The 135,761-nt window shown below is 44.9% G+C and overlaps 2 protein-coding genes across 4 annotated transcripts; one reads left to right on the top strand and one right to left on the bottom strand.

Annotated features, from left to right (window-relative positions):
- The first annotated feature begins 14,748 nt into the window (after positions 1 to 14,748).
- PDLIM1 (PDZ and LIM domain 1) lies at positions 14,749 to 52,595 on the top strand. 3 transcript variants are annotated; one of them, XM_053387815.1, is made up of 8 exons: positions 14,749 to 14,971; positions 26,448 to 26,599; positions 35,269 to 35,353; positions 41,990 to 42,060; positions 44,331 to 44,636; positions 48,444 to 48,598; positions 49,573 to 49,687; positions 52,147 to 52,595. In XM_053387815.1, exons 1-8 carry the CDS (start codon positions 14,873 to 14,875, stop codon positions 52,331 to 52,333), a joined length of 1,170 nt encoding a protein of 389 aa, XP_053243790.1. In that variant the 5' UTR covers positions 14,749 to 14,872; the 3' UTR covers positions 52,334 to 52,595. The 3 variants fall into 3 exon arrangements, with proteins under 3 accessions (XP_053243790.1, XP_053243788.1, XP_053243789.1); XM_053387813.1 differs by lacking the exons at positions 41,990 to 42,060; positions 44,331 to 44,636 and adding an exon at positions 41,570 to 41,769 and having other exon boundaries at positions 14,764 to 14,971; XM_053387814.1 differs by lacking the exons at positions 14,749 to 14,971; positions 26,448 to 26,599; positions 35,269 to 35,353 and adding an exon at positions 41,676 to 41,769.
- Positions 52,596 to 53,440: 845 nt separating this feature from the next.
- On the bottom strand, positions 53,441 to 88,246 carry HELLS (helicase, lymphoid specific). The gene is made up of 22 exons (XM_053387812.1): positions 88,135 to 88,246; positions 86,358 to 86,479; positions 82,992 to 83,114; positions 81,504 to 81,560; positions 80,467 to 80,497; positions 80,312 to 80,376; positions 77,482 to 77,523; positions 76,737 to 76,961; positions 74,401 to 74,583; positions 73,026 to 73,169; positions 71,299 to 71,495; positions 69,667 to 69,763; positions 67,821 to 67,982; positions 67,258 to 67,403; positions 64,301 to 64,439; positions 62,328 to 62,411; positions 62,125 to 62,244; positions 60,073 to 60,189; positions 58,441 to 58,600; positions 55,856 to 55,952; positions 55,585 to 55,661; positions 53,441 to 53,931 (listed from the first exon to the last, which is right to left on the bottom strand). Exons 1-22 carry the CDS (start codon positions 88,178 to 88,180, stop codon positions 53,837 to 53,839), a joined length of 2,529 nt encoding a protein of 842 aa, XP_053243787.1. The 5' UTR covers positions 88,181 to 88,246; the 3' UTR covers positions 53,441 to 53,836.
- Between the last annotated feature and the right edge of the window lie 47,515 nt (positions 88,247 to 135,761).

Genomic DNA, 135,761 nt, shown 5'->3' with positions numbered 1-135,761 from the left:
CCCTTTACCTTTTATCTTTCCCTGCTCCCCCTCTTTAGCATGGAAGGCTGATAGACATTTAGAGACTTATGCAATGCCACATCACATCAAACACTAAATTCTGGCAAAAATAATAAATGCATCTCGAGAAGGCAGTTGAAAACAAGGGTGGGGCATAGAATATAGGATGAATAGGCCAAGAAATTTCGCAACCCTGCTTTTATTCCAATTCCATTCCAACGTCAAACCTTTGCACCCAGCAGAAGACATTCCAAGTGGATAGGATGCTAAAACCATTTGTTTGAATGTTGTCCTGAGTGAAGGTTGGGGAGATTGTGAGAAATGGGCTGGCCAAGAGCAACAATGGTTAAAAGCAAAAATCCTTGGAGGCCAGTCTATTGTTCGTGCACAATAAGGAAGAAGGAAAATACCTCCCACTTTGAAAATGCACCCACCCCAAACAACAACAAACATCTGTGATCTTATGAGGGGAAAAACACAATGTACTTTTCACCTCTACAATGTACTTTTCACCTGTTCTTCAAGACTTATTCTCCTCTCCTGCCCGCAAGCCTGGGCCAACAATAAAATCTGTGATTCACCTTCCTGGGCAAATTTAATGGGGATTATTTTGCTACCCCAAGGCAAATTCCAAGTTATGTTGGGGTAGAATTTCCCCAAACAAAACCATGCATGTCTCAGAAGATGGACACTTATCCAGGAGTCAGCAAACTTTTTTAGCAGGGGCCCGGTGCACTGTCCCTCAGACCTTGTTGGGGGCCGGACTACATTTTGGGGAAAAAAATAATGAACAAATTCCTATGCGCCACAAATAACCCAGAGATGCATTTTAAATAAAAGGACACATTCTACTCATGTAAAAACACGCTGATTCCTGGACTGTCCGCGGGCAGGATTGAGAAGGCAATTGGGCCGGATCCAGCCCGCAGGCCTTAGTTTACCTACCCATGCACTTATCCAATCCCCTGGACTGGTTTTTGAACTCTTTTTTATCCTGCTATGGAGACTCAATGGATGCTCTTTTTACTGAAATGTGCACATGGTGCTATTGTTGTTTAGTTGTTTAGTCGTGTCCGACTCTTCATGACCCCATGGACCAGAGCACGCCAGGCACTCCTGTCTTCCACTGCCTCCCGCAGTTTGGTCAAACTCATGCTAGTAGCTTCAAGAACACTATCTAACCATCTCATCCTCTGTCGTCCCCTTCTCCTTGTGCCCTCCATCCTTCCCAACATCAGGGTCTTTTCCAGGGAGTCTTCTCTTCTCATGAGGTGGCCAAAGTATTGGAGCCTCAGCTTCAGGACCTGTCCTTCCAGTGAGCACTCAGGGCTGATTTCCTTCAGAATGGAGAGGTTTGATCTTCTTGCAGTCCATGGGACTCTCAAGAGTCTCCTCCAGCACCATAATTCAAAAGCATCCATTCTTCGGCGATCAGCCTTCTTTATGGTCCAGCTCTCACTTCCATACATCACTACTGGGAAAACCATAGCTTTAACTAGATGGACCTTTGTTGGCAAGGTGATGTCTCTGCTTTTTAAGATGCTACTCCTTCATGGATCACTGCCTTGCTGTGGCGAAGGGGCTTGAATAACTCAGAGAAGCTATGAACTATGCTGAGCAGGGCACCCAAGATGGACAGGTCATAGTGGAGAGTTTTGACCAAACGTGATCCACCTGGAGCAGGAACCGGCAAGCCACTCCAGTATCCCTGCCAAGAAAACTCCATGGACAAAGACATGGTGCTATAATAATCCCATTTCAATAAGGTTTGCAGCTGTAAACATTTTGGGGCAGTCACCTTGCTTCACTTCCAATCAGTGTCTATCTCATAACTTCCTGCTGAAATCCTGTAACTTCTTGTCACACAAATGTTTAAAAATCTTTTTCTGCTGCTTTTTGTTCTGCTACAGACCCTCGAGAAAGCAATAATGTGGTAGCTTTGGGGAAGCATTGCAGAACAGAGTAAATCTGAATAAACCCAATACGTTAATGCGTTAATAACATGTTGCCAAAGACTCCCACACTAAAACACCAGTCTGGAGGGGACATTTGTTAACAGTGGCTGAGACAAAACATGCAACAGCAAAAACAAACAAATTGATCAATAGATTTTACAGGATATTGTTTACCCAGGTACTGTTTGTTTGCCGAAAGGAAACTGCAAATGTGAAGCAGCTAATATTTGGGGACATTGTTACACTAACCTAGAAAGACTACATTGTAGGTCTACTTCTATATACATTTTGCAATTAAAAATGCACCCAGAGTGGATTTCAGTCCTGTCTGTTAACAGACTTATTGTTATAATTAGCCTTGGACAATTGAAAATAACCACCTCCAACCAGCTCTGGGTCAGTTTTGCCTGCCATCTTGTAGTTTCTGCCCAAGTCTGACCCAGGGTTTCCCAAACTTGGGTCTCCAGCTGTTTTTGGACTACAGTTCCCATCATCCTTGACCACTGGTCCTGCTAGCTAGGGATGATGGGAGTTGTAGTCCAAAAAAACACCTGGTGACCCAAAGTTTGCAAAACACTGGTCTGCCCTATTGCTCCAATGCAACTTACTGTATAGGCATTTGCCTGAACATGCAAACTCAGTGGGTGCAGACAAAGATTTTCCCCTACATTCACATGTGCTTAAAGGTAAAAAGGTAAAGGTAAAGGACCCCTGGACGGTTAAGTCCAGTCAAAGGCAACTATGGTGTTGCGGCGCTCATCTTGCTTTCAGGCCGAAGGAGCCGGTGTTTGTCCACAGACAGCTTTCCGGGTCATGTAAACAACATGACTAAACCACTTCTGGCACAACGGGACACTGTGATGGAAACCAGAGCACACGGAAATGCCGTTTACCTTCCCACTGCAGTGGTACCTATGTATCTACTTGCACTGGTGTGCTTTCAAACTGCTAGGTGGGCAGGAGCTGGGACCGAGCAACAGGAGCTCACCCCGTTGTGCGGATTCGACCCGCCAACCTTCTGATCGGCAAATCCAAGAGGCTCAGTGGTTTAGACCACAGCCCCACCACTTAGTCCCCAGCTGTCACCATGCTGAACAGGGATGATTGGGGACAGCGGAGGGGAGACACAAGATATATGAAGACACTGGGGGGGGGGGCTTGCACCCATGCCCTGCCTCTTACCACATTTGAGTGCCTTATGCATGTTCACCTGGTTTCTTTTAGGCATCCTCCCCTCTTGCCCACTTCCTCAACTTAATCCTAGAATTTCTGGTCATTTTTTTTAAGTATAGTCAATATTTTCCTTTTGCAACCACTGACATATTATTCAATTTTTATTTTGTTCTTTTCTTCTAAGCCTCAGTTTCTTGCCTTCTTGCAAATTCCCCCTGGTATAAATGAAACAACATGTTGCTCTCCATCGCCCTAGGCAACCCTAGGGTGTGTGCTTTGAGTGAGAAATTAAGGCTTTTTTACTCTCGTGGAGAGAGGAAATGAAAGGAGTTTGTGTTTGTTGCACACAACAGAAAAAGAAAACCCTTCGTCATCTGAGCAAGGTGAGGAATCCCTTTTCCCTCCCCGGCAGAAACAACACCAACAAAAGCAAACTTTCTATTTCTTCTCTGTGGAAAAGGATTTTCTGCACGCTAATGGGCTCCAAAACAAATCTTGCCTTAAGACTGAGCCTCTCTGCATGCATGTTGTTGTTTAGTCATTTAGTCGTGTCCGACTCTTCATGACCCCATGGACCAGAGCACGCCAGGCACTCCTGTCTTCCACTGCCTCCCGCAGTTTGGTCAAACTCATGTTCATAGCTTTGAGAACACTGTCCAACCATCTTGTCCTCTGTCGTCCCCTTCTCCTTGTGCCCTCCATCTTTCCCAACATCAGGGTCTTTTCCAGGGAGTCTTCTCTTCTCCTGAGGTGGCCAAAGTATTGGAGCCTCAGCTTCACGATCTGTCCTTCCAGTGAGCACTCAGGGCTGATTTCCTTCAGAATGGATAGGTTTGATCTTCTTGCAGTCCATGGGACTCTCAAGAGTCTCCTCCAGCACCAGAATTCAAAAGCATCAATTCTTCAGCGATCAATCTTCTTCTGCATGTATACAGTGGTTGTTGTTGTTGTTGTTTAGCCATTTAGTCGTGTCCGACTCTTCGTGACCCCATGGACCAGAGCACGCCAGGCACTCCTGTCTTCCACTGCCTCCCGCAGTTTGGTCAAACTCATGCTAGTAGCTTCGAGAGCACTATCCAACCATCTCGTCCTCTGTTGTCCCCTTCTCCTTGTGCCCTCCATCTTTCCCAACATCAGGGTCTTTTCCAGGGAGTCTTCTCTTCTCATGAGGTGGCCATACAGTGGTACCTCGGGTTAAGTACTTAATTCGTTCCGGAGGTCCGTTCTTAACCTGACACTGTTCTTAAACTGAAGCACCACTTTAGCTAATGGGGCCTCCTGTTGCCGGCACACCACTGGAGCATGATTTCTGTTCTCATCCTGAAGCAAAGTTCTTAACCTGAAGCACTATTTCTGGGTTAGCAGAGTCTGTAACCTGAAGCGTATGTAACCTGAAGCGTATGTAACCCGAGGTACCACTGTACTCAAATATAAATTCTACTGTTTTAAATTGTACTTGTGCTCTGGTGAATTTTAACTGGATTGCAACCTCGCTCACCTTTTTGTCAAGCAGAGTCTCTGCTCAGCAAGTAAAAAATGTCTAAAGCAGAGATAGCCCAACGTGCAGCCCTCTAGATATTGCTGGAATACAATTCCTATCATCCATAACTATCAGCGTTGCTGGCTGGAGCTGATGGGAATTGGAGTCCAAAAAACCTCTGGAAGGTATCATATTGGCTACCCCTGTTCTAAAGTGTCTCTTTCTTCTTCAAAGTGCCTGGCAAGTTTCTCTCGAGTCCTCATCCGAACCCAGACTTCTTCATCTCTTCTCCAAATGCCTGGGTGAATGAATATTAGCTTTACAACCTACAGGTTATGTTGCAGTTTTCCTTGAAGCCTTTTTTGGTTGGAATAGTGACTCGCCTGCAAGAGAATGCCCAGAGCTGCAATTCACATTTGATTACATTTTGCAAACTGGAGCCAACATGGCTTCAGTCTGCAGCGGCAGAAGGGGGGGGGGGCAGTGGGCAGCGACATGAAATTTCTGTCAAGTATTTACAATGATCCTGTTTTTAGTTTGCAGGCTTCCAAATTGCCAAACGGAGGCCTTTGGCACCTTATCAGTTATTATGCCAACCTATACATTGTGTAGGGGCTTGCCGATCAGAAGGTCGGCGGTTCGAATCCCCACGACGGGGTGACCTCCTGTTGCTCGGTCCCTGCTCCTGCCAACCTAGCAGTTCGAAAGCACGTCAAAGTGCAAGTAGATAAATAGGTACCGCTTTGGCGGGAAGGTAAACGGTGTTTCTATGTGCTGCTCTGGTTTTGCCAGAAGTGGCTTAGTCACGCTGGCCACATGACCTGGAAGCTGTCTGCGGACAAACGCCGGCTCTGTCGGCCAGTAAAGCGAGATGAGCGCTGTAACCCCAGAGTCGTCCGCGACTGGACCTAATGGTCAGGGGTCCCTTTACCTTTTTACACATTGTGCAAAGCCGAAAACATTCCTGGCAGTTTCTGCCACTGCAGAAACTTGGAAGTGCTGAGAGTACCATGAGGAGAAACATCGCTGCTTTGTACAGACATCCAGAGTACTTGAACATGATGAGGACGGGAGTACCATTAAAGGTCATAGGACTGATACTTTTCCTTTAAAGGCATTGAGAATGGTGAGTCCAGATGCTCCAGTGTTTTTCTTCGCCGGTCGTGTGCCTGCTACTGCTCAACAAGTCGGCGTGTCAATAAGCCAGGGAGAGTTTTGCATCCAAATTTACTAAGCAGGGATGAGTAATTTGCCGAAAGGTTATATTGCCACAAATGTCACATGCAAAATGGCACTTTCCCCTTTGCTAACACCCCAGACAATCCTTTGCCGACTTCTTCTTTTGTAGAATGTTTTCAAAAATTAGACTTCGTCCTTGTTTGGCAGGAGAAAAAGAAGAGAAAACAAACTATCCCAATCTGAAGCCACCAGGATGCAAAACACTAAGTTCTCCCGAAAAGGTCATGTTTGGAGACAGTGAATGAAGTTTATTAGCTGCATTCCTTTATAGACAGTCTCTCATTTACAACATAGTAGAGTAACTGTTTTCTCAGCTTTTAATCTTTTATCTTCATTGTGATCCTCTCAGGGCACCAGGCTCCTAGCTAAAGAATGAAGGGCCCCTGCCTCAATGCTCTTCCTGTCCAAATTGTTTTCTAACAACCCACATTTTCAAATAAGCCTTTTACTTATCAGCCACACTCTGTTTTACCATATATATTTTCTGGAGGGCTGTCTCACTGTTGCTTCAGCAATGCTGGATCTTCACCCTGAATAAATCTAGATTATTAGTTTAAAAAAATGAATAAATTTATTATCAATAAACTTATTATCAAATATCTCCCCTCCAAGAAACTTAAACATTAATCTAAATATCTCATCAAAGGAAAAAGAGAGAAGAAGAGTAATAAAGGAAAAAAGGAAAAGGCTAGAGACAAAAGAAAATAATAGTAAATAGAAAAAGCAAAAGAAGGCAGTGGGGGATATAGCTATCAATGATAAATTAACATGTGCCGTTAAGGTAAGACGGGGAATACGCAAGATAAATGATTTTGAGGAGATATAGAAGGTGTTTGTAGAATTTGTACTGTTAAAACAGAAAGGGGTCAAACCATCGCAAGAGGTGTTGGATAGTTACAATGGAATGGTCTGGGTGGTGGGGTGCACATTTTTATTCTTATTTATTTACGATTATTACTTTGTCAAAATAAAAAAAGAAAAAAGAAAAAAGAAGGCACTTCTACTTCTCTATCTGCCAATTATATATAAAATAATTATGGAGGGAAAAATCAACACCTGCACTCCATTTCTAGCTATAAAAAAACTCTTCTGTAGGATGACATGGTAAATCTAGATTAAAAGGGGGAATGTGGGAATGGCATTTTGGAGGACACCTTAATGTTGATACTGTGAACAACCTCCATGCCTGAGTCGCACCGAGTTCCCTGTGACTTCCATGTGGAAGTGCATAAAGAGGTTAAATGCTATCCCATAGCTTGTTTTATTTTTGTTACTGCAACACAACACGTTCATTAGCTAAGCAATGCCAGCATGCCTGTGTTATATCGCCAGCAGCTGCTTTCATTATCACTCTCTGTACTTTCTGCATTCCATTCCCCTCTGACCTCACTGTACACAACACAAACCCTCCAGCCACACACACACTTTTTTATATTCTTAAAGGTGCCGCAAGACTCTTGGTTGCTTTTCCCTCTGAATATATATGCTGGGGTGTGTGTGTATACACACACACACAAGCACACACACACACACACATGTGGCGCTGTGGATTAAACCACAGAGCCTAGGACTTGCCGATCAGAAGGTCGGCGGTTCGAATCCCCGCGACGGGGTGAGCTCCCATTGCTCGGTCCCTGCTCCTGCCAACCTAGCAGTTTGAAAGCACGTCAAAGTGCAAGTAGATAAATAGGTACCGCTCTGGCGGGAAGGTAAACGGCGTCTCCGCGCACTGCTCTGGTTTTCCAGAAGCAGCTTAGTCATGCTGGCCACATGATCCGGAAGCTGTACCCGGCTCCCTCGGCCAATAAAGCGAGATGAGCGCCGCAACCCCAGAGTCGGCCATGACTGGACCTAATGGTCAGGGGTCCCTTTACCTTTTCACACACACACACAAACACACAATATATACACAGAGTTCTGTTTTTGAGCACCGACCTCGGCAGAGGTGAGGCGAGCCTGGACAGCTCTGCGCTGGATTCGGAAGTTGCCTCTGCTGCAATCATTCCTGGACTGAACCTCAGACGGGTGCTGCAGCTGCCTTGTAGCTAATTCTGTCTTTGACGAGAAGAACCTGTTAATTAAAAGGAGCCCAGCCTACCTGAGCAGGTGTTGAACCTGACACAGCAAGGGATACTGCAGTTGCACCAGGACTTCTGACCCAGGATCCTCTGGAGTAAGGAAGGCAAGTATTGTTGGTTCAATGATAAATGAATGAAAGGAAGGATTCCTGGATGCCAAGGTCCAAGCTTGGGGCAAGTACTCTTTGTATAGAATACTCTTTGTACTCTTTGTAGAGCCAGTGTGGTGTAGTGGTTAAGAGCGGTAGTCTCGTAATCTGGGGAACCGGGTTCGCGTCTCCGCTCCTCCACATGCAGCTGCTGGGTGACCTTGGGCCAGTCACACTTCTTGAAGTCTCTCAGCCCCACTCACCTCACAGAGTGTTTGTTGTGGGGGAGGAAGGGAAAGGAGAATGTTAGCCGCATTGAGACTCCTTAGGGTAGTGATAAAGCGGGATATCAAATCCAAACTATTCTTCTTCTTCTTCTTTGGTGAGAGAATGCCACCAGAGATTTAAAATCACAAGACAGGCAGCAGGGAAAAGATAGGCTGAAGAAGCTTTAAGATATGCCCTTAGTGCCCTTTTTCTCCAGGTTAAGTTTAGTCTCTTTTCCATAACGGGGGAGAAAATTAAATCTTTCCATACAGCAAGAAAGTCCAAGTCTTTTGTCTATCCACTTAATTACTTTCATTTGATGTGTCGGTTTTTCCACCTGATGTAATATTTCCTACCACTTATCTCTCATCAAACCATCCACATATTTTGAGCATGGAGCAACAGATTGTCTCACAGCAGCCTATTGTATAAGGATAATAAGAGTTTTAGACTTTACCTTGTTTTCCCATCAGTTAAGCAAAGCGAAGCCGGGCTGCATCATTACTCCATATTTCAGTCGTGGCATCCATCTCATTAAATACTAATTTTCAGAAATCCATTGTTTCTGTACAATTCTGTCACATTTGCGTAAACATTCTGCATCGCCTGCACTCCCTCAACCATACTGATGAACTTCATATTGCTTTGCGTGCTGAACATGCGTTGGTGAAACACCATTTATGTATCAGTTTTAAGGCCTCATTCCTATACCTCGGGTTAAGAATTTAATTCATTCTGGAGGTCCGTTCTTAACCTGAAACTGTTCTTAACCTGAAGCACCACTTTAGCTAATGGGGCCTCCTGCTGCCACCGCCGCACGATTTCTGTTCTCATCCTGAAGCAAAGTTCTTAACCCGAGGTACTATGTCTGGGTTAGCGGAGTCTGTAACCTGAAGCGTCTGTAACCCGAGGTACCACTGAATGTGCAGAAATAGGTTTTCTCCACTTCCCAAAGACTGCTATTTGTGTGTAGGCTTCTATTCCCCTGTGTGTAACAATGTACAGTGGTACCTCGGGTTAAGTAATTAATTCGTTCCGGAGGTCCGTTCTTAACCTGAAACTGTTCTTAACCTGAAGACCACTTTAGCTAATGGGGCCTCCTGCTGCTGCCGCGCCGCCAGAACCCAATTTCTGTTCTTATCCTGAAGCAAAGTTCTTAACCTGAAGCACTATTTCTGGGTTAGCGGAATGTGTAACCTGAAGCGTATATAACCCGAGGTATCACTGTATAAGGTGCTCCTGGATTATTTGCCCTTCCCTTAAATATGAATGCTGGTGAAGGCTTTCTGACCTGGAATCACAGAACTGTAGAGTTGAAAGGGACCCCAGGGGTCATCTAGCCCAACCCTTGCAATCCTGTTATTTGACATGTATGATTCAGGATGGCACAGCAAGTGCCACCACTTCTGTGGATGGAACCATAGTTCCTTCCCCCTCTCTCCCCATCCCTCAACGACCTTGACAGATTAGAGAACTGGGCCAAAGCAAACAAGATGAATTTTAACAGGGAGAAATGTAAAGTATTGCACTTGGGCAAAAAAATGAGAGGCACAAATACAAGATGGGTGACACCTGGCTTGAGAGCACTACATGTGAAAAGGATCTAGGAGTCTTGGTTGACCACAAACTTGACATGAGCCAACAGTGTGATGCGGCAGCTAAAAAAGCCAATGCAATTCTGGGCTGCATCAATAGGAGTATAGCATCTAGATCAAGGGAAGTAATAGTGCCACTGTGTTCTGCTCTGGTCAGACCTCACCTGGAGTACTGTGTCCAGTTCTGGGCACCACAGTTCAAGAAGGACACTGACAAACTGGAACGTGTCCAGAGGAGGGCAACCAAAATGGTCAAAGGCCTGGAAACGATGCCTTATGAGGAACGGCTAAGGGAGCTGGGCATGTTTAGCCTGGAGAAGAGGAGGTTAAGGGGTGATATGATCGCCATGTTCAAATATATAAAAGGATGTCACACAGAGGAGGGAGAAAGGTTGTTTTCTGCTGCTCCAGAGAAGCGGACACGGAGCAATGGATCCAAACTACAAGAAAGAAGATTCCACCTAAACATTAGGAAGAACTTCCTGACAGTAAGAGCTGTTCGACAGTGGAATTTGCTGCCAAGGAGTGTGGTGGAGTCTCCTTCTTTGGAGGTCTTTAAGCAGAGGCTTGACAACCATATGTCAGGAGTGCTCTGATGGTGTTTCCTGCTTGGCAGGGGGTTGGACTCGATGGCCCTTGTGGTCTCTTCCAACTCTATGATTCTTTGATATTTACAGCCCACCATTTCCCCCTAGGAGTTCATTGTTCCCTTCCTCCTCATTTAATCCCCACAACCCTGTGAGGTAAGTTAGGCCGACAAGGTCACCCAGTGAGCTTCATGGCCACGTGAGGATTTGAACCCTGGTCTCCCAGGTCTTAGTCCAACACCCTAACCACTACACCACCCTGGCTCTTTCTACAAGACTTTGAAATGGATCCCTGTCCAACTTCCCCTCCAGCCATGCCCTGAGATTGCCAGGCCCCACCCCATCCAATTGCCTGTCAAAAGAGCTTTCCCTGCAACCAGTATTAACTTAGAATCCAATGCCTTTTTGATTTCCGGTGACAGCCTGCCACCTACTGGTGATTCCTCTTCTTTGCCCAAGGAAACCGAGGCGCAGACCGCTGTTAGTACACTGGTTTGTTGTTGTTGTTTAGTCGTTTAGTTGTGTCTGACTCTTCGTGACCCCATGGACCAGAGCACGCCAGGCACCTCTGTCCTCCACTACCTCCCGCAGTTTGGTCAAACTCATGCTGGTAACCTCGAAAACACTATCCAACCATCTCGTCCTCTGTCGCCCCCTTCTCCTTGTGCCCTCCATCTTTCCCAGCATCAGTGTCTTCTCCAGGGAGTCTTCTCTTCTCATGAGGTGGCCAAAGTACTGGAGCCTCAGCTTCACGATCTGTCCTTCCAGTGAGCACTCAGGGCTGATTTCATTAAGAATGGATGCGTTTGATCTTCTTGCAGTCCATGGGACTCTCAAGAGTCTTCTCCAGCACCATAATTCAAAAGCATCCTCAAACCAATCCATTCTGAAGGAAATCAGCCCTGAGTGCTCACTGGAAGGACAGATCGTGAAGCTGAGGCTCCAATACTTTGGCCACCTCATGAGAGGAGAAGACGCCCTGGAAAAGACCCTGATGTCAGTAAAGATGGAGGGCACAAGGAGAAGGGGACGACAGAGGACGAGATGGTTGCACAGTGTTCTCGAAGCTACGAACAAATTGCGGGAGGCAGTGGAAGACAGAAGTGCCTGGCGTGCTCTGGTCCATGGGGTCACGAAGAGTCAGACATGACTAAACGACTAAACAACAACAACAACCTCAGGTTAAGAACCTAATTCGTTCTGGAGGTCCGTTCTTAACCTGAAACTGTTCTTAACCTGAGGTACCACTTTAGCTAATGGGGCCTTGCACTGCCGACGCCGCACGATTTCTGTTCTCATCCTGAAGCAAAGTTCTTAACTTGAGGTACTATTTCTGGGTTAGCGAAGTCTGTAACCTGAAGCATCTGTAACCTGAGGTACCACTGTACTGTATTTTGGTCTCAACTGGAGTGAGGCCCTTTGTTCTTACCTCTCCAGCTGGAAGAGTAGTATGATGTTTATGTCTCACTTGTTGAGAGTCCTGAGGAAGTGTGTTTAGGGGAGGAGGTGGCCTGGCCCCACACATTTTTAGGGATTTATAGGTCATAACTAAGGGGCGCAGGTGGCGCTGTGGGTTAAACCACAGAGCCTAGGACTTGCTGATCAGAAGGTCGGCAGTTCAAATCCCCGCGACGGGGTGAGCTCCCGTTGCTCGGTCCCGGCTCCTGCCAACCTAACAGTTCGAAAGCACCTCAAAGTGCAAGTAGATAAATAGGTACCGCTCCGGCGGGAAAGTAAACGGCGTTTCCATGCGCTGCTCTGGTTCGCCAGAATCAGCTTAGTCATGCTGGCCACATGACCCGGAAGCTGTACGCCGGCTCCCTTGGCCAATAAAGCGAGATGAGCACCGCAACCCCAGAGTTTGCCACGACTGGACCTAATGGTCAGGGGTCCCTTTACCTTTACTTAGGTCATAACTAGCACCTTGAATTGTTCCAAATGCTCCCTATAACAACGGAAGTCCCAAATGTCTGAAAGACCGCCTCCTTCCCCACAGACCATTTTGGGTGTTAAGACTGGCAGAGGGAAAACCCTCTTGATAGTTCTGCCTGCACTCAGGAGTTTGGAGAGAGAGAGCGTAGGAGAGGGTGCTCCCTAAATTGTGCACCTCCTTCTACACGCAGTTGCATTTGGTTTTACTTGTGAACGTGTTTTAAATTTAAGCAGGACAGCCTGGAGACTAAGTTGGCAAGATCTGAAAATGAAAGGAGCAGATTTGGATTACAGTGGTACCTTGGTTCTCGAATTTAATCCATTCTGGGAGTCCGCTCAACTACCAAAATGGTTCAAAAACCAAGGCGTGTTTTCTGATTGGCTGCCGGAGCTTCCTGTACTCAATCGGAAGCCATGGAAGCCGAGTTGGACGTTCGGCTTCCTAAAAATGTTCGTAAACCAGAACACTCACTTCTGGGTTTGCAGCGTTTGGGAGCCATTTTGTTCAGGAGCCAAGCTGTTCAACAAGCAGGGTACTGCTTTTTTTGCACTGTTTGGTTTTTACAGTGGGACCTCTATGGAGCAGGGTTGTTTGAATGTCTCGCCGTAACTTGTATTCTGCAATCACCAGAGGAGATAAGCTGCCGAAATACTACTTGCCTACCCTGCCTTGCCTAAAACCTCTGTAGGCCATGGACCTCTCTGTGTGGCAATTGCAAAAGTCAAAATAAGATAATGGCTTGCAGAAATTGAGGTGGGAATCTGTCAGAAATCTGTATCGAGGGTGTGTTCCATTTATGTGCACGCCAAGGAGGCATTTGGTTTGTCTGCAGAACAAATCTCTCACAAATGTTCGGGTAGGTAGCTGTGTTGGTCTGACGCAGTAGAAACATATAAAAATAATAAAAAAATTGTCCAGTAGCACCTTACGAAACCAACTAAGTTTGCTCTTGGTATGAGATTCTGTGTGCATGCACACTTCTTCAGATACACTGAAACAGAAGTCACCAGACCTTTTTGAAAAGGTTTAAACCTAAAGTTCAAAACCTTTTAGATCTAAAAGGTCCAAACCTTTTTGAAACCTTTTAGGTCTGGTTGGTGACTTCTGCTTTTATATATATTTCTCTCATAAATATGTACAATGTAGGTTTACTTCACAGTAAAGGTAAAGGACGCCTGACTATTAGGTCCAGTTGTGGCCGACTCTGGGGTTGCGGCACTCATCTTGCTTTATTGGCCGAGGGAGCCGGTGAACAGCTTCTGGGTCATGTGGCCAGCATGACTAAGCCGCTTCTGGCGAACCAGAGCAGCGCGCAGAAATGCCGTTTTCCCTTCCCGCCGGAGCAGTGCCTATTTATCTACTTGCACTTTGACGTGCTTTTGAACTGCTAGGTTGGCAGGAGCAGGGACCGAGCAACGGGAGCTCACCCCGTTGCGGGGATTCGAACCACCATCCTTCTGGTCGGCAAGTCCTAGGCTCTGTAGTTTAACCCACAGCGCCACCCACGTCCCTTACTTCAGAGTAGTGGGTCCAATTTAATGAGCTCTGGGACAATGGAGTGTGCCTTCTGGGGTGAAGCCAAACCACTGGAGATTCACAGCGCGGACTATGGGTGGTGCAGAGAACTACTGCCTCCTGTGTTGTTTTTGCTTCATTAGCAGCACGGAAGTGACTTCTCCAGGGCAGTGTGTGTGGAGGTCTGGACTGCCCAGACCACAAGACTTCCTTCTTGGCCTGAGGTGGTCCAAAGGAAAGCAGGCATGGGTGTAGCCAGGATTTATTTTAGGAGGGCAGGCCTGGGGGGCGCACAACTGAGTTATCTGTGATGCAATTGGTCAGTTAAGAATTTCTACTTATTTATTTGATTTGGGGTGGGGGGGGGCAGCTGTCCCGCTGGCTGCGCTCATGAAAGCAGAGCAATACCGTTTGGCACCAGCTGGGCTGCAGGCGTTGCAGTCACTTTCCTCTGCTGCACGTGTCCGCCATGAGCTGATGAACATGCTCAGAAGCACCCTTGTGCCGCAATCCCATGATTGCTAGTGCCAAAATTCCCAGTTCAGGGAGCCCCCCTTGGCTGCGTGGCCACAGGTTGTCTCCAATATTGCTTGTGCGTAATTGCGCACAATTGCTTCCACGTGCGTTCCTGGAACCGACCGCGCGCATCCAAACGATCCGGGTGCGGGGGAAAGTTGCTTGCCGGCTGGAAAGGGCGCGGCTTTCGGATCGGACTCCTTTGTTCCTTTGGCGAGGTGGCATCAGGTAAGGTGACGCCGGGCACGCGCAAAAAAGAGCCCTTGGCCGCGCTCCTCCCCGCAGCGCGTCCCGGGGCGGAGTCAGTCAGTCCAGGCCGGGTAGGGAGTAGCTCCTTCCCCACTCGGCGCCTGCTCAGGGCCCGCCCGAGTCCCCGCCCCGGGGTGGGGCGGAGCAGCCTAGCCCCGCCGCGCCGGCTGGATCGCGCAGCCTGCGGCGAAGCACCATGAGCAAGACCCACCGTATCGTCCTCCAGGGGCCGGCGCCCTGGGGTTTCCGCCTGGTGGGGGGCAAAGACTTCGAGCAGCCGCTCACCATCTCCAGGGTAAGCAGGGAGCCCCGAAACTTCCGGGAGAAACCTGGATTGGGATTGGAGCGGGAGGAAGAGAGCGCCTCTGAACATGTGCAGAACGCCCTGCGTCGCCAACTGCAACCCTCGCGCCCCGAGCCGGATCCTTCGGGTCCCCATCCCATCGCTTTTTAGGGAAGGAGGCTCCAATTCTCAGACGGGCTTGAATGTGAGCTCTTCTGAATCTTCAGCAGGGGTCTCTCGGGTTGGAGAGAAATCCGGGATCGGGGCCGGGATCCGCCGGCCAAGGGGCGCTGGGAAGCCGGCCGGCAGCAGCAGCCCTTCCCCGGCCCTTTCTCCTTGGCAGCTGGTGCTCAGAGGCGCGCGGTGGTGCCCGTGAGTCTGGAGGTGTCGATTAGCTATCCGTTGATAAAATCGCGAGGAATGCTCCCAGCTCCTTGGAATTTCCTGGGATTTTGTGTAATCCCCTTTCAAATCCATTGCAGATATTGGGCTGATGATCCGAGGCGTGTTAGCACTTGGAAGGGTGAAAGCAAATGCCAAAAGTAAAAGCTAGGAGGTGATGCGTCCACGTGGGTGGTTAAAAAAACCAACATCCTGTAATTTCTCAAATTTTTGCAGCCTGCATGTTACAGATCACAATGGTATTTGAAATAAACTGACAGCTTTCTGCCCTTAAATAGGGACTGAACTTTTTGTTGTTGCGGTGGCTGCTTCCTTCAGCTTCCCCGGAGTCTGTCTGTACTTGCCTGATAGATTGCCAAAGTTGGAGGAAGGAGGAAAGCTCTGAGAGGTGCCGCACCTACTTGAGAGTTGGGGCGTGGCTGGTGCTGCAGTAACAGCTGCTTGGCTGTGCCCAGGTAGGGGTTAATCTCTGTCCCTAGGGTTGAAAGAAGCCGCCCCCCTCCAGGTATCAGCTAGCACTGTTGACAAAGTATTCGTCAGTGTCTGGATATTCCTGCCTGCACATTTTCGTTACAGGAATCGTACCAAATGCACTCGCTGTAAATACTTCATCCATCCTTCTGGTAGGAAAAATGTATATTTCTGACTGTTCTTAGCACCCTCTCTGCCACCTTTATTGACTGATAATAAAAGCAATTAGCTTTTTCAAAAACTCCAGTCCCTTGGTACTCACAGATTTAGGGTGGCCTAAGCTAATCAATTCTAGCATTTAATTTTTTGCATGACAGTCATACTCCAGGAAGACCCACTGGAATTGGTGGATTTAAGTTAGTTAATTCCACTGATTCCATTATTCTGCTCTGAGTATGATGTAACACTGGATATCACCATCTAAAAATGATTTTTTTTGGAAAAATTACAATTAAATGACACGTCTTGTGGCACCTTAAAGAAACTTACAATGATGTATTGTGCCAGAAGTGTCCATGGAGTGACTTGCAAAAGCTTATGCTGCAGCAAATCTCCTAATTTTCTCTGCTTTCTCCCCAGCCCACATTGAATGTAATTGTCTCATAATGCCTTCAACTGAGCAATGCTTTTGGCGCTGTGGGTTAAACCACAGAGCCTAGGACTTGCTGATCAGAAGGTTGGCGGTTCGAATCCCCGTAACAGGGTGAGCTCCCGTTGCTCGGTCCCAGCTCCTGCCAACCTAACAGTTTGAAAGCACATCAAAGTGCAAGTAGATAAATAGGTACCACTCCGGCGGGAAGGTAAACGGCGTTTCCATGCGCTGCTCTGGTTCGCCAGAAGCGGCTTAGTCATGCTGGCCACATGACCCGGAAGCTGTCTGCGGACAAACACTGGCTCCCTTGGCCTATAGCGCGAGATGAGCGCCGCAACCCCAGAGTCGGTCATGACTGGACCTAATGGTCAGGGGTCCCTTTAACTTTTTAACCCAAGGAGATACATCAGACAGGGGCGTCTTATCCATAGGGGTGCAGGGCGCCAAGGCCAGGAGGGCGCCAGGGAAGAGGCGGAGGCCGGATGCGGCACCTCCTGGCATCAGCTCGCTGCCCTTGCCCGACTCCACCATGCCGTGCCGAAGCAGCGCCGCACTCGGAGCCTCTGCCTGCCGCTGCCCACCTCCTCCAGCCCCACCGGCAGCGCCGTCCTCCATAAAAAACTGGGAAATGGCAGGGGGAGCGCCGGAGGGAGCTTTGCACCACGGCGCCAGATATCCTTAAGACAGCTCTGACACCAGACATCGGGAAACTTATTCTCAGAAAACGATGCCTGCTTTTAGGAATATATCGCCATGATTCCGAGTGAGCGGCAGTGCTGTGAGATCTTCCACCAGTTTAAAAGCAGGGTTATTTAAGACTCAGGAAGGGTGAATAGGAGCTCACCTTTCCCTCCTTTCTCTTTCCCAGCCTCAAATAGCCAGAGGCGAAAAGGTTAGTTTCTGCTGCTGGAATTCCAGGCTGCTGGTAGGTTATGGAGCTCTGGGTATGATGTTCAAATAAGGCTATGGGCTCCTGATTCAGATCTCATTCTCAGGAGCAGCCCAGCTCTCTGTCAAAGTCCTTTCAGCAAAACAGGGATTTTGATTACGGCAAACAAATCCATATTTTTTTCGTTAAGCGCCTAACCACATACTTTCCAAAATGGGATCTGCCGTGGAGTAATTTGCAGGCTCCCTCTAGCAGATTGGTTTCGAAACCATTTTTTCTTAGCAAAGGGAACAATGAAAAAAGGGTGAACATTTGCTTAGGGAGTTGCTTTTTGTGTGTGTGACACAGTCTACCAATTTCTGTCTGCTAAGATAGAACCCTTATGCTGTTTTTGTGTCTGCTCCCCAGAAATCTACAGGGTTTGTTTTTGCTTTTTAATTGAGAACCCGCACAAACAAGGCTTCTTGTGTTCTGCGTATGTTTTCATAAAATAGGTGGACTATTTTGGTGGGTCGCCACACAAAACCTTCCAAATGGGTAGCTGAGTGAGTACACAGTTTTTGCCTGGTAAATCTTGGTGCATAGTCCAATTCAGCTGTACCTTGGACTCGGTTCCTCGTGCGAAGAATGGGAATAGGGAGCTGCTATTCTTCCTAGGTGAAAAAAAATAAAATGACATTGTGGCACAGGAAGGGATGGGGAACCTTTAGCCCATGGACCAAACTTGGCCCGTGAAGCCATTTTTTGGAAGCCACAACCACCCTTATACCTGACATCATACCTGACATCAGGTGTGGGGCAGGTAAGGGCAGGGCTTCAAAGGAGTGATCAGGAGCTTAAAGTAAGCTGACATTTGTTTCTTTGCTGGGCTCAAAATGCACACCTTTCTCCTGCTCATGTAGGGCAGCCCCCTTGCTACATCAATTGAGGCTCTAATAATAATAACAATTTATTATTTATACCCCACCCATCTGGCTGGGTTTCCCCAGCCACTCTGGGCAGCTCCCAACAGAATATTAAAAACACGATAAAGCATCAAACATTAAAAACTTCCCTAAACAGGGCTGCCTTCAGATGTCTTCTCAAAGTCAGATACTGTAGTTATTTCCTTGACATCTGATGGGAGGGCGTTCCACAGGGCGGGTGCTGCCACCGAGAAGGCCCTCTGCCTGGTTCCCTGTAACCTCACTTCTTGCAGAGAGGGAACCGCCAAAAGGCCCTTGGAACTGGACCTCATGGTCCGGGCTGAACGATGGGGGTTGGAGACGCTCCTTCACTGCCTTCCTCCATTGCTTCCTCTTCCCCTTTCCTTTTCCTAAATCAAAAATATAATAAAACCCTTATATGGAAGAAAGGGAAAGGAGTCGCAGGTGTTTCAGAATTCCGCTGGACACAGAAGAGGTTCCGTAGGGCATCTTAGGCTCAAGTGATGCACAACTTCTTGATGGTGATCATAGCTTAAAACCCTGTGAGCCTGGCAGGGAATTATGGGTGAGAGAACCTCCCTCTTCCTCAAACCCATGTCTCTGAATTGGGTTAACAGAATAGCAAGGAATCTTTATTTAAAAGAATATCCATTTTGCCCAAGAATAAATATGAATGCCGTCCGTACAAAAGTAAGAGACGCAAGAGCGACAGAGATGCTGAGCTACTTCCTCTAAAATTAACACTGCCCAATGTTTCTTCAGTCGTCATCTTTGGCGATCACTCGTAGCCGAGTAAGATTGTCTTCCATGAACATGGTCTTAACAGTGAGTCCGTAAGTGATTGTGGAGGCCAATTCTGGATCCACATGTCCTTCCACAGTGGGGACATTTGTTTCCAGGTGGGAGTTGATCATGGTGAGGGTTTGCCAAGCATGCCTTCTTCTTAGCACGTTTCTCCCTTGCGTCCTGAGTTTGAGCATCTTAAAATCCATGACACCTTTGGTAAAGGCTGTTGTCCAACTGGAGGTCTCACAGGCCAGTGTTTCCCAGTTGTCAGTGTTTATACTATATTTTTTTAGACTTGCCTCGAGACAGTCTTTAAACCTCTTTTGTTGATCACCAACATCACATTTTCCATTTTTAAGTTGAAAATAGAGTACAGTGGTACCTCGGGTTAAGAACTTAATTCGTTCCGGAGGTCTGTTCCTAACCTGGAACTGTTCTTAACCTGAAGCACCACTTTAGCTAATGGGGCCTCCTGCTGCTGCCGCGCCGCCGGAGCACAATTTCTGTTCTCATCCTGAAGCAAAGTTCTTAACCCGAGGTAATATTTCTGGGATAGCAGAGTCTGTAACCTGAAGCGTATGTAACCTGAAGCATATGTAACCCGAGGTACCACTGTAGTTGCTTTGGAAGACGATAATCAGGCATCCGAACAAAATGACCAATCCAACGAACTTGGTGTTGAAGAATCGTTGCAAGCAACTGCGTAGGAAGAGGCACGAGTGGTGAAACTCGTGGATTCGTAGAACTGTAGGTTGGGAAGTGACCCCCAAAGCCCATCTGTTTCAACCCCCCTTCCCCTAGTGGCGGAGGAAGGGGGCAGTGAGGGTGGATCTCCCCGGTTTCCCTCACTGAGGGGGTGACATTTGGCTCGACCGGCGACTCCCAAGCCTACCTCAAGCCGTCAGGTTAGGGGGGGGCTGCGCCTCTTTGCCAGCAGCATTCGCCCCTTCCCCCTTCGTTTTGACAGCTGGGGGAGGCTTGGGAATCACAGGTGGCTGGCGCGCCGAATGTCCGCCATGGGCGGCTCGCTCCGCTCCCGTGAGTGGTTCTCTGTCCCAGGCTGCAGGGTGTGTGCGCCACTCCAGGCACCCCAGTGGCTATCCTGCGCTTGGGAGGGCACCCTCTGCACCACACACCCCTCGGGAGCGCGGGGCATATGCTCTGCCGCTGCCTGCCCCACCTTCCTCAGAAGGACTGCCTCACTCATGGATGGTTTTTTGAGCCACCCTGATTTTGTTATCACTTGAATGTGTAATCTTTATTGTTTCCGAGCACAATTCAAAGTGTTGGTGCTGACCTTTAAAGCCCTAAACGGCCTCTGTCCAGTATATCTGAAGGAGCGTCTCCACCCCCATTGTTCTACCTGGGCACTGAGGTCCAGCGCCGAGGGCCGTCTGGCGGTTCCCTCACTGCGAGAAGCCAAGTTACAGGGAACCAGGCAGAGGGCCTTCTCGGTGGTGGCGCTCGCCCTGTGGAACGCCCTCCCACCAGATGTCAAAGAGAACAACAACTACCAGACTTTTGGAAGACATCTGAAGGCAGCCCTGTTTAGGGAAGCTTTTAATGTTTGATGCGTTACTGTATTTTAATTTTTTGTTGGAATCCGCCCAGAGTGGCTGGGGAAGCCCGGCCAGATGGTTTGGGTATAAATAATAAATTATTATTATTTCAGCCCAGCTAATGCCAGATCATAGGGAGTTGTTTCTTTCTAGGCATTTAAATCAGGCATAGGCAAACTCGGCCCTCCAGATGTTTTTTGAGACTACAGTTCCCATCATCCCTGACCACTGGTCCTGTTAGCTAGGGATGATGGGAGTTGTATTCCCAAAACACCTGGAGGCTGAGTCTGGGGGTGCCTGATTAAAATGGATACAGTATGCAAACCGATACAGTGGTACCTTGGGTTAAGTACTTAATTCGTTCCGGAGGTCCGTTCTTAACCTGAAACTGTTCTTAACCTGAAGCACCACTTTAGCTAATGGGGCCTCCTGCTGCTGCCGTGCCGCTGGAGCACGATTTCTGTTCTCATCCTGAAGCAAAGTTCTTAACCTGAAACACTATTTCTGGGTTAGCGGAGTCTGTAACCTGAAGCGTATGTAACCTGAAGCGTATGTAACCCGAGGTACCACTGTAATGGCTATTTTTGTCCTTTGGCAAACCCTGAAGATGGTAACTGCCTCTGTAGAGCAAGTGAGCTGCTTCTATAGCAAATAACCCAAGAGCTCTGTGCCCAGGGTGTTCTCCTGTGTGCTGGGATGGCATGACACTTTTATTTTATTTATTTTATTGCAGACAGCTCTACTACAGCATTTTAAAAGAGCTGGAGGTTAGGAACAGGAAAGCTATTTTCACATGGAGAGTTACTGGAACCGTTTCCAGCCGGCCAAAGGAAACAGTGGGTGCGGCTTGTGAAATAATGGGGAGATGATTTAGTCAAATACTATTCCAGCTTCTGGCACTGACTGCCATTATTGTTTAATTTAGATGTAAAAACAAAATAGTCTTGCCACCTTATCTTGTGCTTATTATAGTCCAGTATACAATACTTGGCGGATAAGACCAGTTTTCACTCTCATTATTCTGTATGCTGGTGGTAACAGTCCTTGTAACGAATGAAAAGAATACTATAAGGGATTTTTGAAGGTATCGTTCATCTGAATTTTAAACAACAGTCGTACCTTGGTTCTCAAACAGAATGTGTTCCGGGAGTCCGTCCAACTCCTGGAACAGTTTGAAAACCAAGGGGTGGCTTCCGATTGGCTGCAGGAGCGTCCTGCAGCCAATCAGAAGCCACGCCGGACATTTGGCTTCTGAAAATCGTTCAAAAACTGGAACAATCACTTCCAGGTTTTGATCGTTTGGGAGCCGATTTGTTCGGGAGCCAAGGCGTTTGAGATCTAAGGCACAACTGTATTTATTATGGTTAAAACACAGATTATGCTTGTTTTGGGGAAATCGGTGACAACGAAACTGAAATAGAAGTATGATTTTAGTCATCCAAGTTAAGCGGTTTACTATTAGCATCTGTTTATCTTGGGAGACAATGGAGACGATTCAACCTTTGGGGTTGAAGGCAAAGCACTGGAGAGTTACAGCGCCTGCTATAGCCATAGAGACCAATGTGGGAGAGACATGTTTTGTTGCAGCCGGGGCAGACGAAGGCGTTTGCTTTTGCCGCTGCAAATGCACCACGGAGTTTCTTCTCTCTGTGCTCCTTCCAGTGGCCATTCCTCCTCTGGTCACTGCTGTAGATGCACAACCTGACTGTCTGTCTGCAGCCACTGCGGTCGTCTGTGAGGGATTCCCACATACAGGGTTAATGTTGCCAGCATCCATGTCATGTTGGCAGACATGTTTGTAACACAGAGTTGGTCTGCCATCGGGCTTGGGGCCTGAAGGCAACTCCCCATCAAGTACATCTCATAATAATAATAATAATAATAATAATAATAATAATAATAATAATTTATTATTTATACCCCGCCCATCTGGCTGGGTTTCCCCAGCCACTCTAGGCGGCTTCCAAAAAAATATTAAAATACTGTAATACATCAAACATTAAAAGCTTCCCTAAACAGGGCTGCCTTCAGATGTCTTCCAAAAGTCTGGTAGTTGTTGTTCTCTTTGACATCTGATGGGAGGGCATTCCACAGAGCGGGTGCCACTACCGAAAAGGCCCTCTGCCTGGTTCCCTGTAACTTGGCTTCTCGCAGCGGGGAACCACCAGAAGGCCCTCGGTGCTGGACCTCAGTGTCCGGGTAGAACGATGGGGGTGGAGACGCTCCTTCAGGTATACTGGGCTGAGGCTGTTTAGGGCTTTAAAGGTCAGCACCAACACTTTGAATTGTGCTCGGAAACGTACTGGAAGCCAATGTAGGTCTTTCAAGACTGGTGTTATATGGTCTCGGCGGCTGCTCCCAGTCACCAGTCTAGCTGCCGCATTCTGGATTAGTTGTAGTTTCCGGGTCACCTTCAAAGGTAGCCCCACGTAGAGCACATTGCAGTAGTCCAAGCCTAAGATAACCAGAGCGTGCACCACTCTGGTGAGACAGTCCGCGGGCAGGTAGGGTCTCAGCCTGCATACCAGGTGGAGTTGGTAGACAGCTGCCCTGGATACAGAATTGACCTGCGCCTCCATGGACAGCTGTGAATCCAAAATGACTCCCAGGCTGCGCACCGGGTCCTTCAGGGGCACAGTTACCCCATTCAGGACCAGGGAGTCCTCCACACCAGCCCGCCCCCTGTCCCCCAAAAACAGTACTTCTGTCCTATCAGGATTCAACCTCAATCTGTTAACCGCCATCCATCCTCCAATCTCATCTCCACCAGTTCAGGAATCTTTCAGTTGCACATGGAGTCAACTAGAGAAAACGATGGTCAGGCAATTAAAGAAGGGATCAGATGTTATTTTGGTAAAAGAAGGAGGTGAATTAATTCCACTTTTGGTGGGTCATCTCTATGGAACACTGCATTGGAGTAATAATGGATCTACAAAGAACCATTCGAAGCCAGCATCTGAGGATAACAGTCTATGCCATCCAATCATGGTGCTTTGCAGGGTGGATAAAAATCAATGGTTTGAAAAAAAAGTTTTTTAAAAAAAAAATAATGATTTTTTTATTATTATTTAAACCAGATTTTTAAAATAAGATGCTTCTGGAGGAAAAATCTTTCTGAAGATAGTTTTCTATTTAAGTTACATTATAGTCCAAATGCTATTCAACAGGAAATAAGGATTTGTTTTAAGTTTTTCATGTGTGCTAAAACTCAGTCTAAGGTTTTCTTTATATATAAAAAAAATGTTTAACGACATCAGTTAACAAACATGGATACATATGCTATAATATTATTGCTTTAGTTAAATAAATTGTTCAAATTGTTATTAAGGAAATGATTATTTTTCTCCTTCCATTAAAGTACAGCAGAAAAGTTATCCAAATATAAACAGTTAACTTATTAAACCTCACAATAATTTCATACTTATCGGTCTGTGTATTTCTAATAGTATAACCAAATCAGTAATTTTTGATAAAACTGTCAAAACTACTCTGAAAATTTATTATTCCAAAAATGAAACCTTTCTCTGGTGGTAAATATTAAGATTATACCAGCAAGAATAAGTCTTTCTGTAAAAAAAGATTTAAATCAAGTCTTACTGACTAGTGATTTAAATCAATATGATTTAAATCAAATCACCCTACTCCCCATAAAGCACATCTCATCTTCACCAGTTCAGGAACCTTTCAAGTGCACATGGAGACAACTAGAGGAAACGTTGGCCAGACAATTAAAGAAGTGATCAGGTGTTATTTCGGTAAAAGAAGAAGGTGAATTAATTCTAGTGGGTCATCTCTATGGAACACTGCTTTGGGGTAATAATGGATCTGCATCTGAGGATGGCAGTTTATGCCACCCAATGACGTTGCTTTGAATGAAATAATGGGCATCTTGTCAGTGATAACAATAAATCTGTATCTCATGTTGGAAACTGGAGTGTGGCAAAGTTTTATGGCTCCTAGAACCCCTCTGGGACGCGGGTGGCACTGTGGGTTAAACCACAGAGCCTAGGACTTGCAGATCAGAAGGTCGGCGGTTCAAATCCCTGCGACGGAGTGAGCTCCCGTTGCTCAGTCCTTGCTCCTGCCAACCTAGCAATTTGAAAGCACCTTAAAGTTCAAGTAGATAAATAGGTACCGCTCCGGCGAGATGGTAAATGGCGTTTCCGTGCACTGCTCTGGTTCGCCAGAAGCAGCTTAGTCATGCTGGCCACATGACCTGGAAGCTGTACGCCGGCTCCCTCGGCCAAAAAAGTGAGATGAGAGCTGCAACCCCAGAGTTGGTCACGACTTTTAGCTTTACCTTTTAGAACCCCTCTGGTTTCAGCAGACACAGCTCAGAAACGTGAACCCCCTTCGTACTACATTTAAACACTACTTTTCTTTTTAAGTTTCTACCCTCGTGAAAAGTACTGAAGGCCAAGATGGCCAGAATTCACAGGAGCCAGAAACTCTCAACATTTCTGTGCCATGTTTTGTGTTCTAAATGTTTGGATCTCTTTTGTTAGGAATGGCAAACTGGTATGCAATAGTTCAGAGATGGCTCATTGCGAATGAATGTGCTTTTCTGAACCGCGGACTCCCACTCATTCTATCATTCCATTGTGAAAGCCAAAGCTAGGGGAAACTAAAAAAATGAGCCGGTTGATTGATGGGTTTTCGTTTTTCCTTTAGTCCAGTTTTATGTTGCTGTTTGTTTTCCCCCACTGGTGAGTAGATGAGGGTTGTGTCTGCGCTGCTAGGTCTTCCTGTTACTGCTTTGTTGTTTGCAAAGAAATTCCTTTAGATAGTGTCCTTGATGGAGGCAGATAGGAGAGAAGGATAGAATTGTAGAGTTGCAAGGGGGCCCCTAAGGGACACAGGTGGCTCTGTGGGTTAAACCACAGAACCTAGGATTTGCCAATCAGAAGGTCGGCGGTTCGAATCCCCACTACGGGGTGAGCTCCCGTTGCTCGGTCCCTGCTCCTGCCACCGATAATAATAATAATAATAATAATAATAATAATAATAATAATAATTTATTATTTATATCCCGCCCATTTGGCTGGGCTTCCCGAGCCACTCTGGGCAGCTTCCAAAAGAATATTAAAATACTGTGATACATCAAACATTAAAAGCTTCCCTAAACAGGGCTGCCTTCAGATGCCTTCTAAAAGTCTGGTAGTTGTTGTTCTCTTTGACTTCTGGTGGGAGGGCGTTCCACAGGGCGGGCGCCAACACCGAGAAGGCCCTCTGCCTGGTTCCCTGTAACTTGGCTTCTCGCAGTGAGGGAACCGCCAGAAGGCCCTCGGTGCTGGACCTAGCAGTTCGAAAGCACGTCAAAATGTAAGCTCACTCTGTTGTGGGGATTCGAACCGCCGACCTTCTGATCAGCAAGCCCAACAAGCGGTCATTAGTACTTGTCGTATGGTTTTTGGACCATGGTTTGCCTGGGAGAGCTCTGGGTTAGGATGACACGCTAAGCCAAGCATTTAAGCCCAAATCTTGGTGCAGTGCAGCAGCAGAATTTGGAGCAAAGCGCCTGTGAACCCAAATGTTCAGTGTTTGTTAATATGCATAAAGTCACCATTTTTGTAGAATGGTGTGTGAAACAAGACAGTATCTCATTGATCCTTTACAATAACCCCATAAGGTAGACCAGTAAAATTAGCACTGTACTACAGAGGCCTAAGAGTGATTCATTTACAGTTTTTATGTTTGTGCCTTTCAATAAAATATTCAAAGGCATTCTGCTAGTTTCTTTGTAGCCAACTCCCGGTTCCTCTTGTGAAACAAGCCCGAACCAGTATACAAAGAACAGCCTGGGGCCTTGAGTTTTGCTTTGGTGACAATTTCTGTTTATCTTTTTTTCTTCTTCTTCTTGCAGGTAACCCCTGGCAGCAAAGCTGCAGCTGCCAATTTATGCATTGGAGATGTTATCATGTCCATTGATGGGGAAGATACAGAAAGCATGACTCACCTGGAAGCACAGAACAAAATCAAGGGCTGCATAGATGAAATAATTCTGACCGTGGGCAGGTAAAGTAGCAGTTGGATTGGAGGAATGAAATCTGCCTGGCTCAAGTATCCAAAGAGCACATATCACAGCGATGGCTGGTTGACTGTAGGAGGAAAAATATGAATCTCTGTGACCCAGGGCTAAACTCACTCTCCATCAAGAAAGAGCACCCAGTAGCAGAGTTTAAACTCACAAAGGTGTTAGGAATGTAAGTTGCTAGACCCTTTTATCCCATCTAGTTTCATACAGCACTCCTCTCTTTCTGCCCCTCTTGATATGAACAAAGCACGCACTGTTAAGTAAGTTTAAAATGCTTTACTTACAAAACATTCCAAAGGTCAGATTCATGCATTTATCCAAGCAGCGGCAAGGAGAGCACAGGTAGAAAATACAGCAAGATAGCTTCAAACACATGCTCTAAGCTTGGAGTTTGCTTAGGCATGTCTTCCTTTGGTCAGTTACATGGCGCGGAGAGAGTGAGAACAGGAAGAGAAGACTTCACTTCATCTCTCATCAGAGAAGGGAGATCATGGCCAAGCTGAGTCTAGGAAACTAGCTCTTTTGTTTTAACCCTTTCATGCACTAACTAGCACTCGCACATAGTTCTGTTTGACTGCAATTTCCCACATTTACGAGCTTCAGCTATTCCCTGACAATGATAGCCTGGACACAGTAATTCATGCTTTGATTATCTCCTGTTGGATTACTGTGATGTGCTCTACGTAGGGCTGCTTTTGAGGATGACGCAACATTGCAGAGTATGTGGAATGAAGCTGTTTGGCTGGACAGCCAGTTGCGGCCACATTTTACTGGTTCTTAAATAATTTTACTGGCTGCCAGTACATTTCTGGTCTGAATGCAAGTGTTCGCTGATGACTTACAAAGCCCTGGAAGACTCAAATACCTAAGTACTTTCCCTGTATAGGCCCCCCAATCTGCTAAGGAAACCCTTTTAAGCATCCCACTACTTGCTACACAATGCTGTGACATGTGAGAGGGCCTTTTCAGTGGTGGCACTCTGGCTATGAAATTTGAAACCCTCTGAAATTTGGCTAATGCCTACTCTGGTCTCTTGTTGGAATGGGATGTTTTATTATGGTTTCAGGATGTGCTGATAAGAGGCGTTCCATCTGCCTGCCTATTTTATTGCCATGCCTCATATTCTAATAGAGGTTTCACTATGCCCTGCCACGGATTCTTTGCACAGGGGGTGAGCTAGAATGCTTTGAACAAATAAAGTACATGGCAAGGTGTACATTTCCCCAACTCTGCTCCTGCTTCCTGCACAACATAGGAAGGTCTGAAAGGGGCCTGTAATCGTGTTTGGCTGAATGTTCTTATACAGTGGTACCTCAGGTTAAGTATTTAATTCATTCCCGAAGTCCATTGTTAACCTGAAACTGTTCTTAACCTGAAGCACCACTTTAGCTAATGGGGCCTCCTGCTGCCGCCGCACCGCCAGAGCACAATTTTTGTTCTCATCCTGAATCAAAGTTCTTAACCTGAGGTACTGTTTCTGGGCTAGCGGAGTCTGTAACCTGAAGCGTACTTAACCCGAGGTACCACTGTAAAACTCTTTTGGAATTTCTGGCTCGATGCAAGAAGGCTGGGGTTGGTGGGGAGAGAGAGAGTTCGTTTCCTCACACGCTTAAAGGTAAAGATAAAGGACCCCTGGATGGTTAAGTCCAGTCAAAGGTGACTATGGGGTTGCGGCGCTCATCTCTCTTTGAGGCCGAGGGAGCCGGCGTTTGTTCACAGACAGCTTTCCACGTCATGTGGCCAGCAGGACTAAACCGCTTCTGGTGCAACAGAACACCGTGACGTAAGCCAGAGCACACGGAAACACTGTTTATCTTCCTGTTGCAGTGGTACCTATTTATCTACTTGCACTTTGACGTGCTTTTGAACTGCTAGGTTGGCGGGAGCTCACCCCGTTGTGGGGATTCGAACCGCCAACCTTCCGATCGGCAAGCCCAAGAGGTTCAGTGGTTTAGACCACAGCGCCACTCATGCCATGCACTGCATGCACTACACACTTAGTGCCTGGCTGGGCACAGAGGGCGAATAAAACCCGCCGGCGGAGAGCCAGCGTGATGTAGTGGTTAAGACTGGTGGACTTGTAATCTGGTGAACCGGGTTTGCTTCCCCACTCCTCCACATGCAGCTGCTGGGTGACCTTGGGCCAGTCACACTTCTCTGAAGTCTCTCAGCCCCACTCACCTCACAGAGTGTTTCTTGTGGGGGAGGAAGGGAAAGGAGAATGTTAGCCGCTTTGAGACTCCTTAAGGGGAGTGAAAGGCGGGATATCAAGTCCAAACTCCTCCTCCTCCTCCTCCTCCTCCGCCGCCATGCCAGCTGAACCCTTGCTGCCGCTGCCACCGGGCAGGTGTGGGGCACAGAGGGTTCACAGGGCCCAGCCAGCCAACGCGAGCCTTGGCGGCCATTCAGCGGCAAGGCCGGGGCCTGGAGGTCCCCAGCGTCAGGGAGGGCAGGGATCCCAAATCATCCGGCCCCGCCCAGCCCTCCCCACCTTACGCCCCTGGTGTGGGCTGAAATTTAACGGTAATGGACTTTTGTGGTTGCAGTAAAAGCAGCAAGTGTCTGCTGTATCTTCTTATGTCAGGGCTAGGAGTTTCTCAGCAGTTCCTTCTCTCCAGGGGGGAGAGCACTTCCGGTTGGTTCATCATGGACTCTCCCCTTCCTTCCTTCTTTCCTTCCTTCCTTCCTTCCTTCAAAAGCCCCTCTCCTCTTCTCCAGCTTCTGTGCCAGCTCCTGCCTGCTTTTTGGCTATCTATTCCTTTCCTGGTAGGAGATTTATGTGAAGGTTTCATATTCTGCCAGATCAGCTCATAAGAGTTGGGTTCATGGTCCAAGAACGTCTTTCTCCCTCCCCTCCTCTCTCTCTCTCTCTCTCTCTCTCTTTTTTTTTTTTGGAATGGAGATGAGCAATTATTGTGCAAGATTATGCAACTCTTGAACTAATATATAACCACGAGTAATCAGAAAAACTATTGTGGGGTGGGAGGAACTGCAGATACGTTTTTTTTGTTGCGCGAACTCTTTTAATGTCATTGTAAATAGTTGCACAACGCTTCTCTTGTTCCTGTCTTCCCTCCCAAAGCTTTGGAACAAACACCACGAATTTCTGTGTCAAAGTTAGTTTTATTGTTACAGAATCACTTCCAAGAAGTGGAGCTGGCAGCGTATCCTCTTCACTCAATCGCCAGCGGCACAGAAAAGCCGAATTTAAGTCACAAAACTTGTCCAAGAAGTGAAGCAACCACCCAGACAGCTCTTGAGAGAGAAGTATTTTAATCAGGGACCAAAATGTGCTACATTAACAAAAGCCTGTGACTAAGGGTCTATTGAATTAGCTCAAAGAGGGAGAGCAAAACAAGGAACTCGACTCAAAAAAATAGAGGGAGGTGGATGTACTCCAGGAATGCCACAAATTCTCTTGACTCACTCCAGCCCTGTCATTTTCCTGAGAATTCCCTCGACCCTGAGAAACGTCTGTGTCGTTCAACCTAGTCTGGCACGCTGCGTATGCATGTCTGTCTATATATGGACATTAAAACGGACGGGCTGCTTCTCGAAGGTTTAATTATTATTGATGGCTATTGGCAAAGTGCGTTTGCACTGGAATGTTGTGTATGGGATATTTCAGAGAGCTGGCTTCTTCAGAAGAACGGATGCTAAACTTTAGAGAGCGCCTTTCCCGCAAAATCCAGCCTTTCTTAACCTGTTGCTAGACTATAACTCCCATTATCCCTGACGGTTAGCCCTTCTGTATGTTTAGTTGAATGTCTCCTTGCTATACACAAGGCCTGCCCTAAAAAAGGCAAAACCTCTCTTGTTTGCTTCTCCTCAAATGATACACCGTATTTCGTTCAATTTCCGCATTGTAGTGTTAACCAGACTTTTCTCTCAGAACTCCATCTGCATACTGTTCCTGGGTGATATATTGATACATCACCCAGACCTGTACATTGGACCTAGGGGGTGATTTATCACCCTACTGCCCATATAGGAATGATATCTCTCCCTGGCAGAGTAGCTCCTATGACTTCTTAGCAATGTAAGCATTCCAGTGACTCGCAGAGTTGCCCTTTTTGCTCTGGCGGCCAAAAAGATGAGAAAGAAGCCCCTGAACAATATAGAATTGAACTGGGAGACACAGAGATCTGGATACTATGATTTGTGGTAGTTTAGTCTCTTTGTTGTTGTTTAGTCGTGTCCGACTCTTCGTGACCCCCTGGACCAGAGCACGCCAGGCACTCCTGTCTTCCACTGCCTCCCGCAGTTTGGTCAAACGCATGCTGGTAGCTTCGAGAACACTGTCCAGCCATCTCGTCCTCTGTCGTCCCCTTCTCCTTGTGCCCTCCATCTTTACCAACATCAGGGACTTTTCCAGGGAGTCTTCTCTTCTCATGAGGTGGCCAAAGTATTGGAGCCTCAGCTTCAGGATCTGTCCTTCCAGTGAGCACTCAGGGCTGATTTCCTTCAGAATGGATAAAATCTCTTTACGTGTATTTATTTTTTATTCACATTTGTCATGGCCAATGGCTAGTACAATAAAGTTATTGGGATTGAGAAAACCTGCCCTAACTTGACAGGAGAGAGCAGGGAGAAATACCTTGAGGCAGTCAAGCAACATTCCCCGTTCTGTTGTGGAGCATGTCCAAAAACCAGTTGAAACTCAGCCCCTACCTTTCCCAAATCAACATTCACAATGTGGACCAAAAGCACCACCCAGCTCACTGACAGGGTGAAACCAGCATGTTACTTTGGAACCTTGTATTGCATCAGTGTTGGTGGGGATAGTTGGTCGCGTGGCCCTGGGCGCAAAATGCTGAGGGGGCGCAACCGTGCAGGTTCCAGCTTCTACAGGGAGCCCTGCCCCACCGAAGGTGGCAGAGCGACCCGTTGGGGGGGGGCTGCCACCCTGGTGGTAAAAAGCTAAAAGACCCCTGGACGGTTAATCCAGTCAAAGGCGGCGATGGGGCTCATCTCGCTTTCAGGCCGAGGGAGCTGGCGTTTGTCCACCGACAGCTTTCCGGGTCATGTGGCCAGCAGGACTAAACCGCTTCTGGCGCAACGGGACACCGTGACGTAAGCCAGAGCGCACGGAAACACTGCTTATCTTCCCACTGCAGTGGTACCTATTTATCTACTTGCACTGGCGTGCTTTCGAACTGCGAGGTTGGCAGGAGCTGGGACAGAGCAATGGGGACTCACCCCGTTGCGGGGATTTGAACCGCCAACCAAGAGGCTCAGTGGTTTAGACCACAGCGCCACCCTGGTGGACCCCCTCTCCAGCTCCCATCCTGCCCTGCCTGCCTGACGTCTTATCTGCACTGCTTTAACTCAGAACCCCCAAATCTTGGGTCCCCTCCTCCCCAAACTCCTTCCATGGTAACTGTATTAAAAGAGGGTAGCCTACTCTCTTGTCATAGAGGACTTTTTGTTTTGAGCAAGCGAAGCATTTTGCCCCAGCTGCTTGCAGGGGACAAAGGGAGCTTATTCTTGCAGCCGTAAGAGGGCAAACATCAGACATTTTGCTTCCTTGTTTGGATAACTTCTAGTACAGATGGAAAGCGGAGCCAAGGGCGACGTTGTCCTTTCCATTTTTATCCCCTGAACAAGTCTGCATGGATGCCAGCCTCTGTAAAAAAAAACCCAACACAACCCATCAACTCTGCATCTGTTATTGTGTTCCTTAAATATAAAGGCTGACTTGATTCGAATGCCACAGGCTTTCTCATTCAGAGAAAAATAGCTTTGTAACCATCAAGGAAGCCGGATGCGTCTCTTTATTAGGTTGACCAAATGCAAAGGATGACGGTGAACTTAAGCAACTGTGTGGAAGAGGGAATTTTGGCTAGTGAGCGCTGCATCAGCTGAAATTCCCTCTTCTCATAGTGAATTAGAAATATGACACACCTGTTGTTCCCTGCTTTATCTGATATTCTAAGTTAGTTGCACCACACCTGGCTCTCAGAGTTGGTCTAGCCTCTTTGTTCTTCAGAAGGCTAGATTAAGAAATTGCTGAGACTCTAAGCCTCCTCATCTAATTTTCAAGAGCCAATTATTTTTTTGGAACCGTCACCAGGAAGAAATAAAGAACAGCAAACCTGATCTTCTCAGGTGGGCAAAAAGGTCACAATAATTTTCTCTCGGCAGGTTTTGATGGCAAACTTGCAGGATTCTTGGCCATGTTCAAATTTATATGGCAATTAGCTGAAGCTGGAATACTTTCCCCTCATCAAACTTTGACTTTCAGTGCCACTGAAAGCATCTCCCAAAACCTTTTCCTTCTATGCAGCCATCATGAGAAGTAGGAAAATTACTTTATGAGATAAAGTAGAGGTTTTCGGGGGATTTATTGTTGTTATTATTTACTCGAAACATGTCTGACACCAGTGACCCTGCCGAGAAAACAGATTTTTAATGTGCGGTGGTTAGAGCTATTGCTCTAGACTGTCTGCTAAGACATTCCTCTGGCATTTAAGTTTGTTTGCATGCCAGCCACCTGACTTTTGCAAGCATTGGGTGCTCACGAATGCCAGCGAAGTAACTGGGAACTGCAGCTGTTTTGTTCTTTTTTTTTTGAAAGGCAGCTGTTTTATATTTTAGGTAGCTAAGTTTAGCCTGCAAATTTGGAATGCTGGTCTTTAAATGGAAGGTGAGAGCTCGCTTCATTCCTCGCTCATTCCATCGCCGTGATCGAGAGCCTGGGAATCTCCCGCTCAGTGGAATGCCCCGCTTTGTAATGTTTGTGCACGCCAAAAATGTTTTCGTTTGCCGTGAGTTGGGGCAAGTGACCCAGCTCCCCGAAAATACATTGGTGGGCCGGCGCTGATGCAACTTCTCAGCCTCTAAATCATCTTGCTCATTTAATAATAATAATAATAATAATTTATTATTTATACCCCGCCCATCTGGCTGAGTTTCCCCAGCCACTCTGGGCGGCTCCCAATCAAATGTTAAAAACAGTACAGCATTAAACATTAAAAACTTCCCTGAACAGGGCTGCCTTCAGATGTCTTTTAAAGATAGGATAGCTGCTTATTTCCTTCACATCTGAAGGGAGGGTGTTCCACAGGGTGGGTGCCACTACCGAGAAGGCCCTCTGCCTGGTTCCCTGTAACCTCACTTCTCGCAATGAGGGAACCGCCAGAAGGCCCTCGGCGCTGGATCTCAGCGTCCGGGCAGAACGATGGGGGTGGAGACGCTCCTTCAGGTATACAGGACCGAGGCCTGTATACCTCTTCTTCCATATTCAGGGTTAACCAGGGCACATCATGGAGAAAGGGGTCGATATCTCTGACTTGCATGAATTTCAGCCTCAAAGGAAGCTCTGCAGTTGAGATTATGCCCCTCAGCGTTTATGTGGCACACGCTCTTATTCCGTAGGAGGTCAAAAGAACATTTCTAATTGCTGATAATAGGGTTGCAAAGTTCATTGTGGTCAGCAGGCTGTTCCCTTTTTAAAAATAAATTTCTGACAAGTCCAGGCGAGGACTATTTATGTTTTCCCGAATAAGGGAATGCGTAGCATGCCACTTTGTGCATTCTTCTTGCCAGAAACTGCTCCAAAGTATCTTAACTGAAGTGGTTCATTCCTGCACTGCAGGGAGTTGGAATAGATGACCCATAGGGTCCCGTCCAACTCCACAATTTTAAGATTCTTTGGTTTCTCCCGCCCTCCTGCCCTCCTCCCGCCGCCAGCCTTCGGAAGGCTGCTCCGAAGGCTGGCGGTGGGGCGGAGAGACCTCCTCCCACCGCCAGCCTTCGAAAGGCTCCTCCGAAGGCTGGCGGTGGGGCGGACAGACCTCCTCCCGCCGCCAGCCTTCGGAAGGCTGCTCCGAAGGCTGGCGGTGGGGCGGAGAGACCTCCTCCCGCCGACAGGCTTCGGAAGGCTCCTCCGAAGGCTGGTGGTGGGGCGGAGAGACCTTCTCCCCATGCCAGCCTTTGGATGGCTGTCCTGAAGACTTGCGGTGGGAGGAGGGTTTTCCTTCCCACCGCCAACATTCAGAATGCTGTTCTGAATGTTGGCTGTGGGGAGGAAAAACCCTCCTCCCACCGCAAGCCCCGGGAACAGAGGAGAAGCACTGCGCGCCTTCCCCTCTGTTCCCGTACCTGTCCTGAAGGCTTGCGGTGGGGAGAAAAGCCCTTCTCCGCACCGCCAGCCTGGCAAGCGGTCTCCATAGGAATGCATTGATTTTCAGTGCATTCCTATGGGAAACCGTGCTTCGCAAGACGAAAAACTCGCAAGAAGAAAAAACTTGCGGAACGAATTAATTTCGTCTTGCGAGGCACCACTGTAATAATAATAATAGTCCTCACAAAACTTCTTGCAACCCTACAAATGTCATCTGTTCTTCACAATTACTTTTCAGATAGTCCGTAAATTTACTCCAGTCTTCCGTGAATTTCTGGTCTCGCTGGTTTCGAATCCTTCCTGTTAGTTTATCTAGTTCTGCATAGTCCATTAACTTCATCCTCCATTCTTCAATCAACAGTAACTCTTCTTGCTTCCATTTTTGGGCCAATAATATTCTTGCTGCTGTGGGGGAATTCCAAATTATGGAATTGTGTGGAGCAAGATAAATGTCTTGAAACTACAAAATACTGTAACAAATGTGGAGAATTCTAGCGTTTAACCACCAGACGCTCTACTTTGCAGAACTGAATCAAAAATATGGTCGCCGCTGGTTACCGAGGAAGGGAAAACCAATCCATACAAGATGAACCTGGCATCCCAGCCACAGGTGAGTAACATGAAGGAGGCTGTTTCTTTTCTGCCAGACTATGCCCGTTGCAGGTATGGATTGAACCGTGTTGACGCAGCATAAATGACACTCTCATAGCTGCTGCTTGTGTTTTATTCTAAAGGCACTGTGTGTCACATGTTTGGCATAACACATGCATGCCCAGTATAGGCTGAGGAGAAAAATCAGTTGTGGAGGGTGGAGGAAAGAGTATCGTGAATCCATATACAGTTGTACATTAAATCTCAAACGCCTTGGCTCCCAAAAAAAATGGCTCCCGAACAATCGAAACCCGGAAGTGAGTGTTCCAGTTTTTGAACAATTTTTGGAAGCCGAATGTCCATCGCGGCTTCCGATTGGCTGCAGGAGCTTCCTGTAGCCAATTAGAAGCCATGCTTTGGTCTCTGAACGTTTTAGAAGTCGAGCGTATTTCTGGAACGGATTCTGTTCGACTTCCAAGGCATGGCTGTAGATTTTTTTTATTCGGCCATCGGGAATTGCGTTTGGGCGGAATGCCTTTAATGTATGGGAAAATCTCATATCAGAAGTGGTGTTTTGGGCAATTTCGGGGGGGGGGAGAAAAAGCTATAAAACCTCATTTTTTTTGCAATTTGCACAACAACATTGCCCCCTTCCCTCCCAAGAAAGCTCAACAACTTTGCCTTAAAAAGCTCAATAACATTTCTCACCAGGTTTTCACTCTATGAAATATGGAAAGCCTAATCAAAACAGTCTTCCAGACAGGGCCACGCTCTGTAATTTAGCCTCTAGAAAAGTGGTTGGCAGGACATGCAGCACTAGGAAGTAATCCATCACACAAGACATAATTAAGTTGAGGTTTCTCTCCACTAGATTTTAGTGATGACCAGTAACATAATATATCGGGCAGCAGGAGATTGTGGGGAGGATGAAGTTCTGCATCTGAGCAGTGCAGAATTGTGGAATTTAGATTCACATGAGAATACGTGATTGCCTGTGAATTTGGGTGTTTGGGTGGCTTCTCTCAATGTCAGCCACAACCACTTCCTTTTGGCCTCATCCGCTACTGGCATGCAGTAATTGGAACAAAGCCCTGGGGTTCAGAAAGGTCCTCTAGCCCAACCCCCTGGGCCGCAATCGGAGAAGGGGGTGTGATACCTGCACCCGGGGCATGTGGCCTTTTTGGGGGGGTTTCCCCACCTCTGCAACACCCTACCAGGAACTCGTAGGCACGAAGCTGTCTTCTGCACACGAGCGCGACACCCGCCTCGAACGGCTGCGCCATTCTTAAGTACCGTATTTTTTGCTCTATAAGACGCACTTTTTCCCCTTCAAAAATTAAGGGGAAATGTGTGTGCGTCTTATGGAGCGAATGCCGGCTCCTTGGCTTCAGCGATAGCAATGCGAAGCCTCCGAAGCGCAGAGGGAGAGCTCCCCCCGTGCTCCGGGGGCTTCGTGTTGCTTTCGCTGAAGCCCCTGGAGCGCAGCAGGAACTCCCACTGTGCACCAGGGGCTTCAGGCAGCTATCCGCAAGCCTTCGGAAATGGAAGGGGCTCCATTTCTCCTGCCGCTTCACTGAAGGGGCGCTGAGCAGAGAGGGGGAGAATTTTTTTTCCTGTTCTCCCCCTCCTATGGTCCGGTGTGTCCTATAGAGCGAAAAATACGGTAATAATAATAATTTATTTATACTCCGCCCATCTGGCTGGGTTTCCCCAGCCACTCTGGGCAGCTTCCAACAGAATATTAAAACACAATAGTGATCGAAAATGGAAGACAATATTTCATTATTCATTTCATAACAATTGCTTACCAAGTTTCATTTACCAATTATGTGAATACATTTTTCGTTAATCTGTGATGATTTGCCTGTACGAAAGGGCTGCGGTGCAAACTCAAACCCATGCGAGAAAGCTAAAAGAATCTAACGTCACTAGATTCTCATTTAGTAATTGCAGTTGTTTCAGCAGCAATATGAAAGGCCAAGTATATTTAGTTAAGAGTCAGACTGAATTTCTAAACACAGCAAAATTTTAAGAAAAGCTGTACAAATAATTCTTTAATGTATTATGCTTGGAACACACTTTGAACTTGAGTACAAAGCTAAGTGCAAAGTTTTCTGGTCGGATTGAAGTGTGGCAGAGAAACACACTGAACTGCAGGATTTGTCAACGAAACTGCGAGATCGCTGTGGGTGGCGGCTAATGCCGTGTGAATGCGCCTTCAATGCGCTGGACGGTAGAGTAAGCGGCTGTGTGAACATACCGTATTTTTCGCTCTATAGGACACACTTTTTCCAAAAATGAAGGGGAAATGTGTGTGTGTCTTATGGAGTGAATGCAGGCTCCTTGGCTTCAGCGATAGCAATGGGAAGCCTCCGAAACGCAGAGGGAGCGCTCCCCCCATGCTCCAGAGGCTTCACATTGCTTTCGCTGACGCCTGGAGAGCGAGAGGGGTCAGTGCGCACTGACCCCTCTCGCTCTCCAGGCTTCAGGCAGCTATCCGCAAGCCTTCAGAGCGCGGTGGGAGTTCCCGACGCACTCCGAAGGCTTGCTGATAGCAGCCTGAAGCCCGGGGAGCGCAGCGCCAACTCCCGCTGCGCTCCCCGGGCTTCAGGCAGCTATCCGCAAGCCTTAGGAGCGCGCCCCGCAAGCCCCGGGAGTGGCGGCATGCCTGCGCGCAACCTTGCTGCCACTCCCGGACCTGTTCTGGGGGCTGGGATCGGGGAAAGCTCAGGCTTCCCCTTCCCCAGCCTCGCGGCTAAAAACGAAGCCAAGACAGCGAGCGGGATCCATCTGGCTGGAGAGGTTGCCCGCGGCTAAAGAATAAGCCAAGACAGCCAGTGGGATGGATCTCGCTCACTGTCTTGGCTTCTTTGCTCTTTGGGGCTGGGGGAAAAATAATAACCCCCCCTTTATTTCCCCCCCTAAAAACTAGGTGCGCCCTATGGTCCGGTGCGCCCTATGGAGCGAAAAATACAGTACCCCTTTTTGTGCGTGTGTGCCCTGCATCTTAATGAAAGGAAATCCAGAAAATAGAATTGAGCTGCTTGCCCCAGGGTAAATCGGCGAGTCCCTTTCCGTACCTCTGCCCTGCCTCAGAGCCATACATTCCTTTGCCAGACTGATGTCATGGCTGCGTTAAAACAGGCCACCGATTGTCCTGAGGCTTTTTCCTTTAAAGCGCTCCCTGTCACATCCTCTGGGGATGAGGTCATTGCGGCTGTTTTGTTTAGCTATTCCCATAGAAACCGGGGAATGGAAGGCTGTAGAAACTGGGCGTGTGCTTTGACATTTGATAAGACCGCAGTAGACCTCTTGCCAAGACCTCTGAGTCAAGAGGTGAACGGCATAGCAGTTTCCTGTCTGCAATGCCTGGTGGCCTCATCTGGCTTCATATTCGTCATTGTTCCTGAATCGTTTTGTCTTTTGCATCGATGTAAACACAGAAAGGGAAGCTGGAAAGCTAATCAGGCAGGTTTTCCCTCCCCACCCAAGAAGAAGTTGGGTTAACCTTTCTCCTTTTCACTCAGATTTCAGAACATTAAAAACTTCCCAACTAAATGCCATTTGGAAGACAAAATTAAGACGCTGCCGTGGCCTCCTTTAATTTTCCTCTTTTTTTTAATTGCTTATCTCTACGTCTCCTTTTTTAAAAAAAAAAAAGAGCTGCAAATATTTGGGACTATGAGGAGGTCGGACCAATTGCTGCAGCTGTTGGGAAAACCAGATTTGCGCTTGGGTACAGCAACAGATAGGGACGTGGGTGGCGCTGTGGGTTAAACCACAGAGCCTAGGACTTGCCAATCAGAAGGTCGGCGGTTCGAATCCCCGCGATGGGGTGAGCTCCTGTTGCTCGGTACCTGCTCCTGCCAACCTAGCAGTTTGAAAGCACGTCAAAGTGCAAGTAGATAAATAGGTACTGCTCCGGTGGGAAGGTAAACGGCGTTTCTGTGCGCTGCTCTGGTTGGCCAGAAGCGGCTTAGTCATGCTGGCCACATGACCCGGAAGCTGTACGCCGGCTCCCTCGGCCAATAAAGCGAGATGAGCGCAGCAACCTCAGAGTCAGTCACAACTGGACCTAATGGTCAGGGGTCCCTTTACCTTTACAGCAACAGATTCATGCAGATCATATTGATTTGCTCATAAATCATTTCAGTGCTCAGCGCAGCTTCTAAATCTTTGAAGTGTTTCATTCCATTTTGTTGAAATTCTCACAACAGCTCTTCAAGGTTGGAGAACGTGGTTGTCCCGTATCGCAGAGGTGGGAGTGGAGGTTTGAGGTTAAGAAAATGCGGCTCGTCTGAGACCTTTTAGTGAGCAGATGCAAGATTTCAAATCGGGGCCTTGCCGATTTCTCGCTCCCTCATTCTGTTGATAACTGTACTATTTAATTTAATTTTCACTTCACTTTTAACTTGTATTCCACCTTTATATACTGCTACGCCCAAGGGGATTTACAGGCAGAAGAAACGGCAAAATAGACCCCAAAGATCACACACATAGTAACAATCTGATCCAATACCAAAAAAAAAGTCACAATAGCTTTAAAATAAGCAACTTGCATCAAATAAAGCAATATTCAGTAGTTCATTAGAATATAATGGTAAACGGTAAAATTTAACATCGGAACATAATAATTAAACAGTTTACACTAAGACATTACAGTAAAGAATTACTGAACTATAATAAATAAAAATAATGGCAAGTCACAATGCATAAAATATTTACAAAACATTCAAAGCCATGTAAAAGGATCAAATCGAGAAACAAGGACACACAGCTTGTAAAAGTTTTTTTTTTTTAAATACCAGATATCACCAAGGTACACACATGAAAACCGTAGTTTATTTCATTGTGGAAACTTTAATAACTCCATTCTTGGAAGTTTGTAAACAGAGGTTCGATAGGTGTTTTGTCATGGATGCTTTAGCTGAGATGGGTTGGATGGATGATCCTTGGGGTCTATTCCAGTTCTACGATTCTATGATTACGAATATTATCCCAGGTAAAATGGCTTGTGGGTTGAGGCCATCTTCTGACGCCCCGCTATAAGTCCCACCATCGGAAGAAGTTGTGGCATAAGTCCCACCACAGTTACAAACTGCCTTCCTGACGGAACTTAGACTTTTCCCCACATGTCTGTCATTCTCCCTCTCTTTAATGGCTTTAAATTTGAAACTAGGTATTTTAAAGCTGCTCGACTTGGCTTTTTATTGTTTATTTTTGGTTTTGGTTTCTCCTCGCGAAGGCCGAAAGGTGTGCTGTAACAAAACGCCTTTTGCCTTTTTAAAAAAAATAAATGAGGCCACAGCTTTGCAATATTGAATGAGACTATAATATGAAATCATTCCGAAAGCAATATTTGCGTTGGGTAGTTTGTTCAGCGGAATTGCGTCGTATCTGGATCCTGACTGAGGCATGTGACTTTTTTTAAATAAAGGGTAGATAATTAGCAAGAGTTTTCAAGCAATGTGAGGGAAATTGCACAATTAGAACTCTTTGCCCCTGCATCCTGTTCTGCTCTGCACGTGAATATAATGGAGGAAAACCTAGCCAAGTGTGAGGCAAGTGTTTTTTGTGGAAGGCCAACAATGATTTGGCGCTGGTGTAGTGATCGGGGCTGAAGATGCCATGGGGCAGCAGTGCGGCTGGCTAGGGATCCGACAGTCCCTGGGCAGACTCAGCCTCTCCCCACCGCCAGAATGACCCACCTCAGAGTTTTTGGCTGGCTGTCAGCTGCACGAAACCCACCGGCAGAGACTGGCAGGGCTGTGGGGGACACGTCTGCCCGATCTAAACCTCCCTCCACTGCCCCTTAGCCCAGGGCAAAGGGGACTTGGACCCCTCTACCATCTTCTAAAGATGATTCATCAACAGGAGTTTCCACACGAGACCTTTGCATTTCTTGCTTGACTACCTAGCCCAGGGTTTCCCAAACTTGGTCTCCTGCTGTTTTGGGGCTAGCAGGACCAGTAGTCAGGGATGATGGGAGTTGTAGCCCAAAAACAGCTGGAGACCCAAGTTTGGGAAACCCAGTCTTTGGCAAGGAAGGAGGTCCTTGAGATGTTTTATCTCTGCAGGTTTAAGGCAGCTAATGTCCATCCCGTCCCCAAATATATTGTCCCCCCTTTGCAGACCGACCTTGTTTTTCGCCGATTCCTTGCACAGCCGAGGGACTGCTGCTTATTACCCGCACGCCCAGCGCATCTGATTGTTCCCTCTGCTCCCTTGCATGCAGGATATAAGGCACATAGGAAGTGCACATAACCGGAGCGCTATGCCCTTCACTGCCGCCACCGCTGCTTCCAGCACTGCACCCAAGGTCATCACTGCCCAGTACAATAGCCCAGCGGGCCTGTACTCCTCAGAAAACATACAGACCTTCAATGACGCGGTGGGGTCCAAGTCTGCTCAGGGCGACCAGGAGCCCATCAAAAAGTAAGTGGCTCCCCAGTTTTGCGCTTGACGGCACCACCACCACACAAGGGGAACCCCGGTCTCGACTGTAGATGCACGGAGTGAGTGTATTTATGCTGTGACGCACCTCAAGACTTCTTTTCTTTCAGGTCGGCCACTCAGCTGGCGTGTGCCTGAGAACACCGGTTCTTCCAACACAACAAAGAAAAACTAATGACCTTTCTGTTCTTTGATTCCCCAGCTGCCTGTGCCGTTTCAGCGCGCTTTCAGTATGACGTACGAGCCTTTAAAATTGCCTCCCCACTCGCTCAGGTGCTCGTCGCTTCTATTACGAGAATAATTGTGGTTTTTTGTGATCTTCCCAGCGAAATGGGACGGTCTGGCAGAGGGAGCACAAGTAAAGACTTCTCTTTTCAATGGAAGGTTTTGTGGTCCTGAAAGTAACATCTTTTTTGGGGGGGGGGTTGAAGGGCTGAGAAACTTTTCTTAGATGTTTAAATCTTCAGGTAAAGGTATCAAACAGATTGCTTCCTTTTCCAACCCCTGAGAGCTTTGCAGCAAACAGAAGTGTACCTTAGTAGGAGAAAACGCAAGTTAGAAGTGACATTTCTGCTGGAGGCATAAATGCTTCTGTGCACCAGTTGTGGTCTATAGGAGGGGAGAGATAGCTTGTGCTCGATCTGGTTGGCCACTGTGTGTCCTGGACTAGAATGAGCCTTTGGTCTGATCCAGCAGGCTCTTCTTATGCTTTGAATTGCTAAAAATCACCCTTCCACAGGAGAGGTTTTACGTCATCGTGGTTCCTGTACACTTCACCATTGCTGGCCCAAGATATTTTGCTTCCTGAAGTCGAACCAAAATGCCCCCTGTCCTGGCTAAGGCTAGGACCTCCCCACCCCCCCAAGTGCAGATATTTGCATTATTCTGGCAGCAATTCCTGCTTTCATCTACCCATCCCTCATGAAGCGGGTCCCTACATTTTAGTTAGTGGTACCTCGGTTTTCGAACATTTCGGAAGTCGAACGTTTTGGTTTTCGAACGCCGAAAACCCGGAAGGAACTGCTTCGGTTTTTCGAATGCTTTTCGGATGTTGGACGTGCCACGCCGCTTCCGTATTTAGCTTTCCGGAAGTAAATGCTTCGGTTTTCGAATGTCTCAGAAGCCGAATGGTCTTCTGGAATGGTGGTCCAGTGCCGAGGGCCTTCAGGCAGTTCCCTTGCTGCGAGGAGCCAAGTTACAGGGAACCCGGCAGAGGGCCTTCTTGATAGTGGCGCCCACCCTGTGGAACGCCCTCCCACCAGATGTCAAAGAGAAAAACAACTACCAGACTTTTAGAAGGCATCTGAAGGCAGCCCTGTTTAGGGAAGCTTTTAATGCTTAATAGGTTATTGTATTTTAATATTCTGTTGGAAGCCGCCCAGAGTGGCTGGGGAAACCCAGCCAGATGGGCGGGGTATAAATAATAAATTATTATTATGTTCGAAAACCGAGGTACTACTGTAATAAGATCCACCAGTAGAATATTGTGTCTGTTCCTGACCATTCCTTAAGGGCCTCACACCCTGACCTGGAAATTATTTTCCCCTAGTGTTTTATGAGATCCAAATAGCCCAAGTCTTATCAGTGTGGTAACTCATCCAGATGCTCTTGGAGAAGGAATCCCTGTGGAGCAAGCTGAAATCAGGTAGATCCCTGGTCCCTTCCCTACAACATGGGTATATTCTGCTTGGCCAGCCATCTTGACTCCTCTTTGCCTCACAAATTCCTAATGGATGAAGTGAGTGCTCCCTCCCTGTCTGTTAGCGCATACATAACTGTGTGTAAGACTTAACATTGGTGCATCAATCCACAGTCCCTTCACAAATGAAGGGTTCATCCTGACTTCCATTTGTGCTGTGATTTCTATGGTAAAGGTTCAGGATTTCCAGAAAGGGACCGAGTAGGGTTTTTGTTTTGTTCCGCCACTTTCCCCGGAATCGGAGCGAATGTCAATCAAGTTTGCTGCAGAATGTTTGTTCCAATTCAGTGCTAAACAGCGAGTTTTCCCGGGGAAAAGCAGCAGGACCAGAAAACACGCTCAGACCTTTGTTTAGAAATTGCGGCACAAACAGAAGTTTCGATGAGCCCCAAGTTGTTCTGTGTTGATATTGTGCTGGCTCCTTGGCTGTGTGGAACTGTCTAAACCAGGCTTCCTTAAACTTGGCCCTCCAGATGTTTTTGGCCTACAACTCCCATGATCCCTAGCTAGCAAGGGATGATGGGAATTGTAGTCTCAAAACATCTGGAGGGCCGAGTTTGAGGAAGCCTGGTCTAAGCCGTCTTTTCCAAACTTGGGTCTCCAGCTGATTTTGGACTACAATTCCCACCATCCCTGACCACTGGTCCTGCTAGCTAGGGATCATGGGAATTGTAGTCCCAAAAGAGCTGGAGACCCTAAGTTTGGGAAACCCTGGTCTAAATGAAGCTGGTTTAGGGTTGCGATTGATGCTGTAATTAATTTATGTCCTTTCTTCCCCACCTCTGTGGCCAATTATCATCCCGAACGTACCCTGTCCTTTTTAACGCCCTCCTTTCGTGACTAGTCCTTTGTTACCTGCTGGAGGGTTCAAGGCTCCTTTTGCATCGGTCTATAACCTGCTCCAGGCCTCTTCCTCCTCTCCTTTGCGAAGGAGGCACAGTACCTCGTCCGTCCCCAGCCAAATCCGAGTGGGGCCCGGACAGCTCAAGGAAGTTGCTCAGATCTGCCCCAGCAGCCCTGTGGAAGTGGACGTGCCGGGACTCAAAGTGCGGCACGTACAGTTTAACTCTCCTTTACAGCTCTATTCGCAGAAAAACATCCTGGATTCTTTGCAGGGGCAGATCTCATACGTTAGCCCCACCTTCCCCAGGTAAATTTGCCTGCCTCACATGCCGTTGAATTATTGTCCCTGCGCACATTCACCTTCCTCATCCTTTTGCATCCATCGCTCACTCAACGCGGTCGATTGTTGCAAAAAAAAATATCTCTACATTCTTGTGATGGATGCATCTCCTCAAGCTAAGATTTGGGGTTGCTTCTGAAGTAACGTTTTGGAGCTTCCAGTCAGTGGAGGGGGCTCACTGGTGTAAATATGCTGGATTTGGGCATGCTTCTCTAATATTCTTTTTTTGGGGGGATGTGTTAATCCTTTACACCCCTGTTCATCGAAGATCACCATATCCCTCTGTTAAATAGTGGGTAGACATAGCAGACGACGCAGCGATTCTTCAAACAGCTCTTGTTTATTCACAGGTCAGAACAGAACTGAACTGAAGGGTTCATCCAGCCTGCTTATATTGAGCTCCACTAGAACGCAACAGTAACCATTTTCTGTAACTATCCAATCACTGAACGTCACTTTCGATCCCTTATTTGCATAACTATCTACAGTATCCCCCTGCTGGCTCAGGGTGAGAACTTCAGTACATAACACCCTCCATCACAAGATAGTGGTATTTATTAAATTCCTATACGGCCCTTCATTCGAGGATCACAGGGTGGTGTACAATAGAAAAACACAAAAATACACAACATGGTAACAAGCAAAAACAAAACCACCCTCAGTATGGGGAGCCTTTCAACATGCAAACGTGGTTTCTTGTGCTTGAACCTAAAGCATAATAGGATAAGAAAAGGAGAGAGCAAGGTCTGGATCAGGGAGAAATTTGAGCTTGCAAATTACCTGTGTATGGGCCCGGGGGAAATAGTTTGATGAGGACGACGACGTTACCTTGGAATTGGCCCTTGTTGCATGAAGCCTGTCTCAGTAGCTTTTCCCAATCACTCGTTTTTCTTCTCCTGTTGTGCATGGTTCAGGTTGGTCAAACAGGCTTTATTCATACAAGCAGGAAGGATCTGTTCCATGGAATGTGTTGGATTTTGAACACCATCGCTGGCATGTTGTGACCACTCTAAATGCTTTTTGCGCATGCCCTGTGGCTGCCCATTAGCTACAAACAGGCCAGTTCCACTTGTTAGAAATAAGGCATTGTAAGAGACAACCGGGACGCGGGTGGCGCTGTGGGTTAAACCACAGAGCCTAGGACTTGCCGATGAGAAGGTCGGCGGTTCGAATCCCCGCAATGGGGTGAGCTCCCGTTGCTCGGTCCCTGCTCCTGCCAACCTAGCAGTTCAAAAGCACACCAAAGTGCAAGTAGATAAATAGGTACCGCTCCGGCGGGAAGGTAAACTGCATTTCTGTGCGCTGCTCTGGTTCGCCAGAAGCGGCTTAGTCATGCTGGCCACATGACCTGGAAGCTGTATGCCGGCTCCCTTGGTCAATAAAGCGAGATGAGCGCCCCAACCCCAGAGTCGTCCGCGACTGGACCTAACGGTCAGGGGTCCCTTTACCTTTACCTTTAAGAGATAACCGGGCCTTTAAAGAAGCAATAATGGAATAGAGAGATGGTTGAAAAGCTTTAGATATTCCAAATGTAGAAACCTCGTTTTCTAACGGACTAAGAAATTTCAGAAAACCTTCCATTTAAATGTGGAGCTCAACCAGCAGGAAACAGAATAGCTTTGATCTACAGTTTGTAGAATCAGGTGCTTTTCTTCAACCCAGTTTGGAAGCAAGATGAGCTGGGAGAGAAATATTCCAACCTGTTGAGCATGAAGGTATTGTGGTGTGGGAGAGAAATAAAGATGCTTTTCTCTGTCATGGATGCTTTAGGTGAGATTCTGCAATGCAGGGAGTCCCATGCAAGCTTGCAAGTCTATAATTCTCACTCATATGCCTTTTGAGGGTAAAAAATTCACTCTATAGCCCAAACATATGTCTAGTTTTGACCCGGAAAATTCTCTGAGGTTTAATTTCCGTGCTTTTGCACATTGTTCATGTTGTTATCTTCAATGACCACAATTAGTTAGGGGTTGCTTTTAGAGACTGCAATTAGTGATTGCTAATGATAGTTCTCGGGATGCGGGTGGCGCTGTGGGTAAAACCTCAGCGCCTAGGACTTGCCGATCGTCAGGTCGGCGGTTCGAATCCCCGCGGCGGGGTGCGCTCCCGTTGCTCGGTCCCAGCGCCTGCCAACCTAGCAGTTCAAAAGCACCCCCGGGTGCAAGTAGATAAATAGGGACCGCTTACTAGCGGGAAGGTAAACGGCGTTTCCGTGTGCTGCGCTGGCTCGCCAGATGCAGCTTGTCACGCTGGCCACGTGACCCGGAAGTGTCTTCGGACAGCGCTGGCCCCCGGCCTCTTAAGTGAGATGGGCGCACAACCCTAGAGTCGGACACGACTGGCCCGTACGGGCAGGGGTACCTTTACCTTTACCTTAATGATAGTTCTGAGGGGAAGGAATTGGTGGTGGGTCATTATTGGAGCACTGGATGAAGTTTTGAAGGTACACCATGCAAGTTAAAACAAAATGTGATTGAACCTCTTCAGATTTAACATACTGGGTTTTGTGTATGTTTTAAAGCAATAGCTTGTCTTTTCCGTGTTTTATCTTGGATGAAATGGTTATATTTTTAACTTAAACAGCACCCCCACCTTAGGCCCGCTTGATATTCGTGTAATGCGCTGGAAATGATGTGCATTATTTCTGGCTCCTATGCCTAATGGTGAAAAGTTATCCGAATAGGAAAATAAGGGATCCTTCTTGGTGCCTTCTGGAAGGAGACAGTCATCTTTGCAAGGCAAAATGGAATGTCTGAATTGCCTCATAGACCTGGTTCAAACGTAGTTCATCACTCAATGAACATGAAGCAAGTCATCGCAGGTCAAACCCTATTGCTCTCGTATTGCCTGAAGCGCAGATGTTTCTACATGAAGCCTGTTACATGTTCAGCCACAGCCCAGTCAAGTGATATGCATGAATCAGCTCTTATTGTTCCTCGTCTGTGTCTCTCACAAACAGCGAGTCTCGTGGATCCAGTGTGTGGGGCAGCCAGTTATGCACACTTATTCATGTTCGTTATGTTGTGCTCGTCTGCAGTTGTGCAGCTTAAGCCAGTCTTTTGTTTTGTAAATTGCCTGCTCGCCTGGGGTGAGTAGTAATGGCTGCCTGGGAAAATCTGATTAGCAAACATCACCTGTCTTACGCAGATTGTGTAGCTTTCTCCCATGCAGCCAAGAGAGGGAATTTAAGCCTATCGATAACCCTCTTGTTAAAAGAAAAGTGCTAAAAATTTCTGGAGATATTCTAATTCAGAGTCCAACCAATGGTTGCCATCTATTTGATTTGAATTAATTTTATAATGAAATGATTTTAGAATGTTGCATTATTTTATTGTTGTTAGCCGCCCTGAGCCCGGCTTCGGCTGGGGAGGGCAGGATATAAATAAAAAATTATGATTATGATTAGTTTGGACCCAGAAAGACCAGTAAACCTGGACCCCGCAGCCCAAGTGGTAGGCATCACACATTATATTCTGGAAGCACCAATGATGGGGGGGAAGTAACATAAGAATGGTGCAAGTATACAGTTAAAAGTAGTTTTAAAGGGGGAAATACCAAGAAACTACTGTTAGGAGGCAATGACTGGCTTTTCCTGCATTCAGTTGTAGATTTAATCTCACTGCCGCTTGTTTGTTCAAAGACACTTTCCGTCTCTAGTTGTTTCGCTCTATGTCTCAAGTTTTCTCTTACCTTAAAACAACAACAGCAAAAATGCTGTTAGCAGACCTCCCAACACTTCATTCACTAAAGGTGTTTGCTTTAATTTTTCCTCAGCTTGGACCAGCTTAACCAGCCTGCCGGTAACTTAGTGATTGACAGAGACTCTGAGGTCTACAAGATGCTGCAGGAGAACCAAGATTCGGCAGAGCCGCCTCGACAATCCACCTCATTCTTGGTGCTCCAAGAAATTTTAGAATCTGAAGAGAAAGGTAAAGGGGTGTGTGCGCGCGTTGGTTTTTAAGAAGCAAGGACTGTTAAGCTCAAAGACTTGGCTGGAAATAATAGAGGGAAAAAGAAGAAGCACTTGATCCTTATGACCCCTGCTCTGAACCAGCTCCCCTGTGGGACACACATGTTGCAAAGTTACATTGGTGTTCTTAAAAATAGCAGCTGCGAGGAGGGAAATCAGGGGCTAGAGGGCAGGGAGAGGGTTTAATCTTTCCACCCGGTAGTCCCGGTGGAAATTGCCTTCCCCTCGACCCCCAAGAAACGACAGTTTGGCTCACGAGGGAAGCTCCTTTTTAATCATGCACATCAAACCACATCCCTTATAGGGATTATAAAGGAGTGCTTTAGACTTCTTATGGGAAACAGTTCTCAGCTAAGTCGTTCTGGGTACTTATTATGGAGGGAAGCTGTTGAATGTGGGATAGATGCAAAATTGTTTGATTTGGTGGGGGAAGCCGAGCTGGGAACGGAGGGTCAAAACTGAGCAGTGAAAATTCACCAAAATCTGCACTTTCGACATGGGCTGCCATACGGCTGGATTTTCCCAGCCATTTCGGCAATTTCCACCCGGACACTGTTTACAAGGGCCAAATACCGGCTACATTGGGAAAATTCCGGTCGTATGACAACCCAACCCAAAACCAAAACACCCTTATCTGCAATAGTATTCCTGTTGTAACCTACGCAACATTTCAGTCCTTCAAAACCACTGCCGAAAGCCACAGGGGTGGACTTCAGGCTTTCAAATTTCAGCAACACCTTGGGTGAGGCCAAAATTTCATTGGACATGCATTTTTATATATATATTTTTTACTTCAACATGGTACTAGGGAAAGATCTCCAATGATACTGTTTTATTTCCTCAGCAGAAACCACGGCCTGTATGGTTGCCTTGATTTTATACTCAAGACAGTTCTCCTAATCCGTAATACTGGTTGTTTAAAAATATTTACAGATCCCAATAAGCCTTCCGGATTCCGAAGTGTGAAAGCACCAACAACCAAAGTCGCGGCATCGATTGGAAATTCTCAGAAGCTTCCTGTCTGTGATAAGTGTGGATCTGGCATTGTGTAAGTAGCAGCACGAGCAGTCATTGGAGACTGCAATTGTGGAGAGGCTGTAGTTCAGGCATAGGCAAACTCGGTCCACCAGACGTTTTGGGACTACAACTCCCATCATCCCTGACCACTGGTCCTGTTAGCTAGGGATGATGGGAGTTGTAGTCCCAAAACATCTGGAGGGCCAAGTTTGGCTATGCCTGCTGTAATTTGAGGAAAGACTTTTCAGCTTTGAGAAAATGGTTAAGGGAGGGTTGTGGTGGAAGTTTTAGTATCGAGTAGCATGTGAATGGGTAATCATGAATTAAACAGCAGCCAAATACCACAGCAACTGGGTCTTAAAGCAACATGAACTGGCCATTATTACTCATGAGTATAGCCTATTCATGTGATCTGTGGAAAGCAGGGTCAATTGGCGATGTGAGCTTTTTTGCATTTTGTATCGTGGTACCTTGGTTTACAAACTTAATCCATTCCAGAAGTCCGTTCTTAAACCAAAGCGTTCTTAAACCAAGGCGTGCTTTCCCATAGCAGCAGGGGACTCAATTTACAAAGGGAACACACTCAACAGGAAGCGAAACATGTTCTGCTTCCAAGGCCAAGTTCACAAACCAAAACACCTACTTCCGGGTTTGCAGCGTTCTTAAACCTCGGTACCACTGTATAAGGTTATAAACTTCATTACCGTATGTCTATTTCATATGGTGTTCTTTCCTGGTCTGCCCAACTTGTATCACATTTACAGCCCTCCATGAGCGCAGAGGTCTGCAGTCGAGAGCTTCCTCTGCTCAAGGAGGCTGCCCTTCCCTCTGGCAGGTCTGTGGCAGAAGATTTTAATATTTTTAAATACACACCCCTATTGCATATTTGCCAGCACCTCTTCCAAAAGATCTGCATGGTAGCAAATGTGCCATGCAGCTGTGGCAGTGGCAGCAAAACATTGGGCAGGCAATTAAATTTCCCCACCCTGTGCTTCAGTGCTGAGCTGATGTAATATTTACTGCATTAATTGTAATATTAATATTAATATTAGTGTTCTGCTTTTCCAACAAATGTTGGCAGAGCCGCATCTGCTAAATGGTTTTAAGCTTTTGCCAGAACAGCACCTCTTCCAGATACGATGAATCACATTACAGTGGTACCTCGGGGTACATACGCTTCAGGTTAAAGACACTTTAGGTTAAAGACTCCGCTAACCCAGAAATAGTACCTTGGGTTAAGAACTTTGCTTCAGGATGAGAACAGAAATCGTGCAGTGGTGGTGCAGCGGCAGCAGGAGGCCCCAATTAGCTAAAGTGGTGCTTCAGGTTAAGAACAGACCTCCAGAACGAATTAAGTTCTTAACCCGAGGTACCACTGTACTTTTCTTTCTTGAGAAGTAGTTGCATGGGTCATGGCAACTGAGAGTAGCCGCCGAGCCCATATAACACTGGTCCTAAAGGATCTACACTGGCTCCCAGTATGTTTCTGAGCACAATTCAAAGTGTTGGTGCTGACCTTTATTAGCCCTAATGGCTTTTGCCCAGTATACCTGAAGGAGCATCTCCACCCTAATCCTCCAGCTCCAGCTCCGAGGGCCTTCTGACGGTTCCCTCACTGCGAGAAGTGAGGCTACAGGGAACCAGGCAGAGGGCCTTCTCGGTGGTGGCATCCTCCCTTCGGAAGTCAAGATGAGTAACTGTATAACTTTTAGAAGACATGTGAAGGCAGCCCTGTATAGGGAAGCATTTTAATGTGTAATGTTTTATTAATAATAATTTATTATTTGTACCCCAGCCATCTGAGTTGCCCCAGCCACTCTGGGCGGCTGCCAACGTTATATATAAAAATGTATGTATGTTTTTTATGTGTTCGAAGCCGCCCAGAGTGGCTGGGGCAACCCAGCCAAATGGGCAGCATATAATAAAATTATTATTATAGGTGCCCCCAAAGAATCCTGGTTATCGTAGTTCAAGAGTGATGAAAGTTATTAGCAGACCCCTTCCCCCCCCACAGGTCCACAATTCCCAGAGCCGTTTAACAATCAACCCCTCTTCCCAGCGAACTTTAATCCAAGTTATATGACCTTCCTAGGGACGCGGGTGGCGCTGTGGGTTAAACCACAGAGACTAGGACTTGCCGATCAGAAGGTCGGCGGTTCAAATCCCTGCGGCGGGGTGAGCTCCCATTGCTCGGTCCCTGCTCCTGCCAACCTAGCAGTTCGAAAGCACGTCAAAGTGCAAGTAGATAAATAGGTACCGCTCTGGCAGGAAAGTAAACGGCGTTTCCGTGCGCTGCTCTGGTTCGCCAGAAGCGGCTTAGTCATGCTGGCCACATGACCCGGAAGCTGTACGCCGGCTCCCTCGGCCTATAGAGCGAGATGAGCGCCGCAACCCCAGAGTCGGTCACGACTGGACCTAATGGTCAGGGGTCCCTTTACCTTTTTATATGACCTTCCTGAATTTTGATCCTGGTACTGTTTTTCTTCCCAGAGGTGTGTTTGTGAAGCTCCGGGAGAAGCACCTCCACCCAGAGTGCTACGTGTGCAGCGATTGCGGAACGAACCTGAAGCAAAAAGGGCACTTCTTTGTGGAGGATTGCATCTACTGTGAGAAGCACGCCCGGGAACGGGTCACCCCGCCTGAAGGATACGATGTGATCACTGTGTTTCCAAAATGAGTGTTTTTCCAGCACTCTACCAGGCACCACTGTCTTCTGCCTCTGAATTCTCCTCGCAGTCGCGGAGGCTCAGCGAGGCTTTTGCCAGTGGACCTTTTTAGTAAGTGAACCACTTCCATTTTTATAAAGAAAATCCGCTCGCTCGGAGGGAATTGCCCCTCTTTTTGATAATGCAACTCTTCTTCCGCAACTAAAAATCGGATGCCAGAGGCCAAGCCACACGATTGTTCTTTTTCTACTTAATAAAAGGAGCTGACTCAAACCGCTGTCTGCATTGTGTTTGCGTTAGCGTTGTGTGGACTAGATGCAGAGTAAACGGGAGTATACACCAAAAGTACTCCTGTCTCAAAATTAGATCTTTTAAGAATCCAGGTCAGCAAAACTATTGCCTCTCCCGCACCAGTGTGCCTTTCTGCTTCTCACTTTGATATCATTTACACAAGTTTCTTGCCAGGGCTGGGGGTGTGTTGCATGATGTCTCATGAGTTCTGCAGTCTGTGGAAAGGGCTTGCTTACTTTAGTTTCCCATGGTGTGGTTTTATAAAAAGAACTGCCTGTTCCCCGTATCCTTCTGCTTGCCTTTGTTTTTTGTTATTGCTGAAACTGAACTGTTTCTGAAGCAGTGCTTTTAAGTACTTACATTCATTCTTTTGGTGTGAAATACTATGATGCAACTCTTTTCTTCAGACTCGTGCCAAGGAAAACACACTTCTCACTGGGCATAGCAACTAATTCCGTCTTTGAGCAGTAACACTAGGTATCTAGATAACAAAACATTCCACCCCCCTTCCCCCAGTGGTTTGATAGCAGATTGTTGTAGAATTGGCTTTTACCTAGAGCAGTAAGGGGAGCAACTTTGCAATTTACTTTCATCCCCGAGTGCCAAACTGGGAGCAGGAGCTGAGTTTCCCATCCTAAGGAGGTAACCCTGAATTGTCTCCCCTGTCTTGATAAATTTCTTTGGCTCTTTACTATCAGTTGGTACTTTTACACCAATCATTACTGACGAGACAGGTGTACAATTTCAAGCTGGGGGTTGTTTTTTGTAGTGCTTCTAGGAGACAACTGAACACGTGGATTTGCAGTAACTCTGCTACCTTGAAAGTGCTGCTTGTTACAAAACAATTTATTTAGCAAAATTATCAAAAACTGAAGTCATACAGGTTTGGACTTTGAAACAAAATACATTGACCAAATAAAACTATAGTTGAGGGCAAGGAGTAAGCATACTGAGAAGTAAAAAAACCAAAAACTCCAAATCCTACCATTTATCAGAACTTCCACAGGAAACTATAGTAGTCTTTAGCTTTCCAGTTTGTACAAAGTCAGAGGATCTAAAATCCAAGGGGAGTCCAAAAGCTCTCTTTTCACATCTACACTTAGTAATGTTTAGCCTTATTTTCTTTCTGGAAAATGATACAACCAAAACAATAGTCTGAAATGCATTTCTGAACTCTTAAGAACAAAGCAACTGTAAGGTTACAGTCACCAACTGCCTGTATCTCAAAACACACTCTCTGTGCTGACATCTTCAGAGTTTTCTAAAACCTTGAACGCTCTCATTTTCTCTTTAAGTTGCTCAGAAGTTTTCATTTGGTCTAGGGAGAAAGAAGCAAGACAAACAGTTTAGAGCACCTTCCTTGAACTGGTGGATCGGGAAACTTGAGTGGTTTGTGGCCTGATCCAAGGTGGATCGCAACAGGAGTGCTATCGTGCAAAATATATGGTGAATGATTAAGGAAAAAGTCCCCAAAATGCATGTTTAGGTTAAAAATGGGCCCTAGGTTTGAAAAGCTTGAAGATACCTGTGTTCAGAAAGACTAGAGTCTCAGTAAACAACCAGGTTGTTCTTTTTAAACCAACCTAGCCCTCCCCCAGTAGTCATGTATGGAAGTGAGAGCTGGACCATCAAGAAGGCTGATTGCCGAAGAATGGATGCTTTTGAATTCTGGTGCTGGAGGAGACTCTTGAGAGTCCCATGGACTGCAAGAAGATCAAACCTATCCATTCTTAAGGAAATCAGCCCTGAGTGCTCACTGGAAGGACAGGTCCTGAAGCTGAGGCTCCAATACTTTGGCCACCTCATGAGAAGAGAAGACTCCCTGGAAAAGACCCTGATGTTGGGAAAGATGGAGGGCACAAGGAGAAGGGGATGACAGAGGACGAGATGGTTGGACAGTGTTCTTGAAGCTACCAGCATGAGTTTGACTAAACTACGGGAGGCAGTGGAAGACAGGAGTGCCTGGCGTGCTCTGGTCCATGGGGTCACGAAGAGTCGGACACAACTAAACAATTAAACAACAAGAAGCCCTCCCGTATAAAAAGACCATGCTCTCTGAAAGAACAGAGCCATTTTTTGTCTTGTGTAGTTTTAAATTCTAGCATTCTTTTTTGATAACACAATCAAACTGACAATTATTCAGTAGTAAGAATCGGACTTAAGTAGCTAGGCCGAAAGTTACCGTATTTTTCGCCCCATAGGACGCACCACCCTATAGGACGCACCTAGGTTTTTTTTTTGGGGGGGGGGGGAAATAAAACAAATTTATTTTCCCCCCAGGCATGGGGCTGGTGCGGGGGAAGCCCGAGCTTCCCCCGACCCCAGAACAGCCTGCTATCTGCAAGCCTAGGGAGCCGCGCTGGTCTCCCCAGGCTTGCGGAGAGCTGCGCGAAGCCCGGGCACGCTCTTCAGCGCGCCCGAGGCTTCGGAATGCAGGCAACTCTGCGCAACCTTTGGGAGCCCGGCGGGTTGCGCAGAGCTTCCTGAAGCCTGGAGAGCGAGAGGGGTCGGCGCGCGCCGACCCCTCTCGCTCTCCAGGCTTCAGCGAAAGCCTGTATTCGCCCCATAGGATGCACACACATTTCCCCTTCATTTTTGGAGGGGAAAAGTGTGTCCTATAGGGCGAAAAATACGGTAAGTCACTACCAATGCAGTTGTTTCTGTCCTAGCACAATTGCTGCAGCAAAAAATGCTCCTTTGTGGCAAAACCGTGCATACGTATCGGAGTTATCAGCTGTACATTTTGTGCTAAGCAACTTGCGCAGTAAAAACAGAGAAACAAAAATATTTTAAAAACAGATAGTTGGTCAGAAGCAGCAACAAACAATTGTAATAGGGGAATCCCACCTTTCCTTTAAGGAATTGTATCTCTCAGCTGGGAGAGTTCACACTACACACAAAGTTCACATTTGAAACTGGTTTCTGGAGAGAGATTCAACTGAATAGAAAAGACACTGATATATGTACTTACCGATAAGGTCACTCCTGTCCAGCAGTAGCTCTAAATCTTTGTCAGTTATTACTTTTTCTCTTGATCCTTTAACCTCTCTACAGATGGAAAGTAAGTGTATATTAATTTCAGATAGCTGAGTTCCAGTGCAACCATATTTATTTACTTGAAACTAAGCCCCGCCATTAGGACTGCAAGTCATTAAAGCACCTCCAACATACAAACCCTTCGTTAATAAGCATAATGCATTTTCGCACATAAACCAAATGGTTTCTTTGTAAGTGAGACATACCTGTCGTAGTCCCTGGACTGTAGCAGCTCCATTAATTCCTTGGGGTCCAAGCAACTCTTCGACTGGTTTATTCCAAATTTCCCACCTTTAAACTGATCTTGAAGTTAGACAAGAAAAAAAAAAGCTTTGAGAGAGAGAGAAAGCACTGCCGCTTGGGCTTTCTGGCAGTATTAAGAAACATCTGGCCACGACACTGGTACAAAAGCTATTAGTTCATAAACGTTCTGTTCTCTGCACATTCCATTTTGTCTCGTTGCACACAATTATGGATCAGAGTTTTCTGAAACATTTCCCAAACAGGTTTGTGACCTTACATTCAGTACAAGAAAACTTACGAGTAAATTGATTTGACAGGCATGTTTACGTGGTGAAAACACCATTAGATCCCAGTCGGGACGTGGGTGGCGCTGTGGTCTAACCCACTGAGTCTCTTGGGCTTGGCGATCAGAAGATTGGCGGTTCGAATCCCTGCGATGGGGTGAGCTCCTGTTGCTCTGTCCCAGGCTCCTGCCAACCTAGCAGTTTGAAAGCACGCCAGTGCAAGTAGATAAATAGGTATTGCTGCAGCAGGAAGGTAAATGGCATTTCCATGTGCTCTGGTTTCCGTCACTGTGTCCTGTTGCGCCAGAAGTAGTTTAGTCATGCTGGCCACAGGACCTGGAAAGCGGTCTGTGAACAAACACCGACTTCCTTGGCCTGAAAGCGAGAGGAGTGCCGCAACCCCATAGTTGCCTTTGACTGGACTTACCGTAACCGTCCAGGGGTTCTTTACCGTTAACCTAGATCCCAGTTGCTTTTCACCAACTTGGGCAACATTCATGATGTTATACAGCAAGACCTGGTCTTGGTAACTCATTCTCCCAGCTAGGTTTGTACAAGTAAGATCCCCTAGGAATGCAAACGTTTGACACATATCTTTGACCTACAAAAGGAGAAGAGCCATCGGTGCAAAACGGGTGCTTTTTATGGAAATATTCCCTCTTGGCTAACCCTCCAGGGGCTGCTGGCTGGTGGCGGCCAAAGATGGACGTGCCAACGCCCAAACATATGAAGGAAAAAGGAAGTATAAACTCAAGCCTGTCACTGTTTCCATCAGGTGATCATTGGTTTAATGTCCTGTTGCTTTTGACACCTGGGCATAACTATTTATAGACCCAGAGTAGTAGGAAAAATGCAGAGGCACCTCCCTGCTTGTTCCTGTCTATCACAACCGACACATATCCATTACGTTCCTGCATATTTTCGAGGTGCTGCCTTACAGTCAAGATTACTGGAAACTGATGCTGCCTGGATACGGCTATTTTTCTCCTTTTTACTTGCAACCTTGACTCGGCTTATCACGGAGGGATCTGAGATTCAGCTCCTTTTAGGAGACTGCCATCGACGAGTCTTCTCTCTGCCCACAGAGCAGCACATCTGAAAGCCCCCGTCCCGTGTAGAATCCGCACACTAGCCCTGCATCTCTCTGGCGACAGCAGGGGAGACAACACACATGGCAAGGAGCTTGCAACAGCCCAAGCTTTGATCTCCATTACAATCGGATGCCACCTGTTTTCTTCTGCCTTTCAACAGCTTGGATGGTGCCTCTCACCCAACACGTTGAGTGCTAGTTAGCACCATCAAGCGGGCTACAATCTTGTGAACACAAGGCAGGTTTACTTCCAAAATCGTTTTTGTCTCGCACGTCTCAGAAGCCAGGAAACACAGCAGCAAAACTCTGCTCAAGGCGGTGCAAATGGCAACAGCCCTTGTGGCAGAGCAGCGGGCAAAAGCTCTCTTAAGTGTGCAGAAAGGATTCATCATTTGTTGCTCTCAATGTAAGCCGATTTAAGCCTGTGCGTTCTACCACAGTACACAATCCAATGCATAGCCAAGCAAAGTTATGTACAAGGCGTGACCAGAAAGTTCGGTGAAAGGTCACAGAAATCGGGCAGTGAGAAATATTTGAATATACAATTGGCATTGGAAACCCATGAAATGCTCACAATTGTGTAGGGAGATGAAGATGTGTGAGTGGTTTAGGCGTTTCCGTGAAGGGCGGCAAGCCATCGAAGATGACCCTCCGTCTGGCAGACTGTCGATGAACAGAATGGTGGCAAATGTCGACAGAGTTCGTGAGTTATTGATGCGGGATCAGCGTTTGTCCATCCAAATGTTGGTGGAAAAATTGCATATTCTGCGTGAAATCGTTACTGAGGTTACTGAGTCATCCCACCCTCCATATTCTCCTGATCTGGCCCCACTGGATTTCTGTCTTTTTCCAAAACTGAAATCTGCACTGAAAGGGCAGTTCCACACATCCAAGCTGCTGTGATGAGGGAACTGAAAGCAGTACAAAAAGAGAACTTCTCCAGAAGTTTCCAGCAGTTCTATGAACGTTTTCAACAGTGCATTGTATTAGAGGAGGCCTACTTTGAAGGCCTGTAAGGTGTGTATGTACGAATATTAATCGCTGTCCGATTTCTGTGACCATTCATCGAACTTTCCGGTCACGCCTTGTACATTTAGAGAAACCACATTCATAGCTATTAGCCCAAGAAGGAAAACCTGTCAATTTTGGTAAGAAAAATGAAGTTGCTACTAACTTTTGTGGATAATCAGCTTCTCTAACTTCCTTTTGGCAGCAGCTCTCTCCACAATCTTCTGATCGATGGTGTTTGCAGTTACAAAGCGATAGACGACCACCGGCTTCGTCTGGCCTATTCGGTGACATCGGTCCTGAGCCTGGAGGTCAGACTGTGGGTTCTAAGAATGGGAAAGAAGGGAAATGAACTCCAGAGATAAAATTACCGTATTTTTTGCACCATAACACTCACTTTTTTCCTCCTAGAAAGTAAGGGGAAATGTCTGTGCGTGTTATGGAGCGAATGCCTGCGGGTGGCGGGGGGATCTGCTGCAGTCGTGAGCAGAGGATCCATGGTTCCCCTTCCTTTCCTCCTCCGTGGTTACAAAGCATGGATCCACATGGATCCTCAGGATTTTTGCATTGGGCTACTCCAAACTCACTGTCAGATCACATGTGGCCACAGCATGAACCACAAAAATCATATATCCACTATTTCATTTCGAATATTTTTTTTCTTGTTTTCCTCCTCTAAAAACTACGTGCGTGTTATGGTCTGGTGCGTGTTATAGAGCGAAAAATACGGTAAGCTCAGGTTAAGGGGTTTGTTTTCCTTTTTCTGCAGGCAGTGCCAGCTTTCCCAGAAAAAAGGTTCTAGCTTTCTGCAAGTTTGGGATTAAGGAAAAATATATGAATATATGGAGCTGCTTTATGCTGGGTTAGACCAGTGGTCCACATAGTCCAGTATTGTCTACTTTGACTAGCAACAGCTAAGGCAGGCTTCTCCCATACAAAAGTATTTCACACACACAAAATTTGACCCCTTCTGACTACCAGGAATGCAGAAACCACTAAACATATGGGGTTGGGGGGAAAAGAGAAATAATAAAAAGTTTACAAAGTGCTGCGTTAGTGATGCCAGATCTGACTTGCTGCATGCAGACCACGTGCTCTGCTGTCTCTGACATAAGGGCAGGTCCATTCTACCTAGCAAAAAAGACTAGCTGGGGTTTTCTTAATTTCACATTTCCTGGTTATTTCAATCTGATGTAAAGTGCTGTACCTCAACCAGAGTTGTTTAGTTCAGATATAGGCAAACTCAACCCTCCAGATGTTTTGGGACTACAACTCCCATCATCCCTAGCTAACAGGGTCAGGGATGATGGGAATTGTATCAAAACATCTGGAGGGATGAGTTTGCCTATGCCTGCTTTAGTTGATACAGAGCTTAAAAATACATAATTGCTTGACTGAACTTTGGAATTTCTGAAACAAAATCTTCTAAGCCTCATGCCATTCCTGTCAGCTGTTTAGAAGTTGGCATGTTTCTGTAGAACCAGAACAGGCTTTTCATAGCAGAACACACGACCTGAATTTAAGAGGGGCAGAAATGTAAATCTTCCCCTCATCGTGCTTTCCTGAAGAACTATTTCTGCATCCGGTTTCAGAGGCAGCTTGCTGGGCAATGATGAGGGCTGCTACCATAAAACACTTAACTGAGATTCCTGCATTGCAGGGGGTTGGACTAGATCACCCTCGGAATCCTTTCCAACTCTGATCCCTGAAGCCCCCATCCCCATGTGTGTCACTCAGCACACAGCCCTTTGAGATCAGGACCCATGACAATTTATACATGCCAGCATGCGAAACATACCCAGTCACTGTCATAAATAATTACTGTGTCCGCTGCCGTCAAATTAATGCCAAGACCTCCAGCCCGTGTGCTCAGCAGAAAGATAAAAACCTCCGGATCTGTGTTGAACTTATTTATCTGCAAATGACAAACGGTAAACACATTAGGTTAATAATGTACCTTTACGGTGCCAACCAAACACAGACTAAACCATGCAGGGAGCCTCCACGAACTGTGGAGATTCTCCAGTTCAGGAACAATCCCCATAAATTGTGAAGGGCTGCAAGGATGGCCAAGGTGCTGAGCCCTGGGGACAAGGGTTGCCAGTGCATCCACAGAATATGTCAAACAATGACTATTGTATAAGTGAAGCACATGTTCAAAGAGGACTACAGATGTTTGGTGTAAGACTTACCGTATTTTTCGCTCTATAGGACACACTTTTTCTCTTCCAAAAATGAAGGGGAAATGTGTGTGCGTCCTATGGAGCGAATGCAGGCTTTCGCTGAAGCCTGGAGAGCGAGAGGGGTCGGTGCGCACCGACCCCTCTCGTTCTCCAGGCTTCAGGCAGCTATCCACAAGCCGCCTGAGCGGGCGGGAGTTCCCGCCGGGCTCCGAAAGTTTGCGGATAGCAGCCTGAAGCCCGGGGAGCTCAGCGGGAGTTGGCACTGCGCTCCCCGGGCTTCAGGCAGCTATCCACAAGCCTGTTCTGGGGGCTGGGGCCGGGGGAAGCTTGCGCTTCCCCCGCCCCAGCCCCGCAGCTAAAAACGAAGCCAAGACAGCGAGCGGGATCCATCCAAAGCCCGGCTGGAGAGGTTGCGCGTGGCTAAAGAGGAAGCCAAGACAGCCAGCGGGATGGATCCCGCTCGCTATCTTGGCTTCTTTGCTCTTTGGGGCTGGGGGGAGGGAATATTTTTTTTTCTTTATTCCCCCCCCAAAAAAAAACTAGGTGCGCCCTATGGAGCGAAAAATACGGTAATTTCAACTGCAATATTCATCACCCCCTCAATCAGAATCATAGAGTTGGAAGAGACCACAAGGGCCATCGAGTCCAACCCCCTGCCAAGCAGGAAACACCATCAGAGCACTCCTGACATATGGTTGTCAAGCCTCTGCTTAAAGACCTCCAAAGAAGGAGACTCCACCACACTCCTTGGCAGCAAATTCCACTGTCGAACAGCTCTTACTGTCAGGAAGTTCTTCCTAATGTTTAGGTGGAATCTTCTTTCCTGCAGTTTGGATCCATTGCTCCGTGTCCGCTTCTCTGGAGCAGCAGAAAACAACCTTTCTCCCTCCTCTATGTGACATCCTTTTATATATTTGAACATGGCTATCATATCACCCCTTAACCTCCTCTTCTCCAGGCTAAACATGCCCAGCTCCCTTAGCCGTTCCTCATAAGGCATCGTTTCCAGACCTTTGACCATTTTGGTTGCCCTCCTCTGGACACGTTCCAGTTTCTCAGTGTCCTTCTTGAACTGTGGTGCCCAGAACTGGACACAGTACTCCAGGTGAGGTCTGACCAGAGCAGAATACAGTGGCACTATTACTTCCCTTGATCTAGATGCTATACTCCTATTGATGCAGCCCAGAATTGTATTGGCTTTCTTAGCTGCCGCGTCACACTGTTGGCTCATGTCAAGTTTGTGGTCAACCAAGACTCCTAGATCCTTTTCACATGTACTGCTCTCAAGCCAGGTGTCACCCATCTTGTATTTGTGCCTCTCATTTTTTTTGCCCAAGTGCAATACTTTACATTTCTCCCTGTTAAAATTCATCTTGTTTGTTTGAAGTCAGGACAGCCTCTACCTAAACATGTCATCAATACATTTTAAGGCGCAAGCTACCTACTGATAATAAGCAGAACACAAATAACACTTTTCAAGCATCATCTTTGAGAAATCCCAGCACTGAAGTGGGTGGTGAGGCTGCCTCGGGCTAGTGAGTTCATAGACTAAGCCAGAACTTGCTGATATTTCTAGCTAAACTCTGTTGGCAAAAGTTCTCTGCTGCGATGCAAAGGGAATCTCAGAAGAGTCAAACAAACCAGGATCCAATAAATTTATCACCTACGTTTTCTTCCCTCTCTGCATACGCCATGGACCCGTCTAGGCGACTGAACTCGTACGACCTCAGATAGCAATAGTCCATCAGAATATCCAACATTTTTGTCATCTGCGAGAACAGCAGCACCTGAACAGAGCAAAGATTCTTCAATAACATGAACTCAGGTGTTCGGGCAAATAACTTCTGGTAACACCACAAACTAACAATACCTTGTGTCCTCGTTTTTTTAGTTCTGGCAGCATGCGATCCAAGAGTAAGAATTTGCCCGAACTCTTCACTAGATCCTCGTCGACCTTGACACAAGAACACACACGTACAATTTAGGACAGTCAAATTAAATCATAGCGGGTGGCGCTGTGGTCTAAACCACAGAGCCTAGGGCTTGCTGATCAGAAGGTTGGTGGTTTGAATCCCCGCGACAGGGTGAGCTCCTGTTGCTCGGTCCCAGCTCCTAGCAGTTCGAAAGCACATCAAGTGCAAGTAGATAAATAGGTACTGCTCTGGTGGGAAGGTAAATGGCATTTCCGTGGGCTGCTCTGGTTCGCCAGAAGCGGCTAAGTCATGCTGGCCACATGACCCGGAAGCTGTCTGTGAACAAACGCTGGCTCCCTCGGCCTATGGAGCGAGATGAGCGTGCAACCCCGGAGTCATCCATGATTGGACCTAACGATCAGGGGCACCTTTACCTTTTAATTAAATCATATTTGCATTAGAAGCAACCAGCTTTCCACGAGGAACCTGTGGCCCTCTAGTCACTTGTTGGACTCCAACCCGCAATGGTCCCTGATCAGCACGGCAGGAGTAATGGGAGATGCAGCCCATTGGAAGAGCCACAGCTTTCCCTGCTCTTCTGGCAATGATGTTTGTAAATATTCTGCCTTCATGTCTTCCAAAACATTTCATCAAGCAACAGTGTCACCAGTAAACGGCTAAAAAGGACAATATGAACTCACTGCCCCTTCCCCTTCCTCTCCCATCCCCTGACCGGTGGTTCTAGGGTTATTTACCCTGGAAGGTTTTATCCCCTTGTTGGCAGGCCTCAAGAATGGCACCAGGAAAAGAGCCTGGAGTTGGAAAGAAAGCCTCTGAAGTCTAAACCACCACCAATAAAAGCTATGTATAAAACACAGTGCACTGTTTGAGTGTTCTTCTTTCTTGTAATGGGCCCAAAATTATAAGAAATGTTGAAGAAAGTATCGAAAGGACAACCGATTGGACTCAAAGTTAAATGCTGAAATGTTTGAACCTTCCAATACAATAAATCAAAGTCAGCGTGTCTTGATTTTCTGGGTTCTGTTCTTTTTAAAGAATGGGTGGGAAGATAACCCAAGTAACGAAATGTATGGTTAAACACACACACACACACACACACACACACACACACACAGAGTTTCTAGGTTAGGGCAAAGTTCTGTATTATAGGAAACTACTCCAGTGAGGTTAGGATCCTATTATCTCCTAGCAAATAACTTTTGCACACAAGCAAAGGCAAATAAGAGGGAGCGATACAATAGTGTACAGTGGTGCCCCGCAAGACGAATGCCTCGCAAGACGGAAAACTCGCTAGCCGAAAGAGTTTACCGTTTTGGAGGTGCTTCGCAAAACGAATCTCCTATGGGCTTGCTTCGCAAGACAAAAATGTCTTGGGAGTTCCTGCAGGGTTTTTTCCCTTCCCCCCCTTTTTCTAAGCCGCTAAGCCGCTTATCCGCTAAAAGCCGCTAATAGCGCTAATCCGTCAATGGGCTTGCTTCGCAAGACGAAAAAACCGCTAGACGAAGAGACTCGCAGAACGGATTCTTTTCGTCTTGCGAGGCATCACTGTAGCTTCCCTCAAACGGTGGCCTTGGGCATTTTCAACTGAGCATCAATGCCACAGCCTCCTCTATAGACTGCCCTACCCGCTGGGCGTGCAATAATCTTGTGGTTGGACTAATGGCGGCGCCAGCAATTCTTTGCATAGTGTGCAAAGGTGGCTGGAAGACGAGAGAAGTTGTGGGATGTAAGGAAGCTCTCGGGTTCCCTTTCAAAGTCCTGACATGAGTCTTTTGACTGCTCTTCACCCACTTCATTCACGAGAGCGAACTGTTCAATGCAAATCAAACTGCGATGCCATCAGGCAAAGCCCTTCAAACAATACTGGAATGAACAAAAGGCCTTCTAAGTAAGCGATGGGAGGAATTACCTTAAACTGCTGGGTGGCAGCGTCCAATGGATATTCAATAAGGTATGGGTGGTTGCAACACTTCCTCAGTAACATCATAATGTTCTGCAACTTCAGGTTGATTTCTGAATCCAACGGCGTGCTCATTTCTATTACTGGCCTTGCAAACGACAAGCGAGTTTATAAGCAAGATGGAATCAAACGACAATGCAAACTACAGCTGTAATCTAGCTAAGCCCACAAAAAGATACTACGTTGCTAGCAGCCTCTGTTTTCACAATGGCTGTAGAGCCACAGCGAAGAGATACCAGCCTCTGAGCAAGATAGCAAAAAATGCATTCCATCAAACAGGCCGAAGACTGGTCTTCCTTCCTCTGCTGGGAGCACAGAAACCAAGTGTGCTAGCAGAAAAGGGATGGAGGGGGCAGCCTGCTGGGATGGATTCTGAGTGTGAAATAAGGGCACTGAGCCTTGGTGGCAATAGCAGGGGAAACTGGTCAATGTTGATTGCAAAGCAATGGACCTTTCAATAAAACACGGGGCTAGAAGGCTGCCTGCTCCAGAAATGTCTCAATTTGGTTTCCAGCCCTGGAGAAAGGTTACAAAAATTAAAAAGGTTGATATTCTTTAAAGTGCAAGAATTCTACTCCGGAGTTCTCATTAGCTTTGGACTTGAGAGAGAAACAAAAGGTGGGGTGTGTGTGTGCATGTGCCCTGCGTTGCATGTGTAAGAACTGGGGAAATGGTAGAAAAGGGCTAGTTCTATACTCTGAAAACTGTTCTCCATTTTCCTTAAAAGTGTTCTTCCCCTGCAAAAGAGCCCTCTGCTTTTCTTTCTATTTCTCCAAAGTTCTGCAGCCTCCCTGGCTGCTCACACTTCCTGATCTGAAAAAACCTCAAGGGAGAATTTACACCTGGGTTTAACTGAAGTCCAGGAATCTGGGGACACTGGCTACTGCATGCATGAGACTGGTGTGCTCAATAATTTAATTTATTCAGTAAGTTCTTCATTTTACCTTCTTAATAGTTCAGTTGGAAGAGCACGAGACTCTTAATTTCAGGGCTGTGGGTTCTAGCCCCACATTGGGCAAAAGATTCCTGCACTGCAGGGGGTTGGACTAGATGACTCTTGTGGTCCCTTCCAACTCTACAGTTCTACGATTCTATGATTTCTGCACTGACTTATTCAAAAATGTCGGCTTGGGGGAAGGGTGGCCTGAAAAGGCTGGATGGCTCATGCAGCGAGTCTGCACGTTGAGCTCAGATGCCCCTGCTTGGGGGGGCCACTAGGTGGCGCATCGGAAGATGGCTGACAATAACATCTCTCCGACCCACACGAGGTAATTTGGAGGCTATGATGGGGGTAATTAGCCTCCGTAACCCCCCCAGGATTGTGGGGGGGACGGCCCTTGCCTGCTGTGCCCTATACCACCCCCGAATTTGTGGGGGTGGGGGCACTAGGCACAAAGCCCTCCTGTGGGATTCCGGCACTCCTGGACGCCGTCCCTGATTTGCGCCGCTAGTTGCAAGGATCTTTAAAAGAAACAATTTGGACGAGATTAATTGCACATGCTTCAAGGAAAAAGGGGAGTAAAGACTGCTGACAGAAGAGATCTCTGATAACAAGACAAGAATAAAATATGAGAAGATACGTCAAAATACGGTACGACAAATGACTGGGGGGGGGGAAACCTGCCTTCCCTTTTTTCTATGTGATTTAACAAGAATCCCCTCCCCTAACGAGTCAGAAATTAAGGACTTAAGCTGTGGATTTAAGGCTGTGTGGAGATAAACTTTCGATCCAAAGCAATGTTTCAAGATGAAGCTGGAAAGCTAAGAGTTTTGGAATGACGCAGTTAAAAATGCCGTCGCCATTTTGGGAGGCATTGTTGGAGCTCTTGGGTCTGGGAGGAGAAAGAGAGAAATAGAGTTGTTTACATATCGCGGATCAACTCCTCGGTGGGACTTAAGAGCGACAAATGCCAAAATTTACGATGGAAAGAGTGATGTTATCTACGAAGGAGATATATGGAAACCATCTGGACTTAGTGGAGGAAAGGGAAATCCACACAGGATTATTATACTTGCTATCGGCTTAAGGAGACTAACAGAAGAGATCGTAAAGGAAAAAGAGAAATTATATGAACAAGATATGATGTGGAAACACCAAGATAAGGCTGGATAGAATTATGAACTTTGTTTGGACTGACTGGGACTGATTTGGACATTAACGCAGTAATAAGATGATCTGAATCCCCCTTTGAATTTTGAAGTATGGGTTCCCCCAACAAAATTTTAAAAATTGGCTTTGTAATTTGGAATTTATGCGATGTGATTTAATTTGATGTGATTGGCCAGTTAATAAAAATTATTTTTTTAAAAAAAACCAGATGCCCCTGCTTGTGGGGGACGAGAGGCTGTCTCCTGGATTCAAGACCGCGATCTCTAGCATGAAATGTGCATGTTATCCCAACTCTCTGCAATGCAGGAATCTCAAATAGATCATCCATGACAGCTGGCCATCCAACCTGTGCTTAAGAATCTCCAAGGAAGGATAGCCAACACCTCCCGGGGGAGCCCGTTCTGCTACCCCAACAGCTCTTAGTGTCAGAAAGTTCTTCCTGATACAGTGGTACCTCAGGTTACAGACGCTTCAGGTTACAGACTCCGCTAACCCAGAAATAGTACCTTGGGTTAAGAACTTTGCTTCAGGATGAGAACAGAAATCGTGCAGCGGTACGCCCCATTAGCTAAAGTGGTGCTTCAGGTTAAGAACGGACCTTAGGAATGAATTAAGTTCTTAACCAGAGATACCACTGTATTGGTGATGCTGTCTCTGGATTCAGAGATAAGGTAAGTAAAGGACTGCTCAATCATCTGTACAAGAGACAGTTTATTCTCCAACTCTCTACTGTGATGGTTCTTTGTATATGCCACCAGTTTAAGTGCAAATACACAAGCCATGGTTAGATAAGTACCTCTCTTTTTCAACTTCCTCTTGCATTTCGGCTATCATCTGCTCCAGTCGATCAGGAAAATCATCTTCATCAAGCTCACGGTAACTAGCCACCTTCCGACTGCGCCGCTTTGGCCGGCCTGTAGAGCTCAGCTCAACAGCTTCTTCCTAAATAGCAGAAAACATTGCTACAGTTCAGTGTGATGCGTTGGGAAAAAACCAAAAAGCAGCTGTGATAATAAAATAGGTTTTATTAACTTGTTTCTGACTCTGTTCAGTGACAAAAAACAAAAACAAAAAACAGAACAAACCTTTTGAACATTCCATATAATAGATGAAAACAAGCACCATTTGAGTTTTTCTTTAGCAGAAATGCACACAATATTCACATTCTCTTATTTTGAGAACCTTTGCTCTAGTGTTTTGCTCAAATTTCACAGTCACATGCAACATGTTTTTTTTAAAATGAATGTCTTCAGAAACAGAAAGGCATCCCATCTGCAGTTGCAGAGGCCAAAATAAACTGATTTGAGGCCAAAATGTAGGTTGATATGATTAGGATAACCTGGGCATCACAGCACGCACCTGACTGTTTCCCAGCAGCTTTCGAATGGTCTTGTTTATAATGGCACTGTAGAAAGTTTCTTGCTTCTTGACCAGGGGCGCGTAGACTACAACTTCACGTTTGGGAGGAACTTCTAGAGCGATATCCAATTTCAGTCGTCTCAGCAAGAAAGGGGTCAAAATCTAGAGTTGAAAAAAGTTTCAAATATGAAAGTTTCCAGCAACTCAAGCTTAAATAATAGAACGCTGCTGGCTCGAAAGGGAAACACAACAATATACAAAGACGGGGTTCCTGCACACTGCCATGTGAAGTGTTATGCTTGTTTGTCCGATAATGGCATTGGGCATATATATATGACGCATAATACTCAAAAAGCTTTTTTAAAAGGCACAGCACTTCTGGTTTTGATAAATATAAAACGCAAGTTTAACCGTATGCTAAATCTCCCTTGGTAAAGTGAAGCACTCCTCTGTATTCACCATTATAATAACAGCCCACACAACGCAACTTACGTAAGTATTTTTTGCCTATGAAGGGAAAGAAAACAGGGGAAAGATGACTATTTTCAAAGGGTATCATGTCCTGCACTGGACTATGAAGTATGTATTATGTGTAGCTGCAGGAAAAGGTTGTACTTGTACCCCGGTACGCTCTTACATCCCATGGAGCCCAGTAGACGTGATCAACACTGAATAAAAGCGAAGACTCACAAGGAACTTTTAACAACAACAACAACAACAACAACAATAATAAAAAATACCCCGCCCATCTGGCTGAGTTTCCCCAGCCACTCTGGGCGGCTTCCAATCAAGTGTTAAAAACAATACAGCATTAAATATTAAAAACTTCCCTAAAGAGGGCTGCCTTCAGATGTCTTTTAAAAAGAAGATAGCTGCTTATTTCCTTCACATCTGAAGGGAGGGCATTCCACAGGGCAGGTGCCACTACCGAGAAGGCCCTCTGTCTGATTCCCTGTAACCTCACTTCTCGCAATGAGGGAACCGCCAGAAGGCCCTCGGCGCTGGATCTCAGTGTCCAGGCAGAACGATGGGGGTGGAAACGCTCCTTCAGGTATACAGGACCGAGGCCGTTTAGGGCTTTAAAGGTCAGCATCAACACTTTGAATTGTGCTCGGAAATGTACTTGGAGCCAATGCAGATCTCTCAGGACCGGTGTTATGTAGTCCCGGCGGCCACTCCCAGTCACCAGTCTAGCTGCCGCATTCTGGATTAATTGCAGTTTCCGGGTCACCTTCAAAGGTAGCCCCACGTAGAGCGCATTGCAGTAGTCCAAGTGGGAGATAACTAGAGCATGCACCACTCTGGCGAGACAGTCCGCAGGCAGGGAGGGTCTCAGCCTGCATACCAGATGGAGCTGGTAGACAGCTGCCCTGGACACAGAATTAACCTGCGCCTCCATGGACAGCTGTGAGTCCAAAATGACTCCCAGGCTGCACACCTGGTTCCCAACCCCCAGTCCATGGGCCGCTTCCATCCCGCCCCCAGGCTCCCAAAATTTGTATACATATTTAGGCACACATAAGGTTAAGGCAAAATAAAGATGCAATACAAGCACACACCAAAAATTAGTACAACTGTAAAAATTTACCATTAAAGCCAAGCATTTTAGAAAATTTAATACTCGTAGTGTCCAAAAGGAATCAAAAGTCAGTACCAGCTGAATCTGTTTAGTGAGGCTAATCCAAAGTTGAGGCCCAACAAAGACTAACAGTTATAGTGGCATTTGCGTTTGAATTTGTGTGCGTCATACGAAGTTTGTCAAAGATGCCACAAGATGTTTTTGCTTCAACAGACCCAACAGGCTACCATTCAGACGATTCGCTCACTTTAAGCAATCGGAACAGACCTGATGCAGCATATGCAAGATGTTCTGTTCTCTTTCCTTAGCAACAATGTCTTCTGCTATTTCCGATATACTAGTGATGTCAAACCAGGACTCAAAGCTGTGGTGAAGAAAACAAAATTGGGAGACAAATTTAAGAACTGGGGAGATGTGCAGGTGGGTTCTGTGCTGAAGAAAGCAAAGGCCTGTATAGATTATCCAAATTTGAACGTATTTGCTGCTGCCTTAATTTACTCGGCTTGTTAAGGGAGGTAAAAAGAGGAATGCGGGGAGCTGAAACTGCTCAATCCTCACCCCTTCCTTGAAATAAAAGCTTCTACACCTCTTAAAATCTAGAAATTTGATAATCAAGGCACTGAATTCAACACCGAAAATTAAACCCCCTGCAAGTGCAATAATATATTCTTCCATAAGAATATCCACTACACACCCAAATCCTTGCATGCAGCATTAACCAGAGTTTCAGGATGGGGAAAGTACATTTCCTGAAAACCTATGTGAAGCAAAACCTACAATTACTGGATAAAATATTAGCTTAACGTTACACAGTTTAAAAAACTAAACATGCATAATAAGGTAATTTCAGGATAAGTTTATACTGTGCTCCCAAATCTCTGAATGCCCGGACCTGCAGAATTTATTTATTTTAGGGAGCTGGACAAATAAAGCACTGAAACAGGGAAGCAGGCTAGTTTTTCCGCAAGGAATTAAAACAGAACTTCACATCTAAAGTCCTATAAATACCAGGAAGTCTGCCTGTCTTTAAATGAAAGCTCGGGATCTGAGAATTATGGTTCGTCAAGGGAATGTCTTTGCAGGAGTGAACTACAGAAAGGGGGCTGTCTCTGCCAATCTCCGCACCCGACAGGGTCTGTAGGGAAGGGGGCAGAATTTCAGGTATTTGGGCTCTTTATGGCTTTGAATGATTAATTGGGCCTGAAAACCAACTGACAACCAGGGCAGCTGTTTTAAGGGGGGGGGCATGAGAATCCCAGCCAGTGATCTGCCAGCTGCATTTTGGACAAAATGAAGTTACTGATTACCGTATTTTTTGCTCTATAAGACTCACTTTTTCCCTCCTAAAAAGTAAGGGGAAACGTGTGTGCATCTTATGGAGTGAATGCAGGCTACGCAGCTATCCCAGAAGTCAGAACAGCAAGAGGGATTGCTGCTTTCACTGCGCAGCGATCTCTCTTGCTGTTCTGGCTTCTGAGATTCAGAATATTTTTTTTCTTGTTTTCCTCCTCCAAAAACTAGGTGCGTCTTGTGGTCTGGTGCGTCTTACAGAGCGAAAAATACGGTAGTCTTCAAGGAAGAGCCCGTCAACTATTCCACAGAAGGGTGGAAAGGGAAAGTCAGGATACTTTGCCATGTGACAAAATGCCATTGTGCTTTGGAGCCAAACAGGGCCAAAAACGGAAGTGGCTTCTTCCTACAGAAAGTGCCTCTTAACATAACCCCGTCTGCTGGAAAGAGCAGTGGGAGCAATCTATGTAAGAATAGCCTGCTTTGCTGAAGATATATATTTATTTTCAGGTATTAGAAGTTTGTCTGGGATTGTCGGCCATTTACCAAACTTCAGAAATTTGCTATATTATATTTTAACATGGGGGGCAGGGAGAGTTCACTGCCTACCTTTTCAAGTCATCAAACACATCAGGAAGCAGAAAATTAAGCAGGGACCAAAGCTCAGATAAGTTGTTTTGCAAGGGAGTTCCAGTTAACAGAAGTTTATTGTCAGTGCGAAACTGTTTTAATTCCCGTATAAGGCGGCAATTCATATTCTTAATCCTGTGTCCTTCATCCACTATCAGGTATTTCCAGTACAAGTTCTGGAGAAGAGAAGTCACTGGTTACGTAAAAAAACAACAACCATCCATCCATATGCCCTTCTTTTCCACCAAAAGCTAATAGATGTCAAACAGGGCTTATAGCTTTTCATCATCATTCTCTCTTACTGTGTGTATTGTGTTAAGAGACGATTCCCCTCCAGTAGAAGTGGAAATTCAAAATTTCCAACAAGCAAAGGGGAAAAAGCATACTTTTTAAAATATACTTTTCATTTGTGTCAATCTGTCCATTGCACACTTTCCCAAAAAAGGATAGTGACTGGATTAGTTAGCTGTGATATATTAGCAATTTGCCATAGCTTTTATATTGCTTTATTCTGTTTTCTAAAAGAGAAAATCATGAGACTCATTACTTAGAGCAATTAAAACATAATTTAGCATGTTATAATACTAATAGAGACAGCCACTATTATTATATATTTATTTATACCCCGCCATTCCCCCTGACAGGGACTCAAGGAGGCTTACAGATAAAAACCAGAACAAATAAAAACATTGTTTCCCCCCTATCATTGACAAACAATTAAGCATTAATAGGATAAAATATATTAAGTTCTATTAAAAGCATACAGATAATTGCAATAAAACCAGCATGGCAACAGCCCTTTCATTAAAAGCAGTCAGTTCCCATAAGCCTATTGGACCAAGGCCTTCACCTGCTGGCAGAAAGACAACAAGGAGGGAGCCAGTCTAGCTTCTCCAGGGAGGGAGTCCAAAGTAATCTAGGAGGGACCACCACCAAGTAGGCCCTCTTCCACATCCCTACCAAGTACACCTGCGAGGGTGGGGCGACCAAGAAAAAGGCTCCCCCAAACAACTCAGAATCTGGGCATGTTCGTATGAGGTGAGGCGGTCTTTCGCTATAAACAGTTGCTGTAAATTTAAACTTTGTCCTCAGTGCGTCTGTAGTTTATATGCAGCACTGCTGCAGTGATTACCACAGGTAGCAACACAACTCATCATTTGCCATACGTGCCGTTTCTTCAGTAGCTTTGGACGCAGGTGGCGCTGTGGTCTAAACCACAGAGCCCAGGGCTTGCTGATCAGAAGGTCGGCGGTTCGAATCCCCGCGACGGGGTGAGCTCCCATTGCTGTCGTAGCTCCTGCCAACCCAGCAGTTCGAAAGCACGTCAAAGTGCAAGTAGATAAATAGGTACCGCTCCGGTGGGAAGGTAAACGGCGTTTCCATGCGCTGCTCTGGTTTGCCAGAAGCGGCTTAGTCATGCTGGCCACATGACCCAGAAGCTGTATGCCGGCTCCCTCGGCCAGTAAAGCGAGATGAGCGCCGCAACCCCAGAGTCATTCGCGACTGGACTTAAAGTCAGGGGTCCTCTACCTTTACTTTTTTTTATTGGTACAATGATGCCATTTTATTCTGTCCACCTTCCACAAGACTGATAACTTTGAGCCTTCAACACTTAATGACCCCTCCTAATTCACACATAGCATCAGCTGCGGTTCTGTCAAGGACCAAGAGTGACCATACTTATGGAATAGCATTTTCTTACGCACCTGAAGGGCATTTCTGTCTCTCATAGCTATTTCAAAAGAAGTAATGACCACAGGATGGACATTCAGAGAGCCATCTCTCTTTCGGATTTTATGAACCAACGAACGCCGTTCTTGCTGGGTCCCGTGATACAGCATTATAGGAACCTAAAATCATTTTTTTAAAAACAAAAGTGTCAACCAAATCCTATGTAAACGCCATGGGTACAGTATTAAAACGCCATTAATTCCCCCAATACTTCCTCCGTATCCAAAGTTCAGGATGTGAATGTAATTTGCTTATGTAGCCAAACCCTCCCCCCCAAAAAAACCCCCCATTCATGCATGAGGGAGGTATCAAGCAAGCTGAGAGGAATCCTAACGTTTGCAGAAACGAACAAGAAAAACCCTTAAGGGGAACTCTCAACACGATTTCCCCAAAACAGCTCAGCAGCACCCGGAAGTAAGATTTATTTAGGCATTCTCTCCATATGTTTGGGAAACAGGGTTAAAGCAACAACCACCAGTACCAATTATTATAAGGTTAACGTCTTCAACAATAGCAAAGAAAAGCAGGTAACACAGACGGCGATGCTTCGGTAAGATGGTACTTATTACCTACAGTTTAAAGTATTTTAAAAAGTCAGTGTTTTCAATGTGCTGTCCAATCAGGGGAATATTTTAGTCAGTCTTTTAGTTTAACTAATTTGACTAAATGTTACGGTCCTCTTCCATGTCTCCAACACCTCCTCTGTCGCCCCTCACATCCTCATTAACAAATAAGACATTTAAAGCCCTAAAGACAGGGGTGCCCAAACATTTTTCAAAGAGGGCCAAATTTGATGGAAGTGAACATGCATGAGGGCCGACCAAAGTTGAGCTTTTTTTAGGATTGAAGAGCTTCTTTTGGGGGATTTCCCCCCAAGGTTTATTGACCTTTTTAAAGGATTGGACAGTAATAAATGAATGAACTGCCACAGGGGCCTGATAAAACCGGCTGGAGGGCCGAATTGGGCCCCAAAGCAGACTTTGGATATGCCTGCCTTAAGAACTAGCACAAAATAATTTATTAAGAGCTTGAAAAAACTGCTGGTCTATGACTGCAATACACTAGTTGGATTGGAAGTTCTTGAAATGAATGGACCTTGTTCCAAGGCTGTCGTTTTAAGCAAACCCAGTTCTTATGCCATCATTGCAACTGCTTGGCAAAGCTCCTTAACACACATACAGACCAATTCCAGAAGCCTCGGAAGTGGCTAAAAGTTCCCCCGGGAAATCACAGAATTGTAGAGTTGGAAAGGGCCTCAAGTGTCATCTGGTCCAACCCCCCCTGCAAGGCAGGATGTGGTCCTCTCATAAAAAAGAGGTTTGTTCCATTACTTTAAAAGTCATTTTTTACCTTAGGAGTAAACCTTCTGAATTCTGCCATCCAGTTAGGAAGCGTGGACAGGGGCCCACATACCAGAAATGGCCCAGTGACCCCTCTCTCTATCATCAATGCTATCGTTGCGATACATTGGATTGTCTTGCCTAAGCCCATTTCATCAGCCAAAATGCCATTGATGCCGTTCTCCCAGAGCATCTGCATACAAGAGAGAGAGAAAAACATTTTCTTTACACCCGATTAATGGATATCATTGAAATTCGACTTGCCCAACATTTACAATCCAGTTACAGATAGGTAGCCGTGTTGGTCTGCCATAGTCAAAACAAAAAAATTTTTTCCTTCCAGTAGCACCTTAAAGACCAACTAAGTTAGTTCTTGGTATGAGCTTTCGTGTGCATGCACACTTCTTCAGATACCTGAAGAATATCTTCAGGTATCTGAATATCTGGTATCTGAAGAATATCTGGTATCTGAAGAAGTGTGCATGCACACGAAAGCTCATACCAAGAACTAACTTAGTTGGTCTTTAAGGTGCTACTGGAAGGAAAAAAATTTTTTGTATTTACAATCCAGTTAATGCTCTTTCACGAGTGTAGCCTATTGTTTTCAAGAATTACTTAATATTGGTAACGGTGATTATTGGACTGAGCTTCCGATGTACAGGCAAACCATGCTTTAGAGCTGCTTAGCTGCTTTCAGTTTCCATTTACTCAATATCCAAGTCTCTAGAAGCAGCATCCGCCGGAAATGGAACAGCCGCCATTACTGTTAAGTCAGGAACTACCATCAAACCTCAGTTAAAAGCTTCTTAGGCATCGTGGGGAATGGTGCATGAATTGTGGTCAAGTTAGGGGCAGATTTAGGGCAGTGTATTGATGCTTTTGAATTATGGTGCTGGAGGAGACTCTTGAGAGTCCCATGGACTGCAAGAAGATCAAACCTATCCATTCTTAAGGAAATCAGCCCTGAGTGCTCACTGGAGGGACAGGTCCTGAAGCTGAGGCTCCAATACTTTGGCCACCTCCTGAGAAGAGAAGATTCCCTGGAAAAGACCCTGATGTTGGGAAAGATGGAGGGCACAAGGAGAAGGGGATGACAGAGGACGAGATGGTTGGACAGTGTTCTCAAAGCTACCAGCATGAATTTGACCAAACTGCGGGAGGCAGTGGAAGATAGGAGTGCCTGGTGTGCTCTGGTCCATGGGGTCACAAAGAGTCGGACACGACTAAACAACCAAGAGCATTGCGCACAATCTGGGAAGGGTCCTAGAGTCCTCTCTCCTCCTCCCCAAAGCCTAGTTAGTGCTTTCGCAGTTTGGGTTCCCCAAGCCCAGCACCTCTTTAACTGCCTTTGGGAAGACAGCTCAAGGGCTGGGGGGGGGGTGCGCCAAATTTTGCCCTTGTATAGAGCCCCACAGTACCCAGGTCCACCACTGTTAAAGTGTTCTGTTCGTCACAGGCAGATTTAAGGAGCTTATGGGACAGAAAAAGTGAAGCCATGAAGGAAATGGGTGATATCCAGCTAAAAAGGGGTGCGGGTGGCGCTGTAGTCTAAACCACTGAGCCTCTTGGGCTTGCTGATCAGAAGGTTGGCAGTTTGAATCCCTGCAAAGGGGTGAGCTCCCGTTGCTCTGCCCCAGCTCCTGCCAACCTAGCAGTTCGAAAGCGCGCCAGTGCAAGTAGATAAACAGGTACCGCTGCATCGGCAAGGTAAACGGCATTTCCATGCGCTCTTGCTTCCGTTGCGCCAGAAGCTGTTTAGTCATGCTGGCCACATGACCTGGAAAGCTGTCTGTGGACAAACACCGGCTCCCTCAGTCTGAAAGCGAGATGAGTGCCACAACCCCAGTCGCATTTGACTGGACTTAACTGTCCAGGGGTCATTTACTTTTTTATCCAGCTAAGTCAAACTCAGAAGTAGATCCACTGAAATTAAGCCCACTGCCTTCCATGGATCTATTCCACGTATGACTGATTTTGGATCAGACTACAGTGGTACCTCTGGTTACGTACTTAATTCGTTCCGGAGGTCCGTTCTTAACCTGAAACTGTTCTTAACCTGAAGCACCACTTTAGCTAATGAGGCCTCCTGCTGCCGCGCCGCCGGAGAACGATTTCTGTTCTCATTCTGAAGCAAAGTTCTTAACCCAAGGTAATATTTCTGGGTTAGCGGAGTCTGTAACCTGAAGCGTATGTAACCCGAGGTACCACTGTAATGTTTGAGATCAGTATCACAAGTACTTGCTAACTGCAAGCGACTGCACCAAAGATCTAGCCAACTGGAAACATGGCTTCCTTTACTCTTCTATAACACAAAGAATAAGTTTTTGAGTCAAGTTAAATCCTTACCCTAAGCCATTCCATGCCTTCAACTTGGTACCACCTCATTATTCCTCCAGTGAAGAGCTTGGGCTGTTGAAAAGGCACGGGCTGCCCGTTAAATTTCCGTACTGGGTCGACAAACTGCTTGGCAGTGTTACGCACCGCCTGTGCTAGTCTGTCCTTGATGATGCTATTTGAGTCCCCGTTATTCTGGAGTTCTTCTGTACATAGTTTTGGAGGAGAGCTTTCATTCTGCAGAAGGACGTTTATAGGCAGATATTTCACAAACTTGCTACGAATTTATAAATGAAGGCAAAATACAAACACCATCAAACATTATGATACAAAATGGGAGGAGGAAAACTAAAACGGATAAAGAAAAGGGAATAGGCATGAATTCATGTGCTGCATCTTTTATCATCACAATCCAAGTCATCAAAATGTCACTTTATCCGAATCTTCTAAAATATATCCTCTCCACAAACTTAATTGAACCATTGGAAGGGTGGAGTTTCTATGTTCCTTTCTCTGTTGTATTGACAGGTCTTTAGACCAAATAGCTTAAAAATAATCCAGTTTAGATTCTCCTCTAGCTACTTTTCTTTGATATGTAATAAATCCATCTTCACAGTTGTTAAAGGAAATTTCAGAAACAAGCAAAAGGCTGCTGCGCCATGCTCATTTATGTACCGAAACATGAGGCTCTGATACGAAACATGTAACTCCAAGGCAATCAGTATTTACAAACAAGATTTAAGCAAAGCTGATATACCTGATTTTCAACTCTGCTTTTCTTTGCTGCCGACAAGATTTCCTGCCAAAAAAAGAGAGCGTACAACAATGAAATCATTTGTTGACAACTTAAAATGAACTTCTCAACATAAAATTCCACAGTGCATTAACAAAAAGGATATTAAAAGGCCAGGTGGGAGGAAATGAAGGGCATACACATCTAACACAACATGAATATAATTCACACACACCATCCATATACAGTATAATATATAGAATCACTGCTGAGCATGCTAATGCACATCTACAATATTTACTCCATGCGAGCACTCACGATTCCAGTTAGCAAAAGAATGTGGGTGTTCATCACTCACCACATCCAGCCAATACTTTTGTCACAGTGTTTGTCTTCCTATGGGACACTGTGCCCCTAACCTAGATCATGGAAGCAAAATTTCATTAAGCCTTAGCTAAAATCTGGGGAGGGGAGGAGTGCATTGCTACTTTTACTAAATTTATATGGTCCTGGGCAGCCTACAAAACAGAGTAAAAATGACTATTAAAATCCAAACGCTTTTTAAAAAACCCACACATGAAAATGCAGCACAAAAGTCTCCTTTCTGGCAGATGAAACAACTAATCAGCAGCTTAGTTTGCAAAACCTGTTTGTTTGGAACACTAAAAAAGACACCGATTAGAAGGACTTCTGCCTCCCTTCATATGGCAGGGGTACACATAGGAAGACCTCTGAAGAGGCTGAGAAATACACCTGTGAAATGACATGAAAGTAGGACTAACTTCATCCCTGTGGAACAGGTAGAAAATGGGTAGGCAAACTAAGGCCCTGGGGCCGGATCCAGCCCAATCGCCTTCTAAATCCAGCCTGCAGACGGTCTGGGAATCAGCGTGTTTTTCCATGAGTAGAATGTGTCCTTTTATTTAAAATGCATCTCTGGGTTATTTATGGGGCATAGGAATTCGTTCATTTCCCCCCCCCCCCTCAAAATATAGTCCGGCCCCCACAAGGTCTGAGGGACAGCCGACTGGCCTCCTGCTGAAAAAGTTTGCTGACCCCTGAGGTAGAAGGACAACAAGACAATAGTACCCCCCCCCAGGAGTCCAGGAATACCAGACAAAGCAGACTGCAAATATGGAACAGATTCTAAACCTCCAATGAGAAGGGCTTGTGCCTGTTTGTAAGAAGGCCTAAAGCAGAGCTCTCCAAACGTGACACACTTTTTAGACACGGTGATTCAGTTTTATTAGCAAACCAGAGGTTAAACTAAACCCTTTCCAGCCCCGGGAGGAGTGTGGGGAACACTCCTATGACATATCCACACGCTGCAGCCGACACACTCGTTTGTCGTGACACACAGATTGGAAAGCTCTGGCCTAAAGCGCTCCGAAAAAGTTCTCTCAGAAATACAAACACTGGAAGAGAACAGCATGCGGAGCTAAGTACCATCAGTTTTCTTGTGCCGTCTGAAGCAGTTATTGCTGCTGCCAGTGCGGTTAGAGCTACTGGAACGACATCTCCTGATAAGCAGAGTGTTTTAAAGGGTTCAGAAAAACCTGTTCTGCAAGTGAAGCCATCTGCCTGTGGCCAGCGAGGGCAGGTGCAAGACGACTAATGAGAATGAAGCACCATCAAGCACTCCTGTACCCCAAACTCCACAGCGATCCTACCGTTTTATATAGGGCAATTTTTTTCTGTTCCATCCTGTCTTCCAAATGCTTCATTGCACTTAGAGGCTAACCTCCCCTCTGTCGAATTACAGATTTGGCGTAGGACATTAAATTTTTGGCTTCGCCTAAATTTAAACCCCACTGATCTACTACCTTTAGTAGTGCCAGGTTGTCATGAGAGCGCTTGGGACTAAAATTGTCAACCAAAAGCTTTACTTTTCTGGTTCATCACCACAACAGTTACTAACCCTGGGCTTCAGTAAAGCAAATAATTTAACTAGACAGTGCCTATATGATATCGAGTGACAGAATTATCTGGCCACAATAAGGAAATTTTGACCATGGTATGATTATTTTCTACCTAGTCATTTTGACACCCTATTTGCGAAATTTAACAATTCCAAAATACAGGTGCGCTTTCATTTTCGCAAGACTGAATATATTGACCTTGGCTGTACTTTGAGGGTCGATTTCAAAAAATTCCACTAGGAAAACGGTTATGTCCCTGTGGAGATGTCAGTATTGAGTCCGTGGCTCATGTGCTTCTGCCTTGCACTCTTCATAAAGATTTGAGGAGTGAGGTTATTACCCCTCTATTATTATCCATGTCAGGTTGCTCTTATCTTCCCTTCTCAGAGATGCCCTGCCCTCCTCCTCCTCCTCCATATCCTCTTTTCTCTCTCTGCTTAGCTAACGTTGCTCCATGACACAGGGAGTAGCAAGGGATGCCTTGACAGGGTTATGGAGGCATGCCGAGGCTGCTCATAGCTTCAACATCCTGTTGCGCTGCCTGGGAACATGCCCGTGCATGCAGGTAGGAGGAAGAAACAAAATGGCATTTTAGGCTCCCTCCAGGTACAGACAGCACCTCCTGAGGCAAGTGGATCAAATCCCAGCTATGCTTGTATTTTAAGAATGCCAGTTCTTCTACCCAAATCAGAATGCATCAGGAGCAGTACCTTGTATTAAAGTAAATGGTGATATCCACTGAAAACCTTTTCTGTTCTCCATGATAACATGGGTTTCCCTTTCAACTCATTGTGCCTTTAAAACAGATATTGTAAAGATTCTACCTAACTGAAAATTCAGAGTTGTTTACCGGACAGGCTTGCATCACGAAAAATCTCCACATAGCCATGAAAATCACTCAATAACCTTGGTGGATTTTCACCCTAGCTATTTACCTCTTTCGATATGACTTCCGAAATACTGTAGGTTTCGTCTTCTCTGGCTCTCTTCTTTTTTGTAGCTGCAACAAAATATTGGACAGGAATCAGCAGCTGAACTTTTAACAGCAAAAACACAACAGGTTTTTTTTAAAGAATGTGTTAAGTCTTACCCAATTTGCCTTCTCTTCCATCATTTTCATTCTGAAGCAAAGCATTTAGGACAAAACCATTAACAAACTTAAGAATGATGAAATCACTGCTGCAAACAATTCTTCTCTATTATTTTACATAAAAACCTGGCCACAAACTATTTCCAAAGTATAAAGGTAAAGGAACCCCTGACCGTTAGGTCCAGTCGCGGACGACTCTGGGGTTGCGGTGCTCATCTCGCTCTATAGTTCGAGGGAGCCAGCGTTTGTCCGCAGACAGCTTCCGGGTCATGTGGCCAGCATGACTTAAGCCGCTTCTGGCGAACCAGAGCAGTGCACGGAAACGCCGTTTTCCAAAGTATACTTTAGTGCAAAAGGGTATAGGTAGTTGCTCCAATGATCTTCAAAATCATCATCATCATCATCATCATCATCATCATCATCATCACTATGGTCAGAAACTAGAGAACATACCAGCAATTGCAACAGAACTTTATGTACACACAAGGGTCTCTCTTTAATATGTTTTAAAACAAATATTGCTTCGCTGTATCAAACAGTATTTGACCTTTTTAAAAAATAAAACACAAACAAAATAAAAAACCTAGGGTTACACTCCGAGTAGGGCCAATTAGTATCAACCCACCAATTTTAATGGGTCTACTCTTGTGCATGACCAATGCTGCATAGCCAAAGGGTTTCAGAAATACTTTTTTCTCAAGTCAGCCCTACACAGAACATATCTAGAAGTCTTCAAGTAGTAGAGTCTCTGTCTTCCAGCAGATGGTTTAGCCAACCGAAGCTGTTAAGAAGCAGTCCAGCTACAGCAACAAGCTTCAAACCCAACACACAGTTAGGAAAAGCAGTACCCACAGGCTATGGACTCCTCCAGCCCCCAGTGGTTCTTCCAAAAGAAACAACAGGGTCAAATTACCCATTTTCCACCTGGGTAACCAAGGCACTCTTATCTCCTTCAACCAGGGACTTAACTTTCTCCCACTATCACCCAAGAAACCTTTCCCTAAAGAAAAGAATTTCCCAAATGAAAATTATTTTACCTTTGTAGTGTTTGGTGATGCTTTCTTCTTTTCTAGCTTTTCTTTCTTTCTTTGCTCCTTAAAGAAAAAGAACGCACATGTTTCTATCCACCAAATCTCTCAAGCATTTTAAAACTGGGACGAAAAATACTGCAACAGATTTAAATGTCCAATCACCCTAAGAACAAGGGTGAAAGCACACAACAGTTTACCAATCTTATTAACTGCAAGTAAAAAGACTCTAAACTCCTCAATACAGGCATTTTATGTTGACATGTTTATATCCAGGGTCCAGATCTGAAAGTTGCCACAAATTAAGGAAATATTCCACTTGCCACCAATGGCTGTGAAACATCCATTCTGCAAATAAGAATTGGTTTCCTTTTATTTCTTTACACTAAGAGGCAAGCATGTTTTACGCCTCAACCACTACTGTGGCATTTTGAGACAGTGCATCTACATTCTATATTCTGTAAATACTGGAGGAAATAGTGCAGGCAGGTGGGTATCTGAACGAAGGGAATGTTTGGACAGCAAAACGAATTTAACATATTTAAATGTGATACTGGGAAACAAACCATTCTATCTCCATTATTAAAATGACCTTACAGCAGACTTGTTAAAAGCTTAAAGGTAAAGGGACCCCTGACCGTTAGGTCCAGTCGTGGCCAACTCTGGGGTTGCGGCACTCATCTCGCTTTATTGGCCGAGGGAGCCGGCATACAGCTTCCGGGTCATGTGGCCAGCATGACTAAGCCGCTTCTGGACAACCAGAGCAGCGCACGGAAACGCCGTTTACCTTCCCGCTGGAGCAGTACCTATTTATCTACTTGCACTTTGATGTGCTTTCGAACTGCTAGGTTGGCAGGAGCAGGGACCGAGCAACGGGAGCTCATCCTGTCACGGGGATTCGAACCACCGACTTTCTGATCGGCAAGTCCTAGGCTCTGTGGTTTAACCCACAGCGCCACCCGCGTCCCTTAAAAGTTTAAAACAACACTCTAAATCTACCCTGCTTCATGTACTGTTTTGCAACTTTCAGAGCCAGTGTTAAATGAATGATGTTGAAATTATGCGTAAGAATTGAACTTTCAAGCGTCTACAAAAGTAAAAAAGGAGACCAAATATAGAAATAGCTTCATTTTTATTATGATGAATGCTGAGTGTCCAAAATGTTACGGATACCTCTCAATGGCTGTGCTAAGATGTCCGAGAACTGCATCAACGCCCGAGTTCTAAACTTTGGTAAATATTAACCATGGTTTGCTGCAATAAGCCAGCTTCATAACCCATTGTTTGAAGGCTTGTTTCAAACAAACAATATTTAAAACTAACCATTGTTCAATTCAGGAAAAAACAAACTGCGGCTAATCATAAAGGCAATTGGAAGGTTCTCAACCCTTCTTCACAGCCAGAGGGGCAGGCATGTGAACCTGAGGCTCACATCAGCCTACTTTTTTAATGTACTTTATCAGACACACAAGTCTAATTTCTTCACTTCCAACTTACCTCCAGCTGCTGCTGTTCCATTTTGGTCAGCAAGAACTTCGAGTAGATGTTGCTTTTCTCAAGCAAGTGTTGAAGCCTCTTGTAGCGCATTTCAGTTGAGTCTCTGTCCCAGGACATGCGAGCCTAGGAGACAAACAAGAAGCCATTATCAGCAGTAACTCAGTGTGGTATTATTGAAGCCATTAAAAGGCACAGCACATTGTCAATAGAAAGGGAAACCAATATTAACCCGAGGTCACTCAACTCTTCTTTAGCTTTCCCCAAGAAGTATTGGAAATATACCTGTGTTAAACCTGAGAGAATTCACACTACTAAACTGCCCAGAGTTTCCTGATGAGAAGCCATGGTTTTACTCGTTTTGCACCTGCTGTAGTTATGCTCTGAATTCCCTGCCTTTGGAATACAAACAAGAGATCCAAAAGGACCAGGAGGGTTAAAGAGTATGAGAAGCTTGCATTTGTCAGCTTAACCCTAGGCCTTAATAAGATGAAAGGAGATAATGCTGCTGTTGGACGCCTTTTCCTCCTCTTTCTAAAAGGATGAATGTTGTTGTTGTCTTTCATCACAACCAAATTTTATTTCAAAGAATCTCTGGAGAGTTTGCCCCAAAGAATTAGATGGGCAGTTTGAATGAATTTAAATCTGAAATGTGGTATTTTACAATACAGTGGTACCTCAGGTTACATACGCTTCAGGTTACATACGCTTCAGGTTACAGACTCTGCTAACCCAGAAATAGTGCCTCGGGTTAAGAACTTTGCTTCAGGATGAGAACAGAAATCGTGCAGCAGCGGTGCGGCAGCAGCGGGAGGCCCCATTAGCTAAAGTGATGCTTCAGGTTAAGAACGGACCTCCGGAACGAATTAAGTACTTAACCTGAGGTACCACTGTAATCGATCACAATATCAACCATAGTGCAAGGGTTAATCAACATCACCTTCTAGGACAGCACTAGTCATGATGGAAGAGCGGCCTCAATCAATTTATGTAAGGCCTTTTTAAAGTTCCAGATTACACTAACCAACATTTCCTTAATCTAAATGATGGAAGCCCTAGCAAGCAGGATGCATCTGAACACACGCTTACTAGCCAGGCTTCAAATTTAAGGGAAACGGCAAACGCCAAACATTTCTTTAAAACGTCTCTTCCATCCTTGGAGAAAAGGGCCCAAGAAAGTAGGGGAACCATCAGAGTAACCTATTTTCTTAAGGGAATAATTTATATTAAGCACTAGACACTTCAGTCAAAAAAGAGGGGTGTGTTACAGACTACAGTGGTACCTCGGGTTACAGACGCTTCAGGTTACAGACTCCGCTAACCCAGAAATAGTACCTCAGGTTAAGAACTTTACTTCAGGATGAGAACAGAAATCACACAGCGGTGGCAGCGGGAGGCCCCATTCGTTAAAGTGGTGCTTCAGGTTAAGAACAGTTTCAGGTTAAGAACGGATCTCTGGAAAGAATTAAGTTCTTAACCTGAGGTACCACTGTATTTATATCGGCGGTATGTCCCAAAAAATCTTAAGAAAATGAAAGGCTGTGACAATTTTGTCCTTGGAAAAATGTCTTACGATGCCCCTTTATTTTTCTGTTTCTGTATTTTGGGTAAGTTGTGGTGACATTGCTAAACCAGCTCTAATACATTCACTGCCTTGAACAGGAAGGGAAGAAAATCCTCAATTTAAGAGTGGCTTGAAGAATTAGGCTGCTTGGAGCATGTGTGATGGACCCACCAGAACATTCAGAGGTAGCTGTAAATGGGGCTGTTTGAAGGGACAAGATGGTACTCCATTCTACACTTTTATGTTAATCTCTTAAAAGTTCTTAAGTAACCTAGAACTTTAAAAGGTAAAGGGACCCCTGACCATTAGGTCCAGTTGTGACCAACTCTGGGGTTGCGGCACTCATCTGGCTTTACTGGCAGAGGGAGCCGGCGTACAGCTTCCGGGTCATGTGGCCAGCATGACTAAGCCGCTTCTGGCGAACCAGAGCAGCGCACGGAAACGCCGTTTACCTTCCCGCCGGAGTGGTACCTATTTATCTACTTGCACTTTGATGTGCTTTTGAACTGCTAGGTTGGCAGGAGCAGGGACCGAGCAACGGGAGCTCACCCCGTCACGGGGATTAGAACCGCCGACCTTCTGATCGGCAAGTCCTAGGCTCTGTGGTTTTTAACCCACAGCGCCACCCGCGTCCCATAACCTAGAACTTTACGCTGTATCAAATGCTCCAATTCTACATGTGCGACAGAACTTTCCTCATCGCTCCTCTGAAGCCCCTGCAAATCCTCGAAATCTGCTTCAGAGGGTTGGGGGAAGAGACAAAATGCAAGTCCCATTGTGCAAGCTCTGAGCACACAGCCCTAGATATGACCCACTGCAGTGGTACCTCGGGTTACATACGCTTCAGGTTACATATGCTTCAGGTTACAGACTCCGCTAACCCAGAAATAGTACCTCGGGTTAAGAACTTTGCTTCAGGATGAGAACAGAAATCGCGCTCCGGCGGCGCGGCAGCCGCGGGAGGCCCCATTAGCTAAAGTGGTGCTTCAGGTTAAGAACAGTTTCAGGTTAAGAATGGACCTCCGGAACAAATTAAGTACTTAAGCTGAGGTACCACTGTATTTCCATCATGCAAGTGACAACTAAGGACATGATTTACCATGGGCCTCTGGGTGGCCACTGCGGGGGAAACAGATGCCGGATGGGGGAGACAGGCCTTTGGTGTGATCCAGCTCTTCTTGGGTTCTTAAGTGATTAACAGATTATGGGAATTTTTCAACAAGCCAGTACCAGGTAGAAGGGAGCTCACTTCAATGCCTACAGCAAATTTTTCAACCTACAAGTTGAAACAAGTATCTAAAAATCACCTTGGTTTGGACTGCAGCCTAGTCACAAAGCCAGCTGTGACTGCTTTTAATTCCACACAAGCTGTGTTTCTTATTTATTATACAGTGGTACCTCAGGTTAAGTACTTAATTCGTTCTGGAGGTCTGTTCTTAACCTGAAACTGTTCTTAACCTGAAGCACCACTTTAGCTAATGGGGTCTCCTGCTGCTGCTGTGCCGCCGGAGCACAATTTCTGTTCTCATCCTGAAGCAAAGTTCTTAACCTGAAGCACTATTTCTGGGTTAGCGGAGTCTGTAACCTGAAGCATATGTAACTTGAAGCGTATGTAACCCGAGGTGCCACTGTATAGTTTATGTCTTGGGCTATTCTGCGAGCTGCCCAGAAGGTTTTTACGAGGAACGGCAGGGTACAAATACTTCAGATAAAAGGATTTCTGGTTGTTGTTTATTAATAACTGCATACTCTACCCCCCTTAAACCCAAACTCTCCTTGGATAACTTGCAGCAAACGCACTTTACCTTCTCCATTATCTGCCTCTCCTCTTCTATTCCTTCTGCCTCAAGCTGCTTCTCCTCCTGCAGCATCGCTGCTGTGATTTCGGTGGCTCCAGCTTCTGCACCCATGTCTTCCTGAAGGTGTCCTGAGCAAAAACACAAGACAAGCATGACTAGGAAACCGCTAACATGGGTCTAGGACACACTTTGACCTGGGCAAAAATAAAAGCAGGCCGGGGGGAGGGGGCAGCAGAGTGTGTGTATACACACACACACACACACACACACACACATATATATATATATATATATATATATATATATATATATATATATGTAAATGGACCCCTGACCATTAGGTCCAGTGATGGCCGACTCTGGGGTTGCGGCGCTCATCTTGCTTTATTGGCCGAGGAAGCCGGCGTACAGCTTCCAGGTCATGTGGCCAGCATGACTAAACCGCTGCTGGCGAACCAGAGCAGCGCACGGAAATGCCGTTTACCTTCCCGCCGGAGCGGTACCTATTTATCTACTTGCACTTTGATGTGATTTCGAACTGCTAGGTTGGCAGGAGCTGGGACAGAGCAACGGGAGCTCACCCCGTTGCGGGGATTCGAACCGCCAACCTTCTGATCGACAAGTCCTAGGCTCTGTGGTTTAACCCACAGCGCCACCCGCGTATGTGTGTGTGTATTTACACACACACACACAGTACCTGTTGCTTCTTGTTATGTGTTACACACACACACACACACACACACACACACACACCATATATAAAACACAGTACTTGTTGGTTCTAGCTCCTGAATCCTCTATCTTAAAAGACCTCCATCCCTTTGCCACCATCTTTTCCCCAAATTCTTCCGTTGACCCCCATTGTTGTCTCTTTATAATATAGCGTTCATGAAGAACAATACAAACAACAAGTAATGGATACCGGTCACCAGCTACAAAGCGAAATGAGGTGGAAAATAATAGCAGCATAGTAAAAGTTGTATTTTGGCTTGAGGATCAGTGCTACAAACTTTTCTGTTTGTTTGTTTTTTTTTGGGGGGGAGGAAAGCTGCACCCTACTTTGCTAAATTCTTACTTATCCTCATGAAGGAGGTTAAAATCCCACCAACCAACACCAGCCTCGTATTTTTTTCACCTCTCTGACTTCCCCCCTGTCGCCTATCTATATAGATATATGTTTATATTTAATATATAGATAGCAAATATAAATATATATTTATATAATATACTTACTATAATATAATATATAATATATTTATGATATATTTATATATATAGATATATTTAGATATAGATACAGATTTATATTTTATATATATATATATATATATACATATATATATATAACTAACTATATACATATATATATATATATATATAGTTAGTTAGTTAGTTATATATACCGACATATATAGAGCTCCTCCAGACTTCCAAAGCTACCATCGAGCCAAAGCGATGGCGGCGTGCAAAGAACAATAAATGAGAAAAAATAAGTGCGCTGCCGATGCTCGGATAGTTTCTCGAGTTTTTTTGTTTTGCTATTTATTTTTTGGAGGGGAGCGCACTCTGCACATGCTCTAGGGCAGCCTCGCCTCCACAATAAGCGATAAAAAGAAGGGCGCTGCTGCTGCTGGGCTTTTCTTCCCGGGCTTTCTGCCGGGGGGGGGGCGGGCGAGGCGGAGAGCGCTCTGCACATGCTCAGGGGACCCCTTAGCCCACAATAAACATTTCCCCCCCCCCGGACCCTGAGGAGGCAGCCCGGCCTCCCTTGGCGGCTCCCCACCTGCGTGGCTCCCGGACGAGGCTCCGCCGCTCTCCTCCACGGGCATCGCGCCGCCGCTTCCGACTCGCGCCGGGTTTCGAACGCCTCGCGGCGCTTCCGGCGGAGTGGGCGGGGGAAAAAAACCGCGCGCTTTCCAAATATCGCGAGAAGAGGGGGGAAAGCGGCGCCTTCGCGGGAAACTCCCGAGACAACAAATCCCTAGAGAGATAGCAGGGGGGAAAGGGTAGAGGGACGCGCTGCGGGCTTCTCGAGGGGAACGGCTACGGGGAGTTGCCTTGGGCAGTTGGGGGGGGGGAGGGACCCCGGGGTCATCTAGTCCAACCCGCTCGCGAGGCAGGTTTCTGTAGTCCGACGTCGGGAGTCGAACCCGCGACCCCGAGATTCGGAGTTCCATACGGGCTGAGCTATTTGCCCCTTTCGCCTGCGTTGTAAGGAAAGTCAGTCCGAAGGCGAAATGGCAGAAACCCAATATATTTCTAATGTAACTGTTTCAGGGGGAACTGCGTTATGGTCATTGCTACTGTTGTTTTTAAACAAATACACACACACACACATATATAAAATTGTTTAAAAGTAATGGTAGATAGATACACACACATTTTGCATATTATATATAAAATGGCTATTTTTAAACAAATATTTATATAATTATCGCTAGTCATTTTAAACAATTACATACACACACACACACACACACACACAATAATTATCTAAAATAACTAGCAATAATTATATATAGATATATTTGTTTAAAAAGAACTACCGATAATTTTATACAGTATATCTACATCTGTATGTTTGTGTGTGTGTTTAAAAATAACAGCAGCAATAATAACAATGCAGTTTCCCTTGAAACAACTACGTTAGAAATATATTCGGGTTCTGCCTATATATATATATATATATATATGTCATGCCTCAGGTTGAATATGCTTCATGTTGAGCGCATTCGAGTTGCGCTCCGCAGCAACCTGGAAGAAACAGCGCGTTACTTCCGGGTTTTGCCGCTTGCGCATGCGCAGACCCTCAAAATGATGTCACGCGCATGTGCAGAAGCGGCGAAAAGCGGCGCATGTGTGCGCAGACATGCTATCGCTAGTTACATTTGCTTCTGGATGCGAACGGGGCTCCAGAACAGATCCCGTTTGCATCCCGAGGTACCACTGTATATGACAGTAACAAACACTGGTGGTTTGGTCGCCAGATACAAAAGCAAAATTAAAAATAAAAGCCGCATGTTTAAAGTTAAATACCTGCTTTCAGAGTTTTTGATTTTATTTTATTTTTACACTCAAGCAGCGTATAGGTGGCTTAAAAATAAGAACAGTTAAGGGAAGAAATAAATACCAAATATATATTTTGATCATAGAAAGGGGGGGCTCTGTTAAAAACAAGCAGATAACTGCAATCAAAACACTATTAAAATAGAATATTCAATATTAAAAACACGCAGAGAATTGCAATCGATATAGCACACCCCCAACCCCTTCACTAGAAGCAGTCAGTTTCCCCAAGCCGGGTGGAAGGAGAAGGATCTTCCACTGTCTGCAGAAAGGCAGCAAGCAAGCAACCAGCGTAGCTTTCCTAAGCAGGGAGTTCCAAAGTTGTGTGGGAGGAGCCACCACCGATAAGGCCCTTTCCCGCGCCCACCCCCAAGCATGCCAGCGAGGGCACAGGATGGAGAGAAGGGTCTCTTCTGAAGATCTCAGGACATGGGTGGGCTTGGAGGAGGGAATATGATCTTTCCTTATGTCTCTGCACTCCAACCAGTGCCAGTAAGAACCATAATGATATAGAAGCCCTAACCCAGGGGTCAGCAAACTTTTTCAGTAGGGGGCCGGTCCACTGTTCCTCAGACCCTGTGGGGGGCCGGACTATATTTTGAGGGTAAAAATGAACAAATTCCTATGCCCCACAAATAACCCAGAGATGCATTTTAAATAAAAGGACCCATTCTACTCATGTAAAAACACACTGTTTCCCGGACCGACCGCAGGCTGGACTGAGAAGGCCTTTGGGCCGGATTTGGCCCCTGGGCCTTAGTTTGCCTAAAGGTCCATTAGGTCCAGTTGTGGCCGACTCTGGGGTTGCGGCACTCATCTCACTTTACTGGCCGAGGGAGCCAGTGTAGAGCTTCCGGGTCATGTGGCCAGCATGACTAAGCCGCTTCTGGCAAACCAGAGCAGCGCACGGAAACACCGTTTACCTTCCCGCCGGAGCGGTACCTATTTATCTACTTGAACTTTGACGTGCTTTCAAACTGCTAGGTGGGCAGGAGCTGGGACTGAGCAACGGGAGCTCACCCCATCGCGGGGATTTGAACCGCCAACCTTCTGATCGACAAGCCCTAGGCTCTGTGGTTTAACTCACAGCGCCACCTGCGTCCCTTTAGTTTGCCTACCCATGCTCTAACCTTTGGGTCCTGCCATGTCCCCTTCTCTGCCATCACAGCCCCCGAACCTCATTCCCTGTGGCTGCTGCCTTGATTCTTAGCACTTAAACCTTACAGGTTAAATGCACTCTGCTGCTGCTGCTCAGAAAGGGATCTGTTGTTGCAGCGGGTTGGACTGGATGACCTTCAGGGTCCCTTCCCATTCTAGGATTCTGTGAAAGAAGTGCGCAAACCTTCCTTTGCACCAACACTGCCCACTGCAGTTCCCGCACTCCTCACAAGTACAGGGTGAAGGCTTCGCAAGAGAGGGAAGAAATGCTGATAAATCCATTTCTATTTTTTAGCGTAAAATAATATGCAGCAATTTTAAGGCTTCCCCTGCAAAAAATATATTAATCTTTATTAATCTGCCTTGCACATTTTACTTCTTCTTTCCTGTTTCACATCAACTCTTTTACAGGTTACTTCACTTTTTTCCTCTCACGGAGTTCATGTGTTTGCATAACAGGCAGAGATAAGTAAAGCCTCTCCAAGCAGGGAGATTAAACCAAGGTGGTTGAAAAGCTTCTCTTGTTGAATTTCTGCCTGTCCTCGGTTTGTTAAAAGAGAGAGGAACCCCTGCCAATAAAAATGTTGGGCATCCTCCAGCTTTGCCTTTCAAAAGGAGGGAGATTAGCCTGAAACTGCTAAATTAGAAATTTAATTTAGCTGCTCGCTTGGAAATGTATCCTTTGAAGCTTGGATAAAGATGTTGGCGCTCAGTTTCATTGCAGGTGTTAATTAACATAACAAATTTGGGATGGTGCCTTTATCACCAGTCAGTGCAGCTGTGAATAGTTGCTTTATCTTGAGTTTTGCATCAATTGTCACAATCACCCCCCTCCCACCTTTTTTGCATTTCATTGCAGTTTGGTGCCATTCCTTCAAAAATCTACTGTTTCCTTCTGCCAGCTGCGGGTAACAGTTTGATGAAGTGGTATCTAGTCTACAAAAGCTTATCCTTTGAGAATGTTTAAAGTTACAAGTTTGCTATTCTCCAGGGGAAAAAAGGATGTCCCTATTTTCATTGGAGAAATGTTGGAGGGTATGGAAATGTAATTACATGCATATAAGATTTTGGGTTTTTCTAAAGATGGGTAATAAACCATTGTATGTTTTGCCTTCCCAAACCTGCACAGCACCCAACCAAGTATCATCTGAATATTTGCTACCTCCTTCCCAACCGGTTTCATTTAAGGATTCCATCCTTCCTCCACTTGGCTTATTTAGTCTTATTTAGACTTCTGGAGAACTTATACGCTGTCTTGTCACATTTTGGTTGACCTAATAAGTCCGTTGCCCTAATTTGGATTTATTTTCCTTCTAAACCGGCCAACTTGACTGTATTTAATTTGTGTGTAACTTGTATATCGCTTGTCACCCTATTGTGTTTGATCATGTGTCTTGGGCAGAGGTGCTTTTTGGCTTTCCATTCTGTTCAGTAGATGACTTCTAACTTACTCTGCCTCTATAGTCTACCAAAGACAGACTCATGTCAGAGGCAGGTTCGGGGTCTGAAAAGGTGGAGATTTTATTTTTTAAATTAGTTTTAACATACTTTCCAAACAAAACAACCATCCCTTCTCCTCTTATACATTGGTGGCTATAGTTAGCCTGTGACTTTCATCAATCCCTTCTAATGATTTTCAAAATTCATCTCCTGTTCCTACATTTCATCTCATAACTATTGCTTAGTCATCAAAATCCTCTAATCTATTCTGTTAAATCTCATCAACAATATATTTATCATTACAAAACTTCTTGTAACCCTACAAACGTAGTCATTTGGCTACAATTGTCTTTCAAATAATTTACAAATTTACTCCAGTCTTTCAGGAACTTCTGGTCACGCTCTTCTCGGATTCTCCCTGTCATTTTTGCCAGTTCTGTATAATCCATCAATTTCATCTGCCATTCATCTTTGGTCGGTAATTCTTGTTTCCATTTCTGTGCTAATAATGTTCTTGCAGCCGTAGTTTCATATAAAAATAATTTTTGGTCTTGTCTATTTATTTCGGTACCTACAATTCCAAGTAGAAATGCTTCTGGTTTTTTAACAAATGTATATTTCAACATCCTTTTAAGTTCATTGTAAGTTCATTCAGTGAAATTTACTCTCAAGTATATGAGCTTATAGGGACGCGAGTGGCGCTGTGGGTTAAACCACAAAGCCTAGGACTTGTCGATCAGAAGGTTGGCGGTTCGAATCCCCGCGACGGAGTGAGCTCCCATTGCTCGGTCCCTGCTCCTGCCAACCTAGCAGTTCAAAAGCACGTCAAAGTGCAAGTAGATAAATAGGTACTGCTCCGGTGGGAAGGTAAATGTTGTTTCCGTGCGCTGCTCTGGTTCGCCAGAAGTGGCTTAGTCATGCTGGCCACATGACCCGGAAGCTGTACGCCAGGTCCCTCAGCCAATAAAGCAAGATGAGTGCCGCAACCCCAGAGTCGGCCACGACTGGACCTAATGGTCAGGGGTCCCTTTACCTTTACCTATATGCGCTTATGATCACAACCAAAGAGCCAGACATAAACACAAGCTGTTTTCAGTAGAGGGCAGCAGACTCATTGGTAATGTCTTCACAACACTGAGCGGATTCTGAATAGCAAAACTATTCCCATGCAGTCTTGGAAATTTTTTTTTAGGAGATTCTGACTAAATACCAGGAAGAAATTTCTGACCGAAAGGACTGTTCAATGGTAGAATGGGCTTCCTTTGGTGGTAATGGATTCTCTCTCCTTCCTTGGAAGTTTTTAAGCTGAAGTTGGCTGGTCATCCGTCATGGAAGCTGTAGCTGATTTTCAGTTCGAAAGCATGTCAAAGTGCAAGTAGATAAATGGGTACTGCTCCAGTGGGAAGGTAAATGGCGTTTCCGTGCGCTGCTCTGGTTCACCAGAAGCGACTTAGTCATGACCCAGAAGCTGTACGCCGGCTCCCTCGGCCAGTAAAGCGAGATGAGCACCGCAACCCCAGAGTCGGCCACGACTGGACCTAATGGTCAGGGGTCCCTTTACCTTTATACAGTGGATGCTTGGGTTGCGAACGTGATCCGTGCAGGATGCACATTCGCAACCCGCAGCGTCCGCGACCTGCAGCGGCACGTCTGCACATGCGCGGATTGCAATTTGGTGCTGCTGCACATGCGCAAAGTGCGATTTAGCACTTCTGTGCATGCTCAACCGCCGAAACCTGGAAGTAACCCGTTCTAGTACTTCTGGGTTTTGGCGGTCCGTAACCTGAAAAAACACAACCTGAAGCGTCTGTAGCCCGAGGTATGACTGTACATATCTAACTCAGAAGTAAGCCGTACTGAGTTCAGTGGATCTGACTTGCAAGTAAGTGAATACAGTGTTTCAGCCTCAGCTAAAAAACACGCCACAGTTCAGGAAAGCTTCTGACAAGCAGAGGCAAGGAAGCTACTTGGAGGCAAAGGAGGGTTTTTCAGTGAGCATTTTCAAATATTTGGATTATTTCTACTTCCTTAAGTATTTTTATTTATTTACTTGATTTGGAGGGGGGAGCTACCCCCCTGCCCCTCGGCTACGCCCATAGATTTGGGGATGGCATGGTTATGAAGGAGGGGCAGAAAGTCTGTGGCAGCAGTGCTCATCTTTGCACCAGCAGGAGAATTTTATTCCGTGCCACGCAGATGCGCATTGCTGTAGAGAGCCAAAAGGGAAAGAGAAATTAAAAGCAAGATGCAAAGAGGTGGATGGAATGTTCTTTCACTTGTGGTGGACTTGTAAAAGGGTAAAAGAGTATTGGGAAATAATCTACAATGAATTGAAAAAAATGTTTTAAAAGTACCCTTCCAAAGAAGCCAGAGTCCTTTCTGTTGGGGATAATTAAGACTGAAATTCCCAGGTGTCAAAAAAAGGTTATTTATGTATGCCACTACTACAGCCCTGTGTTTTGTTACTCCGAAAATGAAAAACCAGCAGGGTCCCAGCTAAAGAAGAATGGCAACTTAAGCTGACAGAATATGTGCAGCTTGCAGATTTAACAAATAGAATTAGAGAACAAGAAGAACATACGTTTAGAGAAGACTGGGAAACGTTTATTGAATATATGTGGGACGACGACTGTGTACACCTAAAAATGCTGGCAGCATTAAGATAAATTCAACAGTGTAAATAAGGTTTGAGGGATGTGTTAATGGAATACTGAATGGTTTAGTTTTGGTAAAATATGCAGGGATTTATGACATGCAAAACGAACCATGGAAAGAGAAAAGGGAAGTCATGGATATTTCAAGGATGTGAAAATGGGTATTTTAATTTGCATAACAGAATGTGTGTGTAGATTCAGGTAGGTAGACGTGTTGGTCTGATGCAGTAGAAATATATATGTTGTTGTTTTTTTTAAATTGTCCAGTAGCACCTTAGAGAAGAACTAAGTTTGTTCTTGGTATGAGCTTTTGTGTGCATGCAAGAACAAACGTGTGTGTGAGAGAGAAATGATCTGAAGTAAATATGTTGTTGTTGTTTAGTCGTTTAGTCGTGTCCGACTCTTCGTGACCCCCTGGACCAGAGCACACCAGGCACTTCTGTCTTCCACTGCCTCCCGCAGTTTGGTCAAACTCATGCTGGTAGCTTCGAGAACACTGTCCAACCATCTCATCCTCTGTTGGCCCCTTCTTGTGCCCTCCATCTTTCCCAACATCAGGGTCTTTTCCAGGGAGTCTTCTCTTCTCATGAGGTGGCCAAAGTATTGGAGCCTCAGCTTCACGATCTGTCCTTCCAGTGAGCACTCAGGGCTGATTTCCTTCAGAATGGAGAGGTTTGATCTTCTTGCAGTCCATGGGACTCTCAAGAGTCTCCTCCAGCACCAGAATTCAAAAGCATCAATACACCGCCCTAAATCCACCCCTAACTTGACCACAATTCATGCACCAGTCTCAACGATGCCGAAGAAGCTTTTAATTGAGGTTTGATGGTAATGCCTGACTTAACAGTAATGGCGGCCTGCACCATAATTCAAAAGCATCAATTATTGTCAACCAATCAGAGGCAGCTTTGTCAATCCCACCAGCAGGTATAAAACTGGACGACCAGGCCTGCCCAGGCCCACTTTGCACAATCTGGAAGAGAGTGACAGAAGGAAAGAGTGGCAAAGGAATTAAGAAAACAACAACCCAAAACCCGAGAATAGGTGTGCAGGCCTGGCAGGCCTATGGCAGGAGTTGGAAGGAAAGAGGAAACTTTGCAGAATCTGGAAGAGAGTGAAAGACGGAAAGAGTGGCAAAGGAATTAAAAAAACAACAACCAACAACCTGAGAATGGGCAGGCCTATGGTTGTTGGTTTTTTAATTCCTTTGCCACTCTTTCCTTCTTTCACTCTCTTCCAGATTGTGCAAAGTTTCCTCTTTCCTTCCAACTCCTTTTGTCTCATGCTTTTACAATTGTGAGCCCAAAAGGAGGAGGAGGAGGATTTGTATATGGTAAGTGCTTCCAAGCGGGGACTTCGTCTGTGGTAAATCACAAATGGGACCCACAGTGTGTTCCCCCACTTGACCTTCTTTCTCCCTATCCGGATTGTTTCCTACCCTTTCCTTTTTGAAATATACCTAGCATGCCCCCCAACATTTCTCTGAGGACAATAGGGACGCCCCATTCCACAATGGTCATTTTATTCTTTATACCCCACACATCTGACTGGGTTGCCCCAGCCACTCTGGGCGGCATCCAAGATATATGAAAACACAATAAAACATGAAACGTCGAGGGCTAATTCTGTTTCCGATGATAAAAACCCATCTGTTTCCACCAAAAAACCTTTCAGGGGATCGTTTGCAACAGTTTGGCACTATTTTTGTTTTTTTAAAAAAATAATATTTATTACTTTTAAACCTTACAAAAAAGAAGAGAAAAAATGAAGAAGCAAAAGAAAGAAAATACAATACAATACAATATATAAACAATACACAATGCAACATTAACACATTAGACTAAACAAAACAAAGCAAAAACAATTTAAAAACATACATCATACCATTTCAATGCCCTATCTTTCATTCCCTCGTTTCATCGACCTCCTCTCACCTCCCTTTTTGTATTCCACTTCTATTAATTGTTTCAGCAATTCCTTTCCATCTTTCTCTATTTTCTGTCATATAATTTTCTTAACTTATTTTAACCTTATTTTCTATTAATACTATAATGCTTATTTGTGCTTAACTCCTTATAACATTTCTACTAAAGCCATATAATTTCATTCCAACATTTTTCTAACACTCATTAATTTTACAGTATTTCTATAAATAAACTTTAAACTTTTTCCAATCTTCTTCCACTGTCTCTTCTCCCTGGTCTCGGATTCTGCCAGTCCTTTCCGTCAATTCCATATGGTCCATCAACCTGGTGATCGTCTGTCCGAGGCTCTTAACTCTTTTCCAAGTCCCTTCTGCAGATCTTCTTCATATTTATACATGCACTTTACTTTGTCTTCTGCTGATCTTGTTCTTAATTTCCTTCCTTTGATGCTGAAGAGTAGATCTCGGGGAAGCTCCGACTTAGCAATGTTTTTATTCCTTCTCGACAGGTCAGCCAAATCTCCGTAGTTAAAATTAAATCCAAAAGATATTTCAGGACGTGTTTCAAAATCCCTCCAAATCTGAAGGTCCCCACAACTCCAATCTCCTCCTGACCCAAGTCCAGGTCCCAAAGGTCAGTACATCCCTGCATGGGGGGATCTATCCAACTTTCCTTCTCCAGTCCAAGCAGGGCTCCAATCCTCAAAATCTGACTGTCTCTAAATTCAGTCATAGAAGGCAACAACTTATATTCATCAAATTGCCTCTGTAAGGCTGGGGCTCTCTCCCTCTCCACTTGTGTTACTTTAGGTTCGACAACAACAACTTTCTCCCTCGCCTTCTCCACAATTTGCCATGTCAAAGTAGATTCCTGTATCGATTCCTGAATAGTTTCTGTATAGATGTTCACTTTTTGTCCCAAATTAGTCACTTTTTGTCCCAAGTTATCAATTTTGGTAGTCATCACATCCGTCTTCTTATGGAGCTGTTCCAATGAATTACTTATCTTGCATAATGCAATCACTAAGGCTTCTTCTGTCGACATTCTTACCGATCCAAGGTCAATCCCTGGTTCTCACGGTTTTTTATCTTGCAGCTGGAGATTCCCCCAGCTCAACTCTTGTAACAGTTTCAAAGGCTCCCTCTAGAGGGAAACATTTTCTACTTGTATCAATCCTTTTAAGCACGGTTCAAGCGATAAAATTAGTTTCAATTTTCAGTTACTTTTACTCCTTTTTAAACGCAGAAGGAAACAATGGAAACAATGTATTTCTCTTATTTAACTATCTGTCAACAAACGTTTTATTCACAGTCAATGAACTTTCCCAAAACGTGAGACTTACTAGCAGCCCGTTTCCAGGTTCAGAGCGGTGATAATTTAACTTTCTTCACTCTCTCTCCTGCAGGCTTACGCGGTCCAAAGTTTCCCCCCTCTTCTCCTGCCTCCAAGGGGGGTTTAATGATTTTAGCCGATGGAAGTTTAACCCTTTACAGAGGACTTTCCAAGACTTTAGCTTGCAGCCTCTTTGCTTCAGTCTATTTACAAAAGGGGAAGGCGGACTTCCTGTTTGAAACCTCCCCGTTTCGGTGCCAAATTAAGACGTTTAAAAATCCAATTTTTCGTTCTACTCACGGGTAGTTGTTTTAAGATCAAATTGTCCACAGGAAAAAGTCAGCGCTCTCCGGCAACAGCAATGCGGCTTCACTCCGTGAAAGAAGCAGTCAATTCGAAGCACCACACCACTCACCCCACGTCACTCCGGATCCCCGAAACCGGGTTTCCCCATGAGTAGGGGAGGCGCAAAAGGTGCCAGCCGAATCCCACGTAAACAGGCTTCTCCCACCTGCGATTTTTAGTGGGTCCCCACCTTCGCCGTGGCGGCCAGACGCTGATTTCCACAAAGCAAATTCCTCCCAATCAGAGGAATTCAGCCATTGCTGGAGGCGCCAACCCGGAAGTCCAGTTTGGCACTATTTTTGAGTGAATTGCAGAACGTCAGATTTTTGCTGAAATTGTGACCGCGCGGCTTAGGGATTTTTGCAAAAAAAAAGTTGTTCAGACGTCGAGGGCTAATTCTGTTTCTGATGATACAAACCCATCTGTTTCCACCGAAAAAATTTCCAGGGGATCGTTTGCAACAGTTTGGCACGATTTTTGAGTGAATTGCAGAAGGTCAGATTTTTGCTGAAATTGTGAGCACGCGGCTTAGGGATTTTTTTTAAAAAAAGTTGTTCTGCAAGTCCAGACATCGAGGGCTAATTCTGTTTCTGATGATAAAAACCCATCTGTTTCCACCGAAAAACCTTTCAGGGGATCGTTTGCAACAGTTTGGCAACATTTTTGAGTGAATTGCAGAAGGTCAGATTTTTGCTGAAATTGTGACCGCGCGGCTTAGGGATTTTTGCAAAAAAAAGTTGTTCAGACGTCGAGGGCCAATTCTGTTTCTGATGATAAAAACCCATCTGTTTCCATCGAAAAAGCTTTCAGGAGAACCTTTGCAACAGTTTGCCAGCATTTTTGAGTGAATTGCAGAAGGTCAGATTTTTGCTGAAATTGTGACCGCGCGGCTTAGGGATTTTTGCAAAAAAAGGTTGTTCAAACGTCGAGGGCTAATTCTGTTTCTGATGATAAACAGCCATCTCTTTTCACCGAAAAACCTTTCAGGGGATCGTTTGCAACACTTTGGCAGCATTTTTGAGTGAATTTCAGGACGTCAGATTTTTGCTGAAATTTTGACCGCGCGGCTTAGGGATTTTTTCAAAAAAAAGTTGTTCAGACGTCGAGGGCCAATTCTGTTTCTGATGATAAAAACCCATCTGTTTCCACAGAAAAACCTTTCAGGGGATCATTTGCAACAGTTTGGCAGCATTTTCAAGTGAATTGCAGAAGGTCAGATTTTTGCTGAAATTGTGACCGCGCGGCTTAGGGATTTTTGCAAAAAAAGGTTGTTCAAACGTCGAGGGCTAATTCTGTTTCTGATGATAAAAACCGATCTGTTTCTACCGAAAAAACTTTCAGGGGATCATTTGCAACAGTTTCCCAGCATTTTTGAGTGAATTGCAGAATGTCAGATTTTTGCTGAAATTGTGACCGCGCGGCTTAGGGATTTTTGCAAAAAAAAGTTGTTCAGACGTCGAGGGCCAATTCTGTTTCTGATGATAAAAACCCATCTGTTTCCATCGAAAAAGCTTTCAGGAGAACGTTTGCAACAGTTTGCCAGCATTTTTGAGTGAATTGCAGAAGGTCAGATTTTTGCTGAAATTGTGACCGCGCGGCTTAGGGATTTTTGCAAAAAAAAAGTGGTCAGACGTCGAGGGCTAATTCTCTTTCTGATGATAAAAACCCATCTGTTTCCACAGAAAAACCTTTCAGGGGATCATTTGCAACAGTTTGGCAGCATTTTCGAGTGAATTGCAGAAGGTCAGATTTTTGCTGAAATTGTGACCGCGCGGCTTAGGGATTTTTGCAAAAAAAGGTTGTTCAAACGTCGAGGGCTAATTCTGTTTCTGATGATAAAAACCCATCTGTTTCCATCGAAAAAGCTTTCAGGAGAACCTTTGCAACAGTTTGCCAGCATTTTTGAGTGAATTGCAGAAGGTCAGATTTTTGCTGAAATTGTGACCGCGCGGCTTAGGGATTTTTGCAAAAAAAGGTTGTTCAAACGTCGAGGGCTAATTCTGTTTCTGATGATAAACAGCCATCTCTTTTCACCGAAAAACCTTTCAGGGGATCGTTTGCAACACTTTGGCAGCATTTTTGAGTGAATTTCAGGACGTCAGATTTTTGCTGAAATTTTGACCGCGCGGCTTAGGGATTTTTTCAAAAAAAAGTTGTTCAGACGTCGAGGGCCAATTCTGTTTCTGATGATAAAAACCCATCTGTTTCCACAGAAAAAACTTTCAGGGGATCATTTGCAACAGTTTGGCAGCATTTTCAAGTGAATTGCAGAAGGTCAGATTTTTGCTGAAATTGTGACCGCGCGGCTTAGGGATTTTTGCAAAAAAAGGTTGTTCAAACGTCGAGGGCTAATTCTGTTTCTGATGATAAAAACCGATCTGTTTCTACCGAAAAAACTTTCAGGGGATCATTTGCAACAGTTTCCCAGCATTTTTGAGTGAATTGCAGAATGTCAGATTTTTGCTGAAATTGTGACCGCGCGGCTTAGGGATTTTTGCAAAAAAAAGTTGTTCAGACGTCGAGGGCCAATTCTGTTTCTGATGATAAAAACCCATCTGTTTCCATCGAAAAAGCTTTCAGGAGAACCTTTGCAACAGTTTGCCAGCATTTTTGAGTGAATTGCAGAAGGTCAGATTTTTGCTGAAATTGTGACCGCGCGGCTTAGGGATTTTTGCAAAAAAAGGTTGTTCAAACGTCGAGGGCTAATTCTGTTTCTGATGATAAACAGCCATCTCTTTTCACCGAAAAACCTTTCAGGGGATCGTTTGCAACACTTTGGCAGCATTTTTGAGTGAATTTCAGAAGGTCAGATTTTTGCTGAAATTTTGACCGCGCGGCTTAGGGATTTTTTCAAAAAAAAGTTGTTCAGACGTCGAGGGCCAATTCTGTTTCTGATGATAAAAACCCATCTGTTTCCATCGAAGAAGCTTTCAGGAGAACGTTTGCAACAGTTTTCCAGCATTTTTGAGTGAATTGCAGAAGGTCAGATTTTTGCTTAGGGATTTTTTCAAAAAAAGGTTGTTCAAACTTCGAGGGCTAATTCTGTTTCTGATGATGAAAACCCATCTGTTTCCACCGAAAAAGCTTTCAGAAGAACGTTTGCAACAGTTTGCCAGCATTTTTGAGTGAATTGCAGAAGGTCAGATTTTTGCTGAAATTGTGACCGCGCGGCTTAGGGATTTTTGCAAAAAAAAATTGTTCTGCAAGTTCAGACATCGAGGGCTAATTCTGTTTCTGATGATAAAAAGCCATCTTTTTAAACCGAGAAAGCTTTCAGGAGAACGTTTGCAACAGTTTGCCAGCATTTTTGAGTGAATTGCAGAATGTCAGATTTTTGCTTAGGGATTTTTTCAAAAAAAGGTTGTTCAAACGTCGAGGGCTAATTCTGTTTCTGATGATAAAAACCCATCTGTTTCCACCGAAAAAGCTTTCAGAAGAACGTTTGCAACAGTTTGCCAGCATTTTTGAGTGAATTGCAGAACGTCAGATTTTTGCTGAAATTGTGACAGCGCGGCTTAGGGATTTTTGCAAAAAAAAATTGTTCTGCAAGTTCAGACATCGAGGGCTAATTCTGTTTCCGATAATAAAAACCCATCTGTTTCCACCGAAAAAGATTTCAGGAGAATGTTTGCAACAGTTTGGCAGCATTTCTGAGTGAATTGCAGAACGTCAGATTTTTACTGAAATTGTGACCGCGCGGCTTAGGGATTTTTTCAAAAAAAAGTTGTTCAGATGTCGAGGGCCAATTCTGTTTCTGATGATAAAAACCCATCTGTTTCCATCGAAAAAGCTTTCAGGGGAACGTTTGCAACAGTTTGCCAGCATTTTTGAGTGAATTGCAGAAGGTCAGATTTTTGCTGAAATTGTGACCGCGCGGCTTAGGGATTTTTGCAAAAAAAAGTTGTTCAGACGTCGACGGCCAATTCTGTTTCTGATGATAAAAACCCATCTGTTTCCATCGAAAAAGCTTTCAGGAGAATGTTTGCAACAGTTTTCCAGCATTTTTGAGTGAATTGCAGAAGGTCAGATTTTTGCTGAAATTGTGACCGCGCGGCTTAGGGATTTTTGGAAAAAAAAGTTGTTCAGACGTCGAGGGCTAATTCTCTTTCTGATAAGTGTCTTATCACTTCCTGGGGCTTTGCCAGATTTCATTTGTAGAATTAACGAAGTGATTTCAGTTTCAGATGTTGGGGGCCATGGTGTATCATTATCTAAGGGAATGTTAAGCAGCGCAGAAGGACGATGTTCCCTAAACAGCACTTTATAGTGCTCTTCCCATACATTTGCAGGGATTATTGTGCCCTCGTTAGGAGCTTTGGTTTGACTGGATATAATTTTCCAGAAGTTGGTATTGTCTTTTTCTATTGACGCTTTAATGAGGGCCTGCCAAATGAGAGAGTCTGCGGTTCTTTTTTTGGTTTTTAGTAACTCTTTGTAGTTCTTTTTTTTAAGTTGTAACTCTAATTTGGTGATAGGGTTAGGATTTTGCTGGAAGACCTTAAAGCATTCCCTGAGTATAAGTTTTGCCTGGATGCAATCGCGGTCAAACCATTTTTTGTTGGTAGGGGACTCATTGTGGTTAGGTCTCCTGAGTCTTGACAATAACGGTTGGAGTTTTCGGATTAAAGTGTTATAATGGTCAATTGGGGAGGTCTCTTCAGTGTCGTTGGAGGTCAGATCTGTTGATTCAAGCCAGAGAGCAAGCGAAGTTCAGAGGAATTTGGCCACCCTCCAGGTGCCCGGCTTGAATCCTTGTTGACCTCCTGTCTTCGACTCCCGGCAAGATCAAGGGAGGTCTCCAATCGGCGATTCTTCCCAATGTGAAGAAGAACACACCTCTTTTCCCCCTCCCATAGCCAGGGAGGGGAAAGAGACAGACAGAAATATGTTTACATGCTTTTATTCCTGTCTTTCCAGCAGTACAGAGAAATCATGTATGTACTCTCTCATCCCAACTGCAGAGAAAGAATAACTCCACCCATGTACTTCCAGTACAGGGTCATGTGCCACTCTGAGCTAACATCCGGCGCTCAGTGCACTGAATAGACTGTCCCTGGTTCCCACGGTACAGTCCCAATACATCAGCTTCCTGTTTACCATTCCAGCCATCTGGAGCTCGCTTCTGCATTGCTCCTTTTTCGTAACAAGATCAGCCCAGAGGAGTTGACCTTCCATTGATTGTGTCCAAATGCTAAAATTGTTATTAACATAAGGGGACCATTTAGTTCTGGATCTGCCTATTTGTTGTAGAACATTAGGATCAGGTGTCTGTGGGGCGAGCCCACATCTAGAGGGTTCCCAAAATTCAGTCCTTTTAAGATTTAGGGGTAGATGGTCACTTTCGGTTCTTATATCTACAGTAAATTCAATATATTCATCAAAGAGTTCTTGGGAGACAAGGATGTAGTCAATAACAGAATGCCTTAAGCCTGACCAATAAGTAAATTGGCCAGGGCAGTCTCCCGAGGAGAGGCCATTTAAAATAACAAGGTTTAATCTAAATGCCATTAGAAAAAGACATGTACCAGCAAAATTGGTAACTGGGTCAAGTGAATGACGCCTGAATAGGGGCCAATGTTCATCATTAGCATTTAGGGGACCCATTCCACTTTCGTTGATTAGCTGTTCGTCTGAGTGGCCTAGCCTTGCATTAAAGTCCCCACCAATAATTAAGGAGGCAGAGGGAAACTTATTTGAGAGAAGGAGAATGCAGTCTTCCAGTTCGTTCCAGATGTTTTTAAGATCAGTTTGTTTCATAAGTGGGTGAATATAAACATTGATGCATATGATCTTAAAGTGGGTAGAGAATATTTTAACAGCCAAAATCCATTTTTTATCGGTTTTCAATTGAATAGGGGAGGTTCCTAGATCTGTCGATACGAAGGTGCTCAGACCTCCCACCGGTCTTCCGCCTTTTGGGCCGATTGAGGCACAGGAATGGAAAGCAAAATAATTGTGTAGTTCAAAAGGATTTTGCATCCAGGTTTCTTGGAGCAGGATGATCTTGAACTGTGATACGTAGGTTAGGACGTCTTTGTCCATAGTTTTCGATTGCCATCCAGCAACATTCCAGGATAGTAGTAGAGGTGAGAGTCATTTTGTCTCTTCGATAGCATCTAGAGCTTTCCCGGTGTCGTGGAAGATGCATCCATTGGATAGTGAAGTCTCCGGTAATGTGATTAGGGGCGCCACAGAGATTTCGGCGTGGATTTCAGTTGGGCAGAGTAGGGGTATGTGTTCTGACGTGACCTGAGGAGATTCATTTCCCATTTTTCGCTCTAAGTTAGATGGAGTATTTGCCTCTTTTGTGGGTGCTAGGTCTTCAGAGTTGCGGAGATAGAGTAATAACTCATCTAGTCTGTCCGTTATCTCTGTTTGTTCGGCTTTTGGCAGATGGGAGAAGGAAACAAGTAACTCCTGCTCCATCGAATTCTCTAGATGAGTAGCCTTTGATAGGAGGGGCATGGGGGTCTCTGTCCAGCTTATTAAGTCTGAGGGTGGAGAGGTAGAGCTCGTAGTAGGTGGAGTGCCCTCATTTTTAATTGTTTTCCTTTTAGCTGGAGAGTAGGGTATAAGAGGGCAAATCTTAGTGTTGATAAAAACTCTTGTAGTAAAAATTCCATAATTAGTCAGGTAGCTTCGTAGGGACATCATATAAGTTGGAAACTTTTTAGATTCGAAGGTGAGCAGTATCCTCTGCATGTGTGGCTTGCTGTAAATGTGGACAGTGGATTTCAGATCGATGGAAAGGGGATTTACACCCAAAAGCTCAGCTAGATGCCTTCTTGCGACATGTATAGACGACCAGTTAACAACCTGACCTTTGAAGGGGAGGATAATTAAACAAAGTCTAGTGGCTTGTAGTGAAAGATTGTAGGAAGATATGGTGTGTAAGTCTTCCACAGTTTGTTCATTTTCAAATTTACAGCCAGTCTGCGAAGTTGAGCGCAGTAGGATAGGTACTCTAGGTGTTGGTTCGGCCCTATCCTCCGATGAAGCATCTACGGGGTTGACATTAACTTTTGGGGATATCAGGGACATAATCTTCTCTAGGGAGCCTTTGATGTCTCTTATATATTTAAAGATGTAATCCACGGTTTTAGCCACTAGGTCTAACGTGGTAGAGTGTTCAAGTAATAATTCAGAGAGATGGTTTTCTTGTTCTCTGATGCAGTCTTCCGCCTGAGTGGGCATAGTTGGAACTTTTTTGGGACCTTTTGGTCTCGTGATGGAGTTGTTTGAGGGGTTAGTGGGTTGTTTAGCGGATAGTTCCTTCGGTGTAGTTTCCTTATCTATTATCTCTGCTAATGGAGAGAAGCTATTCGAGGTCGGAATATTAAAAGTATCCTTTGTTTTTCCATAAAAGAATTCGCTGATTTTGGTTTGTTTGGTGAGGGGCAAACATGCCATTTCCTCTAAGTCCTCAGATTCTCTGCAGCGTTTTCCAACCCCTCTCCTTGCATCAGCAGGGCTGTCTAATTGCTGAGTCATCTCTCCCTTTACCTCGCTCTTTTATCTTCCCTAGGTTTTTCAAAGAGTCGAGGGAGTATTTTCCTTGAAAGTATCCTATTCAAGGAGGAGTAGTGTGCCAAAGGTTATTGGCATAACACTAAATTATGCTCCGTCTGTGCCTCCAAACTTGTGCAGGGAACAGCCCATGAGTCTTCCTGTAAACTCTTCGCAGTGTGATAAGATAGTCAATTCAGCTTTAAACTTCCAAGAAGAGTCAGGAATACAAAGCGTGGGATAGAATGCGGTGAGGAGCTTAAATTTATCTGAGCTCAGCGTTCATTAAAATAGTCTTTAAAAGGAGTAAGAGAGAATAAAAAGATAAAATCAACAGGCTCACATTAGTAGAGTGCTGGTCGCCATCATACCGGAAACGGAAAGCCAGCCATGGACAACATAACCGGCAGAAAAATTGTGCCAAACGGTTACAAATGCTCCCGTGAGAGGTTTGGCGGTCGAAAGAAAAGGCTTTTTATCACAGGAAAAGAAAACAGCCCTCGACAACTTAACCGGCAGAAAAAGATTTTTTTGAAAAAATCCCTAAGCCGCGGAGTCACAATTTCATAAAAAATCTGACTTTCGGCAATTCACTCAAAAATGGTGCCAAACGGTTTCAAATGCTCCCCTGAGAGGTTTGGCGGTCGAAACAGAAGGCTTTTTATCATGGGAAAAGAAATCAGCCCAAGACAACTTAACCGGCAGAAAAAGATTTTTTTGAAAAAATCCCTAAGCCCCGGGGTCACAATTTCATCAAAAATCTGACTTTCGGCAATTCACTCAAAAATGGTGCCAAACGGTTTCAAATGCTCCCCTGAGAGGTTTGGCGGTCGAAACAGAAGGCTTTTTATCATGGGAAAAGAAATCAGCCCAAGACAACTTAACCGGCAGAAAAAGATTTTTTTGAAAAAATCCCTAAGCCCCGGGGTCACAATTTCATCAAAAATCTGACTTTCGGCATTTCACTCAAAAATGGTCCCAAACGGTTTCAAATGCTCCCGTGAGAGGTTTGGTGGTCGAAACAGAAGGCTTTTTATCACAGGAAAAGAAATCAGCCCTCGAAAACTTAACCAGCAGAAAAAGATTTTTTTGAAAAAATCCCTAAGCCCCGGGGTCACAATTTCATCAAAAACCTGACTTTTGGCAATTCACTCAAAAATGGTGCCAAACGGTTGCAAATGCTCCCCTGAGAGGTTTGGCGGTCGAAACAGAAGGCTTTTTGTCACGGGAAAGGAAATCAGCCCAAAACAACTTAACCGGCAGAAAAAGATTTTTTTGAAAAAATCCCTAAGCCACGGAGTCACAATTTCATCAGAAATCTGACTTTCGGCATTTCACTCAAAAATAGTGCCAAACGGTTGCAAATGCTCCCGTGAGAGGTTTGGCGGTCGAAACAGAAGGCTTTTTATCACAGGAAAAGAAATCAGCCCTCGAAAACTTAACCGGCAGAAAAAGATTTTTTTGAAAAAATCCCTAAGCCCCGGGGTTACAATTTCATCAAAAATCTGACTTTCGGGAATTCACTCAAAAATGGTGCCAAACGGTTGCAAATGCTCCCCTGAGAGGTTTGGCGGTCGAAACAGAAGGCTTTTTATCACGGGAAAGGAAATCAGCCCAAGACAACTTAACCGGCAGAAAAAGTTTTTTTTGAAAAAATCCCTAAGCGCCGGGGTCACAATTTCATCAAAAATCTGACTTTCGGCAATTCACTCAAAAATGGTGCCAAACGGTTGCAAATGCTCCCCTGAGAGGTTTGGCGGTCGAAACAGAAGGCTTTTTATCACGGGAAAGGAAATCAGCCCAAAACAACTTAACCGGCAGAAAAATATTTTTTTGAAAAAATCCCTAATCCGCGGGGTCACAATTTCATCAAAAATCTGACTTTCGGCATTTCACTCAAAAATGGTCCCAAACGGTTTCAAATACTCCCATGAGAGGTTTGGTGGTCGAAACAGAAGGCTTTTCATCACAGGAAAAGAAATCAGCCCTCGAAAACTGAACCGGCAGAAAAAGATTTTTTTAAAAAATTCCTAAGCCGCGGGGTCACAATTTCATCAAAAGTCTGACTTTCTGCATTTCACTCAAAAATGGTGCCAAACGGTTGCAAATGCTCCCCTGAGAGGTTTGGCGGTTGAAACAGAAGGCTTTTTATCACGGGAAAGGAAATCAGCCCAAAACAACTTAACCGGCAGAAAAATATTTTTTTGAAAAAATCCCTAAGCCGCGGAGTCACAATTTCATCAGAAATCTGACTTTCGGCATTTCACTCAAAAATAGTGCCAAACGGTTGCAAATGCTGCCGTGAGAGGTTTGGCGGTCGAAACAGAAGGCTTTTTATCACAGGAAAAGAAATCGGCCCTCAAAAACTTAACCGGCAGAAAAAGATTTTTTTGAAAAAATCCCTAAGGCTTTTTATCACGGGAAAGGAAATCAGCCCAAAACAACTTATCCGGCAGAAAAAGATTTTTTTGAAAAAATCCCTAAGCCGCGGGGTCACAATTTCATCAAAAATCAGCCTTTCGGCATTTCACTCAAAAATGGTCCCAAACGGTTTCAAATGCTCCTGTCAGGGAACTGCCATCGGAGAAACAGGAGGTGAAAGGGCTCACAGAGGCTGAGAGAGACTTATCAGCTGAGGAGGGAACCAGCAGGGGGAGAGGAGGAGCTCCAAGGGAAAGTGAGTCGGAGGGAGGGCTCAGAGACACTTCCAGCGAAAATAGTGGGGAGGTTTCAGGACCTCCCATAGGGACACCCACTCCTCGCCGGAAACTGTCACGCCGAGAGTCCAGAAGACGCGTTTCCGTTAAGGAACTTTTATGCTGGAAGAAGTTCCGTAAACGCCCACTGTCCGATTCTACGAGTGACTGATGGAGCCATGCTTAAGGAGCTCCGTCACAGACAGAGGTTTGTGGACTTAGCCAAACTCTGAGGGACTAGGACTTTACGCACAAGCAGCTCATCATCCCATCACAGCTCCCGTGAGAGGTTTGGTGGTCGAAACAGAAGGCTTTTTATCACAGGAAAAGAAATCAGCCCTCGAAAACTTAACCGGCAGAAAAAGATTTTTTTGAAAAAATCCCTAAGCCCCGGGGTCACAATTTCATCAAAAACCTGACTTTCGGCAATTCACTCAAAAATGGTGCCAAACGGTTGCAAATGCTCCCCTGAGAGGTTTGGCAGTCGAAACAGAAGGCTTTTTATCACGGGAAAGGAAATCAGCCCAAAACAACTTAACCGGCAGAAAAATATTTTTTTGAAAAAATCCCTAAGCCACGGAATCACAATTTCATCAAAAATCTGACTTTCGGCAATTCACTCAAAAATGGTGCCAAACGGTTCCAAATGCTCCCCTGAGAGGTTTGGCGGTCGAAACAGAAGGCTTTTTATCACGGGAAAGGAAATCAGCCCAAAACAACTTAACCGGCAGAAAAATATTTTTTTGAAAAAATCCCTAAGCCACGGGGTCACAATTTCATCAAAAAGCTGACTTTCGGCATTTCACTCAAAAATGGTCCCAAACGGTTGCAAATGCTCCCCTGAGAGGTTTGGCGGTCGAAACAGAAGGCTTTTTATCACGGGAAAGGAAATCAGCCCAAAACAACTTAACCGGCAGAAACAGATTTTTTTGAAAAAATCCCTAAGCCCCGGGGTCACAATTTCATCAAAAAGCTGACTTTCGGCATTTCACTCAAAAATGGTGCCAAACGGTTTCAAATGCTCCGCTGAGAGGTTTGGCAGTCGAAACAGAAGGCTTTTTATCACGGGAAAGGAAATCAGCCCTCGAAAACTTAACCGGCAGAAAAAGATTTTTTTGAAAAAATCCCTAAGCCCCGGGGTTACAATTTCATCAAAAATCTGACTTTCGGGAATTCACTCAAAAATGGTGCCAAACGGTTGCAAATGCTCCCCTGAGAGGTTTGGCGGTCGAAACAGAAGGCTTTTTATCACGGGAAAGGAAATCAGCCCAAGACAACTTAACCGGCAGAAAAAGTTTTTTTTGAAAAAATCCCTAAGCGCCGGGGTCACAATTTCATCAAAAATCTGACTTTCGGCAATTCACTCAAAAATGGTGCCAAACGGTTGCAAATGCTCCCCTGAGAGGTTTGGCGGTCGAAACAGAAGGCTTTTTATCACGGGAAAGGAAATCAGCCCAAAACAACTTAACCGGCAGAAAAATATTTTTTTGAAAAAATCCCTAATCCGCGGGGTCACAATTTCATCAAAAATCTGACTTTCGGCATTTCACTCAAAAATGGTCCCAAACGGTTTCAAATACTCCCATGAGAGGTTTGGTGGTCGAAACAGAAGGCTTTTCATCACAGGAAAAGAAATCAGCCCTCGAAAACTGAACCGGCAGAAAAAGATTTTTTTAAAAAATTCCTAAGCCGCGGGGTCACAATTTCATCAAAAGTCTGACTTTCTGCATTTCACTCAAAAATGGTGCCAAACGGTTGCAAATGCTCCCCTGAGAGGTTTGGCGGTTGAAACAGAAGGCTTTTTATCACGGGAAAGGAAATCAGCCCAAAACAACTTAACCGGCAGAAAAATATTTTTTTGAAAAAATCCCTAAGCCGCGGAGTCACAATTTCATCAGAAATCTGACTTTCGGCATTTCACTCAAAAATAGTGCCAAACGGTTGCAAATGCTGCCGTGAGAGGTTTGGCGGTCGAAACAGAAGGCTTTTTATCACAGGAAAAGAAATCGGCCCTCAAAAACTTAACCGGCAGAAAAAGATTTTTTTGAAAAAATCCCTAAGGCTTTTTATCACGGGAAAGGAAATCAGCCCAAAACAACTTATCCGGCAGAAAAAGATTTTTTTGAAAAAATCCCTAAGCCGCGGGGTCACAATTTCATCAAAAATCAGCCTTTCGGCATTTCACTCAAAAATGGTCCCAAACGGTTTCAAATGCTCCTGTCAGGGAACTGCCATCGGAGAAACAGGAGGTGAAAGGGCTCACAGAGGCTGAGAGAGACTTATCAGCTGAGGAGGGAACCAGCAGGGGGAGAGGAGGAGCTCCAAGGGAAAGTGAGTCGGAGGGAGGGCTCAGAGACACTTCCAGCGAAAATAGTGGGGAGGTTTCAGGACCTCCCATAGGGACACCCACTCCTCGCCGGAAACTGTCACGCCGAGAGTCCAGAAGACGCGTTTCCGTTAAGGAACTTTTATGCTGGAAGAAGTTCCGTAAACGCCCACTGTCCGATTCTACGAGTGACTGATGGAGCCATGCTTAAGGAGCTCCGTCACAGACAGAGGTTTGTGGACTTAGCCAAACTCTGAGGGACTAGGACTTTACGCACAAGCAGCTCATCATCCCATCACAGCTCCCGTGAGAGGTTTGGTGGTCGAAACAGAAGGCTTTTTATCACAGGAAAAGAAATCAGCCCTCGAAAACTTAACCGGCAGAAAAAGATTTTTTTGAAAAAATCCCTAAGCCCCGGGGTCACAATTTCATCAAAAACCTGACTTTCGGCAATTCACTCAAAAATGGTGCCAAACGGTTGCAAATGCTCCCCTGAGAGGTTTGGCGGTCGAAACAGAAGGCTTTTTATCACGGGAAAGGAAATCAGCCCAAAACAACTTAACCGGCAGAAAAATATTTTTTTGAAAAAATCCCTAAGCCGCGGAATCACAATTTCATCAAAAATCTGACTTTCGGCAATTCACTCAAAAATGGTGCCAAACGGTTGCAAATGCTCCCCTGAGAGGTTTGGCGGTCGAAACAGAAGGCTTTTTATCACGGGAAAGGAAATCAGCCCAAAACAACTTAACCGGCAGAAAAATATTTTTTTGAAAAAATCCCTAAGCCACGGAGTCACAATTTCATTAAAAATCTGACTTTCGGCAATTCACTCAAAAATGGTGCCAAACGGTTGCAAATGCTCCCCTGAGAGGTTTGGCGGTCGAAACAGAAGGCTTTTTATCACGGGAAAGGAAATCAGCCCAAAACAACTTAACCGGCAGAAAAATATTTTTTTGAAAAAATCCCTAAGCCGCGGGGTCACAATTTCATCAAAAATCTGACTTTCAGTATTTCACTCAAAAATGGTCCCAAACGGTTTCAAATGCTCCCGTGAGAGGTTTGGTGGTCGAAACAGAAGGCTTTTTATCATGGGAAAAGAAATCAGCCCAAGACAACTTAACCGGCAGAAAAAGATTTTTTTGAAAAAATCCCTAAGCCCCGGGGTCACAATTTCATCAAAAATCTGACTTTCGGCATTTCACTCAAAAATGGTGCCAAACAGTTTCAAATGCTCCCCTGAGAGGTTTGGTGGTCGAAACAGAAGGCTTTTTATCACAGGAAAAGAAATCAGCCCTCGAAAACTTAACTGTCAGAAAAAGATTTTTTTGAAAAAATCCCTAAGCCGCGGGGTCACAATTTCATCAAATTCTGACTTTCGGCATTTCACTCAAAAATGGTGCCAAACGGTTGCAAATGCTCCCCTGAGAGGTTTGGCGGTCGAAACAGAAGGCTTTTTATCACGGGAAAGGAAATCAGCCCAAGACAAATTAACCGGCAGAAAAAGATTTTTTTGAAAAAATCCCTAAGCCCCGGGGTCACAATTCCATCAAAAATCTGACTTTCGGCATTTCTCTCAAAAATGGTCCCAAACGGTTTCAAATGCTCCCGTGAGAAGTTTGGTGGTCAAAACAGAAGGCTTTTTATCACGGGAAAAGAAATCAGCCCAAGACAAATTAACCGGCAGAAAAAGATTTTTTTAAAAAAATCCCTAAGCCGCGGGGTCACAATTTCATCAAATATCTGACTTTCGGCAATTCACTCAAAAATGGTGCCAAACGGTTGCAAATGCTCCCCTGAGAGGTTTGGCGGTCGAAAGAAAAGGCTTTTTATCACAGGAAAAGAAAACAGCCAAAGACAACTTCACCGGCAGAAAAAGATGTTTTTGAAAAAATCCCTAAGCCCCGGGGTCACAATTTCATCAAAAATCTGACTTTCGGCAATTCACTCAAAAATGGTGCCAAACGGTTGCAAATGTTCCCCTGAGAGGTTTGGCGGTCGAAACAGAAGGCTTTTTATCACGGGAAAAGAAATCAGCCCAAGACAACTTAACCGGCAGAAAAATATTTTTTTGAAAAAATCCCTAAGCCCCGGGGTCACAATTTCATCAAAAATCTGACTTTCGGCAATTCACTGAAAAATGGTGCCAAACGGTTGCAAATGCTCCCCTGAGAGGTTTGGCAGTCGAAACAGAAGGCTTTATATCACAGAGCAAGCAATCAGCCATGGACAACATAACCGGCAGAAAAATGGTGCCAAACGGTTGCAAATGCTCCCGTGAGAGGTATGGCGGTCAAAAGAAAAGGCTTTTTATCACAGGAAAAGAAAACAGCCCTCGACAACTTAACCGTCAGAAAAAGATGTTTTTGAAAAAATCCCTGAGCCCCGGGGTCACAATTTCATCAAATATCTGAATTTCGGCAATTCACTCAAAAATGGTGCCAAACGGTTGCAAATGCTCCCCTGAGAGGTTTGGCGGTCGAAACAGAAGGCTTTTTATCACGGGAAAGGAAATCAGCCCAAAACAACTTAACCGGCAGAAAAAGATTTTTTTGAAAAAATCCCTAAGCCCCGGGGTCACAATTTCATCAAAAATCTGACTTTCGGCATTTCACTCAAAAATGGTGCCAAACAGTTTCAAATGCTCCCGTGAGAGGTTTGGTGGTCGAAACAGAAGGCTTTTTATCACAGGAAAAGAAATCAGCCCTCGAAAACTTAACTGTCAGAAAAAGATTTTTTTGAAAAAATGCCTAAGCCGCGGGGTCACAATTTCATCAAATTCTGACTTTCGGCATTTCACTCAAAAATGGTGCCAAACGGTTGCAAATGCTCCCCTGAGAGGTTTGGCGGTCGAAACAGAAGGCTTTTTATCACGGGAAAGGAAATCAGCCCAAGACAAATTAACCGGCAGAAAAAGATTTTTTTGAAAAAATCCCTAAGCCCCGGGGTCACAATTCCATCAAAAATCTGACTTTCGGCATTTCTCTCAAAAATGGTCCCAAACGGTTTCAAATGCTCCCGTGAGAAGTTTGGTGGTCAAAACAGAAGGCTTTTTATCAGGGGAAAAGAAATCAGCCCAAGACAAATTAACCGGCAGAAAAAGATTTTTTTAAAAAAATCCCTAAGCCGCGGGGTCACAATTTCATCAAATATCTGACTTTCGGCAATTCACTCAAAAATGGTGCCAAACGGTTGCAAATGCTCCCCTGAGAGGTTTGGCGGTCGAAAGAAAAGGCTTTTTATCACAGGAAAAGAAAACAGCCAACGACAACTTCACCGGCAGAAAAAGATGTTTTTGAAAAAATCCCTAAGCCCCGGGGTCACAATTTCATCAAAAATCTGACTTTCGGCAATTCACTCAAAAATGGTGCCAAACGGTTGCAAATGCTCCCCTGAGAGGTTTGGCGGTCGAAACAGAAGGCTTTTTATCACGGGAAAAGAAATCAGCCCAAGACAACTTAACCGGCAGAAAAATATTTTTTTGAAAAAATCCCTAAGCCCCGGGGTCACAATTTCATCAAAAATCTGACTTTCGGCAATTCACTGAAAAATGGTGCCAAACGGTTGCAAATGCTCCCCTGAGAGGTTTGGCAGTCGAAACAGAAGGCTTTATATCACAGAGCAAGAAATCAGCCATGGACAACATAACCGGCAGAAAAATGGTGCCAAACGGTTGCAAATGCTCCCGTGAGAGGTATGGCGGTCAAAAGAAAAGGCTTTTTATCACAGGAAAAGAAAACAGCCCTCGACAACTTAACCGGCAGAAAAAGATGTTTTTGAAAAAATCCCTAAGCCCCGGGGTCACAATTTCATCAAAAATCTGACTTTCGGCAATTCACTCAAAAATGGTGCCAAACGGTTGCAAATGCTCCCCTGAGAGGTTTGGCGGTCGAAACAGAAGGCTTTTTATCACGGGAAAGGAAATCAGCCCAAAACAACTTAACCGGCAGAAAAAGATTTTTTTGAAAAAATCCCTAAGCGCCGGGGTCACAATTTCATCAAAAATCTGACTTTCGGCATTTCACTTAAAAATGGTGCCAAACAGTTTCAAATGCTCCCGTGAGAGGTTTGGTGGTCGAAACAGAAGGCTTTTTATCACAGGAAAAGAAATCAGCCCTCGAAAACTTAACTTTCAGAAAAAGATTTTTTTGAAAAAATCCCTAAGCCGCGGGGTCACAATTTCATCAAATTCTGACTTTCGGCAATTCACTCAAAAATGGTGCCAAACGGTTGCAAATGCTCCCCTGAGGGGTTTGGCGGTCGAAACAGAAGGCTTTTTATCACGGGAAAGGAAATCAGCCGAAAACAACTTAACCGTCAGAAAAATATTTTTTTGAAAAAATCCGTAACCCCCGGGGTCACAATTTCATCAAAAATCTGACTTTCGGCATTTCACTAAAAATGGTGCCAAACGGTTGCAAATGCTCCCCTGAGAGGTTTGGCGGTCGAAACAGAAGGCTTTTTATCAAAGGAAAAGAAATCAGCCCAAGACAACTTAACCGGCAGAAAAAGATTTTTTTGAAAAAATCCCTAAGCCCCGGGGTCACAATTTCATCAAATATCTGACTTTCGGCAATTCACTCAAAAATGGTGCCAAACGGTTGCAAATGCTCCCCTGAGAGGTTTGGCGGTCGAAACAGAAGGCTTTATATCACAGAGCATTAAATCAGCCATGGACAACATAACCGGCAGAAAAATGGTGCCAAATGGTTGCAAATGCTCCCGTGAGAGGTTTGGCGGTCGAAAGAAAAGGCTTTTTATCACAGGAAAAGAGAACAGCCCTCGACAACTTAACCGGCAGAAAAAGATGTTTTTGAAAAAATCCCTAAGCCCCAGGGTCACAATTTCATCAAAAATCTGACTTTCGGCAATTCACTCAAAAATGGTGCCAAACGGTTGGAAATGCTCCCCTGAGAGGTTTGGCGGTCGAAACAGAAGGCTTTTTATCAAAGGAAAAGAAATCAGCCCTCGAAAACTTAACCGGCAGAAAAAGATTTTTTTGAAAAAATCCCTAACCCCCGGGGTCACAATTTCATCAAAAATCTGACTTTCGGCATTTCACTCAAAAATGGTGCCAAACGGTTGCAAATGCTCCCCTGAGAGGTTTGGCGGTCGAAACAGAAGGCTTTTTATCACGGGAAAGGAAATCAGCCGAAAACAACTTAACAGGCAGAAAAATATTTTTTTGAAAAAATCCCTAAGCCACGGAGTCAAAATTTCATAAAAAATCTGACTTTCGGCAATTCACTCAAAAATGGTGCCAAACCATTGCAAATGCTCCCCTGAGAGGTTTGGCGGTCGAAACAGAAGGCTTTATATCACAGAGCAAGAAATCAGCCATGGACAACATAACCGGCAGAAAAATGGTGCCAAACGGTTGCAAATGCTCCCGTGAGAGGTTTGGCGGTCAAAAGAAAAGGCTTTTTATCACAGGAAAAGAAAACAGCATTCTACAGCTTAACCGGCATAAAAAGATGTTTTTGAAAAAATCCCTGAGCCCCGGGGTCACAATTTCATCAAAAATCTGACTTTCGGCAATTCACTCTAAAATGGTACCAAACGGTTGCAAATGCTCCCGTGAGAGGTTTGGCGGTCGAAACAGAAGGCTTTTTATCACGGGAAAAGAAATCAGCCCAAGACAACTCAACCGGCAGAAAAAGATTTTTTTGAAAAAATCCCTAAGCCCCGGGGTCACAATTTCATCAAAAATCTGACTTTCGGCAATTCACTCAAAAATGGTGCCAAACGGTTGCAAATGCTCCCCTGAGAGGTTTGGCGGTCGAAACAGAAGGCTTTTTATCACGGGAAAGGAAATCAGCCCAAAACAACTTAACCGGCAGAAAAATATTTTTTTGAAAAAATCCCTAAGCCCCGGGGTCACAATTTCATCAAAAATCTGACTTTCGGCAATTCACTCAAAAATGGTGCCAAACGGTTGCAAATGCTCCCCTGAGAGGTTTGGCGGTCGAAACAGAAGGCTTTTTATCACGGGAAAGGAAATCAGCCCAAAACAACTTAACCGGCAGAAAAAGATTTTTTTGAAAAAATCCCTAAGCGCCGGGGTCACAATTTCATCAAAAATCTGACTTTCGGCATTTCACTCAAAAATGGTGCCAAACAGTTTCAAATGCTCCCGTGAGAGGTTTGGTGGTCGAAACAGAAGGCTTTTTATCACAGGAAAAGAAATCAGCCCTCGAAAACTTAACTGTCAGAAAAAGATTTTTTTGAAAAAATCCCTAAGCCGCGGGGTCACAATTTCATCAAATTCTGACTTTCGGCATTTCACTCAAAAATGGTGCCAAACGGTTGCAAATGCTCCCCTGAGAGGTTTGGCGGTCGAAACAGAAGGCTTTTTATCACGGGAAAGGAAATCAGCCGAAAACAACTTAACCGTCAGAAAAATATTTTTTTGAAAAAATCCCTAACCCCCGGGGTCACAATTTCATCAAAAATCTGACTTTCGGCATTTCACTCAAAAATGGTGCCAAACGGTTGCAAATGCTCCCCTGAGAGGTTTGGCGGTCGAAACAGAAGGCTTTTTATCAAAGGAAAAGAAATCAGCCCAAGACAACTTAACCGGCAGAAAAAGATTTTTTTGAAAAAATCCTTAAGTCCCGGGGTCACAATTTCATCAAATATCTGACTTTCGGCAATTCACTCAAAAATGGTGCCAAACGGTTGCAAATGCTCCCCTGAGAGGTTTGGCGGTCGAAACAGAAGGCTTTATATCACAGAGCATTAAATCAGCCATGGACAACATAACCGGCAGAAAAATGGTGCCAAATGGTTGCAAATGCTCCCGTGAGAGGTTTGGCGGTCGAAAGAAAAGGCTTTTTATCACAGGAAAAGAGAACAGCCCTCGACAACTTAACCGGCAGAAAAAGATGTTTTTGAAAAAATCCCTAAGCCCCAGGGTCACAATTTCATCAAAAATCTGACTTTCGGCAATTCACTCAAAAATGGTGCCAAACGGTTGCAAATGCTCCCCCGAGAGGTTTGGCGGTCGAAATTGAAGGCTTTTTATCAAAGGAAAAGAAATCAGCCCTCGAAAACTTAACCGGCAGAAAAAGATTTTTTTGAAAAAATCCCTAACCCCCGGGGTCACAATTTCATCAAAAATCTGACTTTCGGCATTTCACTCAAAAATGGTGCCAAACGGTTGCAAATGCTCCCCTGAGAGGTTTGGCGGTCGAAACAGAAGGCTTTTTATCAAAGGAAAAGAAATCAGCCCAAGACAACTTAACCGGCAGAAAAATATTTTTTTGAAAAAATCCCTAAGCCCCGGGGTCACAATTTCATCAAATATCTGACTTTCGGCAATTCACTCAAAAATGGTGCCAAACGGTTGCAAATGCTCCCGTGAGAGGTTTGGCGGTCGAAACAGAAGGCTTTATATCACAGAGCATTAAATCAGCCATGGACAACATAACCGGCAGAAAAATGGTGCCAAATGGTTGCAAATGCTCCCGTGAGAGGTTTGGCGGTCGAAACAGAAGGGTTTTTAACACGGGAAAAGAAAACAGCCCTCAACAACTGAACCGGCATAAAAATATTTTTTTGAAAAAATCCCTAAGCCCCCGGGGTCACAATTTCATCAAAAATCTGACTTTCGGCAATTCACTCAAAAATGGTGCCAAACGATTGCAAATGCTCCCCTGAGGGGTTTGGCGGTCGAAATAGAAGGCTTTATATCACAGAGCAAGAAATCAGCCATGGACAACATAACCGGCAGAAAAATGGTGCCAAACGGTTGCAAATGCTCCCGTGAGAGGTTTGGCGGTCAAAAGAAAAGGCTTTTTATCACAGGAAAAGAAAACAGCCCTCGACAACTTCACCGGCAGAAAAAGATGTTTTTGAAAAAATCCCTAAGCCCCGGGGTCACAATTTCATCAAAAATCTGACTTTCGGCAATTCACTCAAAAATGGTGCCAAACGGTTGCAAATGCTCCCCTGAGAGGTTCGGCGGTTGAAACAGAAGGCTTTTTATCACGGGAAAAGAAATCAGCCCAAGACAACTTAACCGGCAGAAAAATATTTTTTTGAAAAAATCCCTAAGCCCCGGGATCACAATTTCATCAAAAATCTGACTTTCAGCAATTCACTCAAAAGTGGTGCCAAACGTTTGCAAATGCTCCCCTGAGAGGTTTGGCAGTCGAAACAGAAGGCTTTATATCACAGAGCAAGAAATCAGCCATGGACAACATAACCGGCAGAAAAATTGTGCCAAACGGTTGCAAATGCTCCCATGAGAGGTTTGGCGGTCAAAAGAAAAGGCTTTTTATCACAGGAAAAGAAAACAGCCCTCGACAACTTAACCGGCAGAAAAATATGTTTTTGAAAAAGTCCCTAAGCCCCGGGGTCACAATTTCATCAAAAATCTGACTTTCGGCAATTCACTCAAAAATGGTGCCAAACGGTTGCAAATGCTCCCCTGAGAGGTTTGGCGGTCGAAACAGAAGGCTTTTTATCACGGGAAAAGAAATCAGCCCTCGAAAACTTAACCGGCAGAAAAAATTTTTTTTGAAAAAATCCCTAAGCCCCGGGGTCACAATTTCATCAAAAATCTGACTTTCGGCAATTCACTCAAAAATGGTGCCAAACGTTTGCAAATGCTCCCCTGAGAGGTTTGGCAGTCGAAACAGAAGGCTTTATATCACAGAGCAAGAAATCAGCCATGGACAACATAACCGGCAGAAAAATTGTGCGAAACGGTTGCAAATGCTCCCGTGAGAGGTTTGGCGGTCAAAAGAAAAGGCTTTTTATCACAGGAAAAGAAAACAGCCCTCGACAACTTAACCGGCAGAAAAATATGTTTTTGAAAAAGTCCCTGAGCCCTGGGGTCACAATTTCATCAAAAATCTGACTTTCGGCAATTCACTCAAAAATGGTGCCAAACGGTTGGAAATGCTCCCCTGAGAGGTTTGGCGGTCGAAACAGAAGGCTTTTTATCACGGGAAAAGAAATCAGCCCAAGACAACTTAACCGGCAGAAAAAGATTTTTTTGAAAAAATCCCTAAGCCCCGGGGTCACAATTTCATCAAAAATCTGACTTTCGGCAATTCACTCAAAAATGGTTCCAAACGATTGCAAATGCTCCCCTGAGGGGTTTGGCGGTCGAAATAGAAGGCTTTATATCACAGAGCAAGAAATCAGCCATGGACAACATAACCGGCAGAAAAATTGTGCCAAACGGTTGCAAATGCTCCCATGAGAGGTTTGGCGGTCAAAAGAAAAGGCTTTTTATCACAGGAAAAGAAAACAGCCCTCGACAACTTAACCGGCAGAAAAATATGTTTTTGAAAAAGTCCCTAAGCCCCGGGGTCACAATTTCATCAAAAATCTGACTTTCGGCAATTCACTCAAAAATGGTGCCAAACGGTTGCAAATGCTCCCCTGAGAGGTTTGGCGGTCGAAACAGAAGGCTTTTTATCACGGGAAAAGAAATCAGCCCTCGAAAACTTAACCGGCAGAAAAAATTTTTTTTGAAAAAATCCCTAAGCCCCGGGGTCACAATTTCATCAAAAATCTGACTTTCGGCAATTCACTCAAAAATGGTGCCAAACGTTTGCAAATGCTCCCCTGAGAGGTTTGGCAGTCGAAACAGAAGGCTTTATATCACAGAGCAAGAAATCAGCCATGGACAACATAACCGGCAGAAAAATTGTGCGAAACGGTTGCAAATGCTCCCGTGAGAGGTTTGGCGGTCAAAAGAAAAGGCTTTTTATCACAGGAAAAGAAAACAGCCCTCGACAACTTAACCGGCAGAAAAATATGTTTTTGAAAAAGTCCCTGAGCCCTGGGGTCACAATTTCATCAAAAATCTGACTTTCGGCAATTCACTCAAAAATGGTGCCAAACGGTTGGAAATGCTCCCCTGAGAGGTTTGGCGGTCGAAACAGAAGGCTTTTTATCACGGGAAAAGAAATCAGCCCAAGACAACTTAACCGGCAGAAAAAGATTTTTTTGAAAAAATCCCTAAGCCCCGGGGTCACAATTTCATCAAAAATCTGACTTTCGGCAATTCACTCAAAAATGGTGCCAAACGATTGCAAATGCTCCCCTGAGGGGTTTGGCGGTCGAAATAGAAGGCTTTATATCACAGAGCAAGAAATCAGCCATGGACAACATAACCGGCAGAAAAATGGTGCCAAACGGTTGCAAATGCTCCCGTGAGAGGTTTGGCGGTTGAAAGAAAAGGGTTTTTATCACAGGAAAAGAAAACAGCCCTCGACAACTTAACCGGCAGAAAAAGATGTTTTTGAAAAAATCCCTGAGCCCCGGGGTCACAATTTCATCAAATATCTGACTTTCGGCATTTCACTCAAAAATGGTGCCAAACGGTTGCAAATGCTCCCCTGAGAGGTTTGGCGGTCGAAACAGAAGGCTTTTTATCACGGGAAAGGAAATCAGCCCAAGACAAATTAACCGGCAGAAAAAGATTTTTTTGAAAAAATCCCTAAGCCCCGGGGTCACAATTCCATCAAAAATCTGACTTTCGGCATTTCTCTCAAAAATGGTCCCAAACGGTTTCAAATGCTCCCGTGAGAAGTTTGGTGGTCAAAACAGAAGGCTTTTTATCAGGGGAAAAGAAATCAGCCCAAGACAAATTAACCGGCAGAAAAAGATTTTTTTAAAAAAATCCCTAAGCCGCGGGGTCACAATTTCATCAAATATCTGACTTTCGGCAATTCACTCAAAAATGGTGCCAAACGGTTGCAAATGCTCCCCTGAGAGGTTTGGCGGTCGAAAGAAAAGGCTTTTTATCACAGGAAAAGAAAACAGCCAACGACAACTTCACCGGCAGAAAAAGATGTTTTTGAAAAAATCCCTAAGCCCCGGGGTCACAATTTCATCAAAAATCTGACTTTCGGCAATTCACTCAAAAATGGTGCCAAACGGTTGCAAATGCTCCCCTGAGAGGTTTGGCGGTCGAAACAGAAGGCTTTTTATCACGGGAAAAGAAATCAGCCCAAGACAACTTAACCGGCAGAAAAATATTTTTTTGAAAAAATCCCTAAGCCCCGGGGTCACAATTTCATCAAAAATCTGACTTTCGGCAATTCACTGAAAAATGGTGCCAAACGGTTGCAAATGCTCCCCTGAGAGGTTTGGCAGTCGAAACAGAAGGCTTTATATCACAGAGCAAGAAATCAGCCATGGACAACATAACCGGCAGAAAAATGGTGCCAAACGGTTGCAAATGCTCCCGTGAGAGGTATGGCGGTCAAAAGAAAAGGCTTTTTATCACAGGAAAAGAAAACAGCCCTCGACAACTTAACCGGCAGAAAAAGATGTTTTTGAAAAAATCCCTAAGCCCCGGGGTCACAATTTCATCAAAAATCTGACTTTCGGCAATTCACTCAAAAATGGTGCCAAACGGTTGCAAATGCTCCCCTGAGAGGTTTGGCGGTCGAAACAGAAGGCTTTTTATCACGGGAAAGGAAATCAGCCCAAAACAACTTAACCGGCAGAAAAAGATTTTTTTGAAAAAATCCCTAAGCGCCGGGGTCACAATTTCATCAAAAATCTGACTTTCGGCATTTCACTTAAAAATGGTGCCAAACAGTTTCAAATGCTCCCGTGAGAGGTTTGGTGGTCGAAACAGAAGGCTTTTTATCACAGGAAAAGAAATCAGCCCTCGAAAACTTAACTTTCAGAAAAAGATTTTTTTGAAAAAATCCCTAAGCCGCGGGGTCACAATTTCATCAAATTCTGACTTTCGGCAATTCACTCAAAAATGGTGCCAAACGGTTGCAAATGCTCCCCTGAGGGGTTTGGCGGTCGAAACAGAAGGCTTTTTATCACGGGAAAGGAAATCAGCCGAAAACAACTTAACCGTCAGAAAAATATTTTTTTGAAAAAATCCGTAACCCCCGGGGTCACAATTTCATCAAAAATCTGACTTTCGGCATTTCACTAAAAATGGTGCCAAACGGTTGCAAATGCTCCCCTGAGAGGTTTGGCGGTCGAAACAGAAGGCTTTTTATCAAAGGAAAAGAAATCAGCCCAAGACAACTTAACCGGCAGAAAAAGATTTTTTTGAAAAAATCCCTAAGCCCCGGGGTCACAATTTCATCAAATATCTGACTTTCGGCAATTCACTCAAAAATGGTGCCAAACGGTTGCAAATGCTCCCCTGAGAGGTTTGGCGGTCGAAACAGAAGGCTTTATATCACAGAGCATTAAATCAGCCATGGACAACATAACCGGCAGAAAAATGGTGCCAAATGGTTGCAAATGCTCCCGTGAGAGGTTTGGCGGTCGAAAGAAAAGGCTTTTTATCACAGGAAAAGAGAACAGCCCTCGACAACTTAACCGGCAGAAAAAGATGTTTTTGAAAAAATCCCTAAGCCCCAGGGTCACAATTTCATCAAAAATCTGACTTTCGGCAATTCACTCAAAAATGGTGCCAAACGGTTGGAAATGCTCCCCTGAGAGGTTTGGCGGTCGAAACAGAAGGCTTTTTATCAAAGGAAAAGAAATCAGCCCTCGAAAACTTAACCGGCAGAAAAAGATTTTTTTGAAAAAATCCCTAACCCCCGGGGTCACAATTTCATCAAAAATCTGACTTTCGGCATTTCACTCAAAAATGGTGCCAAACGGTTGCAAATGCTCCCCTGAGAGGTTTGGCGGTCGAAACAGAAGGCTTTTTATCACGGGAAAGGAAATCAGCCGAAAACAACTTAACAGGCAGAAAAATATTTTTTTGAAAAAATCCCTAAGCCACGGAGTCAAAATTTCATAAAAAATCTGACTTTCGGCAATTCACTCAAAAATGGTGCCAAACCATTGCAAATGCTCCCCTGAGAGGTTTGGCGGTCGAAACAGAAGGCTTTATATCACAGAGCAAGAAATCAGCCATGGACAACATAACCGGCAGAAAAATGGTGCCAAACGGTTGCAAATGCTCCCGTGAGAGGTTTGGCGGTCAAAAGAAAAGGCTTTTTATCACAGGAAAAGAAAACAGCATTCTACAGCTTAACCGGCATAAAAAGATGTTTTTGAAAAAATCCCTGAGCCCCGGGGTCACAATTTCATCAAAAATCTGACTTTCGGCAATTCACTCTAAAATGGTACCAAACGGTTGCAAATGCTCCCGTGAGAGGTTTGGCGGTCGAAACAGAAGGCTTTTTATCACGGGAAAAGAAATCAGCCCAAGACAACTCAACCGGCAGAAAAAGATTTTTTTGAAAAAATCCCTAAGCCCCGGGGTCACAATTTCATCAAAAATCTGACTTTCGGCAATTCACTCAAAAATGGTGCCAAACGGTTGCAAATGCTCCCCTGAGAGGTTTGGCGGTCGAAACAGAAGGCTTTTTATCACAGGAAAAGAAATCAGCCCTCGAAAACTTAACTGTCAGAAAAAGATTTTTTTGAAAAAATCCCTAAGCCGCGGGGTCACAATTTCATCAAATTCTGACTTTCGGCATTTCACTCAAAAATGGTGCCAAACGGTTGCAAATGCTCCCCTGAGAGGTTTGGCGGTCGAAACAGAAGGCTTTTTATCACGGGAAAGGAAATCAGCCGAAAACAACTTAACCGTCAGAAAAATATTTTTTTGAAAAAATCCCTAACCCCCGGGGTCACAATTTCATCAAAAATCTGACTTTCGGCATTTCACTCAAAAATGGTGCCAAACGGTTGCAAATGCTCCCCTGAGAGGTTTGGCGGTCGAAACAGAAGGCTTTTTATCAAAGGAAAAGAAATCAGCCCAAGACAACTTAACCGGCAGAAAAAGATTTTTTTGAAAAAATCCTTAAGTCCCGGGGTCACAATTTCATCAAATATCTGACTTTCGGCAATTCACTCAAAAATGGTGCCAAACGGTTGCAAATGCTCCCCTGAGAGGTTTGGCGGTCGAAACAGAAGGCTTTATATCACAGAGCATTAAATCAGCCATGGACAACATAACCGGCAGAAAAATGGTGCCAAATGGTTGCAAATGCTCCCGTGAGAGGTTTGGCGGTCGAAAGAAAAGGCTTTTTATCACAGGAAAAGAGAACAGCCCTCGACAACTTAACCGGCAGAAAAAGATGTTTTTGAAAAAATCCCTAAGCCCCAGGGTCACAATTTCATCAAAAATCTGACTTTCGGCAATTCACTCAAAAATGGTGCCAAACGGTTGCAAATGCTCCCCCGAGAGGTTTGGCGGTCGAAATTGAAGGCTTTTTATCAAAGGAAAAGAAATCAGCCCTCGAAAACTTAACCGGCAGAAAAAGATTTTTTTGAAAAAATCCCTAACCCCCGGGGTCACAATTTCATCAAAAATCTGACTTTCGGCATTTCATTCAAAAATGGTGCCAAACGGTTGCAAATGCTCCCCTGAGAGGTTTGGCGGTCGAAACAGAAGGCTTTTTATCAAAGGAAAAGAAATCAGCCCAAGACAACTTAACCGGCAGAAAAAGATTTTTTTGAAAAAATCCCTAAGCCCCGGGGTCACAATTTCATCAAATATCTGACTTTCGGCAATTCACTCAAAAATGGTGCCAAACGGTTGCAAATGCTCCCGTGAGAGGTTTGGCGGTCGAAACAGAAGGCTTTATATCACAGAGCATTAAATCAGCCATGGACAACATAACCGGCAGAAAAATGGTGCCAAATGGTTGCAAATGCTCCCGTGAGAGGTTTGGCGGTCGAAACAGAAGGGTTTTTAACACGGGAAAAGAAAACAGCCCTCAACAACTGAACCGGCATAAAAATATTTTTTTGAAAAAATCCCTAAGCCCCCGGGGTCACAATTTCATCAAAAATCTGACTTTCGGCAATTCACTCAAAAATGGTGCCAAACGATTGCAAATGCTCCCCTGAGGGGTTTGGCGGTCGAAATAGAAGGCTTTATATCACAGAGCAAGAAATCAGCCATGGACAACATAACCGGCAGAAAAATGGTGCCAAACGGTTGCAAATGCTCCCGTGAGAGGTTTGGCGGTCAAAAGAAAAGGCTTTTTATCACAGGAAAAGAAAACAGCCCTCGACAACTTCACCGGCAGAAAAAGATGTTTTTGAAAAAATCCCTAAGCCCCGGGGTCACAATTTCATCAAAAATCTGACTTTCGGCAATTCACTCAAAAATGGTGCCAAACGGTTGCAAATGCTCCCCTGAGAGGTTCGGCGGTTGAAACAGAAGGCTTTTTATCACGGGAAAAGAAATCAGCCCAAGACAACTTAACCGGCAGAAAAATATTTTTTTGAAAAAATCCCTAAGCCCCGGGATCACAATTTCATCAAAAATCTGACTTTCAGCAATTCACTCAAAAGTGGTGCCAAACGTTTGCAAATGCTCCCCTGAGAGGTTTGGCAGTCGAAACAGAAGGCTTTATATCACAGAGCAAGAAATCAGCCATGGACAACATAACCGGCAGAAAAATTGTGCCAAACGGTTGCAAATGCTCCCATGAGAGGTTTGGCGGTCAAAAGAAAAGGCTTTTTATCACAGGAAAAGAAAACAGCCCTCGACAACTTAACCGGCAGAAAAATATGTTTTTGAAAAAGTCCCTAAGCCCCGGGGTCACAATTTCATCAAAAATCTGACTTTCGGCAATTCACTCAAAAATGGTGCCAAACGGTTGCAAATGCTCCCCTGAGAGGTTTGGCGGTCGAAACAGAAGGCTTTTTATCACGGGAAAAGAAATCAGCCCTCGAAAACTTAACCGGCAGAAAAATTTTTTTTTGAAAAAATCCCTAAGCCCCGGGGTCACAATTTCATCAAAAATCTGACTTTCGGCAATTCACTCAAAAATGGTGCCAAACGTTTGCAAATGCTCCCCTGAGAGGTTTGGCAGTCGAAACAGAAGGCTTTATATCACAGAGCAAGAAATCAGCCATGGACAACATAACCGGCAGAAAAATTGTGCGAAACGGTTGCAAATGCTCCCGTGAGAGGTTTGGCGGTCAAAAGAAAAGGCTTTTTATCACAGGAAAAGAAAACAGCCCTCGACAACTTAACCGGCAGAAAAATATGTTTTTGAAAAAGTCCCTGAGCCCTGGGGTCACAATTTCATCAAAAATCTGACTTTCGGCAATTCACTCAAAAATGGTGCCAAACGGTTGGAAATGCTCCCCTGAGAGGTTTGGCGGTCGAAACAGAAGGCTTTTTATCACGGGAAAAGAAATCAGCCCAAGACAACTTAACCGGCAGAAAAAGATTTTTTTGAAAAAATCCCTAAGCCCCGGGGTCACAATTTCATCAAAAATCTGACTTTCGGCAATTCACTCAAAAATGGTTCCAAACGATTGCAAATGCTCCCCTGAGGGGTTTGGCGGTCGAAATAGAAGGCTTTATATCACAGAGCAAGAAATCAGCCATGGACAACATAACCGGCAGAAAAATTGTGCCAAACGGTTGCAAATGCTCCCATGAGAGGTTTGGCGGTCAAAAGAAAAGGCTTTTTATCACAGGAAAAGAAAACAGCCCTCGACAACTTAACCGGCAGAAAAATATGTTTTTGAAAAAGTCCCTAAGCCCCGGGGTCACAATTTCATCAAAAATCTGACTTTCGGCAATTCACTCAAAAATGGTGCCAAACGGTTGCAAATGCTCCCCTGAGAGGTTTGGCGGTCGAAACAGAAGGCTTTTTATCACGGGAAAAGAAATCAGCCCTCGAAAACTTAACCGGCAGAAAAATTTTTTTTTGAAAAAATCCCTAAGCCCCGGGGTCACAATTTCATCAAAAATCTGACTTTCGGCAATTCACTCAAAAATGGTGCCAAACGTTTGCAAATGCTCCCCTGAGAGGTTTGGCAGTCGAAACAGAAGGCTTTATATCACAGAGCAAGAAATCAGCCATGGACAACATAACCGGCAGAAAAATTGTGCGAAACGGTTGCAAATGCTCCCGTGAGAGGTTTGGCGGTCAAAAGAAAAGGCTTTTTATCACAGGAAAAGAAAACAGCCCTCGACAACTTAACCGGCAGAAAAATATGTTTTTGAAAAAGTCCCTGAGCCCTGGGGTCACAATTTCATCAAAAATCTGACTTTCGGCAATTCACTCAAAAATGGTGCCAAACGGTTGGAAATGCTCCCCTGAGAGGTTTGGCGGTCGAAACAGAAGGCTTTTTATCACGGGAAAAGAAATCAGCCCAAGACAACTTAACCGGCAGAAAAAGATTTTTTTGAAAAAATCCCTAAGCCCCGGGGTCACAATTTCATCAAAAATCTGACTTTCGGCAATTCACTCAAAAATGGTGCCAAACGATTGCAAATGCTCCCCTGAGGGGTTTGGCGGTCGAAATAGAAGGCTTTATATCACAGAGCAAGAAATCAGCCATGGACAACATAACCGGCAGAAAAATGGTGCCAAACGGTTGCAAATGCTCCCGTGAGAGGTTTGGCGGTTGAAAGAAAAGGGTTTTTATCACAGGAAAAGAAAACAGCCCTCGACAACTTAACCGGCAGAAAAAGATGTTTTTGAAAAAATCCCTGAGCCCCGGGGTCACAATTTCATCAAATATCTGACTTTCGGCAATTCACTCAAAAATGGTACCAAACGGTTGCAAATGCTCCCCTGAGAGGTTTGACGGTCGAAACAGAAGGCTTTTTATCACGGGAAAAGAAATCAGCCCAAGACAACTTAACCGGCAGAAAAAGATTTTTTTGAAAAAATCCCTAAGCCCCGGGGTCACAATTTCATCAAAAATCTGACTTTCGGCAATTCACTCAAAAATGGTGCCAAACGGTTGCAAATGCTCCCCTGAGAGGTTTGGCGGTCGAAACAGAAGGCTTTTTATCACGGGAAAGGAAATCAGCCCAAAACAACTTAACCGGCAAAAAAAGATTTTTTTGAAAAAATCCCTAAGCCGCGGGGTCACAATTTCATCAAAAATCTGACTTTCGGCATTTCACTAAAAATGGTCCCAAACGGTTTCAAATGTTCCCGTGAGAGGTTTGGCGGTCAAAAGAAAAGGCTTTTTATCACAGGAAAAGAAAACAGCCCTCGACAACTTCACCGGCAGAAAAAGATGTTTTTGAAAAAATCCCTAAGCCCCGGGGTCACAATTTCATCAAAAATCTGACTTTCGGCAATTCACTCAAAAATGGTGCCAAACGGTTGCAAATGCTCCCCTGAGAGGTTCGGCGGTTGAAACAGAAGGCTTTTTATCACGGGAAAAGAAATCAGCCCAAGACAACTTAACCGGCAGAAAAATATTTTTTTGAAAAAATCCCTAAGCCCCGGGGTCACAATTTCATCAAAAATCTGACTTTCAGCAATTCACTCAAAAGTGGTGCCAAACGTTTGCAAATGCTCCCCTGAGAGGTTTGGCAGTCGAAACAGAAGGCTTTATATCACAGAGCAAGAAATCAGCCATGGACAACATAACCGGCAGAAAAATTGTGCGAAACGGTTGCAAATGCTCCCGTGAGAGGTTTGGCGGTCAAAAGAAAAGGCTTTTTATCACAGGAAAAGAAAACAGCCCTCGACAACTTAACCGGCAGAAAAATATGTTTTTGAAAAAGTCCCTAAGCCCCGGGGTCACAATTTCATCAAAAATCTGACTTTCGGCAATTCACTCAAAAATGGTGCCAAACGGTTGCAAATGCTCCCCTGAGAGGTTTGGCGGTCGAAACAGAAGGCTTTTTATTACGGGAAAAGAAATCAGCCCTCGAAAACTTAACCGGCAGAAATTTTTTTTTTTGAAAAAATCCCTAAGCCCCGGGGTCACAATTTCATCAAAAATCTGACTTTCAGCAATTCACTCAAAAGTGGTGCCAAACGTTTGCAAATGCTCCCCTGAGGGGTTTGGCGGTCGAAATAGAAGGCTTTATATCACAGAGCAAGAAATCAGCCATGGACAACATAACCAGCAGAAAAATGGTGCCAAACGGTTGCAAATGCTCCCGTGAGAGGTTTGGCGGTTGAAAGAAAAGGGTTTTTATCACAGGAAAAGAAAACAGCCCTCGACAACTTAACCGGCAGAAAAAGATGTTTTTGAAAAAATCCCTGAGCCCCGGGGTCACAATTTCATCAAATATCTGACTTTCGGCAATTCACTCAAAAATGGTACCAAACGGTTGCAAATGCTCCCCTGAGAGGTTTGACGGTCGAAACAGAAGGCTTTTTATCACGGGAAAAGAAATCAGCCCAAGACAACTTAACCGGCAGAAAAAGATTTTTTTGAAAAAATCCCTAAGCCCCGGGGTCACAATTTCATCAAAAATCTGACTTTCGGCAATTCACTCAAAAATGGTGCCAAACGGTTGCAAATGCTCCCCTGAGAGGTTTGGCGGTCGAAACAGAAGGCTTTTTATCACGGGAAAGGAAATCAGCCCAAAACAACTTAACCGGCAAAAAAAGATTTTTTTGAAAAAATCCCTAAGCCGCGGGGTCACAATTTCATCAAAAATCTGACTTTCGGCATTTCACTAAAAATGGTCCCAAACGGTTTCAAATGCTCCCGTGAGAGGTTTGGCGGTCAAAAGAAAAGGCTTTTTATCACAGGAAAAGAAAACAGCCCTCGACAACTTCACCGGCAGAAAAAGATGTTTTTGAAAAAATCCCTAAGCCCCGGGGTCACAATTTCATCAAAAATCTGACTTTCGGCAATTCACTCAAAAATGGTGCCAAACGGTTGGAAATGCTCCCCTGAGAGGTTCGGCGGTCGAAACAGAAGGCTTTTTATCACGGGAAAAGAAATCAGCCCAAGACAAATTAACCGGCAGAAAAATATTTTTTTGAAAAAATCCCTAAGCCCCGGGGTCACAATTTCATCAAATATCTGACTTTCGGCAATACACTCAAAAATGGTGCCAAACGGTTGCAAATGCTCCCCTGAGAGGTTTGGCGGTCGAAACAGAAGGCTTTATATCACAGAGCAAGAAATCAGCCATGGACAACATAACCGGCAGAAAAATGGTGCCAAACGGTTGCAAATGCTCCCGTGAGAGGTTTGGCGGTCGAAAGAAAAGGCTTTTTATCACAGGAAAAGAAAACAGCCCTCAACAACTTAACCGGCAGAAAAAGATGTTTTTGAAAAAATCCCTGAGCCCCGGGGTCACAATTTCATCAGAAATCTGACTTTCGGCAATTCACTCAAAAATGGTGCCAAACGGTTGCAAATGCTCCCCTGAGAGGTTTGGCGGTCGAAACAGAAGGATTTTTATCACGGGAAAAGAAATCAGCCCAAGACAAATTAACCGGCAGAAAAAGATTTTTTTGAAAAAATCCCTAATCCCCGGGGTCACAATTTCATCAAATATCTGACTTTCGGCAATACACTCAAAAATGGTGCCAAACGGTTGCAAATGCTCCCCTGAGAGGTTTGGCGGTCGAAACAGAAGGCTTTATATCACAGAGCAAGAAATCAGCCATGGACAACATAACCGGCAGAAAAATGGTGCCAAACGGTTGCAAATGCTCCCGTGAGAGGTTTGGCGTTCGAAAGAAAAGGCTTTTTATCACAGGAAAAGAAAACAGCCCTCAACAACTTAACCGGCAGAAAAAGATGTTTTTGAAAAAATCCCTGAGCCCCGGGGTCACAATTTCATCAGAAATCTGACTTTCGGCAATTCACTCAAAAATGGTGCCAAACGGTTGCAAATGCTCCCCTGAGAGGTTTGGCGGTCGAAACAGAAGGATTTTTATCACGGGAAAAGAAATCAGCCCAAGACAAATTAACCGGCAGAAAAAGATTTTTTTGAAACAATCCCTAAGCCCCGGGGTCACAATTTCATCAAAAATCTGACTTTCGGCATTTCACTCAAAAATGGTGCCAAACGGTTGCAAATGCTCCCCTGAGAGGTTTGGCGGTCGAAACAGAAGGATTTTTATCACGGGAAAAGAAATCAGCCCAAGACAAATTAACCGGCAGAAAAAGATTTTTTTGAAACAATCCCTAAGCCCCGGGGTCACAATTTCATCAAAAATCTGACTTTCGGCATTTCACTCAAAAATGGTCCCAAACGGTTGCAAATGCTCCCCTGAGAGGTTTGGCGGTCGCAACAGAAGGCTTTTTATCAAAGGAAAAGAAATCAGCCCTCGAAAACTTAACCGGCAGAAAAAGATTTTTTTGAAAAAATCCCTAAGCCCCGGGGTCACAATTTCATCAAAAATCTGACTTTCGGCAATACACTCAAAAATGGTGCGAAACGGTTGCAAATTCCCCCCTGAGAGGTTTGGCGGTCAAAACAGAACGCTTTTTATCACGGGAAAAGAAATCAGCCCAAGACAAATTAACCGGCAGAAAAAGATTTTTTTGAAAAAATCCCTAAGCCCCGGGGTCACAATTTCATCAAAAATCTGACTTTCAGCAATTCACTCAAAAATGGTGCCAAACGGTTGCAAATGCTCCCCTGAGAGGTTTGGCGGTCGAAACAGTAGGCTTTTTATCACGGGAAAGGAAATCAGCCCAAAACAACTTAACCGGCAGAAAAATATTTTTTGAAAAAATGCCTAAGCCGCGGAGTCACAATTTCATAAAAAATCTGACTTTCGGCAATTCACTCAAAAATGGTGCCAAACGGTTGCAAATGCTTCCCTGAGAGGTTTCGCGGTCGAAACAGAAGGCTTTTTATCACGGGAAAAGAAATCAGCCCTCGAAAACTTAACCGGCAGAAAAAGATTTTTTTGAAAAAATCCCTAAGCCGTGTGGTCACAATTTCATCAAATATCTGACTTTCGGCATTTCACTCGAAAATGGACCCAAACGGTTGCAAATGCTCCCCTGAGAGGTTTGGCGGTCGAAACAGAAGGCTTTTTATCACGGGAAAAGAAATCAGCCCAAGACAAATTAACCGGCAGAAAAAGATTTTTTTGAAATAATCCCTAAGCCGCGGAGTCACAATTTCATCAAAAATCTGACTTTCGGCAATTCACTCAAAAATGGTGCCAAACGGTTGCAAATGCTCCCCTGAGAGGTTTGGCGGTCGAAACAGAAGGCTTTTTATCACGGGAAAAGAAATCAGCCCAAGACAAATTAACCGGCAGAAAAAGATTTTTTTGAAAAAATCCCTAAGCCCCGGGGTCACAATTTCATCAAAAATCTGACTTTCGGCATTTCACTCAAAAATGGTCCCAAACGGTTGCAAATGCTCCCCTGAGAGGTTTGGCGGTCGAAACAGAAGGCTTTTTATCACGGGAAAGGAAATCAGCCCAAAACAACTTAACCGGCAGAAAAATATTTTTTTGAAAAAATCCCTAAACTACGGAGTCACAATTTCATCAAAAATCTGACTTTCGGCAATTCACTCAAAAATGGTGCCAAACGGTTGCAAATGCTCCCCTGAGAGGTTTGGCGGTCGAAACAGTAGGCTTTTTATCACGGAAAAGGAAATCAGCCGAAAACAACTTAACCGGCAGAAAAATATTTTTTTGAAAAAATGCCTAAGCCGCGGAGTCACAATTTCATAAAAAATCTGACTTTCGGCAATTCACTCAAAAATGGTGCCAAACGGTTGCAAATGCTCCCCTGAGAGGTTTGGCGGTCGAAAAAGAAGGCTTTTTATCACGGGAAAAGAAATCAGCCCAAGACAAATTAACCGGCAGAAAAAGATTTTTTTGAAAAAATCCCTAAGCCGGGGTCACAATTTCATCAAAAATCTGACTTTCGGCATTTCACTCAAAAATGGTCCCAAACGGTTGCAAATGCTCCCCTGAGAGGTTTGGCGGTCGAAACAGAAGGCTTTTTATCACGGGAAAGGAAATCAGCCCAAAACAACTTAACCGGCAGAAAAATATTTTTTTGAAAAAATCCCTAAGCTACGGAGTCACAATTTCATCAAAAATCTGACTTTCGGCAATTCACTCAAAAATGGTGCCAAACGGTTGCAAATGCTCCCCTGAGAGGTTTGGTGGTCGAAACAGAAGGCTTTTTATCACAGGAAAAGAAATCAGTCCTCGAAAACTTACCCAGCAGAAAAAGATTTTTTTGAAAAAATCCCTAAGCCCCGGGGTCACAATTTCATCAAAAATCTGACTTTCGGCAATTCACTCAAAAATGCTGCCAAACGGTTGCAAATCCTCCCCTGAGAGGTTTGGCGGTCGAAACAGAAGGCTTTTTATCACGGGAAAAGAAATCAGCCCAAGACAACTTAACCGGCAGAAAAAGATTTTTTTGAAAAAATCCCTAAGCCCCGGGGTCACAATTTCATCAAAAATCTGACTTTCGGCAATTCACTCAAAAATGGTGCCGAACGGTTGCAAATGCTCCCCTGAGAGGTTTGGCGGTCGAAACAGAAGGCTTTTTATCACGGGAAAAGAAATCAGCCCAAGACAACTTAACCTGCAGAAAAAGATTTTTTTGAAAAAATCCCTAAACCCCGGGGTCACAATTTCATCAAAAATCTGACTTTCGGCAATTCACTCAAAAATGGTGCCAAACGGTTGCAATTGCTACCCTGAGAGGTTTGGCGTTCGAAACAGAAGGCTTTTTATCACGGGAAAGGAAATGAGCCCAAAACAACTTAACCGGCAGAAAAATATTTTTTTTGAAAAAATGCCTAAGCGGCGGGGTCACAATTTAATCAAATTTTGACTTTCGGCATTTCACTCAAAAATGGTGCCAAACGGTTGCAAATGCTTCCCTGAGAGGTTTCGCGGTCGAAACAGAAGGCTTTTTATCACGGGAAAAGAAATCAGCCCTCGAAAACTTAACCGGCAGAAAAAGATTTTTTTGAAAAAATCCCTAAGCCGTGTGGTCACAATTTCATCAAATATCTGACTTTCGGCATTTCACTCGAAAATGGACCCAAACGGTTGCAAATGCTCCCCTGAGAGGTTTGGCGGTCGAAACAGAAGGCTTTTTATCACGGGAAAAGAAATCAGCCCAAGACAAATTAACCGGCAGAAAAAGATTTTTTTGAAAAAATCCCTAAGCCGCGGAGTCACAATTTCATAAAAAATCTGACTTTCGGCAATTCACTCAAAAATGGTGCCAAACGGTTGCAAATGCTCCCCTGAGAGGTTTGGCGGTCGAAACAGAAGGCTTTTTATCACGGGAAAAGAAATCAGCCCAAGACAAATTAACCGGCAGAAAAAGATTTTTTTGAAAAAATCCCTAAGCCCCGGGGTCACAATTTCATCAAAAATCTGACTTTCGGCATTTCACTCAAAAATGGTCCCAAACGGTTGCAAATGCTCCCCTGAGAGGTTTGGCGGTCGAAACAGAAGGCTTTTTATCACGGGAAAGGAAATCAGCCCAAAACAACTTAACCGGCAGAAAAATATTTTTTTGAAAAAATCCCTAAACTACGGAGTCACAATTTCATCAAAAATCTGACTTTCGGCAATTCACTCAAAAATGGTGCCAAACGGTTGCAAATGCTCCCCTGAGAGGTTTGGTGGTCGAAACAGTAGGCTTTTTATCACGGAAAAGGAAATCAGCCCAAAACAACTTAACCGGCAGAAAAATATTTTTTTGAAAAAATGCCTAAGCCGCGGAGTCACAATTTCATAAAAAATCTGACTTTCGGCAATTCACTCAAAAATGGTGCCAAACGGTTGCAAATGCTCCCCTGAGAGGTTTGGCGGTCGAAAAAGAAGGCTTTTTATCACGGGAAAAGAAATCAGCCCAAGACAAATTAACCGGCAGAAAAAGATTTTTTTGAAAAAATCCCTAAGCCGGGGTCACAATTTCATCAAAAATCTGACTTTCGGCATTTCACTCATAAATGGTCCCAAACGGTTGCAAATGCTCCCCTGAGAGGTTTGGCGGTCGAAACAGAAGGCTTTTTATCACGGGAAAGGAAATCAGCCCAAAACAACTTAACCGGCAGAAAAATATTTTTTCGAAAAAATCCCTAAGCTACGGAGTCACAATTTCATCAAAAATCTGACTTTCGGCAATTCACTCAAACATGGTGCCAAACGGTTGCAAATGCTCCCCTGAGAGGTTTGGTGGTCGAAACAGAAGGCTTTTTATCACAGGAAAAGAAATCAGCCCTCGAAAACTTACCCAGCAGAAAAAGATTTTTTTGAAAAAATCCCTAAGCCCCGGGGTCACAATTTCATCAAAAATCTGACTTTCGGCAATTC

The sequence above is a fragment of the Podarcis raffonei genome, chromosome 5 (genome assembly GCF_027172205.1).
Source record: "Podarcis raffonei isolate rPodRaf1 chromosome 5, rPodRaf1.pri, whole genome shotgun sequence".
Classification (NCBI taxonomy): Eukaryota; Metazoa; Chordata; class Lepidosauria; order Squamata; family Lacertidae; genus Podarcis; species Podarcis raffonei.
Note: the sequence above shows the minus strand (reverse complement) of the source record. Positions and strands in the feature narration are given on the sequence as shown.

What these genes read in the sequence shown, in the direction of transcription:
- PDLIM1 (XM_053387815.1), top strand. Translation starts at nt 14,873, where the DNA reads ATGAGCAAGACCCACCGTATCGTCCTCCAGGGGCCGGCGCCCTGGGGT. An exon ending in AGCCGCTCACCATCTCCAGG is followed by an intron (nt 14,972 to 26,447) that starts GTAAGCAGGGAG and finishes TTCTTCTTGCAG; the next exon opens with GTAACCCCTGGCAGCAAAGC. An exon ending in ACCTGGCATCCCAGCCACAG is followed by an intron (nt 35,354 to 41,989) that starts GTGAGTAACATG and finishes TTGATTCCCCAG; the next exon opens with CTGCCTGTGCCGTTTCAGCG.
- HELLS (XM_053387812.1), bottom strand. Translation starts at nt 88,180, where the DNA reads ATGCCCGTGGAGGAGAGCGGCGGAGCCTCGTCCGGGAGCCACGCAG. An exon ending in CGGAAGTCATATCGAAAGAG is followed by an intron (nt 77,524 to 80,311) that starts GTAAATAGCTAG and finishes TTTTTTTGGCAG; the next exon opens with GAAATCTTGTCGGCAGCAAA. An exon ending in TTATTTATGACAGTGACTGG is followed by an intron (nt 58,601 to 60,072) that starts GTATGTTTCGCA and finishes TCCCATTCTTAG; the next exon opens with AACCCACAGTCTGACCTCCA.